General features: G+C 48.6%; 5 protein-coding genes and 1 long non-coding RNA gene across 14 annotated transcripts in view; 3 read left to right on the forward strand and 3 right to left on the reverse strand.

Moving 5' to 3' along the window:
• LOC144728816 (SERTA domain-containing protein 2-like) overlaps positions 1–17,643 on the reverse strand; it is a 21,084-nt gene extending 3,441 nt beyond the window's left edge. The window contains exons 1-2 of one of the 2 annotated variants that reach the window (XM_078608491.1): positions 17,371–17,643; positions 1–3,099 (exon numbers count right to left, since the gene is read on the reverse strand). The exon at positions 1–3,099 is cut by the window's left edge and continues 3,441 nt beyond it. In XM_078608491.1, the coding sequence (XP_078464617.1) occupies positions 2,025–3,074 (1,050 nt within the window). In that variant the 5' untranslated portion in view covers positions 3,075–3,099; positions 17,371–17,643 and the 3' untranslated portion in view covers positions 1–2,024. Of the gene's footprint in view, positions 3,100–17,162 lie in introns of both variants that reach the window. The other variant, XM_078608490.1, reaches the window with a different exon arrangement.
• On the forward strand, positions 3,777–6,721 carry LOC144728818 (uncharacterized). The gene is made up of 2 exons (XR_013587570.1): positions 3,777–4,171; positions 4,971–6,721. It is a non-coding gene; the product is annotated as an uncharacterized LOC144728818 (long non-coding RNA).
• Positions 17,644–31,186: 13,543 nt separating the features above from the next.
• L2HGDH (L-2-hydroxyglutarate dehydrogenase) lies at positions 31,187–48,045 on the reverse strand. Of its 2 annotated transcripts, none has more exons than XM_078608493.1 (11): positions 47,962–48,045; positions 46,332–46,466; positions 43,749–43,903; positions 42,701–42,852; positions 40,163–40,294; positions 39,359–39,521; positions 38,640–38,674; positions 38,098–38,265; positions 37,168–37,325; positions 36,017–36,148; positions 31,187–34,576 (listed from the first exon to the last, which is right to left on the reverse strand). In XM_078608493.1, exons 2-11 carry the CDS (start codon positions 46,421–46,423, stop codon positions 34,381–34,383), a joined length of 1,383 nt encoding a protein of 460 aa, XP_078464619.1. In that variant the 5' UTR covers positions 46,424–46,466; positions 47,962–48,045; the 3' UTR covers positions 31,187–34,380. The 2 variants fall into 2 exon arrangements, with proteins under 2 accessions (XP_078464619.1, XP_078464618.1); XM_078608492.1 differs by having other exon boundaries at positions 47,914–48,041.
• A 223-nt stretch (positions 48,046–48,268) lies between these two features.
• On the forward strand, positions 48,269–56,542 carry DMAC2L (distal membrane arm assembly component 2 like). 3 transcript variants are annotated; one of them, XM_078608499.1, is made up of 5 exons: positions 48,269–48,382; positions 51,556–51,690; positions 53,765–53,973; positions 54,731–54,902; positions 55,831–56,542. In XM_078608499.1, exons 2-5 carry the CDS (start codon positions 51,566–51,568, stop codon positions 55,943–55,945), a joined length of 621 nt encoding a protein of 206 aa, XP_078464625.1. In that variant the 5' UTR covers positions 48,269–48,382; positions 51,556–51,565; the 3' UTR covers positions 55,946–56,542. The 3 variants fall into 3 exon arrangements, with proteins under 3 accessions (XP_078464625.1, XP_078464624.1, XP_078464626.1); XM_078608498.1 differs by having other exon boundaries at positions 48,325–48,529; XM_078608500.1 differs by lacking the exon at positions 48,269–48,382 and adding an exon at positions 49,283–49,652.
• Positions 56,543–57,390: 848 nt separating this feature from the next.
• PYGL (glycogen phosphorylase L) lies at positions 57,391–108,945 on the reverse strand. Of its 3 annotated transcripts, none has more exons than XM_078608496.1 (21): positions 108,743–108,945; positions 106,217–106,501; positions 96,885–96,986; positions 95,183–95,261; positions 92,303–92,406; positions 91,615–91,746; positions 79,720–79,831; positions 73,743–73,825; positions 72,781–72,912; positions 71,221–71,313; positions 69,715–69,861; positions 69,120–69,283; positions 68,560–68,674; positions 67,567–67,668; positions 67,109–67,256; positions 65,113–65,171; positions 63,737–63,878; positions 62,735–62,942; positions 61,285–61,419; positions 60,424–60,490; positions 57,391–59,278 (listed from the first exon to the last, which is right to left on the reverse strand). In XM_078608496.1, the coding sequence occupies exons 2-21, from the start codon at positions 106,457–106,459 to the stop codon at positions 59,111–59,113; spliced, it is 2,535 nt and encodes an 844-aa protein (XP_078464622.1). In that variant the 5' UTR covers positions 106,460–106,501; positions 108,743–108,945; the 3' UTR covers positions 57,391–59,110. The 3 variants fall into 3 exon arrangements, with proteins under 3 accessions (XP_078464622.1, XP_078464620.1, XP_078464623.1); XM_078608494.1 differs by having other exon boundaries at positions 108,739–108,944; XM_078608497.1 differs by lacking the exons at positions 95,183–95,261; positions 96,885–96,986; positions 106,217–106,501; positions 108,743–108,945 and adding an exon at positions 94,424–94,483.
• A 1,963-nt stretch (positions 108,946–110,908) lies between these two features.
• On the forward strand, positions 110,909–118,422 carry TMEM160 (transmembrane protein 160). Of its 3 annotated transcripts, none has more exons than XM_078608502.1 (4): positions 110,909–110,983; positions 114,012–114,036; positions 114,359–114,451; positions 115,964–118,422. In XM_078608502.1, the coding sequence occupies exons 2-4, from the start codon at positions 114,012–114,014 to the stop codon at positions 116,245–116,247; spliced, it is 402 nt and encodes a 133-aa protein (XP_078464628.1). In that variant the 5' UTR covers positions 110,909–110,983; the 3' UTR covers positions 116,248–118,422. The 3 variants fall into 3 exon arrangements, with proteins under 3 accessions (XP_078464628.1, XP_078464629.1, XP_078464627.1); XM_078608503.1 differs by lacking the exon at positions 110,909–110,983 and adding an exon at positions 110,998–111,134; XM_078608501.1 differs by lacking the exon at positions 110,909–110,983 and adding an exon at positions 111,156–112,121.
• The last annotated feature ends 5,694 nt before the right edge of the window (positions 118,423–124,116 follow it).

Genomic DNA, 124,116 nt, shown 5'->3' on the forward strand with positions numbered 1-124,116 from the left:
CTCTTTTAAATTGGCCTTCCCGGATTTAATGCCCCCTCCACCCCACCCCCTCTCCCCGTAGCACAAAGTTGGCCGAACATGGTCACAGTTGACGAGTGTTGCGGCCGCGGCTTTCCCTTGCAAACACTGAACAGAACGTTGGGCGGTGGTGACGTCGTCGTCACACGGAAGCTGCGAGCGACGCGAGCAAGGCCATCGCGTCTCCGTGAACTCGGCGGCGTTCCCTGGCGATGAGCGCAACGCAATTTGGATTCGTGCGGCGGTGGCTAAATGAGAAGGCATCTCCGTGATGCTGCGCAGGAAGAGTGGGGCTGTTGTACTTTCTGACGAGAGGCAGTCCTCAGTAATAGGCAGAGGAGAATAGGAAGACTTTTCTTTTTAGCCTGGACTTGAACAGCGGCAGGGGGGAGTCGACAGTACGGATGGCTGGGGGGGGGGCAAGGAGTTCCAGCCTCAGGGTGCAGCAGAGGAGAAGAGGTGACCTCTCGCTGAGCAAAGGGGATTCGACACAAAAGGCCTGTTTCTGGAGAGAAGAGTGCATAGAGTAAAATAAAAGGGGAGGGGAGGTAGGAGAGTGCGTGGAGGGGAGTAGTGATGAGGGGGGAGAGGTAGGAGAGTGCGTGGAGGGGAGTCGAGATGAGGGGGAGAGTTAGGAGAGTGTGTGGAGGGGAGTAGAGTGAGATGAGAGGGGATAATAGGCAGGGGTGAGTCCATGGAGAATCTTGAAGGGAGTGAGTGTGATTTTGAAAGTAATCCGTGATTGGATTGGGAGCTAGGGGCAGGATCAGATCATTGGGACGATGCATTACATTGCAATGCAAATTACCTGTGCAGATACACAGTGTATTTGGCATGCGCTGGGGCCAGTTTGCCATCGGAGGGCTTCATCCGCACAGAGTTCACGGCTTCACGATGACTCTTCCTTCGTGTGGGCCACACCACAGACACATAAATACAATATCTCTCTTAAAATAAAGCATGCATTCCAAATATAAAAGTCATCTTTAGAATATTTATATAGAAAAAGTATAGAATTCCTGTGCAAATTTTGTATAAAATGTACAATTAATTTCACACCAGCAATCATACCCACGAGCCTGCAATCGACTTTCAATTCTTACACGCCTCGCTCTTTCACCTAACTCCAGCAAAGACGTGGACTAGATTATACACATTTAAAATAATAATAATCATAAGATCGACACGTTCGCCCCGAGAATAAAAAAAAATCACCATCAAGAGTTCATTACTCTCCTTGGGCTCACATGTTCGTAATGTCTTAATGCTAACACGCACACACACCACAAGGTTTTGCTTATCGATTAAGATGTTAAAGGGGTGGGGGGAAATCATCTTCAGAAAACATTGAAACAGAGACACTGCAAAAAAGTTATGGCGAACGTACGACTCTGTGCTGCCAACTGCACGCCACAAACAACAAGTTTCAAAAGACGACAGAACGCCACAATAGTTCAATAAAAATGGAAGTACTGTTTTCCGTGTATTTAAGCAAACGTTGTCATTTTCTATTTTCCCACCCCCCCCCCCCCACGTGGGGGGAGGGAGACGGACCCACACGTTTGAACGTCCGAAGTTTACAAAAAGTATACTCGGTTTTTTTTTTGGGATAAAACATCTGTTTTGCTCGACAGTTTTGTCCTGTTTTGAGGAGCCAGTCTATTGCAGTTCATCTTGCTGTTAGGCACATCGGAAAATACGGATAACGCAACGTCCTGTGTAAATACCTGCAATGGAAAACCGTTATTTATTTCAGAATTATCTTTGCTTGATGTCGAAGTTTGTGCTTGATTTCAATAAATACTATAAATATAAAAAAAAAAATCCATTTCCAACATTCATGACCGAGTTGGCCAAGGCACAAAATCGGCCTTAATTTCGAAAAACGGGAGGAGTGAGGCAGTTCAGTTTAGTGTCATGTAAAGCGTGCATCTGCACGGTGCAGTCAAAACACAAAATAACGTTTAAGAAAACTTCAGGGGAGGCGGCGGGTCTTTCCGTCGTTATCACGACCCCACCAGAACCTCCATGATTTGATCGAGTTCGCTGAAGTCCGAGCTTCTGAGCGGCTGCGAGCCAACGCCGCCACCACCGACGCCGCCGCCGCCGCCGCAGGGCGACAAGTTCCTGAGCAGGTCTTCCGACAGCGAGCCCGGCGGCACCTTCCCGGGCGCCACCAGGAGGGACACGGAGAGGCCCGGCGGCCACGGGTCGGCCGCGTCCGCGTCGTCGTACATCGACGTGTCGATGTCCGCAAAGTGATCGTCCAGCTCAACCTCCAGGTCGGCGAGCAGGCGCGCCGCGGGGCCCACCGCGATCTCCAGCCCGCTGAACACTGAGTCCAGCTCGTGCCAGTCGCACCCGCCCGTCGCCGGCCAGCCCCGCGGGACGCCGCCGTTGCCGCCCACGCAGACGCCCGCCGCCGCCGGCCCCACGCCGACGGGACCTCCTCCGCCGCTCGTCCCCGAGCCGTCGCCGTCGCCGAACACGAGGTCCTTGAGCGCCGAGGTGAGCGCGCACGAGATGCTCTCGAGGCCGCCCTGCAGCAGCCGCTGCTCCACGGCGCCGAGCTTGGCGAGCCGCTCGTAGTCCGGGCCGCCCTCCGACCCGCCGTAGTCGTGGCAGACGGCGCAGCCCGGGGCGGGCGTCGGCTCGCGGTCGACGTCCCCGGGGCACGCGAACGCCGCGGCCATGGCAGCCGCCGCGGCCACGGCGGCCGCTGCGGCCGCGGCGCGTTCCTCCTCGCCGCACATCTCGGTCTGGATGCGCCGCACGGTGTTGGCGACGAGGACGGAGCGGCGCAGGCTGGGGTCGCGGAGGGCCTGCCCGGCGTGCATCTTGCGGAGCGACGCGTCGAGCACGCGCTGACGGCGCTGCGTGTAGCCCGGGCCGCCGCGGCGGCCGCCGTCGACGACGACGCCGCCGGCACCGCTGCTGGCGCCGCCGCCGCCCGGGCACAGCCGCTCGGCGGCGCCGGCGTCGCCGTCTTCGCCCCCGGCAACGCCCGGGAAGCCGTCCTCGTCGGCGCTCAGCTTCCGCTTCACTCCTTTACCCATGGTGACTTGCCGCAGGCCGCCGCAGCTGCAACGGAAACAGATTCGTGTTGGTTGGCCATTGTTTGTGTGTACGAGCGTGCGCGTGTGTTTTTATCGTATACCGTTCCGGCCTTCATTAGGTGCTTGCTAAGAGCACTTTCCCCAACAGCCTGTGTAGGCTATGCGGAGGATCTTTGTCTTTTGTTTCATTGAGATTGGCATATCAGCGTAGTTTCGTGGGACGGAGGATATATTCAGCGACGTCATAGAGCATCGCATCCTCCGTGTTTGATAACAGACCAGAGACTCCTCCAAGTTACGTTTATTTAGGGTGCAGACTTGGGGAGTTGGACTTTCGCGCACGTGCCCTGCTACGGCGCAAATGTTTCATCGCACGACGGACAAACCGATGATGTTTTTGGAATTCTCAGAGCTGGAATTTATCCCAATTAAGTGCACAACCGCATTTCACGGTTATATTTTGTGTGTGCGTGTGTGTGCAGCCATTGGCGATTTGGTCGAGGCGATCACCTCGCCGCGCTTGAGAGAACCCTGTTTTAATAACGAAGGCCGCAGAACACAAATTCGAACCCCGGGGTTCTCGGCCGTGCTGTGGCTCCGAGTCCCACTCCGTCCTCCTGAGCAAACCCAGCCACCCCTCGCACCTCGCGGCTTTTTGACGATTGAAATGAAGGCGACTCGCGTGCGCTCGGGACGCGGTGCAGTGCACACCACGTGGCATCACGAGGGCGAGCCACCTCGTAAACGCCCCGTAATGCATCTTAATAAACCCGCCTCGTACGCACGAAATAAAATTCAATAAATCAAGCCCGGCTCCCCCCTCCCCCTCCCCGTAAACACGCCTGGTGTTGGTGGCTTATTGCACGCGTCCCATCGATAGCGGGGAGGAGGAGGAGGGAGAGAAAAGAAAAAAATTAATTAAATAACTCGCTAAAGCTGTTTATGCAACGTGTCGAGCAGGCGGGGCCGAAAGGCGCTCGCGAGCGCAGGGCGGAGGAGGAGGAAGCGAGTTGCATCGCAGCCAACTGGCCGTCGTCCTGAGACCCGCCCCGCTGAGGCTTTGTCAAACGACAACCCTCGCTGTGTCTCAAGCTACGGTGAGAGCGCGGCCAAACCCAGGGGGGACCGGCGCGCGCAGATTAATGGCGATCTCGCTTCGAAAAAGACGCGGCGACGGACAGAGAGAGAGAGAGAAAGCGCCTCCGGTTAGCACGGTTGGCTACGTACGGTGCGCACGTAGAGAAGCGGACAGAGAGAGCACTGCAAGGAGATACCCGGTGAAGGAAACCGGGCGTGCCCCAACAGCCCAAAAGGTCGAGGCACGAGGAGATGAGGCATTCGTCCGCCCCCTTCCCCAGCGATTCTATGAATCGTCGCGATCCAGGGTCGCAATCCCATTTTTTTCCTTCTCATTTTCAACCATACTGTATTGTGTTTTTCGCATCGAGTTTTGTGTTCGCTCCACGAGCCTCAACGAAACGTCGGCAGATGCGATCATTTCTGCGGACGTATTTGCACGAATGGCGACTCCCCCCACCCCCCCCCCCCGTGATCGATTGATGTTCGTTCTATCGCGTGCGCGCGGCACGCCATCGTTAACACGGCCCGCCGAATAGCGCGTTGTGGGTTTAACTTGAACATCTACAGCGCGGGCGGCAGCAGCAGCCGCCGTCAATGCAATTCCATTCATTCCTCCCGACTGAGCGAACGTCGTCTGACATTGCCGCCACCTCGCCCGTGCCGCAGCCTCCGCGGAGTCGGCGACATCGCGATGGCTGCGCTGGCGTCGAGAGCCGCGTTCGTAACAGGCCGACCTTCTGGGCAATGTTTATTTATTTTGCGGAGCACATTGCTGCCATGACAATGTTGTTGTTTGTTGCTGTTGTTGCTGCGTAGCTCTTCGATCGCGACGCGGGCGTCCCGACGTCTCGCCCCACTTCAGAAGAGATTCGTGGGTTCGGTTCGTGGACGAGCTCCCGGCGCGCGGAGCGAAAAACGTCGGACGTCGTGCCGAACAATGCACGGCACGATCCGAAAAAACGCAGCCGTTAAAGCTAAGCAAGTCGCCGCTGGGGCGCCCGCTGTACTGCGAGATCGCCTACAACTCGTCGGTGTATGCTGGCCGATCCAGCCCTGGATATGACGCACACACCAAACTAACATTTCCCTTACTCTTAGTTCTTTCGGTAAAGTCACGTAGGTAAAAAAATAAAAAATATATATTTTTATTAATTTTAATTTCATTTTTTACCTACGTGACTTTACCGAAAGAACTAAGAGTATGAATCCTTGCAGTCATGAAAGCTTCAAATCTAGAATTAACATTTCCCTTCTTCAGGGCACGGGCAGAGGATGTACGCCCCGGTGCCGAGATGTTGCATGGTTCGCCTGGTATGCAGGAGGTCATGGGTTCAATCCCAAGCCTGACGCCTGTATATTTGGAGTGTGGGTGTCTCTCTCACTGCGTTCGCGTGGTTTTTTTTTTCTCCGGGTCCTCCAGTTTTTCCCTCCACATTTTAGAAATGTGCGTTCAGAGTATTTGGCTGCTGCTATCAATTTCCACGTGGTAATCCACTTCGTTGAACTATCATTTTGTGGCCAGGTCAATATATAGTTAAGTGGGCCAATCTGGTAAAATAGTTGAGTTTCTTTAGTATGTTTGTATCTTTAGCACCGTATGTAGCAAACCGTGCTAATTAATCAGGTGCGGGATCAGAGAGAAAAAGCAGCAGGAGGAGGAAGAAAGTATCGGGATCGTGACTTATCATCGAAGACGGTGCTTTGCAACACGGCGGAGCGTTGCGATCACTGCGCGGCGAGGAGCTAGGGCCGACGGGCAGCGCGGGGGGTGAGGGGGGGGTCACGATGGGCCCCGTGATCGATGGCCGTGCCGCGGGGGTTGCTGCAGCGATCGTGGCGGACGGCGTTATTACCAGCGAGCGTGCGGTTGACGCTACTGTATCGGGTTTATGGGTTGGCCGAGTTTTTCATTTGGCCGTAAACCCCCTAATGTGTAATACGCCCCCCCCCCTCCAACCAACCGCTCCCCCCCCAACCACCCAGCTCCTTGCCTCCCCCCCTTCCGATCCCAAGATCCAGTGCGCACCGCAAGACGCGGTTGTTTTAATGCTTTCCCGTTAAAACAATTTCCCACAAAAAACGAGACGGACTTTAGCGATCCACGCAACCGCGCACCTGCGCTCCCCATCGCAGCAGCAGCAGCAAGAGCAGCAGCAGGAGCAGCAGCAGCAGCACCGGAAAAAAAAACGCAGCCCCTGGCGCGCGGCGAAATGCGCAACGGGCGATGCGCCTCCTCCCCGTGACGGATGCGCGCGCAGAACGGAGTTGCAGCCCACGTTGAGTGGTGGGCTATCGACTTACGGGGATGGGGGTAGGTGGGGGGGGGGGCAAGCCGGGCAGATTGGCCCAAGTCATATTTCAGGAATTCATTACTCAGGACGACGGGTTTCACACCGTTTGCGATATTACACGCGTGAGCCGTGCCCGTTAGCGAAGAGCCTCTCTCTCAGCAGGTACCCCCCCCTCCTCCACTCCTCCCTTCTGTGCAAAATAACAACAAATACACCCGGCATTGCCTCTCCAGAGAAATGAATGAAGTGCGTTAATTAAATACGGTAGGGAAAATGCCTTGTGCGTCTTTTAAAATATATAAATTTCAGTGACGCGACAGAAATGCAAGAGGCGGTGCTGGAATCATTTGCTCCATGCTCAACAGCTGATGATGCGAAGGGGCGGGGTGGTGGTGCAATACGACCAAATCAACAAAACATTTAATCAGTAAAAGAGTGAAATCGGCTAAATGTTTAAAAAGATGTTTGTCAAACACGAATTGAGACGAGCTATTTTTTTTTGGGGCCAAGTTAAAAGATAACAAAAATTCCATTCACCCGCTGCTTTGGATGCGACACCACCTTCCGTTCTGATTCCATCCCCGCTGAAAGGCTCTATCATCGGCCAATATCAATCCACCGCTGGATGGAGGCCTCCCCAAGCCTGTTTTTGTGCGTGGGTGTGTGTGTGCAAGTTACATCGCCGTCTCTCTGGCGGTCCGACGATGCAACCATCCACTCGGCACGCATATCAGCACGAACTGATACCATCATCATGACTCTCCCCCCTTTTAGCTTCAAAACAAATTTCACAAAAACAGGACGCAGACTGCAGCTTGCACAAAAACAGAGCTGCTTTCAGTCGCCCCTGGATGATGGGACCCACACGCAATAAATAACTCATTGCACACACAAAGACACCCCGTGTAGCCTGCACAGGCTGTTGGGGCATGTGCTATTCATAAGCCCCTAACAATGGCTGGATGCAACACCAAAAGGGGTGTTGCATCCAGCACCACTCCGGGCCACCTTTGTCTCTCCCCCCCCAGTACCGATGGTTACACATCGCACCAGGTACTAATTTAAGGCTGCTCGGACAAAGACACACAGACTCTCACACACAAACGGCACGAAGACAAAGACCGCCCGCTATAGCCTCAACAGACTGTTGGCTCAAGCGCTGTTCGCAAACGCCTATGAATGTCGTCACGACACACACGGGTCACCAGCACCACGCCCGGCCGCCTTTGTCTCCCCAGTGGCGATGTTTACGCACCACGCCAAGGTACTCATTTTAGGCCGAGTCGACCTAGGGGAAGCCCAGGGCCGGTTCAGATAATCGTCACTGGTGTTGGCCATGAGCGGGAATCGAACTCGAGTCGCCGGGTTCGTAGCGCAGCTGGCCACTGTGCTACCGCTCCCCACAGACAAAGGTTCCCTGTATAGCCTTAACAGGCTCTAGGGGCAAGTGCTGTTAGCGAGCACATACACACACACATAGGCGCTGCTGCACCAACCCAACCCCCACTGGTCATCGATTGCCTTTACAGCAGGGCTTGCGTTTTTAAATAAATATCGGGCGCTAATTCCTCAATCCCACTGGCGCATTTTGTGATGAATCAGTGCCGCATACACGATCGCGTAAAGCGTTGTTTTAATTGAGGATAATGAAGAGATGATGACCGATGGGCCTTCATCCAGCAGTGGATTGCTCATGGCTGTTGATGGGTGTTTGCGGCGCGGGTTAGCACTGCAGTCGTGGTGCTTTTTTGACGCCTCCACGCGCCCATCGACCACCCCTCTCGCGGTCCGACGATGTAACCGATCCACCGAGCCGATTTCACGACTCCATCTCCGTTGTGCGCGTCCTTTGGCCGCCACTCCACTTCGATAGAGACGTGCCCCTTACCGAACACCACAAGTCAACGGGGATGTCCCCAAAAATCTGCCAATGTCCCCTATCATCCACGTGGTTCCTCTTTCTGAATCTCCTGGGAACACCTCTCTCCGGACGCTTCCGTGTGTGCACTTTTCACCTTGTTTCCACTTAAACACCGTGACTGGCCTATTCACGTGCAAGGAGGCGTTGTTGACGAAGACTGGCAATGGAATGGCAGCCGAAAGGATGGAGAGATAACATCCCTGAGAGCAGCACTACCGTTGAGATGCTGACCCAGTCGCAAAATGACAGTACAATGAATTCACAAATGCATATGTGCGGAGCTCTGATGGTTAACTCTTTTGTGTCTGTGTGTGATGCGTTTTCGCTGGGTACTCCAGTAAAAAAAAACATTCGTAGAATTTGGCCAAACATCTCTCCTGGAAAAGTCTTGCGTTTCAGTGGCTTTGCTGTATTAAGGAGCGATGTAAATGCATGTGCAGGGCCGATACGGGCTGTGGCACAGTAGCTCTGTGCTCTTCATGCAGCAGTCGATAGACCCTGGCTCATGATGCGGTGACATCACCACGAGTAAAGCTTCACCGGGTCACAGGATCACCATTTCAGGAGGGACACCGGCCGAGGAGATGGAGTGATGAGACCAGCCCGTGTGAAGGTCCCTAAGGTGGGTTATTATACCACAGGCACATGGCAACGACAGCCTTGAGGCGACGTTCATCCAGCAGTGGATTGATGTTTCGTGTTTGGAGTGCAGGTTAGCACCGTCAGTGCTGGGAGCTTTTTAATCCAACATTTTGCCCCTTGATCAATCGATCCTGATGGCGGTACCCCGGGGTTCCAAATACAAAACGGCCGAGACAACTAAATATTTGATCTCTGGGACACTATTTTTTTCCCCAGGGGTTGTACTTAACTCGGCGACTGGGGTAACCAATCAATCCGAAATCGGTGCCACACTCCGCGATGTAGAAACGCAGCGAGGGCGATTGCGCCGAAACCCTGAACGTTTGTACTTAACCATACTGGTGGTGCATCGTGTACAGCTCGTCCAGATGAGTCGATGGCCGCATCGCCCACCATCAACAGAGACTAAAGATGACTGCATCGCGGACATTATGCGAGAGCCGGGGTGCTGCCATGAGGTTTAAATGCCGCGTTACCACTTTGCACAGCAACGCGGGGCAGTTTCTCGCAGAACGGCGCAGACGAGGCGAGGAAGAGGTGGTGGTGGTGAGCGCTTTCGTGGCTCGCGGCCTCCACTCATCGCCGCGAGCGACGAACAACCACCACCCCCCCCCCTGCTCACGTGTCCCGTGGGCCATACTTCACCCCCTGGGTCTCCCTCGCCACTGCCAGGCGAGGCTATTTTCTGTCCCCAAGCGAGGACAGGCCGTACCCAGCGCGACACCCACCACGTGCCCCACCACGCACAAAGCGGGAGTCGTCGAAAACAGCGTGGGGTGGGGTGGGTGGGAAGGGAAGGAGAGGGGAGAGATGGGGAGGGAAGGGGAGGGATGCCGAGACGTGGATAGGGGTGGGGTGGTGAGTCGAGGAAGGGCGGTGGTGGTGAGTTTAGGGTGGTGGCGGTAGGCAGCGGGAAGGTTTAAGTAGTGAGTTGTAGGTCGTGAGTTGTAGGTAGTGAGTTAAGGGTGGATGGAGGCAGTGAGGGAGGGTGTTGGTAGTGAGATAATGGTGTGGGTGGTGAGTTAAGGGAGGGTGGGGGTGGTGCGGGAGGGGGTGATGGGTAAAGGAAGGAGGTGGTGAGAAGAGGGTGAGTTGGTGAGTGATGGGGTGGTGAGTAGAGGGGTGGTGAGTGGAGGGGTGGTGAGTGATGGGGTGGTGAGTGACGGGGTGGTGAGTGACGGGGTGGTGAGTGGAGGGGTGGTGAGTGGAGGGGTGGTGAGTGATGGGGTGGTGAGTGATGGGGTGGTGAGTGGAGGGGTGGTGAGTGATGGGGTGGTGAGTGGAGGGGTGGTGAGTGGGGGGTGGTGAGTGGAGGGGTGGTGAGTGGAGGGGTGGTGAGTGGAGGGGTGGGGAGTGATGGGGTGGTGAGTGATGGGGTGGTGAGTGATGGGGTGGTGAGTGGAGGGGTGGTGAGTGGAGGGGTGGTGAGTGATGGGGTGGTGAGTGATGGGGTGGTGAGTGGAGGGGTGGGGAGTGGAGGGGTGGTGAGTGATGGGGTGGTGAGCGGAGGGGTGGTGAGTGACGGGGTGGTGAGTGACGGGGTGGTGAGTGACGGGGTGGTGAGTGGAGGGGTGGTGAGTGATGGGGTGGTGAGTGATGGGGTGGTGAGTGGAGGGGTGGTGAGTGACGGGGTGGTGAGTGGAGGGGTGGTGAGTGATGGGGTGGTGAGTGATGGGGTGGTGAGTGGAGGGGTGGTGAGTGATGGGGTGGTGAGTGGAGGGGTGGTGAGTGGGGGGTGGTGAGTGGAGGGGTGGTGAGTGGAGGGGTGGGGAGTGGAGGGGTGGTGAGTGATGGGGTGGTGAGCAGAGGGGTGGTGAGTGATGGGGTGGTGAGTGGAGGGGTGGTGAGTGGAGGGGTGGTGAGTGGAGGGGTGGGGAGTGATGGGGTGGTGAGTGATGGGGTGGTGAGTGGAGGGGTGGTGAGGGTAGCGTTGCCTCCACGTGTTGTGCGCGTGAACATTCTGCGGGTGAGAACGATTCACCGGAAGATTCGGGGCTGAGATTCGACTCAGAACTCGATTATTCTCTCCCCACTCACTCATGATTTGTAACACTTCTCGATTATTATTTTCCCTTTCTCGCGTCTCGTTTTCTCGATGTGCAACATTCGCATATCATATGCATACGTCGACAAAAACCCACACACAAACACACACGTGCACACGCGATTCTATGCATCTCCCGCGAATGCCAACTCTTAAGAGTCAGATTCATCCAGGCGCTCTTACAGCCCTAACGTTTAAGTTGACGGCTAAGCTGATAATTATAGGTGCTCGCTAACAAACAAAAAAGCCTGACTAAAACGGGAAATACGTCTGCCCGTGTGTAACGGAGAAGTGTCATCATTCTATAACGCAACCGACTGCAGAGATTTGGCCTACATACTTCACGTACAAAACTTGCATAACAGTAAATTGTGAAGGAATTCGATCGAAAACCCAAACCAATCAAGAGAAAGATATTCGATTATCTAGTAAAAAATATCTAAAATTACTTTCTAAAGTTTAACTGGAAATTTCGTAATCCACCTGGGCCAATCTGGTATTCATGTGAATGCTTGCGCAATTGTGGAATGTTAACATTTAATGTTTAAATCTTGTCGAAAGATACAACTCTAAACGGTTGTCTCCTTCCTATAGCTTCTGACAAAAAAATGGATCGAACAGAGCCTAACCCTGCTGATGAGGACCTAAAAAGTAGAAACCAGTTCAGGGTCTCGCCTGCTTAAACAGACGTCGTTATGAAACTATGGTCCAGAAAATTCATGGGACTAAATTTTTTTTTAGAATGCAGTGACCGACTTTTGCCTGCCCAGAGTTTCTTGCCATTTCTTACATAAAACGAATTTTTTTCGTGGCAAGCCAGAGGCCATCTCGCCTACGATACAGTATTCTAGCTTGTTTGGCGAATTGAGAGATGTTTAGTGATACCCCATGGGTTCAGAGATGGGATTGAACATCTGAGTAATACCCTGGCTATAACCAACAGGGCTAATGACTGTCTCACGACCATCAACACCACCACCACAATTATGATCACATGCCCCAGCCATCACTTCACTATTATTACCAACAGAGCCACCGCCATCATCAGCTCATCATAACCACCACCACTACCAAAACCACCACCACCACAGCCACTACCACCACCACCACCACCGAAATCATCAACATCACTACCGTCACCACAAAATCACCAAGCCAACCATCAACTAACCAGCAACAAACCACCATCAACTACCCACCCCCATCCATGCCATTCCGGGAAAGCGGCGTCACTCAGACTCGCCACGCTGCGCAAGACAAAATGCGGAATGGAGCAAACGGAGTTGAGACAAAATAACGCACGGCGTTCATTTGCCCTGTGCGGTATTTTAAATATTACGATGTTTATTGAATCAAAGACGACAAACTGAGTCTGGTGTCGTGTTTTAAAAGGTGACTGCGGCGTTTCTTTGTGTCTCTCTTGTTTTTGTTTGTAAATGCCGTCACGACGGTTAAACGTGAGAAAAAGCACATAAAGATGGGATCAAACAAGACACTTGGGTTATCCTGAGAATAAGGCGGCTAAACAATAAAATAAACCGTCAAAATAAAAACACTTCGCGAATACCATCGACGGAAAAGGAAAAAAAATTAATAAGTGGAATGCAGCAAAATGCGAGAGAGAAATACATCTTCTGACTCCGGTCCACTTGGTGGGTGATTCCAGTTGCCGGATCTTGCGAGCCGCCACGTTACGTAAAGCGCCATCGCGGTTCCCACTGCGCGTCACGTACACAGCCGAAACGTCTCGCCTCCTCCTCTTATTTTACCGACTTATCTTGGCGACACTGCATCGGCGCAATTAACAACAACAGCAAAACTCAACATTCGACAACAGCACTTTTGCGTGGCCTTAACACGGACACGAAGGCGACGCGTGGGGGAAATGGCCACATTCTCACGATACAACCATAGGAGTCCGATGATTGCATTTAAAATATAAATTGATTAATAACAGTATTGAAATTGAGGTATGAACGGTTGCCGATGAGCGCACTAGTTGTTTTTAATTACCGTATGTACCCGACTAGCGACGCACCTGAAAGTAAGACGCATGTCCCCAAATCGTCTTGGGGGTATTTAAACAAAATGTGTGGTGGGGCTTTAATGGGGAGAATACGGTACCGTGCATGCCAGAAGATGAGTCTGAACACGCTGCTGCTGCTGCTTAAAGATGGGCAAGAAGATGTCTTCCGGAAGAATAATTATGAACGAGATAAGATTTATTCAGAGAGATAATGCGTAAGAACTGTGTCTCCTGGCGTATTACTTTGCATTTATTACATTATCCACGACGACGACTATTGTCTCGGGGAAGATCGTGCGTAATAAAGATGAAAACATCTTGGAAATTATGTATTCTCAAACTTGCAAACACTTTTAATAATATAATTCATGACTACGAATAATCGGCCACGTTCGATTGATTCCCGGCTACGGCTAGCATCAGTGGCGTGTGATATCAGAACCGGACTCAGAGCTCCACCCCCACCCTTCTACTCACACTGACCGGCGTGGTGAAGTTAAGATCAATCAAACTCAATGACCGACACGCCGTGGAGCCATTCATCCAGCAGTGGATTGCCATCAATCCCGCTCAACGATTCCATGCTCACAATTCGATTGAAGAAACGACTTAATTGTTTTAATCGATCTAGATTGGTTTTAATCAACAGTTCAGCCAACACGCCGGTTAATGTGAAATGCAACATAAGTGTACACAAATCGCAAATATTCCAACTATTGTTACACCATTCCATCGTTGTTGAGGAATCGAGTCTACCAGTGTCGTCTCATCCATATTGTGTTCAACCACCACATAGCAACAACACAACACTGACTCAGCCACTCCACCACCTACCTACTGACTCACCCGCTCACCATTTACTGCCGCTCACTTCTTTTCTGCTCCTTACCTCTCCTGCTACACTTTGGAATTCCCCTCCTCCCATCGTCTCCATCCCCACGTTTTTAAGAGCCTCGCTAAATTTGAGAAACGCGTTCACTCTTATCTCCATGGATACAATTTTGACGCTGTTTATTGCTGGTCGCTTGGCGTTTTTTTTTTTTGGGTCGGGGGGCTGGGTTCAGCTGCTGTAGATTTCCACATGATATGCCACTTAATTGGGCTATCATTTGTGGCCAGGTCGCTTCTGAAAAAGAGATATATAGAGCCTAGTGGGCCTTACCTGGTACAATAAAAATGACAAAATAAAAGCCCCATAATACTGTATAACTCAAGTTTACTTTAAGAATGTATCCAACAACGGATTCGATTTTTAAGTTGAAAGTAGTTTTTGTGTGTGTGTGTAACCAGGTGAGAACTCAAGAGACTAGGGTTAGTCTCTATATTGGCTTGACTCACCCGGGTCACCAAATGATAAAAAAAATAAACCACAAATAATGTTTCTATATGGCAGACTGCCTCAACAAGCATGCAATGATTCCAAATCCACGTGGATTTAATCGATTCGATTCAATCCACGTTAAAATTACAGGAAATGCAGTATATGGTAATTGTATATAATCGATACTCCCATGTACGGATTCACCATATACATAACGTAAAAGTTGGAATCTAATTAAATCGATTACTTGATCGGCAGTCCCACCCTCTTATTTGAGCGCATGTCGAATTTATGTGGCCACACAATTTAACTCAACTAAGCAAATCAAAATGTTGACTTTCAGGACAGCCGATACACACGTTAACGATTCCAACCATCGATGGGCAGTGGAAATTCAATGTCTCGATTAATTGACTTCAAAAATAAAACTAAGGTGAAACTCTTAGGTTTTTTCGGTAAAGTCACGTAGGTAAAACAATCAATAAAATAAAATAAATGAAAACTAAACGTATTTTATTAATTTTATTGATTGTTTTACCTACGTGACTTTACCGAAAAAAACAAAAAGTATGAATCCTTGCCGTCACGAAAGCTTCAAATCTAAAACAAAGATTGTTGAGAATGCTAGCGCCTCTAGTGGCTGTGTGGGTCACGTACATGAGTTTGTCTCACGATCCATCGGTTTGTTAAGACCTTATGAATCGTTAGCCCACGACTTGACCACCTTCTGGCATATACGCTCAACACATCCCGTCAATAACTGTGGCCTTAATAAGGAAAACATACAATAGGCAACGTTTCGGGCAACAGCTTCTTCTTCATAGGAGATCAAGAGGGGCCAGAGAGATACGGAGTGGGATTATAAGAGTTGGAAACCGCACTCTGTAAACCATGGAGATTCACCTCCCTCGTCACATGAGGAAGTCACGATTCGATTTAACAATCGACTTTTAGTGCCAATTTCGCCGTCTCACCTGCATTAAGTCTATTTTCTGTCTCGTTTGTCCAGTTTTGTTTCGCTCCCTTAACTGAAATGTAACATCTGCTTAGAACTTCGTAAATCGATGTTAGATTTCTCACGAGCACAATTCTGTGCGTGTATCGTGAGCACAGACATCTAATGTATTCGACTAATCAACCAATAATAATATAATTTCACGTCGAAATCGCCTCCCTACGACACTCGCGGTGACTTCACGTCTGTGAAAGAGACCCACATAAATCGATCCGATTCGTTAATCGATACTTTAACATCGCGAATGCAGCGCCTCCAGTGGCTGAAAGGGGCATCACGTGAAGCCATTTACGTGCGACCAACACAACGGCCATATAGATGGCGATGCACGAGATTCGAAAACACTAATCTCAACTCACCACATCGATAAAAAAAATCGATTAACCGATGGATTTTTGCTCCACCTACTCACGGGGACTTGTTGATACGCGGCGATTTCACGGTGGGCGGTACAGCAACGGCGGTGGATTCAACGCACGCCATTCTAACTTGGATCCTTGCACCCATCTGTGCGGAGGTTTTCCGAGTGTCGTGTGTGCGAAGCCACAGTCTCACGAACAATGTCATTCAAGGCCAAACATCCCCAACCAATGCACCAGGTCCCTCCTGAGCAGATGGGTGTTGAGACTCAGCGAGGCTACCCCGGGTTAATAAAGGGACCATTGCTGCTGCGCATTACTTTTGAAAGCTTGTTTATCTCCGAGGATACGTTGACATTGTACAACACACTACCTAGCTACCCTCGTCACCACCCTTCAAAGGGGCTGTGAATGATTATTATTATTCATGCAATGGATTAGAACGCTAAGCACAAGTCGATGTTTCAATGCGAGACATTTCGTCTCTCGTAATTGAAGTGGATCAGCAGCAGTATGTTGTCGTAGGTGTCCCTTTAAGAGAGGAGCAATTGGGGATAGTGGGAATACACAAGCAGATTGTCACGTTTGTAACTTTTTTTTAAACATCGCCCGTTAAAACACATACACAATTAATTGTATAATAATCAGCCGTGATCTGTCCATTGCACGATTAATTCATTCCAGTGGCCGCTATACCATCCATTCTCACTCCTTGCACTTGAACAACCGATTCCCATCGTTACACTCCAACGCGTTCAAAGAGTTACGCAAACGTGTTGTCGTTTAACGATTAATCGATTGAAGATCAATTCTCTGGCTCACGCTCCTTAGTGCAGAATCGTGCCCGAGAAATCGATTTAAAAAACCACGTTATTACGACACGCCAATGATTTGCGAGTGCGCATCAGCTAGGCGAATGGGTCGAACAGAAACTGTGCACACGGGACAAAGCAATAAGAGATTCAACATGACACATTACAAACGAGACGGGACGTGGGGGGGAAGACGAAAAAACACGAGACACAAACACCCGATCCATTTCTGAATCCGACCACGACTCCAGGAATCGTGACAGTTCATTCAAAAGTCTTTCAACATTCGCGAAACAACCCTCATTTTGTCAATCGTGTTGGGGTTTATTTGACCATACTTCACCACGCTGGTCAGTGCGAGTTCGAAAAAAGAGGAGGGGGGGGGGGCAGGAGAGGCACAGAAGTACAGTACAACCAGGGTATCCTCAATTGAACCAATGCCCAAACACTCAAGTCTCATGAAACCCATCACGAACATATCCCACTTTAAGCACAATCTCTGTCTTGATATTTTGTTGTTCAAAGTGGCCACTTTGCTCTGTGTGTGGGGGGATTTAAATGCCCACACTCCACTCACCTCGTGTGACGACCAAACTCCGGACTTTGTCTTCTTGGTTTTATTTCTTTTTCAACTAAAAAAAAAGCCCCAAGCACCACGCAAATCTTTTTCACCCTCCCCACCGGTTAAAATAAAAACTCAAAACAAGAATCAACTTTACATACGTGTACAAGAAAAATATCTTGTTTTGTTTGAGAGGTCAAGGGGGGGGTTGAAATTAACTTACAAATACTCTCCCGATCACTTTGCCCTAAGCCACCACTGCCACCACCACCAACACGACCGCGTCGTCGTTGTCTGAAAGGGCTTCTCCCACGGCCACCCGGGGCACGCGAAGCCACGAAACTGCTGGGTGGGGGTGGGTGGGGGGGAACTTGTGAAGTCATTCCTTTGATTGGCAGCCCCAGTGCTGACGTCTCCCCCGTAGCCAGGGGCAACCGCGTTAATTATTCCTCTCCCGTCGCTGCCATTGGTCAGGGGGCTGTTTCGTTTGCGAGGCTCCGCCCACATTCCCTCCCCCTCCCCCCCACCACCGCCGCCGCCGCCACCGATGCCGCCACTCCCCGAGTCGGCCACTCGGCGGAGCGAGCCGAGAGCGGGCGGGGGAGTGGAGCCGGGATGGAGGAAGGCGTGGGGGTGGTGGTGGTGGATGAGGGTGGGAGACCCGTGCCGCCATACACGTGGGGTGGGGGGGATGGAGGGAGGGAGGGAGCCGCACTGTATATCATGCTCATGCTTCTGCTGCTGTTCGCTAACAACAACTGCGCTCACGGCGTAGGCTGAGTTTCATGGAAGCACCCCCCCCCCCAATGCCATCGCCACACGCTGGCAGAAAAGAACAAACAAACATTAAAAAATGTATCACGATCATCGGTTCAGGGTTGTTATGGTCGTCGTTCGTGATATTCGCGTCGATTGTTGACTGCCGGTACGAGCCTGGGATACTTTTCGTCGTGTACTGATCGATTGATCCGCCATCGACAGCTTTTGATTATGGCTGCTGCCGCTACTGCTGTTGTTGTTCCGTGATGGTCTTGACAATTCTCGAGCTCCTCTTCCCCCAGCGGCATGGCCCAAACGAGGTAACATCCTCCGCGATAACGCAGCGATACGGCGGTCGTAGTGGTACTACAAGTCTTATGGTGGAATTGGGGGCCATCCATTTAGTACGTACACATGGAGAGAGGGGGGGTCTACTGACAATGTTCGGTACGCATAGGGGTGGGGGGGTGAAGCCTCGATAATAAGTTGTCTACATTGGCCTTCGAATGAGTTGGATCGTCCGGTGGTAGACTATATGTTGGCTTAAACACGTTAATAGTATTAATCCTTTATCGTTTATGCGTGGATTAAACATTGGCCGTTCTATAGGATTCGGGGGGGGGGGCGGGTGTAAAAAGTCCGCGTGTGTATAGGGAACAGGGGTCAAGTTTTGACAGATTTTTGCGTATCTACTAAATGGATGGCCCCTTAGTTCATTGGTGACAGTGAATGTTGCGAATACAATCATCTAACATTCTCAATCCTCACCGTCGCGAAGGGGTCATCGCCGTCGTTTTTCGCCGGTCGTGGTTGTGTCAACGTCGCCAATGTCTCTGCTTTTACGTCGAATTCGTCACTAGCCACCGTCTCTCTCTCCTCCCTCGTCGGCGTCCAAACATGGCGTCTACGGTGGACTTGAGGACGCTGTCACGCGACTTAACATCTCGGTTATAAGTCCACATCATCGGCACAATCCACCAAGGGCGGTGACAATGGTTGTTGTGCATTGGCCGGTGGCTTCAAGCGAATGTGTTTCACGTCAGTTGTCGTCAGCTTAGTTTCCACTGTCAGAATGCATTAATGCAGACATCCAGCAACTCCGAATTAGCGTGGTTGGTCATGGTACAGGGCAAAAGAAGTCCAAACATCCATAGGCACCGTCTCGGTTGTGATGATGTCCACGACGTTCGAATGTGTCCCTTGAAATCTCATATCGATTCTGCCACGAGCCATCTCCACTGTCATCATCCATCACTGTGAGGATTATCACCGTTTCGCGGTGGATTCGTGAACGAGTAGCGTGTGAATGATCATCCTCGGTTCTCTCCCGTCACGAGTCATCATCTATCTCGCCACTGTCTTGAGAACCACCATTAACCGTGGCCCATCCATCACTGCCACGAATATGACGATCGGTGGCGTCTCCGTGAATGTGTCACTTGATTTGTCATCTCAATTATCGCTGTCGCAAGCCATCGTTTGTCATCACCGATGTCCGCGATTTGTGACGACGGCCGCACACAGCATTCGTACGGCGTGAGACAATGCAATGATTCAATTGTTCTTAAGCACACGGCGCGTGCATAGAATCGTGCGTTTATAATTCCAAGCGATTCGGCTGCGAATGTAGTTTTAAGCAAACGTTGGAGAAGAAGATATTACAAACAGCAGAGACGAGTGGAACGTACGGGACGGACGGTACAAATGACACGAGGCGGATAGAAACTGGACATAAAATGACAGTACAAACTAGACGACTAGTACACACGAGGCAGCGAGTACAAACATGACAGGCAATATTCAAACAACTTCGGAGAGGCAAAGTTAACGAGACACAGCGTATGCAAGTCAGCACAAACCCGACAAACTGTGCAAACGAGAAAAAAAACCCACCCCCCCCCCCCCATGAATTGATTCTTTAATCGATTCGATATCCCAAATCGTGACACATTTTCGTCGATGTTTACGGCAGTGCGTTGTTGTCGTTCCTACACCGTTCGTGGTTGTTTGCGTGAATGTTTCACTTCCCTTACTGGCTCTACTGGGCCACGTTATCATTATATACAGTACTTTAAAAAAAAATACGCAATCGACAACTACCATCCCCCTGCTCGCTTGCACTTTTTCAAAAGGTGGATGTGAAAACGTGTCGAGTCACACACGCGAACATCAAGATTCCATACCCTTATCAGTGCCCTAACTTATTAAATACCAATTCTGACCTTATTGGTCACCCCGTGCCCTTATAAATCTCAACGTTCATCCTACAAAGTCCCATCACAAGGGAGATACACAAACAAATAGACACATTTTTTTTGCCTGTCTTGAAACGGCTATACGCCGTATGGATTTGAAAACTCAATTTCCCTGTACAATAATACGGCTAAACCGTATGGGTTGAGAATTTCGAAAAAAAAACTGGTAGATTTAGATTTCCCCGTGAGATTTTGTTTGCTGTGTGGCAATCGAGGGAACGAAACGAGCCCTACCTCGTCAGATCTCGCAAGCTCAGCAGGGATTTTTGTTTGGAAAGCCTGGAGAGTTTTTTTCGAACGGGCAAACACCATACTACGTGCAAAGCGTGTTGTATGTAGGCTGCTGTGGGCTCGATGTCAGCAGAAAAAAAGCCCAATTGTTGTATTGTTAGGTTTTATCGGTAAAGTCACGTAGGTAAAAAATTTAAATTAATAAAAGTAAAATAAAAATAATACAGCTATCGTGCTGTGACGGTTCCACCTGAAGACGGAAGCTTGTGTTGCCTCCAAAACGTCGTGATTTTTTATTTTATTTTTTATTTTACTTTTATTAATTTAAAATTTTTATCTACGTGACTTTACCTAAAAAAACCCTAAGAATATGAATCCTTGCAGTCACGAAAGCTTCAAATCTAAAACCAAATTGTTGTATTGTACTACGTTATGGACCCCCCTCGGTTCCACGCTTACAACAACCCGCATTGGACCAGCGCGGTGAAGTTACGTTCGGGCATAATACAGAACACAAAGTAATGGCCAAATAGGCCAGAAACAAAGATGATGTACATGTACTTGTGCCGTCATTTTGACAATCCACTGCTGGATGAGGGCCTCCTCGTGCTTGAGCGGGTTTGAAAGTGTGGGTTAATCTGACCATACTTCACCGTGCTGGTCAGTGCGGGTTGGTGACTGATGTAAATTCTCGTGGTGTTCTAAAAGGTGCCAGAGAGACCACCGAATGTGCAAATAATAAAAAGGTGTTGAGTCTATATGATTATAAGCTGAACAATTTGGAAAACCAACGTTCTCAACTTCGGGTCCACCAAAAATTACATCTCAAACGAGTGCTTTCCATCATCGGACAGGGTAAGTCTATAAAGTCCCACACATTATCTTAAGTCTCGTGCCAAGCATTACGTACCACAAACCCACAATCGGTGAACCAAGTAATACGCATCCCTCTGGGTAAGCGTGACGCTAAAGCCGAGAGAAAGCTCGTGACAGGTCATTATCATTGACCTGAAATACATACCGTATCATCTTAGTTATGAATGTGTTCACATCGTTACAAAGATCATGTAAAAAACCACTATACTGTACTGCAGTCATACAATGCATACTACTCAGTATACCGATGTACGAACGTGTTCACAAAATCTCCGAGCGAATAGTGCCGTGAAACACACTTATTGCGTACTGTGTTAGACACAGTACTCGATACTGCAGTTATATAACAGTTGTACACGATACCGGTGTCATTGTACTGGGCACACAACCACTGCGAGGCTCGCGTTGCCCTCTGACTCACAAAGCAACCGGCGGTGAATGTAGCGGCCTCTAGTGGATGCATGGTTACCCTGAACCGGACAAACGCATGTGCACGAATCTTAAAAATATTGAATTTTTTACCCCGTGTCTGTGCGATTTTATTCGCATATCGCGAGTTAAGGTATCCGAATCATCGGTGATGCATCGTTCGGCATCCTTCCAGCCTCTAAAAGCCTCGAATGACATGACTCAAAGCCCCCTTTGGAAATCCGCTGCTGGACGAATCTCCTCCCCACCACTCTTGTCTGAAAGTAGGGACAAGGGTCAGTGATACTGGTAGGAACCTCCTGGTTACACCAGCGCACAGGGATTATTGTGTCCGTCGTGCAGGGAGGGGCTGGGTGGGGAGGGTGGGAAGGGGCTGGGTGGGGAGGGTGGGGAGGGGCTGGGTGGGGAGGGTGGGGCTGGGTGGGGAGGGTGGAGAGGGGCTGGGTGGGGAGGGTGGGGCTGGGTGGGGGGTGGGAGGGGTGGGGCTGGGTGGGGAGGGGCTGGTCACCCCGTGGTGCCCTTATAAAACTCAACGTTTAACCTACTCACGCCGGCTTATGCCCGCCCTCACAGTCGGCCATATTTGCGGAATACACCACGCCGCCGTTGACCCTGGCCATTGACCGAGCAACCCACCGTTCCTACCAGCTTTCTCCGCAGGAATGTGTTATCATTAAAGCAACGTTTAGACCAGGGGTCTGCAACCAGATTGGGAGCCATTTCCTTAAAGAGCCACTTGCGGTTCTGGAGCCGTAGGTTGCCGACTCTAGGTTTAGATAGACCCTTCAGTTCCCACTCGATAGCTTCAGGAATGGTGCTGGGCTGGCTGGAAAGAATGGATTATCGGCGTACGGCACTACCACTAGAGTGCATCTGGTAGCCCTTAGCGTCATTCACTTGAGTGTTTTGCACGCCATCGCAGTATCAAGAGGACAAAACAAGGCGAGATGGATGCGGCGTGTCAATATAAATCCTAGAACAGCGTTCCAGACTGTGAGGGTTGATATTAAGAACTCCGTTTAGGCTTAGTGAGTAGGTGAGAATGTGGTTAGCGATAGGGCTTATATTAGTGGCAGGACGGGTTAGTGTGACTGGTTTAAGTGATAGGGTTAGTGTGAGTGGTATGTTTAATGTTACACCTTAGGAGTAGGGAATAAGGTTAGAAGTCATATAGCCTTAATATTAGGAATAGGGAGTAGTGTGATAATAGTATGAGTGTTATGGTGTTCATATATGTTTAGGCTTAAGGCTTAGCAGTCGTGTTCGTAATAGGGCTAGTGTTTGGCTTACGATTTTACTGTTTTTGGTGATGTGCGTATTAATGGCATATGTAAAGTTGGGGGATAAATAATAGGGTTAGGATTTAGGAATTACACTTCTTAGACATTTGCTCATTTGCATTGTGCTGTACGGGATGTCGTGGGGTGGTCTTCATCCAGCAGTAAATTGATCATGGCTGATGATCTCAACAATAAAGTAATGTTTGCATTGGCGTTCGCATAAACAACGCTATCATGTTTTGGTTTATTCGGGTAAACCTCTCAAGGTTGGCTTCACGCTTGAATATGATTTATATCAAACCCGATTATTAAACCCTGGCCACCTCAATACCACGTTTTTTTTTATTAATGTACATTATCCGCTATGACGTGGATCAGACACACGTTCACTGGTGACGAAGTAGGCAGAACAAAGGCACAAAAGTGCACAAAGAAGCATGACGAAAGGCAAGCTGGGGATAATAACAGACAGCAGCGCATGGATTAGAGAACATGCATAAGTTCGAGGTATATTTTTTACTAAAACGAAATGCGCTTGGGTAGAACAGGCCGTCGTTAGTTGGGGGAACGTGCCCAAGAGTACCCCCACAATCACCGTCATAATCACGACAGAAATGCGAGTGGCTCATTTGCAGTCTCTATCCAGCAGTGGATCGATCATGGCCGACGATGTTGACAACCGAAAATAGTTTTTCGGCTGACGTTCATGTAACACGCACCATCAATTAATGTTTTGATTATTCAGGTAAGCGTCTTCTCACGGTGGCTATCACACTGTCTCAATAGCAGGTTTTCGATTGTGGACGCGAATTTATTTGATGGCGACACGGATCAGAAACACGGCCACCGATGAAGAAGAAGACGAATATGGAACAAAAGCTTGAAAGTGCGCAAGGAATCGGAGGAGAGGTTTATCCCTCTGCTCGCCCACGGCGGTGATGGAGGGGCACAGTGAGCGAGGGAGCGAGCGAGCGAGCGGCACAGGGCGTCCTTTCCACCTCTGCTCCGTGAACGCATCCCGCATGCATTGACTGTGCCCCGTAAAATTTACGACATAATTCCCGCGCGTCTCACAGAATCGCCCGTATAATTAAGCGCAGAAATATTGGCCCGAAGAGAAGCATACGCTTTTCACTGTTGATGCCGTTTTCTTTAAATGTTGCGTGCAATTTCCGTCGCTTAATTGACCCGCGCGGTGAACGTTTCTTCAACGTGCACACAAATTTTTAATTTTGAGTCTTGAGATTAATTTCAGGAAGGTTGGCTCGATTTATTTAAACGGGAGCCCAAATAATAAGAATAATAACAAAATCATCTTTGAATGTCTGTTTTTTTTTGTTGCCCAGCAGTGCATACTGCAAGCTACGCCAAGAATCCCCAATTATGGACACCGACAAAGAAAATGGAAGAAAATATGGAAAGTGCGAACAGAAGCATGGGCAGACGCACGCTTGGAATCGCACTGACAAACAGAAAAAGGAACCACGTGGGTCGGGAAATAAACACAAATTATTGGTTCTTTCAGTAAAGTCACGTAGATAGAAAAAATAAAATAAAACGAATAAAATAAATAATAATAATCAATTATGAAAATAATACATTGAAAATAATAAAAGCCAAAAAACCACTGGCTATCAGCAAAGATTCGTTCATGAAGCCATCCAGATATATAAACACAGACAATTTCAACCGAGAAGATGGGTACAAACTGAGCAATCATTGGAAGGACGTTATTAACCAGTTTAAGTCATAACTGCCTGTGATGTTTCCATCCTACCTGCCGACGTGAGCAGTTATTTTCGACTCTCTGAGTTACATTACCAGGTGAAATGTCTTTACATTTACAGGCTAAATGTCTCACAAACACAGCCACCGTTGCTCGTTTTCCTCGATGTGGCGGTGGTTTTCGTTTTTCTTACATTGACATGCTAATCTCTCACAATACAATGGCCACCTCCACAGCTTTGTCGTCGTGGAGGTAGCTCAGCTCTTCGATCTTACATTCATATGCAAATTTAATCTCTAGCCCCGCCCACTTCGCTTATGACCCTTGGGCTACACCCATCTCAAACCTTTATAACATCCTGCCCCAGCAGCTCTCTCGCTATATGTTTTCACCTGATGACGATTGTTTGTGTTGCGATCGAAACGTGATGTATTTTTTTTTATTATTTTTCTATCTACGTGGTTTTACCCAAAGACCCAAAGAATATAAAAAAAATTGTTAAATAACATAAAAAATAAATAAAAATAAAAGCTTTTTATTTAGAATTTATTAAAATTTTATTTGACTATTTAAATCGTGTTTTTTTGTTTGTTTTATTTTCAATTAATATTTATTATTTAAATGATATTTTTTGTTTTATATCTACGTGACTTTACCGAAAGAACCAAGAATATGAATTCTTGCAGTCACGAGAGTTGTAAGTCAAAATTTAAAAAACAAACCAAGAGGCATCATATTGGCAATAAAAAAAAGCAAACATCATCCCATCGAGCTAACGATGGGATGATGTTCAATGAGCAAGACTGCTTATGGAATGGCACCCCCCAAAAGAGAGAATGCGCCCGGGAGGGCTATCATTAAGGAGATGGGATCAGTTCATGATCGACCGATGGTAGCAGCACTTTACTATCAGGGATGGTGACAATGTGAGGAGGCTTTCATCCAGCAGTGGATAGACAATGCTATGAGAAACTTCACTGTGGGGATAACGGGGACGAAACTCTCGCCCAGCCCGATGTGCAGTCGGTCTTTGTGCGCCTGGATTGGATTCGTCAGCCATATCTACTCACCGCAGCCAACCCCTAAACCTGATGCGATGTCTGGGAAGATGATGTCCCAGCATTTGCATTTGGGCCACTTCACCATCACTGGACAGTGCTCGTGCATTAATAATGATTCCTGGCGATAACGGTGGCCAATATTATTTAAAAGTGCACTGTACCTTCCCTAGGTCGGCTCAGCCTTAAATCCAATAACTCCCTGGCCAGGGTGTATTGGCATTAGCATTGTGGAGGCAAATGTGGCTGGGCATTGCACAGGCCACGCCACCCAAGAGGACGATGCCCATTCAGTCTGTGCCATACTGGCCTTAACAGGTCCTCGCTAACTAAATTTGCCCCTGTAGTCTATGGCAAATGAGGAATATTTGTAATTGTGTCTGCGTGGGTTCTGATTTTCACATCTGTGTGTATACGCAATGTGTAAAGATTGACTATAGGGCAACTAAAATGTCAATGTGAACACATCACTGAACTGTGTTCATTGTCTTAATGCATTCTCATGAAGGCTACACGCAAACTTATATACATATACAATTACACAAGGGTAATCTAGATTTGAAGTTTTCGTGACTGCAGGGATCCATACTATTTGGTTCTTTCGGTAAAGTCACGTGGGTATAAAAAAAGAAAATGTATTTTATTTTATACCTACGTGACTTTAATACAATTTATTTTATTTATTACCTATGTGACTTTAGCGAAAGAACCAAAGAGATTAATATTTTTTTTATACTTTTAGACTAGAAAAATTGTCCCATTTTATACTTAATCGCACTTATCAGTGTGTGGTTCGGTAAACTGGGGGGCACCTATGATAAGTTTAACACGTAGTAGGCTTTTGTTACCAATAATATCCATAATATAGGTTTTTTGGGTTAGATCGCGTAAAGATAAATGTATTTAAGACCGAAACAGGAGGATTTCTCCACAACTCTGGCTGTCGCCTGATGATGCTGGTTGTAATTACTGGCAAAACGTCGAATTGTAAATGTGTGTTTACTCTCCAACACACCGGTGTGCTGACCGAGTAACGACTTGGCATGCTTTGTTTACGTGACAAACCTTACTAATTGGCTGTGTCGAGTGGTGGTGGGTTTAACGACACATTTATGCGATCGAACCCCCAAAAAACTCTTATTATGGGCACCGATGATTCGTTCGGATATCGCGACGGATGTGGCCAGGAATCGAATTGAGGTCACCTGGTTCATAACACAGTGTGCTGTTGTCCCAGCCAATAAATATACCAATGGAGCTACATGAGAACGCATTCACAAGTGTGTATTCTCTGCTATGCCATACGGATCAGAATCATAGACACTGCCAAGATAATGGAACAACATAAAAAACAAAGTGCACGATGCATGGAGGAGGTGCAAGCTTGGAGTTATAACGAGAGACAAAAAGAGCAACACATGGATTAGCCAACCATCACACGTTAGAGACTTCACAATGACTGTTAAGAACAGTAAGTGGAATCGGGCAGGATACGTTCATAGAAGGGATGCCGGCGGGCGGTCAAGGGTAATGATGGAGTCGCAGTCAACGAGAGGGAGGTGCACTTGAGAACATGGCCCCATGGACAGGGAGCAAAGAGATACATTCGTGTGCAGGACTTGGATTGCTGATGAGAAAGAGATGGTGGCGGATTGTGGAAGTCTTCATCCAGCAGCAGACAGATCATGGCTGCCATTGATGCCATGCAACGTGATGTGAATGCAGCCATATACAATGACATGCATGAAGTCTTGGTTGGAGCGCGGCATGAGTTCGATTCCCGGCCACGGATAACATCAGTGGCAAGTCCTATCTGAATTGGTCCCGGGGGAACCCTACCTGCACAAACCTGCACTGATCCGTGCGGTGAAGTATCATCAAACAACTCCCCCGTGACTGATGTGGCATGGGGAGCCCTTCATCCAGCGGTGGATTTATGGGTTGCGATTCTTTTTCACATGTAGCCATACACGATGGCACATATACAACTACATACACACCATATTACAAATCAAGCAGTGCTGTATTGCATTACCGTAACTGATCTGAAATTCTACAACTGTACTACAAATGAGTTGGTGTTTGCTGCTGTTGCGTTGGCAGCAGTGCAGAAAGCAAAAGTAACAAGGCAAATCAACACATTGGTCAATAACAGTGGCCCCAAAAAATATATATAAAAAGCCGACGCTTCGGGCAACGACCCTGTGTTATGAAGGGCCATTATCAAAACGTCGCCTGTTTATATACAGGTAGTCCCCGACTTACGATGGAGATGCGTTATGACGACCCCATCGTAAGTCGGAGCATCGTAAGTCGGGTACTACCTGTACCGTGTGTAAGTATAAGGGCACACAGTCGTGAATTGTCTTTACGACCGCACACGCAGTTTTTTTTCTCTTTCAAAAAAAGGGAACCTCACCACCTCCTTATCCTTCGACACAAGGCAAAGTCGGAGCAGCGCGCGAGGCTGCTGAACCAATGCAGCTCCTGCACTGTAACTTCCAGACTGAGCGCAGGGCACAGGCTCGTCGACGACACCCTGCCGAGTCATGTCTGTGTCGAGACGTCACATTCAGCCCCCCCACCACCACCTCCTCCTCCTCCCTCCTGCACCCCAGTCCTTCGCGGCACAAACAGCTGCGAAGGGGGCAATGTGTGTCGGCGTATGATGCCATTGGTCACGAGTGCTGTACAGTCGTCTTTTCTGTGTGTGCGTGGGTTCACCCCCTCCCCCCCTAGGTCGACTCAGCCTCGAATGGGTACCTGGTGTGTAAACGTCGCCACTGGGGAGACAAAGGCGGCCGGGCGTGGTGTTGGCCATTCACGCCATCGTGTGCCGTGCAGTGCTGGCCTTCATAGGTGTTCGCTAAACAGCACTTGCCCTAGCAGTCTGTTAAAGGCTACACGCGTATGGGTAGTCTTTGTCTGTATTCGTGTACCGGGGAGCGGTGGTGTAGCGGTTAGCGCGCTGCGCTACGCGACCCGGCGGCCCGAGTTAAGATTCTCGCTCACGGCCAACACCAAGCGACGATTATTTTTGAACCGGTCCTGGGTCTCTCCGTTGGGTCGACTCAGCCTCAAACGAGTACCTGGTGCGACGTGTAAACGTCGTCCCGATGGCGGGGCCCCGTGTGAGCCAGGCTTCGAAGCGCCAGTGCGCTGACCACTACGCCCCCGCATCCCCATCACGCATCACTGGCGACGCGCACGCACATGCGCACGGAGCGGTGGCGCAGTGGTTAGCGCACCGTGCGCCCGAGTTGCGAGTGATATCAGGAACGGGTGCCGGCCTGAATTGCCCAATCTCTGTCGACTCAGCCTTTAAAAATGAGTGTCTCGTTCGGTGTCCGCGTGTGTGGTGCTGGCCACAACCGGGTGTCCGTTCGTATGAACTTCTTCTGCACCCTACGTAGCCAACCGTGTTGATCTGGAGGTGCGGGTGCTCGTCGTTCGTGCGCCGTGTAACCTCAAATAGGCGCTCGCTCACCAACACGAAGGGGGGGGGGTCTTTGTACGCAGGACTGTAACCATCACCACACAGATCATTATTGCGCTCTAACCACACGGCATTTCCAAGAGGATCCCAGTTGTATCGTAATCATCATCCTCATCATCACCAACATCATCATCATTAGGTCACGTGTGGCCCAACTTACGACAGGCACGTTTATTTTTATCTTCTCCAAAAGAGAGTGAGGAAGGGGAAGGAGAGAGGAGCGATGCAGGGAGAGAGGACGGGGAGACAAGCAGGAGGGGGGGGGAGAACGAGAGGCAGGGCAGAGAGAAGGAAAATGAGGGTAGATATAAGGAGGCAAGGGGAGAGAGAAGAGAGGCAGGAGAGAGAGAGGGGGAGGGAGGGAAATAGGCAGAGGAAAGCGAGGTAGGGGAGAGAGAGAGAGGAGAGAGAGGGGCAAGGGGGGAGAGAGCGAGCGTGGAGAGACATATGAGAGTGGTGGGGGTTGGGTTGGTGGAGAGAGAGAGAGAAAAGGGAGCGCAGAAGGAACGTGAAGTCCGTGTGTACGGGGAGGTCACTTGGAGGGCACGCGAATGCGTGGAGGCGGGGAGGGGAGGGGGGCATCAGCGATGGCTGTGGACACGCGGCCACCCCGAGCACACGCAGCGTGCCAACACGCGCCTGCATTGCTGCTGTGCTGTGTGTAGGCTTGCGGAATCCCCATGCCTCCCTTGCAAGAGAGAGAGAGCGCGATTTTTCACCTGAATGAAGCTCTCACCTGATTATGCAGATTTCTGTGTGCGCAGCGCTACGAACGCGGCCGCCCGAATTCGATTCGCGCTCACGGCCAACATCAGCGACGATTGTCTGAACCGGTCCTGGGGCTCCCCCCCCCCCACCCCTCTAAGGCGACTCGGCCTCAAACGAGCACGTGTCTGGTGCGGTGTGTAAACGCATCGCCACTGGGGAGACGAAGTCGGTCCGGGCGTGATTGCTGGCCATATCGCCCGCGCCGTGCGCCGGTCTTCATTGGTGCTACTCGCTCGGAGCGCTTGCCCCAAAAGTATGTCAAGGCGACACCGGGGCATCTTTGTGGTGACATCAACTCGTTGTACGGGCGCGAGGTGGATTGTGAACGTCGTGGAGAGAAGGCGACAGACAACACGTGGGTGAAGGTTTCCTTCATCCGGCAGTGGATTGATCACGGCTCGCATATATAATTTACAGCCGTGTCAATCGTTACAGCTGGACTAAGGCATCCTCCCCCACCCAGTGTCGGTCACGAGAGTTGTGGTCATACTTCACCGCGCTGGTCACTGCGGGTTTGGGAATGGGGGGGGGGGGGGTCAGGCGTGCGAACCCAGGATCGGTTCAGACCACTTCGCCACTGATCTTTGCCGCGAATCGTTGACTAATAAAGAAGAGACGTGTTCACAGCGCGGTGCGCTAAACCACTGCGCCACCGCTCCACCCCGATATATATTTTTTGGGTGCTGTGCAGAAACAAAGACGTCACCTATACTGCGAGCGCAAGTGGAAGCACCGATGTCTGCGAGTGGCGTGTTAAGAATTTCGCTTACGCCTTACCCGCCTTCATCTCCCCCGAGTGCACACGGTACACGGGGATTTTGGTTATTAAATTTTGGGCCGAGTCCACCCACGGGAGACCCACATACAGTATGCAGAGCAGCCCCACGCTGCCTTCTAGGCACGGCGCGGAACAAAATAAAGACACCCACTAATGCCTGCCCTGGTAGTTAATGAATTTAGTGGTGGTACAACGCGCGTTAATCGGTGTAAAGTGAATGCATTTGGGGTTGCTACCTCTTGAGATACAAATAATCGGCGAGGTATCCCGGGACAAAGAATACTGTATCACACAATAGCAGGAGAGCGAGGGACTGCACGTACATGCATTGACGTGAGCGGTAAATCATAGTACTGTGTATTGCAAAAAAACCGGACATAAAACAAATCCAGGACTTTTAATGTCCCGGGGAAAGCTACATCAAAAATCAAGCGCAGACAAAATTGAACGTACATGCAAAGTCATCGGCAGATCCAAGAATCAACATCTCTCTTTGTCTTAGTGTATTTTGTATGTGTGTGCAAATGTTCATTTGGTAACACCCATGCATAGCAAAATCCCAAGTTCCCACGTCTCTGTTCAGAGATGATTTAAATAGATGAGGTCAGAGGGACCTCAACTGATTATGAAGAAAATACAAATGTGAGAGTGTGTTGGCAGCAGTGCATAAGCACACAAAAAAACCATTAACATTCCTTAAAAACCTGCATGTAAAGGCGATGTAACAAGCGACATTTTGGGCAATGGCCTTTCTTGATAGGAAATACGTCACCTGTTATATGTGTATATATTCTTAATTTTAGTGCATTTTTATCGACGAAATATTTTCAGTTTATGAGTATAACGACGGGAGGATCTGGCCGACTATATTGGTGACTGCACGGTCGAGCGGCTCCAAATGCATGGGGCCTTAGCGCCACCTGATGACTGACGCTGCAACACTGCAGCCCAGAGGTCGCAAACGGGTTTAGATTCCTTACCCGTACCCGGCCGCACCAGGGTCGCAAATGGGTACCCGTACCCAGCCGGGTACGGGTACCCGTTCCCTACCCGTACCCTACCCGAAATGAGTGACAAACGGTTACTCACCAGTGACTCACGGCCTACCCGTACCCGGCCGCACCAGGGTCGCAAACGGCTATCCGTACCCGGCCGGGTACGGGTAGGGTACGGGTATCGGGTACCCGGTTGCGACCTCTGCTTCAGCCTGGATGTTTTTCTGCCGCGTGTGCGTTCACTCAATTTGCAGGAGCCACCTCAATCAGCCAGATCATGGGGGGAGGGGTCACACGACCACACAACATTGTCAGTTGCGGGGCGTTGCTACGTCCTGTTGATCTGTACTGATCATTTCATTTAATCTATGTGGAGTGAAACTTGCCTGTTCCCAGGTCAAAACGAGAGGCTTTTAAAGTTTTAGGGATATTGCTGGTAAGGGATATTGCTGGTAACAGATAAAAGTAGCAGCCCTGCAATTGCTTGCTCACCTCACCGAGGTGGAAGGACCTCCGCTGAAGAGAGTTTTGAGAGCATCTCGCGAGAATGTATGGCCTACAATTTCACGCCAGACAGACGTCTTACAATCGGCAGTAATACTGTATGACAAATTAAGTTAACAACCCACACATTCCGCTTTGTCTGGAATGAGTGTACATTAACTATTAAGCCTAGCGACAGGTAAACAAATACGGCATTTAAAATGGCATTTTCTTGAAAGAAAAATCACCCGAATTTACATTACACATCGGCAGGTAACCTGCTCATTGCATACAAATTCATTTACATTCAACATTTGTAAAATCTGCAGCCCTTAAATTCTTAGCTCTATAACTTTTCTGTGCATTTGAGCTGAACCAAAGGCCCTGCACATTTTAAACATTCGCTCAGTAGCAGCCCAGGTTTGTGCAAACAACATCACAATAATTTTAACTTGCAATGCACTGGCTCGCTATCAAAGCCCGAGGACAACTAGGAACCACAGACAAGCGAGAAATGCAGCCGATGCAGTGAGCCGGTGCAAAATTTCCCCCAAGCTCTACCGGTCCTCGATATATCATTACACACAAAGTGCATGCCAGCAATGAACCACGACGCCTTGCCAATCTGGTCAAGGAGCATAAACCATCACACAGACTCTGGTCATCCGCACGGCGGTTTTTGGCTAACCACCGAACAAAGACGGTCACCGGATCACGCGCTTTCAGATGCGCTTCTGCGGCCGTCCGGAACGCTCTTCCTTGCAATATTAGGAAGCCACTGGAGCTATGCACTTTTACATTATCTGGATTGAAAATGTATTTCTTTAGAGCTGCTTTTTGTGTTTAGTTTGTTGTCTTTCCCCCGCACCACCGAGTAGCGCGACTGGCTACGTACCTACGGTGCGTAAGAAGTTCAACATACATGCATACATGTGAAGGAGCAAACGGGCCAACACTATATCCCGTACAGATGGAACAGGTCGATTCCATATTTACTGTATCGCCTTCTGACGAGCCAGGATATGGCTCCTCCACTGTGCCCATGTGAAGGGAGTTTCAGAACCATTTTTGCGATCCAACAACCCTCGCCTGCACAGCGCTGGATTGCAGGGTTGCATAGACACCATCGCCCAGCTAAGAGAGCACTTAAAGCACCTGTCAACTTCCTGAGATAGGTAAAAGTCCACCAGGACTACACCCGTGATTCAAAGACTTAGAACAAAACCCAGAGTGGAAGACTATGGAATAAAAAACAAACAGCAACATTCAGAAGCACTGGTAGAGCACTGGTGGCGTTGAGGTTACACGTGGGCCTAAAGCCACGGTCCCACATATGTCTGATCGATTTCCTCTCGAAATCGCAAAACGAAATTAGCCTCCAACTGCTTTGTCCACATCTGAGCAAGTCATTGCGCAACAACAAAATTAAGCTGGACAGTAATAACCAAATGTGTCACATGAAATATCTCGCAACAAATCACTGAGTCGATCAATGCCTGAGAGTCCATCCTTTCTATGAGCAACCGGTTGTGCAACTGCTCACAACTGCTTGCCGAGACGTCCACATACCAGAAATTCAATTGCCTGTAAGCAAGTTGCGCGCAATTTATCGCTCCAGGTGTGGACTCGACGCTGCCCTCCTTCCCTGCCGCCAGAGGGCCGGCTACTCCCAGCCTACTCGGAGATAATGGAGCAGATGACAAATATGGATGTGTGAGGGAGGTGACAGGACATTCAAGTAACGATGACACACGTTAAACAAATACGGGGCACGCCAGGATCACACAGCCATTTTTCTGTTCCGATGGGTTTTTTTTTCTGTTCTCATCGTTTACAGATTTGATTGAACACCAGCATTACCAAGCGAGACTATTTCAACTACGGCAAAGGAGATTAATAGTCTGGAAATTTCCACCCCCACAGCCACAATAGGCTTAAGCAGGCACATAACGCTGTTTCCTCTGCGCTCCCTTGGATTAGCCCGCGCCTACTTAATCCCATCGCGATGGCGGAGGCGTCTTGAGACTTCCGATGACAAACTCGGCGAGCGGCGATCGTCGGCACCACCATCACTGGCGGCGGCGGCGGCGGTGACGACGTCAAAGCTGGAAGCGCTGCTTGACCTCGTCGGCGATCATGCGGGCGATGGACAGCGAGGAGGTGGCGGCGGGGGAGGGGGCGTTGCGAACGTGCATCACGCGGCTGCCCAGCGACCCCTGACCCCCGTCGAACACGAAGTCGTCCACCAGGTTGCCGTCGCGGTCCAGTGCCTGGGCGCGCACCCCCGACGGGCCCCTGCGGGGTAGAAGCGACGGTTGCCATCGTGCCGTCACCTTAAACGTCATCACCATCATCACCGTCATCACCGTCATCACCGTCACTCCCGCCATCTCGTCACTGTCTTCATTTATTATCAGCATCATATTCGTCGTTTAAATTATCATCATCATCGTCGTCGTAGTCATTCATCGTTATCATTACCACCAATGTCATCATCATCACAATCTGAGTCGTCTCATTTGAATAATCAGAATCTTTATTTGTCTTGGAGGAATCTGATGAGCTCCGAAGCTCTTTTTCACGGATTTACAGTCGGGGCAGGTCAGCTGAGTTACATATTCGTCATCACACAAATGCCATTTTGTCAATCCACAGCTGGATGAGGGCCTCTCCACGCCGTGTGAGTCGCGGGCGGTTAGTCGACCGTACTTAACCCGTTGCTGGTGAGCGCTGGTTGAAGTGTCTCACAATCCGGGGAATATGGAAAAGGCAGATGGGGCAATCGTGTCGAATACGGCTGGGTAATTGAGGTTCAATGCCGCAAAAACTAGGTCACGACACTGGCACATATTTTATAGAACCTTGATATTCAACAGCTGTAATGGCAAAGGAAAAATTTACAAATTCTGAAAGCGAATTGTGGATGCAGGAAAATACACAAAAAGTTAATGCATCGGCAATTCTTAATGGCTAACAACAAAAACACTTGTCTTGTGAATAAGTGTCAATCCACTCACTCGGGTCAATGTTCCAACCGAGTGGGTCAAAGTAGTGGGTCAGTGAAGTCAGCCGTGACGCCTTCCCTGCATTTGGTCGAAAACCGAGATGAATTTTGGGGTAGAGTGGTGATGCTGCGGTTAGCGAGGCTGCGTTGGCTGGGTCATGCAGCCCGCATGTGCTGCCCTCTGCTGTACCACAGGTGGCTGAAATGGATCTCAGGAGCAGCTCTTTGAAATCCGCTTTCTTGAGCCGTTCGCGAACGCGAGGGCTCGCAATGCTCTGCGAGGCATCCGGATGGATACTTGGTCAAATGTGTGTATGTATGTTGAACTTATTTCGCACCGTACGTAGCCAACCGTGCTAATCAGAGGATCGTGTCATCGGTGATGTGACACCGAGGGCACGATCAGGATAAAATTGTATGACAAGTTTACGGAATAAATATGTTTTTCAGCGTACGTACGCACGCATGTCAGAATCAGAATATGTATTCATACTGGAGGAATCCGATGAGCTTCAAAACTCTTTTTCACAGGTGTCCATGTGTACCAGAGGTCGCAATCGGGTACCCGATACCCGTACCCTACCCGAGACCCGGCTACCCGTACCTGGCCGGGTACGGGTACCCGTTTGCGACCCTGGTGCGGCCGAGTACGAGTACGGGTACGGGTAAAGAATCAAAACCCGTTTGCGACCTCTGATGTGTACGCACTTGTGCGAGTCGGAGACACTCACCGTGTCACGTCGGCGAGCGTTATCTCGGGGATGTATCTCTGCAGCAGCTTCACCTGCGATCCGATGAAGATGCTCCGATACATCTCGCTCATCCCCATCGAGATGTTACGCAGCACCAGCTTCTGCAGTCCCCTGTAACACACGTCGGACGCGGCCAGCGCCCGTGGCTTCTCCATAACTGCCAACCTCACAGACAATTTAAGTGTTTCAGTGTCGGCGCTGCACTTTCATTCCTGGCGAATCAAGAAAATCGACCCAATCTATGGTGCATTTTTGGCAGTCGTTGATTCTTAATGACCCTTTGTCAATTCACGTGGGTTGTTTGACCACGCTTCACCACGAATCTCATACAGGTCGCCACACTCATAGCGCAGCGTGCTAACCACTCCGCCACCGCTCCACCCACACTCTTATTCCACTGCTTTCCAGACATTCATGTCACTACGTTATAGACATTACTGTTTCAGTCAAAGCACAGATACATGTGCAACGCTATTGTAAATCCGCCGCCGGATGAGGCCTCACCAAAGCGGTGCGGGACGTGGGGATTATCTGACCATACTTTACCGCGCCAGTTAGCGCGGGTTGGTGAAGGCAATATACTGGTTGAGGGTGGGAGGAGCCAAGGTAGACCCTGAATATTATTTAATATAATATTCAGGGCCCTGAATATTATTTAATATAATATTCAGGGCCTACCTTGGCTCCTCCCACCCTCAAGCAGTATATATACAAGGACTGTTTTCTTGGAATTTCTCTTACTTGATACAGCTATCGTGCTGTGACGGTTCCACCTGAATACGGAAGCTTGTGTTGCCTCCGAAACGTCGTGATTTTTATTTTATTTTTATTTTACTTTTATAAATTTTAGTTTAAATTTTTTACCTACGTGACTTTACCGAAAAAACCCAAGAATATGAATCCTTGCAGTCACGAAAGCTTCGAATCTAGAATGAAGGCAATATATTTTGGGTTGCTGGTAAGACTGGAGCAGTCCTTGTGACAGGCCCGCAAGAGCAGCCACATCCATCGGGAGGCGCACACGAAACGTGACGCGCCGGGCGCGACAAACATTTTTCCGGGTCGTCCACTCGGACGGACCCTGCTGGGACGAAGCCGTGCCCACGGACGTGTGCGGGGGGGGGCGGCACCTAAAGAAGATGGCGTCGAGGAAGTCGCGGGCGCTGAAGTCGAGGAGGCGGTAGCCCTCGCGCTTGAAGGCCAGCACGGCGTTGGGGCCCAGCCAGATGCTGCCGTCCATCCTCGGGGTGAAGTGCACGCCCAGGAAGGGGAACCTGGGGTCGGGGACCTGCACGGCCGCAACGCAGGATAATGGTGCCCTCTCCTGGTCACGAGATGCTCCAGAGAGTAAGAACGCAACCCTCAAAACTTTGGGGGGGTCATTTCGCGTTGTGTGTTCTAATTGTGATTGTGAATGTGCAACAGAATGAATGCGTCATTAGCCATGCTCCTAGCCCGACTTGGCCCCGAGCCAGATTCGTGAGGCCAGCGTAGCGCGGTTTGGTTTTGGCTCGGCATGGGAAATATCCGACGGAAAACCACTTGTAGCATCAGAGGGTTTCTCCTGGCTCGGTTAAGCCAGAAAGACTGTTGTTAGTTACATGGTTTCGTATACTTCTCTTGCGCTCTCCCGCGATTAAGAATCTTCATTCATTTTTGTAACGTCATCTCAATTCCCTCTCTGGCCTGCGGAATTCTACGCCCATTCGAATCCCTTTTCCTCAAACTCTCTACACGTGCATGATTGCTCCTATTTGTGCAGCGAACTTGTAAGTGGTTGCACGAGCAGAGTTTATCAACTCCACAGTTCATCTTTCCATGATTGCCAAACCGCCAGGTGCCCGCAAAGTGCAATGGCTTCGAATCCATACGAAAATAAAATATTGGTAATGAAAAGCAGAGTTGAGCAATGTCAATTTAGACATTTAATAAATCCAAGTTGTGCTGCATCGTAGTGCTTGGCACGCGATGACCGGCTTACAATGCATCTCATCCAAAGAAATAGAAAGGGCACCCCCAGTGGCAGCTGCCCGTGGTAGCAGGGGTGCGTGGCTGCTCACGGGGTAGATGTTGCCCTTGACGAGGTAGGTCTTGTCGGGTTTCAGCACCAGGTAGTCCCCGCGGAACGGCACGATGCGAGGCTCCGAGCTGCAGCCGGAGAGGCGCGACAGACGGTCGGAGTGGAGGCCGCCGCACGTCAGCACGAACCGGCAGCGCACTTCCTCCCCCTGTTGCACACGCGCACGCACGCACAAAGACCCCCTGTAAAGCCTTAACGGACCGTTGGCTACGTACGGTGCGAAAGAAGTTCAACATACATACGGGGCATGTTCTGTTTGCGAGCACTTATGAAGGCCGGCACGGCACACGAGGGGGTGGGTGGACAGCACCACGCCCGGCCGTCTTTGTCTCCCCAGTGGCGATGTTTACACACCTCATTTCAACCTTGCCTGCATCGTGTGGTGGAGGTTTCCTAACGTCACAAATTTGGTCTGATCGTTACGTAAGTGGCCTAAGCCAAAAATCTATTATGAATCCCAATATTGTGTTGCGAAAAGCTACACGTGAAGTCGATGGTATCAATTTTAGAATGAACTCTGACCTTTTTTCCAGTCACCGTGATTGGGTATTTCATTCCTGCAAAAAACAAACAAAAAATAACGTTTCGCATCAACGGAACTGTCCGTCAAAATACAACGCAACAAATGCACCGATTAAAATCGGTTCTGAAGAGCTCACGATACGTGCATCGAATTGCGTGCGTAAGAATCGCTGATTTACTATTCGCATAGGTTTATACGAATGGGTGAATGCGACACTTGCAGCCACGAGCGGCCGCTATATTTAGTGCAATGTAAAAAAAAAATGCTTCTGGAAATGAACCTTGACCCTCAATGGAGACAATTCATTAAATTACTACGAGGGGCGGGGGCATTTGAAGCTTTACACCTCTGACACAAGTGGTGATATACAATTACATACATGCAACCAAATAACGTGTGACATAGATGATCAGTGTGGTCATGTAGTTGACCATTGTGGTCATGCATGGTAAAACAACCCCCACGACCTGCACGGTGTAAGGAAGGCATTCGTCCAGCAGTTGAATGACAGAAGTCTCGAATATAGCGGCCAACTGCCACTACCGATCCGATGGCATCGGCTCATTCGCGGGCGCTCGCCGCATAGTCACACCGCATCACCGCGACAGATGGCGACGGGCTTGGGGAGGCCTTCATCCAGCGGTGGATCGGTCAGGGCTGATGTCGATGCTGTTGCCGACGACGACGATGATGAAAGCACAACAAACAACTCTCATACCCTCCGCGCCGCCCGCGGCTCCCTCGGCCGTCTCGCGAAACCCGGACACGCAGAAGCCCGTGCGGATCTCCCCGCCCATCTCCACGAAGTCGCGGCCGTAGCTGCGGGCGACCTCGGCCCAGTCGACGATCCCCGTGTAGGGAGAGTCCAGGGCTTTGATTCCCTGAGCCGATAAAAACCGCGCGGTCACGGGCGAATGACCCCGAGCCTCGGAATCGAACCTCGACGCTGAACCCCGTGTGGGTAACTTCGCAGGTCGGCCCAGGTTTCGCCCCGGGACAAGGAAAGAGGCTTGGACGTCGCGCAGCGGTGGCGCGTTTGCTGCTCGTTCCAGCGGGTTTGGGGGTTCGAGTCCAGAGGTTAATACCGCGGTCGTATTCCCCACAAATACCGCCCCGCGGTCTGATTCACGGTGAACGTTAAAGATCCCGTGATGTTGATCGAAAGGGGGTCGGGCCGTGCGTGGTGACACCCGAATTTTCCAAATTTGAAATAACTACCCGCAAATTACATCAGTGGGTGCACGCACACAGCAACATCGCCCCCCGATACTGACAAACTACCGCAGGCCGTGCCTGTGAAACGTAGCGCCTCTACGATAGCCTTAGCGCTATGGCAAGGTATGGCGCGAGTACAAAACGTGCCGATGAAATTATTTGAATCGGGGCCTTGCTGCAAGAGCCCGGAGCCACGCGGCACGGGCCAGCGAAGGCCTCGTAGCCCAGCGGTCGCGGGAACGCAGCGACGGATATGCATTTGAAACTGACCCAGGGAGTGTGACCCAGGGGGCGGGCTCCCCCCTACCTTGCAGTGGGGCTCCCTCTCCCGGATCTCCTGCTCGCCGACCAAGCGCAGGTCACGCACGTTGTTCTGCAGCCCCCGCGCGTAGAGGTCGTCCAGGCGGGGCAGCTCCTCCCGATCGACCGCGACGATCAGCTGAGAAGAAACCAGCGTGCCGCCGCGATCGAACGCGTATCGTTTTTAGTCGAGGGGTCGGCAATAATAGGATAAAAAAAATTGCACGAAATCGGCAAGGGATAAATAAATACACAGATCGACGTTCGGAGAGCCGCAATGCATGTGAATAACATCACGAAGCGGCGCTTACAAGTGCCGCGTGCGGCTCCGGAGTTGCGGTATTAAATCGCAACCGAATGAAAGGCACGCCACGTGTTTCTCTGCAGCCTGGCACGCGCGGGCACATCCCCCAACTGATGCCGACCCCTGGTTTAGTCGGTCAGCAGGTAGCGTGTAACGGGGTAAGGGGAAGGGTACTCTCGCCTCTTCCAAGACATACGGTAGGCATGGAAACGAGGCCCGAATGCCTTCCAGCAGGGCTCTCTAGAGCTCCCTCTAGTGGAGGCACCCTCTGGCAGCAGCGGTGTGAGCAAGACATCGCAGGGCCGAATCTTTACACTTCTGCCACTCCTTCTCTAACCCCGCCCATCTTCCTTCTCTAACCCCGCCCACTTACCCTTGGGCTGCATCCATGTGAGGCCTATGTAACACCCTGCTTCAGCAGCTCTCTTTGCTATATTTTTTCACCTGAGGACGATTGCTTGTGTTGCGATCGAAACGTCGTGATTTTTTATTCTTTTTATACCTCCGTGACTTTACCGAAAGACCCAAAGAGTATGAATTCCTGCAGTCACGAACGCTTTAAGTCAAGAAGATTTATAACAGGCGACGGTTTCGGGCAATGGCCCTTCTTCATAGCTATTATAATTGCTACGTCATCAACAAAATGGTGACACGATTAATATTTTCTCCGTTCATTTCTCCAGGTCAACTTTAGGAACAACTTTTAAAGTCGCTGCGAATTACTTCCCAAGCGTCTCGCCTCGACTGACTCCACTGCAAATGCGTACGCCGATACTCTCTTCGTGCAACGTCAGTGGAGCTGTACTATTTAATTACATCTACCTCGGTCATTAAATCACAACGGAATGAAATTCTAGATTTGAAGCTTTCGTGACTGCAAGGTATCATATTCTTAGGTTTTTTCGGTAAAGTCACGTAGGTAAAACATCAAAATTAATGAAAATAATTTATTTTATTTTCATTAATTTTGATGTTTTACCTACGTGACTTATTTTATTTTCATTAATTTTGATGTTTTACCTACGTGACTTTACCGAAAAAACCTAAGAAAACGGAATGAAAGTTACTCTCTGTGTTTCTCTGCAGCCCAGCATGCGCGGGCACATCCCAGCTGACGCCGCTGCTGCAGACGCAAGTCCCAAGGCGAACGACCCTCCCCTTGCACCGACTGGATTAACGACTTGCACTGCCAAGCGCTAGGCCGAAACCCAAGCCGCCCACTATTAGTCGTTTAACTGCCGTGTTGTCTCACTGCACGTACAGTAATAACTCGCTATTGCCGCGGTGATGCCCGATTCAAAAATGCGAAGGTGGGCATCATCACAACCGTGCACTCCGCTATTCCCGACGCAATTATCCGGCTCCACCGCCTCAATATAGAATAATGGTTGTTGCTCTACATCAACAACAAACTTACCAAGCTGTGCTCGTAACGATTCCACCTTTGTAACGAGCGTAGCTGCGGGAACGCGTCATCTTGTGTGGATTTTTAAAGCTCCGTACAGCGACCGCGTTATGTCCGTGAGCCGGCGTATAACGATCGTACGCACTGCCACATATCCTATCATCGTTCGTTTCTTTACAGCATACACCGTGCTCCACAAGTGAATGGTGTAACACCCGATCACCAGTGCGTAATGATTTCATTTTGAATTTGACCAGGAGACCTGTGCAAACGCAGTGATGCATCATTGTGCTCATGTGTTTCTATAAAGGCCTTGTTAACTTCTCTCTTCCGGATCCGGAAGTGGTTCGTTATAACAAGGTAACACTGTGTGTGTATATATAAGTGGGGAGCAGTGGTTAGTGCGCTGCGCTACGAACCGGGCGACCCGAGTATGATTCCCGCTCACAGACAACGCCAGTTACGATTATCTGAACCAGTCCTGAGCCTCCCTTAGCTCGACTCAGCCTCAAATGAGTAACTGCTATGATGTGTCATCATTTCACGAGGGAGGCAAAGGTGGCCGGGCGTGGTGCTGGCCACCCACGGCTTTCATCGGTGCTCGCTAGCAACACTTACCCCAACAGTCTGTTGAGGCTGTACGGGAGAATCTGTGTATCTTTGTTGTATAGATACACACGTACAGCCCATTTGTCAATCCATTTGTCAACCGACTATCCATCGGAAGAGATTGACGTGTCGCGGTGCGTTGCCACGCGCTGCCACGCGTCACGTGATCTGGGGATCAGATCGGTGACCCCCCCCCCCAACCTCCGGATCCGCAGCCTCCTCCTGACCTTTCCGCAGCGCTTGTAGGGGATGCCCTTCTTGTCACAGTACTCGTAGGCAAGGTCCGCGCCCTGCACGCACAGCTTCGCCTTCAGCGAGCCCGGCTTGTAGTAAATGCCGCTGTGGATCACTCCGCTGTTGTGGCCGCTCTGGTGGCTGGCTGCACGCACAGACATGTACAAGAGCGGACAAGGATCTCCCCCTCTGACCGTGGGAGCGAGTGCTGTTAGCAGGCACCCATTGAGGCCGGCATGGTACTTTTAAGGAGGCATTGAGATGATTTCGATTTTTTTTGCTGCTATAAATTTCCACGTGATAAGCCACTTTGTTCAGATATAAGTTCATACCTCAGTGGGCTTCACGTGGTAAGATAAAAATTAAGTTGATTTTATTTGTATATTTTTAAGTCATTTATTTACCTTTGCATTCCTATCGCGTTTGTGTATTGTTTGCTGTTGTAACGTTCGTACAGGTCCATACTGGACATGTGAGAAAGAGCTTTCTAGCTCGTCGGATTCCTCCAATATGAATATTCTGATTCGGATGTGGCCAGCACCATGCCCGACCACCTTTGTCTCCCCAGTACTGATATTTACAACACTGCACCCAAGACTTGGTGAGATATCCAGCACTGTTATTGATCTCGAGTGGAATTGAACTCGGGGTCGGCAGGTTTGTATCACTGCGCATTAACCACTATGCTACCACTTCCAATGTATGCTATCACACACACACAAAAGACAAAGATCCCCCGTATAACCGTAGCAGACTTTCGAGGCAAGTGCTGTTTGCGAGCAGCTATGAAGATCGGCACGGCACACAAGGTGGATGGCCGGCACCACGCCGGGCCACCTTTGTCGACTGAGTGGCGATGTTTACACACGGCACCGCCACCGCCGCCGCCAGCGATGTTGGTACTCGTTTCAGGCCAAGCCAACTTGTGGGTGGCCCGAGACCGGTTGAGATAATCGTCACCAGTGTTGGCCGTGAGCGGCAATCTCGGGCTGGTATCGCAGCGCACACACTCGGTAGCGGCCGGATGGCCCTGTGGCTCACCGACAGCTCTCTCCTTCTCCAGGATGATGAAGGAGAGGCTCGGGTGGCGCAGGAGCAGCTCCCGCGCCGAGGCCAGCCCCACGATGCCACCGCCGACAACCGCCACGTCGTACGACGCCGGCGTGGCCGTCGCGCACGATGCATCCGCGCCACCGCTGCCGCCCCCACGCGAAGAGAAAGGCAGAAGTGGGTCGTGCGGGCGAGTCGATCGGCAGGTCGCCAGCGGCAAGGCGAAGCGTGGGTACACCCAACCTCTGGCTAAAGACGTCTGGCCACCGTGGAAGAGTCGGCCGACTTACAACGGGGCTCTCTAGGGCTCCGTCGAGTGCAGGACCTTCTGCCAGAAATGGTGCCAGCATTGCTGTCGGGGAAAGTGCTGTTGAGCGAGCAGCTATTACGTCTGGCACGGCACACGAGGCAGTGGTGTGGTCAGCACCACGCCCGGCTGTTTATGTCTACTCATTGCTGATGGTTACACCCTCGCCAGGTACATATTTAAGGTGGAGTTGATCTAGGGGAGGGAAGGCCCGGACCGGTTGAGATATTATCAAAAAGCACTTATGTTATCCATGGCTTGGAATTCAACTTAGGTCGCTGGGATCATAATGCAGTGGGCAAACCATTGCACAACAGCCCCCCCACCACCCATTACATATGAAATCACTTTAAAAATATATATAGGACAGCACAACAGCTGAAAATAACACAGCATACATATGTTTATATATGAACCCAGTGGAGCTTATGACCAAATCACCCAGAATGCACCAAATCTCATCAGAACTCGGTGGCTAGGCAGGGTTGAGCCTGGATGCTTGGATGGGCGACCACAATGCATAACAGGTGTTATAGGCTGCAAAGCTACGTCGACAGCAGTGCGGCAAAATTCAATTTTTGCGCCGTTATGCCCCCTCATCTACGCTCTCTGCTATTCACCAACCGGAATTGACCAACGTGGTGAAGTATGGTCAACTAACCCACACAACCTGCACGGGGTGGAAGAAGCCCTCATCCAGCAGTGGACTTACAAAAGCGTTGAACATGTGCGTGAACGCAGTGGTTTATGCTTGTTCTGTACATCTAAACCAAGAGGTCCCTTGACTTCAGCAAACAAGTTGCACGCAACCGCAAGCAACCGATCGCTTGTTGATGTGCTACAAAGAAGGGCCATTGCCCGAAAAGTCACCAATTGCAAATATTTGTTTCTTCATTCAAGGCAATGTTGTTAATGACGTGGTGGAGCCGGCTTAAGGCTGCTTCGCATGTGTTCATGAGACCGGTCTAAACCAAGGTTCGCATGAAAGTCTGACTGACTGGCACAGCAAGTCTTAACTGGACGCCCCAACTGTGGGTTCTGTCTCGACCTGTTTGCCAGGGCGGTCTTGCCGGGCGAGAACACACGCTGGCTTGGCGCATTCAAGCAAACCGCACAAAAATAATATAATAATAATAAATGTTCCAATAAAGTTTGAAACGCAGATGAGCTATGGGAACTGCGTCTATTAGAAATGTACAATTACTGTACAGTTTTTTACATCACGCAGCAGTATAAATAGGCACGCCACTGTAAGTCCATCAGCAGATCGCGTTTGGTGGGGATAAAGTGTCAGGATTCCATCGTCTTAATCTTAATTAAGCAAGTCTTAACTGGGGCGTCCAGTTAAGACTTGCTGTCTTCCAAGACGGCTGGCCAGGGTGGAAGAGTAGACCAAATACCACCTAGGAGCTCGCTCGATGCTTTGAGGCGTGAGCAAGCAATTGCAGGGCTGAATTTTGACCTTGTAAATTTATAACGCCAACAACCTTTGACCAAATCATCTGGATTACATCTAATGTCATCAGATATGGGAAGCTCAGCGGGACTGGACCTAGACATCGCTTGGAGCAATAATTATCTTTGTTGGCGTCCTCGAGGCAATGGTGGAAACCACATTCTAATCGCAGAAACCAAATCCATCCACAGCACAACCAAGCACTGTCGAAAGTTCTACTCCGGTCAAATTTATATTCATGCCATTAAGTTGAATATAAAGGAGTACTGCACTGTACTCTTTACCCGAGACACACTTTCTCTCACAGGGAGCAATTGCAATTCAGCAGAAAAAGAAACGACTCTCATACTTTCAGCAATGTTTCACCACTGAACCGAATGTCCTAAATATATTAGATTTTTAAGCAGAGAGATATCGTTAACAGCTCCTCGTCTATCCGCCGCTGGATGAAGGCCTACTTCACGTCGTGTTTGTCGTTTTCAGCTCACTGCAGGCTGGTAGGACGATGGGAGGGTTGGGTGACACAGGACCGGTTGAGCTTTGACTCGCCACCGATGTCAGCCTGTGACCTCGAGAATCCAAATTCAGGACATCTGGTTGTAATGTGGTGCAGTGCGCTAACCGCTGCACCACCGCTCCACTACGAGTCCGGCCAACCTGCGTTCAAATTCCAGGCCACGGCCACGAACATCATTGGCGATTCATATCTGAACCAGTCCCGCTCTTCCACTGCGCCCCTCGCCAACGTGGTCAAGTGTGGTCAAACGGCTCTCATAATCGACAACGCCGCGGAGAGAGTGATTTGCCGCACCTGTGCCGGGCCCTGGATTCCACCGTCGGCCACCCCCGGGGCACCCGTGCGGGCCCAGACAGCCGCAGGAGTCGCAGCGCCGACGCCATCATCCACGGGCACGAGGCGAGGGGCAACGCGGCAGGGCTTCGGATCCTGGCGTGGGGGCATCACACGCGGGGTGAGGAATGGACAGGTAGAGGCAGACAGGTAGAGGTCATAATAAAGGTTTTTGGGTTAGATCGCGTTATTTATAAATGTGTCATAACCTTCCACCTCCCGACACGGCCAAACAGTAAAAAAGTGTCACGTTTACAAAGGACAAATAGTTTACTACTTTAGCCCACCGGTGTGTTGAAGAGTGAATCAACATCATATAAATTTGAGTACGACGTTTCGCTGGTAATTACATCCAGCTTCATCGGGCAATTTGTCAGAGGTCACCAGCTACGTGGATGGGAGAGAAGACTGCTTCGCTAACTCGTGTGGGAAATGCGTGGACAGGTGATGAGAATTTGGCCTGGTGAACAGGTGAGGTGGTGAGCACGTGGACGGAGAGGTGAGGGCACCTGGGTGAGTGCATAGGGTGAGAAGATTGATGAGCTCAGTCACAGGTGAGTGGAGAGGTGAGACACCAACTCTTTCACGGAATGGTCGTGAGTGCAGACCCCCCCAGGTGAAAGAGCGTCTGTACGAATTCTCGAGCGAATGGGTGGACAGGTGAGTGGCTAGGTAAGTGGCGAGGTGAGGCTATTGATGAGCGCACAGGTGAGAAGACCGATGAGTTCAGAGGTGAGCAAATGAACGGATGGGCGAGTCTAATCTCAGGTGTGAGCAGGTGAGCTTTAGCAGGTGACATCACAGGTGAGTCGGTGAGCTTTGAGGTGAGCGGATGACCTCGCGATTGAGCTCACAGGTGAACAGAGAGACCAGGAGAGGTGAGTAGACTCGGTGAGAGGAGAGATCATTTCACGTGCGAGCGAGCTTGCAGGCAAGTGGGTGAACACGCAGGTGGGTGGGTGAGCTCACGAATGTTGAGATGATATACTGCGGGCAAGCGGGTGAACTCACGGCTGAGTGGGTGAACTCACGGGTGAACTGACGGGTGAGTGGGTGAACTGACGGGTGAGTGGGTGAACTGACGGGTGAGTGGGTGAACTGGCGGGTGAGTGGGTGAACTGATGGGTGAGTGGGTGAACTGACGGGTGAGTGGGTGAACTGACGGGTGAGTGGGTGAACTGATGGGTGAGTGGGTGAACTGGCGGGTGAGTAGGTGAACTGGCGGGTGAGTGGGTGAACTGATGGGTGAGTGGGTGAACTGGCGGGTGAGTGGGTGAACTGACGGGTGAGTGGATGAACTGATGGGTGAGTGGATGAACTGACGGGTGAGTGGGTGAACTGATGGGTGAGTGGATGAACTGATGGGTGAGTGGGTGAACTGGCGGGTGAGTGGGTGAACTGACGGGTGAGTGGATGAACTGATGGGTGAGTGGATGAACTGACGGGTGAGTAGGTGAACTGATGGGTGAGTGGATGAACTGATGGGTGAGTGGGTGAACTGACGGGTGAGTGGGTGAACTGAGGGGTAAGTGGACGAACTCACGGGTGAGAGCTCACGGATGAGAGCTGACGGGTGAGTGGACCAACTCACAGGTGAGAGCTGACGGGAGTGAATTCGTGGTCGGTCTCTCTGCGAAACGCCCTCTGACCACCGAGCCAACGCGCAAACCACGCGCGCTCACATTCCGTAGACCGCATGCGCCGCGCGGGGCGCTCCCTCCCGCACGCGATTGGCCGATACCCTCCGTCTCGTCGCGCGCCCGTCGACCAATCAACGGCGCCCGTTGCTTATTCGGACTGGGGAAAATAATCGTGACATCGCTAAATTAGGTCACGCCTCCTACGTTGCGTTCTAATTCGAAGTGAGAAGCGCCTTGGAGGCATCAATGACATTGCGACGGCGGCGACGGTCGCACCGTGGCGGCTCTGAGGGCATCTCATCAACGCGAAAGTTGACTCTGTGGTAACGAATACGCCAGTATCGACAACATTGAGGGAGCTGCGTTTTCTCGGTAGTTGTTTTGGTTGAATGATCGCGCTGTTGTTAATAATTTGACAAATGTGTTCGACTATGAGCTTTATTTGATAATATGGTGATGTATCTTTCTTTTTGGGTGCGTACATTTTAACTTGGCTTTTGTAAACTCTAAAACCGAGAGGTGAGTGAACACAAACTCAAAAAACATTCGTGTGGCCCTGTAGGCGACGTTTCGGGCGACAGGCCTTTCTTCCGTCGACGCTACGAGTCGTTCGCGTTAATATCGTCCAGTGTGTTTGGCAGTCAGTGGCTTGCGTCAACGCATCCAACAGTGAGACGCGACGCGAGCCTTGGTTGTGTGCTGTGGATGGACTGGCTTCCACCATGGGAACGTGGAATTTCCACCGTAGCGACAGAGACGCTCGCCACCGCACGTTTTGAGTGGGGGTAACACCACGGGACGTTTCGTCAAGCCCACTGGCTGCGTGAGGGCATCGCACCCGTCTGTGTGCGGGTCGTGTGGGTTTAAACCAAACCAAACTAAACTCGTGCGTATTTTATTGTTTTGTTTCCCATGGTAAGGCCCACTGAACAACGGAGCTCTAATTCTAGATTTGAAGCTTTCGTGACTGCAATGATTCATATTCTCAGGTTTTTTCGGTAAAGTCACGTAGGTAAAACATTAAAAGTAATGAAAGTAAAATAAAACAAAATAAAAATAAAATTCACGACGTTTCGGAGGCAACACAAGTCTCCGTCATCAGGTGGGACCGTCACAGCCAGATTAGCTGCATCAAGTGAAGCAATGATTCAAGATGTAATCCCTTATAAGCAAGTTGAAGGGGGGGAGGAGAGGGGGGGGGAGTTCATCAGAATGTGGTAGCCAATGAATGGAACGTATCGGGAGGGAGGGGGGTGGGAGGGGGAGGGAGCCAACAAAACATTTGGCGACGGCTTGGACGCGGCTGCTGCGCACGCCAACACAATGGGCAGAGAGGGGGGAGGGGAGGTCTGATACACATGATAGAACAAAGGAACGAAAATGCCCATGTTTATACCAATGCAGGCTGAAAAATGAAGAGAGTACTGTTAGAAAATAACTGGGGATGTTAACACTCGGTGAAGTAAATTAAAATAGTGCCTGTCAGATAAGATGGTCCAAAAAGTGAGCACAAGTCAGATCTGAAACACGGCAGAACTGATTCTTCGGCCGTTGCCGATCATTGCTACAACTCGGCGGGCTCTCATGAAATTGTCTTTTCCGAGACCAAGGTTCTCTGCAAGCCTCCTGGCTACCATCAAAGGTTTGTACACGAAGCCATACAAATATACAAACACAGACATAATTTCAACCGTGATGATGGGTACAAACTCAGTAATCACTGGAAAGATGTTATTAACCACGCAAAAAAGACTTAATTACACTTTTTGGACCATCTTATCTGACAGGCACTATTTTAATTTACTTCACCGAGTGTTAACATCCCCAGTTATTTTCTAACAGTACTCTTCATTTTTCAGCCTGCATTGGTATAAACATGGGCATTTTCGTTCCTTTGTTCTATCATGTGTATCAGACCTCCCCTCCCCCCTCTCTGCCCATTGTGTTGGCGTGCGCAGCAGCCGCGTCCAAGCCGTCGCCAAATGTTTTGTTGGCTCCCTCCCCCTCCCACCCCCCTCCCTCCCGATACGTTCCATTCATTGGCTACCACATTCTGATGAACTCCCCCCCCCCTCTCCTCCCCCCCTTCAACTTGCTTATAAGGGATTACATCTTGAATCATTGCTTCACTTGATGCAGCTAATCTGGCTGTGACGGTCCCACCTGATGACGGAGACTTGTGTTGCCTCCGAAACGTCGTGAATTTTATTTTTGTTTTGTTTTATTTTACTTTCATTACTTTTAATGTTTTACCTACGTGACTTTACCGAAAAAACCTGAGAAAACGGAGCTCTATTTTATTATCCTTAAGCGACCTGGCCACAAATGACTTATCTCCTGTAGACCAGGCGAGGTAGTTAACATCTCCTGTAGACCAGGCGAGGTAGTTAACATCTCCTGTAGACCAGGAGAGGTAGTTAACATCTCCTGTATACCAGGCGAGGTAGTTAACATCTCCTGTAGACCAGGCGAGGTAGTTAACATCTCCTGTAGACCAGGCGAGGTAGTTAACATATCCTGTAGACCAGGCGAGGTAGTTAACATCTCCTGTAGACCAGGCGAGGTAGTTAACATCTCCTGTAGACCAGGCGAGGTAGTTAACATCTCCTGTATACCAGGCGAGATAGTTAACATCTCCTGTAGACCAGGCGAGGTAGTTAACATCTCCTGTAGACCAGGAGAGGTAGTTAACATCTCCTGTAGACCAGGCGAGGTAGTTAACATCTCCCGTAGACCAGACGAGGTAGTTAACATCTCCTGTGTACCAGGCGAGGTAGTTAACATCTCCCGTAGACCAGGCGAGGTAGTTAACATCTCCTGTAGACCAGACGAGGCAGTTAACATCTCGTGTAGACCAGACGAGGTAGTTAACATCTCCTGTGTACCAGGCGAGGTAGTTAACATCTCGCCACCGCGACGCCCTATACTTCGCCACGCTGGTTGGTGAAGGCGGGCGGGGAGGATGGAATTTGGGAGCATGGAAGTACAGTACAACGGTTCATGTTGCTGGACTGCCCTCTGCCGCACACCACGTATACCCATGGCCATATATTAAAAATAATCATGGGTTTGTATTGTTTAAAAATAACCTCCCCCTTGTGTCTGTACAGCATCATACAAATGCAGTCGCATTTACATTTCATTTTGATCACGGTTGCGGAGCACAAGGCTAAAAGTCTAAAACTCCCAAGCGGCCAGTAACGAACAGCACTATTAAATGTGTTGGTGATATCCTGCTCAAATGAGCATTGAAGCGGTACTCATCCTTTGTACAGCCCTGAACCAGCGGTGGGAATTCCGCAATCCTTTGGCACGGATGAGTCTCCAAAGGACTGCTACCATTTTTGACTTCTCCACAAAGTGGTGCTCGTTTTTATCGGCCCCAGATGAATGATGGGCCAAGTGCACCAACAGCCAGTCTTTGATAACAGTTAATAGGTGTCTTGAATGGTGCAATTTTTATAATTACTTGGGGGAAATAGACGATGGAAATGATGTATACAGTTTTATGCAACTTGTGTTGAATTCTATATTTCCTCCCACAGGGCTGCTGTTATGAACGCGATTGCACAGAGGTTGGGCTGGGGTCTGCATGCGGCTGGAGCTCGACTGCGCCACCCCCTGGCCTCCCCCCCTGCCCGCCGTCACCTCTGGGCCTGGCTGAACGCGGTGTTCAACAAGTGAGAGTGGCACCAACCAGCAACTATGAGTCGATGACTCCCATCACCAGCCCTGGTCAATCCACTGCTGAACGAAGGCCTCCTTTAAGCTGCCCCCACCTCATGATTCTGCGATGTAATCCGAGTGGCACCTGCACACGAGCTTATTTCGTTCCTATTCTTTGGTTCTTTCGGTAAAGTCATGTAGATGGAAAATAAAATAAAAGTAATGAAAATAGAGTTTTTGGTTTTGACAAAAATTTTTTAATTAGCATTTATTATTCTTTTATTATTTTCCATCAACATGACTTTACCGAAAGAACCAAAGAATATAAATTCCTGCACAATGGCAGAGCCAGGATTTTTAGGTAGAGGGGGCAACCCCTCCAGCAATGAAAAAATGATAGAGGAGTTGTTAGTAAGGACTTGTCCCTTGTTTTTTATTCGACGCGTGTGCGGCGATGGCGCAGCCATCGATCGAGGGTCGAATTCGAACCGCGTTGTGTGATCGGCATCGCGCTCGCTGAAGGTGTTGATGCCTTCAGGGAAGTCGTGTACTGTATACGCAACTGCGCACAATTCTGAGTCACTTATAACTGCTTTGCCGTTACTTATTTCCAATTATGGACTCTAGACTATTGTCCTATCATCTCATAGAGTCCCTGGCACATATTAATATGCTACACAGTGGCAGTGGGGGTCGCAAAATACCGATTTATTACTAATAAACCCCAATGATCCGATCGTAATTAGAGATTTATATCGGATCATTGGGGGGCACGTGCCACTCCTCCCCCCCCCCCCGACTGGCTCCGCCAGTGTTCCTGCAGTCATGAAAGTTTGAAGTAAAAATGTGTTTTGTTCAGTTTCTTCACAGTGGACATCCTCCCAGACGCGTTTCATTTTTTGGCTGCCACTCAGTCATTTGTTGTTGAACATCGGCCATGATCCCTTCTAGCCATGATGTGGCCTGTTCAGTCCCATGTTTCACAATGGGCATCGCCTTGCATTTGTCCTCCCGATTCACATGCTCCTCTTTGTGTCTCTCAATGTGACGCAAAACGCTGCACAACCACGACCTAGCATTTACCCTGATCATGGACCTAATCGTGACATGACCATAACTGTAAGCTAACATTTACCCGAGTCGCGATCGTAACATTGTCAAAAAGGTTGAGGTGCCTGGGAGGCAGAAGTACGGCCGTGGCTTCTTGAGGTTACCTGCGCTGAGATTGGAGTGTTATTCCTGAGCAAGTGTGCGTTTTCTCAAGGTACCTCAGTTGCCTCCTACTTAATAAACACTTATGAATAGTATTGTCAATTATCCCAATGCAGGACCCTCCTGGAGAGTCATTGAGTTTCAGTGAGGATTTCCTGGGTAAACAGAATTGTTTGTATGTAGGGAAGAGAGAGGCAGCTCCAGATATTTAGTTTTTTTTTTATTCCGAGAATCTTCCTATCCCTACATCACCATCATACATCTGTGGTAAGGCTACACTTAGTCGGTTGTTTGCAAATTGAAATCCGAGTTGACGATAGACTTATTCCGACACCTCTGACGTTCTGCGGGGGAAGTCAACAGCGGTGTTCCTACGGATAGACTGACCCCCACCAGAGAAAGGTGTAGTTTTCCACCACTTGCTTCGGGCCGCCTTTGGAGATGAACGCCACCCAACCCCAGTTTGATCAGAGACACACTTTAACTTTGACATTTCCTTGAAAGTGAATGGAAAATCACAGGACGTTTTTTAATGCTGTCCAACTCGGGTTGAAAGCGTTAACGCATTGATTGGCTCTGTCCGTCCGTCATTCTCTGTAGTGGGAAGTCAATAAAACTCGTAAGGATGATCCAAAATGTCTGACAGTTCAGCGTGAAGTTGTTTTGCTGATAGGGACTTACTCTCGAAGACCGGCCTAATTGATAAAAGGGTTGCTCAGAACTTTTCGCTCAAGGCGATGCGGTCACTTGCTTCCCCATGATATCAATACACTTAACGTCATCTCACAATGTCATACACGTAGAGAAAATCGTTCAGGAATCCATGCCGTATGCATGACTTGTCTCCTTGTTTGTTTTCTTTTACGCTCGGGTCAGGGTGGATCATGAGCGAATCCTGGAGGCGGGTCCCGACCGCGCCGCCTCCGAGTGGCTCCTGCGGTGTGGCGCTCACGTGCGCTACCGCGACTCGGAGCGCTGGCAGCAGGACTACAACGGGCTTCCGGCGGGAACGCGTGACCGGTACCGCATCGAAGCCATCAACGCCACCGACTCCTGCATCATGGAGACTGGCTTCGACTACCTGGGTGCGTGCTGCCTCTGCTTTGAATATGGCTAATCATTGTTTTGAAATATATATTTGGTCTTTTTTACCACAATTTTTGCCTTTGCTATCAGCATCATGTTGAGACAGAATATATATTGAGACGTCTCGCAGGGCAATGCAATAATTTTATTAAACAATGGCCCATAGAAGCAGATATCACAGCACTATCTCCGAATTCCCGTCATGTGACCCCTAGTTCACACAATAGGGGGCAACACTTCACAAGACTTCTGCCCCAGAGCTGGAATTTAGCCAGAATTATGTTTTTTGTGCAGTCATTGGTGACCGAGTTGTCTGTATCGTGTGATTCCATCCATTATTCTCAAGAGGAAAAAAAAATCCTTAACACATTGCAAATAAAACATTCTAAACAGTCAATTCACTCCACGTATCGGGTCCATACAAATACGTTCCAAATCGACGAATCAAAACTCAACTACAGTAAAATCTTGGATTGCGAGTAACTTGGTCTGCGAGTGTTTTGCAAGACGAGCAATTTTTTAAAGTAAATATTAATTTGATAAACGAGCGAGGTCTTGCAATACGACTAGCACGCTTTGTCTGCCAAGCGTCACGTGATCACAACTGATATACAAGTGCTTTGATATACGAGTGCTTTGGATTACAAGCACGTTTCCGGAACGAATTATGCTCGCAATCCAAGGTTTTACTGCATTACCAATCACAGTGAGCACCGTGAAAGCTTGCAGCGTCACGTGCCCTGTTTGTTCGTGCAGACGGCCTGCAGCACGTGCAGCAAATCCACCTGGAGCGCTGCGTCTACATCGGCGACTCGACGCTGGAGCGCCTGAGCCACACTGACAGCCTGGTGGCCTCCCTGCGCGACCTGCGGGTCGTGTCGTGCGGGAACGTCTCAGACCTCGGGGTCACCTCCCTGCAGGGGCTCCGGTGAGCGTGCTCACACGGGAAGGGGGGAGATGCTCGCACTCCCGCGCCGTTCGCAAATTATTTATTTTTATTTTCTTGCTGTGGATTTCACTCCTGATGATGATTGCTCGTGTTGCAGTCGAAACGTTGTAAGAATTTTACTGATTATATTTGTATTATTTTATTATTTCCCTTCTACGTGACTTTACCGAAAGAACCAAGAATATGAATTCCTGCAGTCACGAAAGCTTTAAATCAAAATTCAGGCTGTGCTGGTCGCTTTGATAGGTGGATGCCCTGGGATTCTTTGGTGAAATGGGCCCTGGCCCCCATGTTGATGCCCTGGGCTTTGTTTGGTGCTCCTCTGGCTGTCCGTGGTGCTCGTTGTTGTTGGTACTGGGCCCGCCATTTGTTTCCATGTACCAGCCATCCCTTACCCTTCTTGCAAACCTAACATTTAATTTGTTCATGTTTTTGCGTGTGTAAATGTGTATTTTAATTTATATTCTTTGGGTTGTAATGGATTCTGGTGGTTCCTATCACCATTAGAGGTGCTACTATTCATCATAACACTTAAAAAATATATATATATTTTAATGAAATTGTGACCCTGATTTGTGACGGTTGAATTGAAAAGGTGGTGGATGACTCCACTCCTGGAGTAGGGCATCATGGTACAGTTGCGTTGGTGTTACCATTCATGTGATTGTGTTGTATGAACGATCATATTGAATAGTAACGTGCGAATTGAGTACTGAGCATGCAAGCATTGCTTTTTCTGAACGAAGATATTTCGTACCATACTATTCTCTCTCTCGGACTCCCTTACAAAGAGACCTTTGTCTCATCGGGCTCTCAAATAGTTAGGTATGAAGCTCGTGCATTTATGCACATATTGAATGTTCAGCGAAAGGAAAGAAAACAGTGCCCTCTGTATTCCGTGCACCAGGAACCTGCAGACCCTGCTGCTGAGAGACCTCCCTGCTGTGAAAAACAAAGACAGCACCGTGGAGATCCTGCAAAAGTCCCTGCCAGCCTGCGTCATCACCGTCGACTTGCCCTGACTCTCCTTTTAAGCGTTGTTTGGATTAGCCCTCGTTAGGGATCACCCCACAGCCGCTTCTCAAGCTCGACAGAGGAGTGTGCCAGAACCGTGGCAAGGTACGGTGGGTGATGGGGAGGTTAGGGGCTCGTGACTTGGCAGCAGCAGTTGAACGAAAACCGTTTTCCTTTTGCGTGTTGAGACGTTGAGAATTACAAATGAGTTGTGCAGCGAAACGATTGAGAAAGGTTGAGCTGATACAGTAAAACTCTAAAGAAAAGCGGCACGGATTAACTGGTACAGGCATTGCTTAGCTGCACATGTGGTCGACTAATAATTATCTGCACTTTATACCCGACTTATTAAACGGTCGGACCCTGGCTGTTCTATGATCGTTACTTTACACGCTCCAGTTTGCATTATTCATAAATCCGTCAGCGACGTAAACTTGCAATTCTCTCATTAGTTTTGGTTGATCACCCGGTGCGATCTGTTTGTGTGGAAAAGTTATGGGCTCAGCTGGAGATAAAATGAGCTAAGGTTGTGAAACGCGCAGTGTGTGTTTAGAAGCATTGGAAATAAATTAATGTGCAGGGCGTGAGTGTTTTACAAAAACAGACGGGTGCGTCCAAGTCTCTTGTGTCAGCACTGTCATGAACTGCATTGATTTGTTTGGGGTACAAGTTAACCTTGGGAGCTTAAGCCACTGCACTGGTTCCATTTAGGCACATCCATATTGCAAGTTACTTTTGAGTTGAAGCTTTGGCAGTGCTGGTCAAAAACATTTTAAAACTCACAGCGTTATAGATTTTTGAAAAAGAGACAATATAAAATAAGCTTGGCCAGCAGGAGACATTGATACAAAATATATATTAAATGCAGACCTGATTCCGACAAATATAAATAATGGGAGTCGAACATATTACCATCAGTGGCCTTGCTCTGCCATGTGGAAGGAGCAGTAAGCAGAGGTCTGTCCACACAAGAGGACGACTGACGGTGTGACGGGAGGACTTAAATGAGAGAAAAAACCTAGGTCTACAGGAAGTGATGGCCTGTGAGAAAAAGCGGAAGAATCTTCTTGGTTCTTTCGGTAAAGTCACGTAGAAGGGAAATATTAAAATAACATTATTTCTTCAGCTGCTTAAAGTTACGTAGAAGGGAAATAATAAAATAATATTGTTTCCCTTCTACGTGACTTTACCGAAAGAACCAAGAAGATGAATCCCTGCAGTCACGAAAGCTTTAGAGTGGAAGAAGCTGAAGAGATTCATCCAGCCTCATCGCCAGCTGCCACGTGGGGACGGAGGAGAAGAGGAGATGATATCCAGAGGAATATTGTCTTCTGGCATTCATGAACCAGGAGCTCGACATCTGCTTCACCGTTGACCTGTCCATTTGTGGATACTGGATAAAAAAATCTATCTGATAAAAAAAACACAATTTTAAAGTGAGATTCAACATAAGTTCATGATGTTAAACTTGACTTTTATTGCAGTTGCTTTCCTAAGCATACAATGTGATTGTCTCACGATCTAATCAAAGATAATTGCTTTAAATTGGGCATGGGGGGGGGGAATTCTACATCTGGAGCTTTTAAATGAAGTGAAATGCGAGAGTGTAGCTGCGTAATTGCGTAGCAAATGCTTCGACTCTTGCCCCACTAAACATCACTGTTGATCTTGTAACAATCCACCACGTTTGTTGCATAAAAAAAAGCGTCGGCTTTTGTTCACCAATCTAGCTAAAGCTAAGAGACTGCCGCTTAATGAGGCACTGCGCGGATGATTTATGACGTCTACCGCGGCGTTTTCGTAATGCGTGAACCGGGATTTGCAATCACGGGTAAAACCCCGAGCTGTCGTCAATTTAGCGGGCGGCACGACTGAATTGATGCGGTTATTGCACAAAAAAACTACCGCGTGTAGAGGCCAACGAGAGTACACTCTTCACTTGGATCTAAATGAGACGATGCAGCGTCGCAATCACGTCTTTTAATTGCGACGGCTGCTGATGGGTAATGACTGGCGACCTGCAAGAACAAAAAAACGAAGCTCAAACTGGCGACAGTAAAAAAAAAGACCCATTGTATCCAATTCCCAGAAGCGCAGCCGCTGTGTTGCAACTGTTGGCTGCTGCAATGCTCCTGTGCGCGTGCGCGTCTCCAAATGGGAAAGGAACTCGAAATCGTGTTTCGGTTATCTGGGCGAGAGCGACGATGGGGGGCGGGCGGCACGCTGCGGAAATTCAAGTTAGGCCAAAAACACCTTTGTAAAAGGCACAGCACGCTCACCCATAAATCCGTCTCGGTAACTCCTACGAAAGGAGGACTTCAACCCAAAACAGCTGTGGTCGACACACCTAGGCAGTGTGGTCCCAGGCTCTCCGACACGAGGTTCAAGATAAGATAATTGAGAGTGCTAGAAATACAAGACTTAAGTGCCTTTTGGTACAAGAGGTGCTCCCTATGCCATAGGGGGCAGTGCGAGCTTTTGATCGTACATCAGCGTGCCAGGGAGTGCGGGTTGGTGGAGGCGCGGAGCATCTTAAGAACAGTAACAATGCATTCTGTCATTCCCTCTCGATGTTCAAAATGTAGCCCCGCAGCAGCCTACAACACCTGACATGCATGGCGGTTGCCCATCCAAAGCACGGTCCGACATCAACTCGAGTTAGCTGTCCGATGAGATCCGGGGGCATTCTGATGATTTGGTCAGGGGGTGCACTTCAGCCAAAATAGCATTCATGTCACGGTAGTGACATTTAAAAGGTACGGCAGTCTCACTGCAGTGGTAAATTTAGAAAGCTCACACGGTGTTCCAAAACGTCACTTTAAAGTGTTTTTTTAATATCTTTTCTCATCAATGAAACTTCAAGCTTGAAACACAGCCCGGGACACGCAGCATAGGTCCGTGTCCACAAGAACGGCAGCCATTTGGTTGTGTTGCATCTCTTATCATCGCTACACTACGCTTGCATCTCAGGGCAATCTCGCCTTTACCTTCGAGTGGGCACCGAATGTTACCCACCAGGTGGCCACCCTTCCCGCTCCTCTTAAGTTTACAGCCTCACGCAACAGCGAGGGACAGGGAAGCGTTTGCGATGAGATTTGGGGTGGGGGGGGCAGTGGGGGGGGCACCAGCTGCCGGAGGATAGAGGGGCTCCACCCCCCAAACTCCCCGCTCGTTCACGGGCCGGCGTTGTGCGTGGGCGGCTCGCTGGGGGCGGGCATCTTCACGTGGGACGGCTTCACGCCCCAGATGTCGTGCGCGTAGTCCGTGATGGTGCGGTCGCTCGAGAACTTGCCCGAGGCGGCGATGTTCAGGATCACCTTCTTGGCCCACTCCACGGGGTTCTGAGCGGGCACGGCGTGGGCACAGGAACAGCGGGCGCTTAGTACGAGTACCCCCCCCCCCCCATCCCCTCCCCCCCCCGACAGGGGCACCTGATTGCGTTAAATAAATTAAAAAAGGACAAAGGTGCAAGCCTGCAAGTGTTTGCTCGAGTCACTGTTGGTGGTGGAAGGTTCCTCCACAAGAGGGAGCTCGAGGTCTATCTCTTATGCTGGCCAGACAACTTGGAAGAGGTGGGAGAAGCCACACTTTACCCCACCACGTGATCCGAGTGTGGTGGGGGTATAGAACGTCCCACAGAACCAGACATCACAGAACTACCTAAAATTCCTTCAAGCGACCTCTGCTCGACACAGCAGGTGGCACTACTTTCCCCACCGGCACCGCTATGGAAAGTAACCTTCATCTCACGACACTAAAACTGATGCGTTTTAAGTCTCAAGAGCTATAATTCATCCGAATTAAGTGTGCAATAATAACATTTTAGGCGATGAGTTTATGATGAGTGTGGACGCAGTTAATTGGTAAATCGGGCCGAGTACCAATTTTAATCACGGCGATGAAACGAGCAAAATGTTCGAACCAAGGATCCGAGTGGTGTCAGCTCTGCGCTCTGATCTCCGAGGGCATCATGATTCTCAAATACATTGGCATGGGAGAAATCCCTCCAGGTACTGGTGTGTCAGCTTGTTTGCAACTTTGGAAAAACAATCCAATAATAACCATACAAAATCCAATCTTAATTTGGGAGCTTTCGTGACTGCAGGAATTATTCTTTGGTTCTTTTCGGTTAAGTCACGTCTAAAAATAAAATAAATCAAAATGTGTTGTTTTATTTTGATTTATTATTTTATTTTTAGACGTGACTTAACCGAAAAGAACCAAAAAATACATACAAAATCCATCATAAACGGAACAATCGTGTAGTTGTCTAACCACAGTTCTCTATATCACTTCATTACCTCCTGCCTGTCAGTCCGTCACATTAATTTTGACGGTGATCTAAAACAAGGAGGACCCACAGTGCACTTTTTTAGGAAATGACGATGTTTTGTTGCAATATGGAGCAAATGGCGAGCGTGCTTCTTACGCGTTTTTTTTGTTATTCTCTTGTTTGAAACTCTGAAAGAGCCGTGCGAACACTCACCCCGTAGAGCTCGCTGACCTTCTCCTGGCACTTCGCATAATCCTCGTAGTCCGCGAACACCTTGAACCTAGCGCGATTCACAAACAGAGCGTTGAGGACACCGCTAAAGATCAACGCTTGAATCCCGCCGACAAGCAGCCTTCATGATGGCGCACAGTATTATTTGTTTGCTCTATTGTTGTTAACAGTCGCTCCCATTCAAAACTATGTCCGGCAGTAAATGTTTTTAAAATCTTCATTAATATTAGATTTAGATGGGGCCCAGTATTCATCGTTTCGAAAACGACAAGGTGCCAATTGCAGTCAAGTGCCAGCTCAAACCTTTAGACACCAAGAGTCTACTGTGCCCTGTCCAGTGGACATGGCCTGGTTTTTAAGAGCACACTTTACATATCCTTGTTTTTTGTTTTATCCGGGCCACCGCTCCGTCTATTACTTTGGATAAATCGAGAGTTGGGACGAGCAGCCGATATAAAACAGATGACTTTTTTTTCGTCAATTACTCAGATCGATTTAAAAATGGTGCCCGCCCTCCCGCCACCACCACATCCTGCCTCCCGAAGGTGGGAAACCCCCCCCCCCCAACAAGCCACGCTCAGCACGACGCGACCGACAATGTCGTCACCAAAATCCGCTCATTGCCTCCCCTTCCAGCGGCACATAAAAAACGAGGCGAGATTTTATTTTTTTACCACCCAACAATTTTAACGATTACTTCCGATTAGTCGAGCAATCGAACCCGACGTTTGGTACGGCGAGCGATTACTTCGGCAAACGGGTGAAACGTGGCTCTTAATCGCGAGTCGACTCTTGAAACCCGCGTGGTCCCGATGCCGTGCAGAAGTTGCCAAGGGGCAGCACCTGTCGTGGTGCATGAGCATGTTGACGATGTCCTTGAAAAGGTCCGGCTGCTTCGGGGAGAAGAATCCGCTGCTGATCTGATCCATGACGACTTTAAGCTCGGGGATCTTGTCGTAGTACTCCTGAGCGTTGTAACTGAGTGGGGCGGAGAGGGTGGAGGGTGGGGCAGGGGCGGGGGATGACACAATTTAGGAAAATCCGACGACCTGGTTCTATGGTCGATGGTTATAGGAGGCGCCATGAAGCCTCCAGTTTGATGGAGGGGGATACATTGTCGGAAATATATCATTACCCCCTCAAGGTAAAATCTCGAATGTCAAGTTGTCCACAACTTTGAGCTGTAAGTGGTTACGCAATTGCATCAACGAAATAACCTTCATTAGGGCACACTTGTTCGTTGGCATATTCCCACCCTGCAATCTGCCGCCACTGACAAGCCTTTGGCTGTTGTTGTCCTTGGAACAGAGCTGCGTGGCTTAATGGACCTTACTGGCTGAAATAAAGTGAGTCGTATATAACCAGCTACAGCTTGCCATTGAATTCCAAGATGCACAAAACAGACCACACTAAATTTGGCGTCTCACTTAAATGTCTGGAAATCCGGCTCTGCGAATTTTAAAACGTAGTTTTGCAACAAATATTACCGCCCCTTAGCAGAGGATTTGGAAAAGTGCTGCCCACTTAGCGAGCTTGTGGTGAAAAATTGTCACTGGAAGGGATCTTGGAAGTAGTTCTGCAATGTCGCCTTCTGCCGGCCGTTGTCGAACGCCCAGAGCAGAGGTCGCAACCGGGTACCCGATACCCGTACCCTACCCGATACCCGGCTACCCGTACCCGGCCGGGTACGGGTACCCGTTTGTGACCCTGGTGCGGCCGGGTACGGGTAAGGAATCAAAACCCATTTGCGACCTCTGGCCCAGAGTGCGCGTCACATCGGCAGCAAGGCTCGGGCCTCGACAGAGGAAAACCGACCCGGTACCTCCTGAACTGGCTCGGCATGGCTCGGCATGGCTCAGATGTATAGTGGAAATAAGGTATGACCGGGGTTAAACTAAACTATTTTAATTTTACAAGGCGAGGCCCACCGAGCTACACAGTTCTTTTTCAGAAGCGACCTGGCCACAAACGACAACTCAACAAAGTGGCTTATCACTTGGAAATGTAGAGCAGCCAAATCCTCTAAACGCACGTTGATTCTGAAGGTCCGAGGGAAGAACCGGAGGACCCGGAGAAAAATTCCACGCACTCGTGGAGAGAGAGAGAGAGAGAGTGAGAGACGCAAACTCCAAATATACAGGCGATGGGGTTGGGATTGAACCCACGACCTGGATACCAGGCGAGGCAGGTAACATCTCGCCACCGTGGGGGTTCCTCAAACGAAAACTACAGCACGGCGGGGACGGTTTCTTCTCCCGGTGCCGTGGGTCGCTTGTGACCCCGCCCCCCTCACCCCTTCACGCTGAGCGCCTCCACCTCGTCGACGCGCAAGCCGAAGATGAAGAGGTTCTCCTCGCCCGCCTCCTCCGCCATCTCCACGTTGGCGCCGTCCATGGTGCCGATGGTGAGCGCTCCGTTCAGCATGAACTTCATGTTGCCCGTGCCAGACGCCTCCGTGCCGGCCGTGGAGATCTGCTCCGAGAGGTCCGACGCCGGGATCACTGCGCGCACACAAACACAGACACGCAGGCAAAGATGCCCCCCCCCCCCCCCATACAGCCGTCGATAGCCTGTTGTGTTGGAGGTCTACATGGGTAGTGAATTGATAAAAGGGTTGTAACACCATCACAGACAATGTATTGTAGTCACTGCTGGTGACTCGAAAGGGCACGACGCACGCACTATAATAGGTATACAGAGACACAGGAAATACAGAGATCCCTCCCCCCCCCCCCGTATAGCCTAACAAGACTGTAGGGGCAAGTGATGTTAGCGAGCACCTACGGAGGCCGGCACGGCACACGAGGGGGTGGCTGGCCAGCACCACGCCCGACTGCATTTGCCTTCCCAACGCCGATGTCTACACATCCGTACCAGGCACTCATTCTAGGCACAGTCGAACTAGGGCAGGCCCAAAGCCGATTCAGATAATCGCCGCTGATGTTTTCCATGGCTGGCAATCAAACAGGTCTGCCGGGTTCATAGCGCACCAGAGTTGAAACACAAATACCGATAACCACCATTCGTAGCTTTGTGACAGTGGACGTCACCATGGCGCCTGTGCCGGGCCAGGTGCTATTTTGAGGCCACGTGAAGTGTCGAAGGCTCGCTGACAGGAGGTCACGGGACAGACCAACGCACACGCACACACACACACACCAAACGCGCGCGCAAAATGCACGCGTGCACTTGTGTGTGAGCGGCCTGTGACGTGTGGATACGTTGAAATGAATCTCAACGAGGACGTCACGTGCTCAGCCAGCTGGTCCAGCGGAGAGCGCTGGCCCGTGCTCACCTTTCTCTGCCAGGGACACCCGGTAGTTCTCCAGGAAAATAACCTTCAGCCTGTCCCCCACAACCGCATCGTTGTTTACGATGTCACCGACTGCGGTGAAGAGCTTTATGATCATCTTGGCCATGTGGTATCCTGGAGCCGCCTGTCGATGGGGCAGGTTGGTTGGAAACAACGAGAGAGAGAGCGATGTTGTGTGTACGTACAAAGTCAGCTTTGATCGAGGTGCGCAGTATCTTGACTTAAAGTTTTGTGACTGCAGGAATTTATATTCTTTGAGTCTTTCGGTAAAGTCACGTAGATAGGTTCTAAGAAAATAACAAAAAACTACGACGTTTCGATCGCAACACAAGCAGTCCCCCCTTTTCCCCATGACGACCGCTTGTGTTGCGATCGAAACGTCGTAGTTTTTTGTTATTTAGTTAATTTCTTTGAACCTATCTACGTGACTTTACCGAAAGACCTAAAGAATATGTGGGCAGTATTATCGGTGCTAAAGCCGCCTGGAGCTGTTTTCCATATGCTGGCAGGTGAGCAGAAAAAAAACCTTCCACTAAAATCGAAATCTTCAGAAACATACCCCTCATCAACGTTGACACCAGAATGACAATTCGTCAACGATGACTGAAAGCTGAGGATGCGGTGGCGCAGTGGGTGAGCGTGCTACACTATCAACTGGGAAAGCCCAGTTCGGTTCCCAGCCACTGCTCACATCGGCGCTGGGCAATATCTTAACCAGTGCTTGACACCCCCTTTTTTCACGAACCCATATTGACCAGCAGCATGGTGAAGTGTGGCCAAACCACCCTCATGGCCGGCAATGTGTGGGGGGAGGCCATCATCCAGCTGTGGATTGATACAGGGCTGTACGTTAACATTGACTCATTTAAGCAGCGCGTAAGTGAACCGATACATCTTTCAGTTGTCACGGGAAGTTGTTTCAAAGAACAATAATAGCAACATGAGAATAGCACAATACATTTTAATTACGTTGCAGTGATGAGGTTACGTGAAGCTCACACGGCTTCTGCATTTGTTTACCTGGAGTAGCCCCTCAATGGGGCTCAAGACATTTTCTCGGGAGAAATTTGGATGCTTGGGCCAATTCCATTTCAATAACATTTGTGTGTGTGTGAGGAAGCCAGAGTGCCCAGCGAAACCCCCACGTATATGAGATGAGCGTTCAACCACTCCAAAGGTTCACAACACACAGAGTGGTTCACAGCTCACAAAACCAACTTTCCGCCGTCTTTCTAGCTGTGTACAACACTGCGCTCGGTGGGTTTGGGAGTTCCACACACGCGTGTGCGTGTGTGTGCGTGATCCTCGCCTCCACAAACACTGGACTGACAGTCGAGGACCACCACGCCCAGACGTACCTTCCCACCGATGATGATGGTCCTTGGGACGAAGGATTTGCTCGGTGCCTTTTTAATCCCTGGACACAGAGGGGGCGCACACACCACACGTTTCACCATGCACGTATGTTGAACTTCTTTCGCACCGCACATAGCCAACCGTGCTCATCGGAGGTGCGGGGGGAGGACTAAACAGAAAGCAGCTCGAAAGAAATTAATTTGCAGTCAAGCATTTAAGAGTGCATATAGCGCCAGTGGCTTCGTAATTGTAACCATCAGTGACACAGAAAGGGAGAATCGCAGGTGTTGATAAGTAAGCAAAGACAAAGATCCCTCGTGTAGCTCTAAACGGACTGTTGGGGCAGGTGCTGACAGTGAGTAACCTATGAAGGCTGACACGGCACACGAGGTGGGTGGAAGGCCAGCACCATGCCCGGCCACCTTTGCGTCCCTGGTGGCGATGTTTTACACACCGCAACAGTTACTCATTTGAGGCCGAGTTGACCTAGAGGAGGCCCAGAATCAGTGCAAAGAATTGCCACTGGTATTGTCCGTGAGCGGCGAAGCAAACTCGGGTCGCCGGGTTTTAAGCGCAGCAAGCAAACCGCTGTGTGCCACCTTTTCCGCAAAACACACAAGCGCACACGCGCACCAAACATAAGCTGGAGCTTATTGGTCACCAGATACCATCGGGCCAGATGTTCGACATCTGCTGCCAGTGCTGCACGCGAAAATTATTTCAAACGCCGCCTGTTGTCGTAAGCGCTGGCCATGAAAACGACGCGTCAGTTCGCATCAATTCAAATTTATTCTCGCGCTCGTGATACAAATGGTGCGGGTGAGAATTGACTGCGTACAATTTGTGCAAATTACATGCCGACGATATGCTCTTGTTACATGTAGGCTAATGGCGCATGTAAACAAAGACACGCGGGACAGATTGTGTGTACCTAGGGCAGCTGTTGCTTCCAGCGGACTGGAGGCAAAGTGATTCCAAACAACGAGATGGATGAGAGCAGCAGGTTGGACTGATTTTAAATGAAACCAACGAACCAATGTGTCCGAGAGTAGAAAGTTGTTAATCGGTGTACATTACCTGCTACGACTCATGGATCCGAATCATGGGCATTCATGAAAAATATTGACCAAAAACCCCAAAGTGTCTAAAGTAGCCCAAGAGAATTACACGGAGAGAAGGAAAGAGCACAAGGATTCGAGAAACAAACACCAGGTGAATTCCATAATTCTAACTGTGCGCTTGGACAGGACACGTTGCAAGAAGGGATGATGGTTTTGAGGTTGATGACCGAGTGGCAGCCAAGGAATGGAACACGCCGAAGAGCACATCCATGGAGGAGATGGAGCGATAAGCTCTCAACTTGTACATAGGTATGAGGTGGATTATTACATCGCAGGAGAGTGAGAGGACGGAGGTGGCTTGTGGAGGCCTTCATCCGGCAGTTGATTGACCATGGCTGCTGATGACCATGATGGTGGCGAGGAGCGATGTCAAATTATTATTTTACATTTGTCTACCTAGGAAAGCCTCACAGAGTGTCGTGGCAATCTTGCACGAGGGCGCTGCCAAGTTTTTGCAGTTGGCGGGGGGGGGACAATCGCTCCCCGTGCGTGATCCCAAATTGACTAATTCGCTGGCAATCGATCAAATGTGGCTAATTTGGACACCGGCGCACAAAGCCCCGCTCTTTTGAACGACGTCACGAGGCCACGAACGTCCGCTACGCGCAGAAGACGGCGCACGTAGCATTTTTGTTTATGGGTTAAAGGAAACCGCAACATTAACCGCGATCGTCCGCAACAAGCGTTCGCCGCCGGGACGCGTCTCCCCTCCGCGGAGGGCACTGTCATCTTCGGCGTCGTCGTCGGCGTCGTCGTCGGCGTCAGCGTCGGCGTCGTCATCGTCGGCGTCGTCCCACCGTCACGTGCGCGCGCACCCTCTCCGTCACGCCGCGCCCTCCCTATCGAGCGGCGTGCCGCGGACGGCCCCAAGTCTCACGGTTGTAGAGCGCGATGACGTGCAGGCAGTTGAGCAGCTGCCGCTTGTACTCGTGGATCCTCTTGACGTGGACGTCGAAGATCGAGTCCGTGTTGATCTGCACGCCGTGATTAGCCTCCAGGTAGGCCGCAAACTTCACCTTGTTCTCCTGAAACGCGGTGGGTGGGGTGGGGTGGGGGGCATGACGGGGGACGGGAGGCGGGAGGAATCGCCGAGCGAACGAGGAGTGGGATAGTTTAGGATATGGCAGTGACGCTCGTCGGGATAGCGACGACAGCAACCGCTTTAACACGGAGCACATTTTTCGGTGACCCTGTGTTCGAAGTAGACAAATGCAAATATCAACCAAAAAACACGACACATTCCGTCAATGCCGCGTAGTACAAATGCCATTTAGAAGGGCCATAGCTAGAAATGTCGCCTAATATAATTTTTTCTCTCCTTTTAAATCATCTCACCTGCTTAACCTGAAGGATGTCCCGGATGAGCCGGGGGTCATTGACAAACTCCTCCAGCTTTCTCAACTGTCCCAGGTCCTTGATGAAGTCTTCGCCAATGCGCTGATAAAAAATATACAAATTACAAAACATTCCATCGCAAGTCCACCGAGCGAGCTTCCAGTCACACAACTGTCATCTCAAACCAATGTTCCACCACCAAGGAACATTTGCATATAATCGCCGTCTAATTTGCATTTTAAAGCGGTCTAAACTATTTTAATTTTACCAAGTAAGACCCACCGAGCTATGTAGCTCTTTTTCAGAAGCGACCTTGCCACAAATGATAGCTCAACGAAGTGGCTTATCACGTGGAAATTTATAGTAGCCAAACACATTACTCTAAACGCGTGTTAATTCTAAATGTGGAGGGTAACACCGGAGGACCCCGAAAAAAATCCAAGTGACCACAGGGAGAGGCACATGCAAACTCCAAATATACAAGAGTCGGGAGATCGAACACATGAGCTCCTGCATATCAGGCGAGGGAGTTAACATCTCGCCACCGCGGTCGATGCTTAAATAAGCAATTCTATGCAAGCGTCGCGAGCAAAACAGTTTGTTTTATTCTGTGCATCGTCACTTGCCTAAAAAAATCCTCATCCAAGTCCCAAGACTGTTTTAGGAAAATCCTGCCAAGCTATCGTAGTGGGGGGGGGGGGGGGGGGGACGTTGCTGCAATCCCGATTGAGTAATTTGCAGGGATTTAAAAAAAAAAAGGCACCCAAGTCGGGAATCGAACACAGGCCCATTTCATTGCTGTGATGCATGAGTGTCACCGCACCACGCTACCCTGCGACAAATAGAGGTGAGGAATGGGAGAGACTGGAAACAAAGTAGAAGACAGGCTGAGAGGGAGAAAGAGCGAGCGAGAGCAAGAACGGAGCCGCCGTGAAGAGGCACGGGCGTGGATCTGTGGGGACGGGAAGAGGGGGCGGAGGCCGAGACACACACCTCCGCGATGGCGTCGGCGAGGCTGGGGTTGCACATGACGAGCCAGCGCCGCGGAGTGATCCCGTTCGTTTTGTTCTGGAACTTGTCCGGCTCCATCTCGTAGAAATCCTTAAATCTGGACATGTTCAACACCACGGCCATACGAGTATGCACGCGTTTACTTTTTTTCTTTCACCAGAGAAGACTCGTCGAGTCTCTAGACCACACGCGAGCTTGCTTGCGTGTGTGTGTGTGCGCATGGTGTAGGAGGCAGGATGGGCAGTTGGAGGCAGTCGCCCTCCAGCAACCGTTAAGGATGGAGGGGCGACGCTCGCAACAACGAGCAGAGCACTGGGCGGCTAAAGAAGCATCCAGTTGGTGCATCAGCCAGTCACCTCAGCAAGTTAACCCACAGCACCTGGGTCCGTCTCATCACCTGCCACAGCGAGCCTCGGACACTTCCATGCGAAAGCCTCGTGAGTGCACCTAGCCTGGCACAAGCGCGGTGGCGATGTCTCTGGCGCTCAGCGGCGGCCGCTGCCGCCGTCGCGCGAGTGAGCGAGCGAGCGAGCGACGCTCACATGGACTGCTTGATGATGTCGGAGTGGATGCGAGCCACGCCGTTGACGGCGTGCGAGCCCACGATGCACAGGTGCGCCATGTTGACGCGCTTCTCGCCGCTCTCCTCGATGAGCGACATGCGGCCCATGCGCTCCATGTCGCCAGGGTAGAGGGCGCACACCCGCTACGGCCACGTCGGGGAGACACGGGGAGGGTGGGGACACGGGCGGACACGTCGGTATGGGGACGCGTGCGCACGGGGATACGGGACGCGAGGACACGGGAACACGGAAACATGGGGGACATGGGGACACGGGGACACAGAGACACCAGGACGTGGGCACAAGGGGGCCATCACGATATGCAGACAAGGATGCACAGGGATGCGGGACATGGGGACACGGGGAGAGGCGGATACGAGCTTACATGGGAACACGGAGACGTGAAGATACGGGGACACGATAATAGGAGGATGCAGCGTCTTCGGGATACAGACAGTGGCATACATAGTCACAGACACACGGGGGCGATGGTGACACGGGGTCACTGGGGGACAGAGGAACACGGAAGCGGAGTCGCTTTCAAGAGAGGCGTTGGCGGCTCCGAGCGCAGTACCTCCAGGTGCTTCATGTTGATCTCATAGATGATGTCGAGGTGCCGCGGCAGGAGGTTCTCCATGAGATGCACGGGCCAGCGCTCGAGGGCCTCGGGAAGCACCGTGTGGTTGGTGTACGCGCACGTGCGCACCGTGATGTCCCACGCCTGATAGGGCGCACACCGCGAGCGTGGCAATAAAACAAATGTTTTAACAGGTAAGGCCCACTGAGCTGTATAGCTGTTTTTCAGAAGCGGCTTGGCCACAACAACCGCCATTCACCACTAGGTGGCGGTGATTTCACCACGGTGCTTGCGCCAGACTAAGTCCACTTTAAGGCCACGTTAAGGCCACGTGAAGTGTGTTGCGGCCAAAGGGTGCTCAGGACGGGTGCGAGGGGCTGGTAACCCCTCCACGCTCAACCTAAGGACCACTACGTGGGATAAAATATCTATCCTTGGCACCCCACACACACGCACATACACGCAGACACGCGCATGATTGGCATCTGGGCGTGGGCCTCGGTGGATTGCAGGTCAGAGCCCTGAGCAGGCACCGCTGAGATGCTGGGTTAGAACCTGGGGCGAGCTCTGCCCCGTGGTCAGAAAAAAATAAACCCTCGACACATCCGTCAATAGTGCTGCCTTGAAGAGAAAAGTGTATACAAGGCAGCGCAATTGACGAATGTGTTGAGTAATGGTTGTTATTCGTGCTTGGTGCACCGCTGATAACGCAGCACCACCAAATAATTTGAGGTCACTTCAAGGGATTCTCAGCGTCCCGAGTTTAACGGTTTGCGATTGGACGGAATCGATCACATGCAGCTACATTTTTACTTGAAACTCATTAACTGCGTCCTGAATCTAGATTTGAACTGCGTCCTGAGCGTGTCGAATTGCCAAATATATAAACTACGCTCGTTCACATGTGGTCAGTTAATGGTGTCAGCTCGGTCATCCAATGACTGCACAAACAAACAAAAAAATCACTCCAGAGGGCAGCACCTTCCCACCCAGCATGCTACACAGCACCGTCGGTAGCGTGACATTCAAACTGATACTTTACATTCTCAAAAGGCGTGAGTTTAGTCAAATCAGGTTACAGAACCAATCTCGATACGAAGGTCATGGTTGATTGTGCAGTCACTGGTGACTGGGCGGACGCCATCAAATTCACTCCACGTGGCTTAAATCACAATCGGCTACCGAGGTTTGAACCCAGGTTCTCGGCTGTGCCTTTAAACTACGGACGACGAATACTCAATAGGTGGTGTTTGGCCAGTGGCCGAGACGAATAACAAGAGTGGTAGCTGCAGGAGAGGTGCTTGAGACGACATCTGCTTGTCAGCAGGCACTTTGCGGATTGTTACAGTGATGGGCTTGGGCAAGGCCAACATCAAGCAGTGGATCGATCATTGCTGATGATGATTACGATGGCGGGTAGCTGATACAGACTCATGACGATGGATGTTTGTTTCATGGGCGAGCGAAATAGAAATGTGAGGGGGGGGGGGGGGGCCTGCTCGCCTTATCCCAGTCCAGCTTCTCCACATCCAGAAACACTCGCATCAACTCCGGGATGACCAGCGATGGGTGGGTGTCGTTCAGCTGGATGGCGACCTGCGGTACACGTGGAAACATTTTTCGGCGAGAGTCGGAATACGGTCGAGTCTCGATCGTCCGGGTTGGCGGATCACGCACACACACACATTCGCGATATTCCCTCCCGACCTGCGGGCGTCGAGGTCACCATCTCCTGACTTATGGTCAGGGTATGATGGGAAGTAGAGAAAGTTGATTAATTTCCATCTGTACAAGTGTAATGTGAGGATATATCCGGCTCACTGACGTATCACAACTCGTCATGATGATTGGCTCTGCCGGTCCTGGTTTATAGCCAATGGGGGGAAGCCTAGGGGCGTGGCCCTGACGTAATGGAAAGGTGACAGCTATAAGGAGAGGATTGGTTCTGCTGGCTTTGGCCACAGCCAATAGGGAGATGAGTAGGGGCGTGGTCCCGGGAGCCTACGAGGGAGCCTGGAAAATTCCATGGAGGCTAACCAGGATTGGTGGAAACGTACCATGTGACCCGGGTATTAAATAGGGGTGGAGACTAACGACACGTGGTCAGAACGGGAACGAATGGAGGAAGGGGCCACGCGTGAGCGGGGCTCCGGGTTGCCACGTGGCAGTGCGTCTCTATCTATCCCTCTCACGCTGTCTGTCAGCAGCGGGAAGGAAATCTATAATGCAAGTTGAATAAAAGACCGGATTCCAGAAGTCGCCTCAACGACCTTTATTACACAAGGATTGAGAGTCGCTCCCCCACGCTCCACATCTATAAACACCGATTCGTGGAGTTGGCCAAACAACCCAGGGCTCCAACGCCAACCACGCTACACAGACTCACAGAGACCCGTAGACTTCCGCAGGCTAACATAGAACCTAAAGACTAACATCGGACCCATAGAATAACATATGACCCAGTGGCTTAACGATCGAGTGTACAGACGGTGAAACTGCACTGGGTGCTCATCGGCCAGAAGGTGTTAGGCGCCAGGCTATGAAGGGTGAGGGGGGGTGATATCGGACAGGGGAGGGGGGCCCATGTCATTCCTTGTACCAGGCCCATAGCCAACGATGCTCCGGCCACTGTGGTGCACGCAGCAAGGTTCCGACATGACGATGCAGCTGCGGCTGCGTTCCGCAAGTCGAGCCATCGAACAAATAACAGTCACCGCATCGCGCGGCGCTTTCGGACGCGCTTCTGCGTCCGTCTGGAACGCTCTTCCTTCCGATATTAGGAGGCCGCTGGGAGCGATGCACTGTTAAATCATCATCTAGATTGAAAACCAATTTCTTGGAAAACCGCTTCGTGCGTTTAATTTGTTGTCCCCCCCGCAGCTCTGATTAGCGCCGTTTTCTTTGAGTACGGTGCGAAATAAGTTTAACATACAAATACACAATGCGTGTATGTTCAAATGGCATTGAAGAGCAGAGGGCCCCTCTGCGTGCAATGCAAAAGTCGCGAGTTCAGCACGCGGTGGGGGGGTTGGTGTGGGGGTCAGGCCGCGCAGTGGCGCTTGCCTTGTCAGGGAAGGCGTCGAACGTCGTCCTGGTTCCGGATTTGCACGCCTTGTAGCGGCGGATGATGTCCTGCAGCGTCGCCGCCACCACAAAGTACTCCTGCTTCAGCCGCAGCTCCTTGCCCTCGAAGAACTGCGGTCGGGGGAAAAACAATGGGGAGCGAGGTTCTGAAATATCCCTCCCCCCCCCCCGCCAGCGTCTCTGTCCACCCGACAGCAGAGGTACAACGGGTCGGGGCACGGTTTGTCGATCGAGCGGCAGGTCCACGTGCGGTTGGGGTAAATTGTGGGACACAACCAACCTCTTCAGAGACGCTTGGCAAGCGTGAAAGAGTCGTAGGTCAGTCTCCTTCGTTTGAGCGGGAAATCACTTTGACTTTTAAATTTGACCTCTATTATTATTGTCATTTTGAGATGTTGCAATACAATCCAATTTACGCGTTTATAGCGGCATCTCGATGCAACCGTATCTCCAGATGCTTCAGTGGGGGGGGGGCATGACGATATGTGCTTTACGTCACGTAAACACAAATGGGGGCTGGGGGGGGTCTTAAGTGTTGACTCCAATAAGAGCAGCAGCAGCAGCGTCTCAACCACACAGACATCAGGAGCAGGAGCCGAGAAACGAAACTAAACTGATAAAACTATTTTTTTTATTTGACCAGTTAAGGCCCGCTCTAAGCTGTGTTCTTTCTTTTCAGAAGCGACCTGGCCACAAATGACAGCTCAACAAGGTGGATTATCACGTGGAAATTTATAGCAGCCAAATCCTCGTGACCACGGGAAAAGACACACGCAAATTCCAAATATACAGCAGCAGGCGCCAGGGTCGGGATCGAACCCACGACCGCCTGCATATCAGGCGAGGGTGATAGCATCGCCACTTGCGGCGCCCCTGGAGAAGGAGCGATCTCCCACGAAGGTTGACACCGTGGGCCTCTGCGAGGAGGCCTCCATACGTACGTTGTCGTTGGGGTAGAGCACGCGGGAGATGTTCTCAGCGAGATTACGGTCGAGCACGGCCTGGATGTAGTCCCCGACGTTGACTGCGGTGCGGCGAGAGAAACGAAAGGGCGGCAAACAGCTCGGTCGGTCAGTTTGTGTTTAGTTTGGTTGTCCTTCCCTCCCCGCACCTCCGATTTATGCACGGTTGGCTACTTACGGTGCGAAAGAAGTTCAACATACATACATTTCGGGGAAAGGCCCAATGGGCATGCCGGACAACGCAGCCGGTATGATTTGAAGTGACGAGCGGGCGCGCACTCGCAGAGCTGGGCAGCACATTCGTGTAAAATCACAAAACAAATTGAAAATAGCTTTGCACCTACTAATAAGGTTTTTCCCCTTTTTTCTGGCAACAAAACTGACACCTTTTGAAAGGAATCATGCTTACATTAACCACAATACCTGCAGTCAAATGCAAACAAACTGAACTGTGCGCCTTTTGGCGTCATCTGGTCGAACACCATATGAGACTAGGCTCCAAAGAAAGCTGTCTCTGGTGTGGACCAATCAGTTTCAAAGACAATGCATAAATGATCAGAGTATTGTTTTTTGTTTGCATTTGACTGCAAGTATTGTGGTTAATGTAAGCATGATTCCTTGCAAAAGGTGTCAGTTTTGTTTCCATAAAAAAGGGGAAAACCCCTATTAGTATATTTTGGTACTGGCAAAGGAGGTCCAATGATGTATCTGAACCAATGTCACAAAGAGGCATTGTTGGTTTGTGTTGAATTTGACTGCTCAGTTGCCGATCCCCACAGCTCAAGTGAATAATACGAATCATTAACTTCACGTGTCAAGGCCTCTCCCAACGCCGTGTCTGCCCATGGGAAAGTTGGCCCATGCTGAATGAGGGCAACCTGTGTTCAGGACTGATTCATCAGCTCGTCAGGCTAGAGCCTGCCTAGTGCTTAGTAGGGAGACTGCCATGCATACAAAATGTGGCAAAGGAGATCCCATGATGTAGCTTTGCAGCTGCTCCACGTCAGTCACGGCAGTTACACCGCAGTGAAAACAATAGCGCTAAACTGCCCTTGAAAATAAGTTGAAAAAAATGTTTCATTATCAAATCTTCATGAAATGCTTGTCAGGTAAACACAAGACACACACAGCTGAGATGTGCATTTACAAGAGGTGTTTCATTTATGGGCCATGTGTTCTTTTGAATCCGTGGCGTGAATATGCAAATGAGAACAGACGTCTAAAAGAATCTTATTTTTCGATTTAAAGCTTTCGTGACTGCAGGGATTCATCTTCTTGGTTCTTTCGGTAAAGTCACGTAGAATGGAAATAATAAAATAATAAAAATAAAACATAATAAAATAATTCTCACGACGTTTCGACCACAACGCAAGCAGCCGTCTTCAGGTGGAGAACAGGTCTGTCGAGAAGGCAGACATAATAAGGCAGAGTCTGCCTTCTCGACAGACCTGTTCTCCACCTGAAGACGGCTGCTTGCGTTGTGGCCGAAACGTCGTGAGAATTATTTTATTATGTTTTATTTTTATTATTTTATTATTTTCCTTCTACGTGACTTTACCGAAAGAACCAAGAAGATGAATCTTATTTTTGTAGTGGCATTCATCTTGCAGCAGATTGTTTCTGGCTAAAGTCGACGGTGATGATGAATTTATTGTTGTAACATACTTTCGTTGGCGAAGCAAATTATAATTATCAAATCATAATCATCATCATCGTCGTCATCTTCCAGCAGTCAGAAAAATTAATACCACCTGGTGAAAAGTCAATAGTTACTCTATGGAAAGACTTAGTCCCAGCCATAAAAACGTGTAATTTCCACCACTTCCTCTGGAACAGAAACAGGGATGAGCACCAACGCAGCGTTCACTTGAGCACGGGAAAACTCTAATGACTTTTAAATAAATCGTGCGCGTGACATTTGCCGTTAAATATTGAAATCCGGCCACAACCTAGGAGGGCCCTTTGGTGAAAGTGCCGAGACTCATTTGTATTCCGAATTTGTATTCCAAATGAGCCAAAAATCACCGCTGAAAAGGCCAGATTATTCAAGGAGTTGTCAGGTCTAAGGGCCAGACAGACGGAATATTTGCCCATCACGAGGCTGGTGATCATTCAACTAAAGATGTCCTGCAGTCAGTGCCCTTGGCAGGAAGGACGTTTAGGCGTAACTTGCTGATCCCGTTGCCCGACTAAGCAGCCTGTTCCAAGTGACCAATGCGATTACGGTAATTCAATTTGCCACCGAATAGAAAGCATCCAATCAAAATATCTCCGCTGCAAGAAGACAGCGGGAAAGGCTACGCCGTCACGGCACGGCTATCTAAGTACAAGTATCAACCCTAATCCTATTGTCAATCCACTGCTGGATGAGAGCCTCCCCACGCTGTGTGGGTCGTGGTGATTATATCAGTATGCTTCGCCGCTCTGGCGAGTGCTGGTTGGTAAAGGTGGTACCTAGCACCCATAATCCTGAGCTCACGCTCCGACGCCAAATGCGCAGGGAGCATAGATGCAGCACCAAAAATATATCGCACAACGATGGACTTTGTTGAGCCAACTCTGCTGCCCACAACGTAACGGTTACGGATAAATAGCAGAAGCCTGAAAACCACGCGGCTAAACGTCGACGTAAACAAGTTCAATAGCTCCAATAAGGGGCAGGGGAGTGGAGCAAGAGGTCATGCGGAACGACCCTTGTTGACCTCCGACCCTGCAACATATCGGACAGCAGCCAATCACTGCCTCTGATGCTGACCGGGCCCCATCACTTTTTACCCCCCGGCCCCCCGATCCAACCGCACCAATGACCCTTTGTACCCCCCCACCCCCCGCCCCCCGACGACCTCCGACCTTTAGCGTTGCCTCGCTTCTATTTCCCGGCAAAATTACAGCCAGTGACAAGTTTATCCCTTGGCCTTGTCAATCGTCCTTGCGGAACAAAACTGCGAGCCTAGGGAGATAAAAAAAATGAAAGGTTAATCGGCTCTTGCGCTGCTTTGTCCGGCTCGCCGTCAGAAATAGCACCCGTGCTGCATTTTTAATACCCCTGCTATTGGTATCGCACGTTTATTTTTTCTTATTTGTGAACTTTGCTTGGCTGCAGCACTGCTTAGGTAATTGCTGCACACGATGCGATGAATAAATGAAAATATTTAGCCGTTCCATTCCCTAATGCTTGCCGGGACGAGCGAGTGGACCCATATGCCGGATTGGAGGATGTCCTTCCAGGGCAAAATTGTCGCAGGGCATTCATCTACGTGTGCCTCGTTTTGAAGTTACCGCACAAAAAATAATCGCATTTAATTAATTAGATAATAATTGATTCATATATATTTTACTGTGTATTACCCAATCAACCAAAATGTGCCCGATCTCATCAGATCTCGCAAGCCAAGCTGGTTTGACCCACTCGACTCCAGCGACGGATTGACAAAAAGGGGACTGTGTACGCACGCACGAAGCATTCCCGTGCACCTTTGGATGGCAACGCAAAATCCACGCCGAGTATCGTTTTCGCTTACAGATATTGCGTCGTAGATGTTTTTATTTGCTTCTATTTTGGGCTCAATGGAACAAACTGTTGCGGGGCGCTTTTAGCAATCTGGAGTCATTTAAGGCCGTATTACATTTCCTGCTGGTAATGGGATCGCAGCAGATTCGACGCAAGTCAATGGGGAAATGTGTGCACGACGTGGAGCGGCAACGCGTGGGGAGGAAGAGGAGGCGGGGGGGGGGCGGGCTTGGAGATCCTTGCCATCAACAACGTTGTGCAAACATTGCATCACGGCAAAGCAAAGCGGGGTTGCTTGTGCAGGAGAAATGTGATGATGGGCCGTGGAAGGTGGACGAGCATGGGGCAGGGGGGCAAGGGGAGAGGGGAATTTGTTGAGTAGGAGAAAATGTGCAGGGGATGACAAGGGGAGTGATGTGACCGGGAAAATGAATTCAGAAGAAAGGGAGAGAAGCAGGCGAGCAGACATCCAAGCAGACAAGCAGGGCAGGGCAAGGCAGGCATGATGAATGGGCAGACGGACAAATTGACATATGGATGGACAGAGACACAGACAGGCAGGCCGATATGCAGATAGAGTGTCAAATGGAGAGACAGAGAGACTGAGAACGCAACAAACAGACAAGCAAGCAAGCAGCCAGACAGAAACAGGAAGATAGACAGAGGGACTTGCAAGCAGATGAACAGGAAGGCAGGCAGACTGATGAATGAATGGACAGAGAGACAGGCAGATTGGCAGCCAGAAGCAAAGATAATGACAAATATAGAGGCAGACGGGCAAGGAAGCCGGGCAGAGCTGTCAGGCCCAGCTGGATGGGGGGGGGCACACGGAGAGAAGCACAAAAAGAGGCAGAAATGTGAAAAAAAAGTTGAGGCGCTGCGAGACAAAGGAACTGGCGGTGATTACGAAAGAGACAATGGTGGGAGAGAGAGAGAACAAAAGACGGGAATTAACAGGGACAGACCCACGGAGAGAGGGAAGGGAGAATAAATAAGAGTATCATAAGATAAAGAAGTATTTCGATTTAAAGCTTTCGTGACTGCAGGGATTCATCTTCTTGGTTCTTTCGGTAAGGTCACGTAGAAGGGAAATAATGAAATAATAAAAATAAAACATAATAAAATACAATTCTCACAACGTTTCGGCCACAACGCAAGCAGCCGAAACGTCGTGAGAATTGTATTTGATAAATTTGTATTTTTATTATTTTATTATTTCCCTTCTATGTGACCTTACCGAAAGAACCAAGAAGATAAAGAAGTATGTCACCAGAAAAGCTGATTCAAAAACGGATTCCTGCGCTCACGACGCGTGCATCCCATCTGTATGCCAGCTACAGCGGTGGCAAGGGTGGTTTTGTGAACTGGGCGATGAACCTGGCCAGCCTGGGTTCGAATCCCAACCACGGCCAACATCAGAGACCGATGCCTAAACAGGTCCCGGGCTCTCCATTAAGCCGCCCGCACTGACGATAATGGAGAAGTATGGTCAAACAATTCCCATTATCCACCTGGCGTAGGTAGGTGGCCATCAAAGCAAAAGGCCGACAAAAATGTGTTTAACGTTGGATGTGCCTGTAGCTTCGTTTGTGAATTTGTTCTGTGACCGAACTGGATGTTCATCGGCCAGAGGTGATTTGAGCCGCAGGGAATTACATTTTTAGCTTTCATTTACCTTTGAATTATGTTTGGGCAATACGTTCGACTCCTTGTGCAGTGTTTTTGTTTTCGTCCCGTTTGCCGTTTGCCGTTTACTTCATTGCTGTATGTTATTTGTTTGTTTTTGCTGTTGTTATTTTGTAAACCAGAGCCATCTTGGTCTCTTAAGTACTCAACCGGTGAAGCAAAATAAAAATGTAACACGGAATGACTCTATAAAAATAAATATGCCCTCTGTTTCTGTCCAGCTTCTTGAGATGTGATGTGGTTGCATTTAGACACTACAGAGATCCAAAGAGTTCATTATTATTTTATATACTACATGTAATCCCTTTACATAATCCCTGCCACTGCTAGAGAGTATCTATTCACCGCATTGGCAATAAAACAATACTCAATTCTTTAATTGAATCACGTACACTGAAGACATTTTGGTGAATCCGATAGGCCATGTGATCGTGGCAGTTATCCGACCATACTTCACCACGCTGGTCAATGCGGGTTGGTGTTGGTGGGGGAGCATGGACATTGGATCATCAAAGCCACAGCACAACAACGGATTGATTTTTCTGCATTGCCCTCCGAGTCAAATCGTGACCGTGAAAGAGATCGCAAGGGGGCGGAGGGAGGGAGGGAGGGGTAATCAATTGATGCCTAGAAAGCACAGGTGGTGTGACAATGCGGCACGGAAAGAAACGATAACAGGAAGACGGTGTGTCCGAGCGAGCGGGCGAGCGAGCGGGTGAGCGAGCGGGTGGGTGGAGGAGGTGACAGCGTGGCGCTCACAGTCCTGCAGGTTGAAGTCGTTGGGAGCTCGCGACGACCACAGACGCATGGTGTTCACCGTGTTGTTGCCGTAGCCCGGTACCGGTGTGTCATAGGGCATGGCAAGGACGACCTGCGGGGGGCGGGCGGGTAAGGTGGGAGGTTGGAAATCAATGAGACTGGCGGACGACCGTATGGATGGATGGGTGGATCGACAAACGGATTGGCGGACGGAAGGACGGGCAAACATGAAAATGGAAAGAATAAAGAGGATTCATATACGCATTCGTGCGCACACACGTCCACGCACACGCACGCACACACACACACGTCCACGCACACACACGCACACACACACACACACGTCCACGCACACACACGCACACACACGTCCACGCACACACACGCACACACACGTCCACGCACGTCCACACACACACACGTCCACGCACACACACGCACACACACGTCCACGCACACGCACGCACACACACACACACACGTCCACGCACACGCACGCACACACACACACACGTCCACGCACACGCACGTCCACACACACACACGCACACACACACACACGTCCACGCACACACACACACACGCGGCGTTCCCACTAAACTACGAGATCTCTTCACTGTCGACGATGACCGTTTCCGTTGATGTATCTAATCGAAATCTGCATTACGATTGCAAAATTGAACAGACTTGTGCAGTTGCTCTTCATACACAGAGCAAAAGGACGAGTTCACGCACGTGAACAAAGATTGAACTATTCACATCAGATAGAGGACCAGAGTTTACGAGAGAAGGCGGAATGCATCGCGGCGGACTGGACAACAACAACAACATTTACAGCCATTGTCATTGGGCTTCTCACACACTTTGTTTGTCGGGTTTCAATTCATCAGAAAAATACTTCATTGGAAACAGGCCCTGCACGGGTTCCAGGAAAATACATTTTTAAAACCATTATTTACCTTCCTTTTCTCCTGGGCCCATGACTGACTGCCTCTGCTCTCTCTCTGTGTAAAAAATACGTCTCGACACTGTATAACTCCAAATAGCATTACATCGTATCATTAAACTATTTTTTATTTTACCAGGTAAGGCCCACACATGATAGCTCAACGGAGTGGTGTATCATGTGGACATTTCTAGCAGCCAAATAGTCTCAAGGCAGGTTTTTAAATGTGGAGGGAAAAACCGGAGGACCCGGAGAAAAAACCACACGACCACGGGGAAGACGAGCAGATCTCAAATATTCAGGCATCGTGGTCAAGATCGAACCCACAACCTCCTGTATACCAGGCGAGGTAGTTAACATCTTGCCATCTGGTACCCAGGAGGGTCCTGCCAAGTTTACGCAGCAGAATTGTGCAATGATTGCTATGTGTACTCTAATCCCAATTGAGTAAAATGGAGGTGCCATTGTTACATTTCTTGGAAAACTCGGACCGTGAAGCCGGCAACGCAATGGCCTATTCTTGCAAATGACGTTCATTGCATATTTAGCATCCACTGTGAAGCAAACGGCACTTGAAATGATTACGGTTATTTAACTTCAGTTCAACGCGTAGGCTTTCGCGACCAATATTATTCATAATAAAGGTTTTTGGGTTAGATCGCGTAAGTATACATGCCCAATTACATCCGGCATCATCGAGCAAATCGCCCGATGATGCTGGATGTAATTACCAGCGAAACATCGTATTCAAATTGTAAATGTTGTGGATTTACTCTCCAGCACACCGGTGGGTTGAAGTACTAACTAACTGGCACGTTGTTTACGTGACAAACCTTACTGACTGTGTCGAGTGGTGGAGGGGTACGACCCATGTACACTTACGCGATCTAACCCAAAAAAAATCTTCATTATTAACCAGGGCAGCCTGCCGGATTCGAACCGGCAAACGCGTTGCCGCTGCGCCGCGTCACGTGACGACTTGTTTACGTTCCTCTTCCTGCCATCGCGGAAGCACAACTCAGCAGCAACGCCGCAAGTTACCGTCCGAGTGGGTGAGAAATCTGCACGCGCGTTGAACTGAAAGTGGGCCTTCGTGGATTTGAGGGCACATGAGGAAGCACGCTGACGTCAGTCGGAGGGCGAAGAATACGCATCCAACTTGAGTGTGTTTATCTTCTTGGTTCTTTCGGTAAAGTCACGTAGAAGGGAAATAATAAAATAATAAAAATAAAACATAATAAAATAATATTGATTACATTTTTTATTATTTCCCTTCTACGTGACTTTACCGAAAGAATCAAGAAAATGAATCCCTGCAGTCACGAAAGCTTTAAATCGAAATTACGTGTGTTTAGTTTGAATATTGGTAATGGACGACGGAATGAAACACGTCCACCGAGGAGATGGAGCAATGAACTCCGCGAGACGTGGCAGCGGCTTTCGAGAGGCCTCATCCAGCAGTGGATTGACCATGGCGGATGATAATGACGAAGAATGTACGGCCCTTTAAATCAATCCACCATGGAATGAGGGCCTTCCCCATACCGTGTGGGTCGTGGGGATTATTTGACCACACGTCATCACGCTGGTCAGTGGGGGGATAGCGAAGGCTAGGAGCATGGTACAGAAGAACAGGGCTGACAACGCGGCACTGCAGCAACCTAAAACACCAGTGTTTTTGTTTGTCTAATGCACGGTGGTCACCCGTTCAAGGACTAACTCGGCTTAACCACGCTTCAGCTTTCAAGATCTGTTGAGAATGAGCTCGGTTGATTTGGTCATCCGTGATGCACAACGTATACGCATTTACAATGATCACATTTAAACAAAGCGCAGGCAGGTCCACTATCCAGGTGGTCTCCTTCTCCCTAGGATTGTCTCTCGTATTACAAACACCAAACAAACCTACATCTACTCTATTTCCTCCCCCATCATGCAAACATCCCATGGCATTGAGCAGCCTGTTGAGCATGCAGCACTCTATCAATCCAAAATTGTAAATGTGCTTCCCATTTTGTGGGAGAAAATTGCCAATTACACCGAGCATTTGATGACTGCTGTGGCTTCCGGACACAATTCTACAATAATTATAATAATAAATGTCCTTTACTCCTCTGGGAAATCCTCACTCAAGTGTTTGTACTGAGTAGCAGAGAGAAATAGCTTGGCTTATTCAAATCAAAGTCAGTTGTCGACCATTTTTCAACACCGATTGTGTTGTTTTTTGTCGGAGCCACCACTGGCATTGTGCAAAGTGATTAATGCTTTGTTTTTACAGGAGAACATTGGTTATAACTGTCTTTGATTGGACGGAATCCATCATGCGCAGCTTACATTGCGTTCAAAACCGTTTCACTGCGTCAGAAATGCACGTATTTTGTACAAAATTCGCAATGTAATTGACAATTTTCTTCACACAGCACAGTTACAATTTGGATTTACAGAGCATCTGCATTCAACCCCATCTCAAGATGCCGCACAAAAAAACACAGCGAGCCAAGTGCATCGCAGGGACCGAGTAGGGGTCCCACTGCACCTATGTCCTCGACAAGGCCGGGCGGTAGCGCATTCGACGCCAGTTGCGGAAGTTCGTGGTTTGAACCCTGCAGGCTGCCCCTGGTTGCTACTCCGATGTGGTTTTAACCATAAAATACGACGTGCAAACGGCTTCACTGGGGATGTTAAAGAGCACGCCGTTGTGTACCGGTGTCACGGTCGAAATGAGCCGAATTTGGAGAATTACTCACAAAATGACTTCATTTGGAAAGGCATGGCAATTTCCGCTCCCGACTGGCAGATAAATGCACAAGCCGGTGCCGAATCATCTTGTGCTGCACAGGGACAACTGCCACTGGGGGTGGTGGGTCCCCTTCAAGGGGCTTTGAGTTGCTGAGACATGCAAGTGCCATATATAAATGCAAATAAAAACATTTGGAAGGACATACTGTATCTGTCAGCCTGATAGATGTTCCAAGGTATGTTGATGCAAAAAAGAAAAGCACTTATTCTAAGAAAAACAATAATTTGAAACCGACACGAAAAAATGTTTTCACGGGACGTTTGGTTGATTCCATTAATGCGTGCAATTGGCCAAACATTATGGCTTTTGTGAGAATGGTCACGGCAGCTTTGGCCCCGTGATTGAATCATGCGATAAAAGAGCCCTTGCCCGCGACTTCTCATTACACATCCTTTGACATGAACGCTGCTGGCCACGTGCAAAATTCATGTTGGGTTTATCAAGTCGAAATGAACACCCAAGGGTGAGCTTCCGTCACCATGAATGGAATCACTTCATATGGTGTGCCCAAAAAGGTACAAGGTGCAGCAGCCCCATGAAAGTCATTGCTCAGGCCACTTTTGGCAAAAGGGGCTACCCACGTCAAGCAAGCTCGAGAGAGTATCCTGGGGGTCTACTCCTCTACACTGACCAGTTGTGTCTTGGCAAGAGGTGGGAGGACCCACACTTTACCTCACCATGCGCGTGACCTACTGATTGTCTCCGCTGCGGTGTTTAACCGATTTATACCGTTGGGTGGACGGAGGCGGTGGTGGAGTGGCGGGGGCGAATTTAAGAAACTTGCCCCAATGTTTCAAAACTGCCTTGCCAGCGGTTGTGTAGCTTCCACAACCCGCAAGTCACACGCAAGCCATCACTGCCACATTACGGATTCCTGTACAATCGGTGTGCAACGATTCACATCTGTCACCAGGGACTCGGAGACAAGGCACGGTTCAAGGGTCACGATTTGATTAAGGAAGTCATTTATTTTTATTTTTATTATTATTTTTTTACTTACTTTTGCCATCTCATTTCTGTTATTTCTCACGTGCTCTGTCTGGTTGGTACAGCTTTGTTGCACTATATTAGCCTATATGCCTAATTGTAACATTGACGTATCAATCAAGCTGATATAATTGATTCTAGCATGTATGGCGAGCGAAACGATCAATCTAAATCAAGGAATCAATGCACTATTGCATGTCTACATACATCAGTTGTATATTATTCTTAACAGTTACAGTTCATGGGTACAACAGAGCATTGACTGTTTTATCAATAATTCAGTAACTTAGGTCATCCGATTTCCATTTGAGTAAAACTAGATTTTTATAGGACAAACCTTATTGTATCTACACCAGCTATTTGTCTATATTTTCATGGTTTTGGCCAAGGAATTATAAAACACTAATAATTTTGCAGCCCTTTTCAATCGACTGCTGGAATAAATGCCTCACAACATTCATTCAGACGCTGTCTTTCCGACAGACCTGTTCTTCACCTGAGGACGGCTGCTTGCGTTGTGGCCGAAACTTCGTGAGAATTGTATTTTATTCTTTTATTTTTATTATTTTATTATTTCCCTTATACGTGACTTTACCGAAAGAACCAAGAAGATGAATCCCTGCAGTCACAAAAGCTTTAAATCGAAACCTCACCACACTGTCAGCCATGGTGGTCACGTGGCCATACCTCACCACGCTGGTCCAACGCAGACTGGCAAAGTGTGCAGCCTGGGGACCGGTTGAGATATCACTCACTGCTGATGTTCGCGACGGCCCGGGAATCGAAGTCAAGGTCAATGGGGTCACCTCCCAGTGCACAAACCTGTGCCACTGCACTTCCACCCACCCCCCCCCCCCGAGTCAGATGCCATTATTCCCAAATTGCCACAAAACGTTCCAATTGAAGCGGGCGGCAAAAATCTAAACGGGTCACGAAAAAAAAAAGGGGATTAAGGCAACTCGTGGCAGAGACAGAGGCACTAAATTGCACACCCCTCTCCCCCTCCCCCTCGTGAATCACGCGCGCACATGGCACCCACGCAGCGTGTCACAACCGAGGCCGGCGCACGTCGCGTCACCTGCGGCGGCGGCTGTTACAACACGCAGCGGTGGCGCTAAGCAAATGCCAAGGGTCCCCAAGTAGTCCATGGGGATCCCGGAATTGTGATAAATAAAAATGTTTTATAACAGGGGTGCACCATCAAATATCAGCTCGAACTCTGACCCTTATGGAGAAAAAACCCAGCTCATCGTTTAAATAACACCATCAACATTGTCGTTAGTAATGAAAAATTTCACCTAGCTGTGATGTAATTAAGTTACGTAGCTCGTCCGTCATATAATGTTCGTCGTACCCAAATGCCCTCCTTCAACAGAGCACTCGCTACCTTGCTGTAAACCTCGGGTAGCTATCCCGCATAGGGGGCAGCGGCGAATATCAGCGATGATTATCTGAACCGGTCCTGGGCCTCCCCTCGGCAGCCTCGGCCTCAAACGACGCACCCAGCTCTCATTCCTGCTCAGGATCCCCAGTAGGCCAGCACGTGGAAGACGCAGTAATTCCTCACGACGCGTCACGCAAGCCCTGCTCCCAGCGGGAGACCAGACGAGCATGCATCCATCACCGCCGCGCCCTGCTGCTCGTTAGCTTGTGGATGCACGCGCACGCACACGTGTCTGTGTGCGTGTCTGTGTGCGTGTCTTTGTGTTGTCTGTGTGTGTGGGGAGCGGGATCGTAGGAGTTAGCGCGCTGCGCTGCGAACCCGGCGACCCGAGTTTCATTTCTGCTCACGACTAATAACAGTGGCGAATAATTGAATGGGCTCTGTGCCTCTCCAAGGTCAACTCGGCCTTCAATGCGTACCCAGTGCAGTCTGTAAACATCAGCACTGGGCAGACAAAGGTGGCCGGGCATGGTGACCACCTCCTCTTGTACCATGCTGGCCTTCATAGTTGCTCACTCACAGGACTTGCCCCAATTGTCTGTTAAGGCTACATGGGGGATCTTTGCTTGCACATCCAAGTGTGTAAAGCGACGAAGACAAAGCTCCCCGTATAGCCACACAGGCTAATGGGGCATGTGCTGTTAGCAAGCACCTATGAAAGCCAGCACCAGGCGGTGGCATAGCCAACACCATTCTCACCGCCTTTGTCCGCCCAGCGTTGGTGTTTATGCACTCATTTAAAGCCGAGTCGACTTAGGGGAGACCCATAACTAGTCAGATATTGACCACGGACGCGAGCTGCAAGCTGGAATCGAACTCAGGTTCCTGGCTTCGTGAGTGTGGCAGCTATAAGGGGGACCTTTGTCTTCGTGTGTGTATACCCGTCTCGCGTCCGCATGCAAGGAGCTTTTCAAACGCGACACACGAGCGGTGGCCATGACAGCCGTGCCACGTGGTTATTAAATCAAGGAGCAAACTCGGTTTCGTTATCTCCAGACTGACGCGCGCCCCTATCACGCGTCACCTCTAACATCGCGGCGTTTTGCATCTCTCGAATTGATTGGACAATTGATATGCGCGAGGTTACATGGCTAAGTGCGCGTGTGTGCAGGTCAGCTGCAAGGTGCGGTGAGGGGCCACTTATAATGATGAGTTGTCACGGGGCACTGGCCGTCTCAGCGGACCGGAGGCGAGTCGGCTGGCGGGTCATGAGCAAGCACAAGAGGTTGAAGTCCAAAGCGTCCTCTAGGGGAAATAAACCCCCCAGAGATTCAAGATCAAGTTGTCATCGTGGCCAAAGCCGCCGATGCCGCCACCACTGCACCCCCTTCTACCAACGCTGTCTAGCCTCCGCCAGTTCCCGCAGCTGCTGCACAGGAGCCACACAAACCTTCAAGATCTTCCCTGACAGGGTCTCACCCACCGTCGGCTCTCAAGCCTTCCCCCCTTTGCTCCACATGGACTCCTAGAGACCACTCCAATGCCTGTATTGGCAATCGGCCATCGTCCAAACCCACACACACGTCCTACCCAGCATAAACTTTTTGTTGTTGTTGTTGCATAACCAAGCAATACTACAACACCCACCTGCCATGGTCTATTCTGGACCACTGCATGCCTTATCCTGCCTTTACACTATGAGATCTCTTTTACCAGTGGCAAAATATAATAGTAGGTTTTTACCCTTTTAACTGGTACAAAACTGACACCTTTATTCAAGGCATCATGTTTGCAATGACCACAACACAAGTAGTGCATATTATCATCCTTATCAGAGTTGCTTCTTTTTGTTTGCTTTTTTGACTACTTGTGTTGTGGTCATTGCAAACATGATGCCTTGAATAAAGGTGTCAGTTTTGTACCAGTTAAAAGGGTAAAAACCTACTATTATATTTTGCCACTGGTAAAAGAGATCTCATAGTGTAAATGCTTACCCCGAGCTCTCAATACTCTGATATTGCACTGTGTTTGAGTTGTACGCCTTCTGGTGTCATCTGGCCCTACACCAATGGGGACTAGGCTCTAAAGAAAGCCGTCTCGAGTGTGGGCCAATCAACTTCAAGGACAGTGCATATTATCATCCTTATCAGAGTTGCTTCTTTTTGTTTGCTTTTTTGACTACTTGTGTTGTGGTCATTGCAAACATGATGCCTTGAATAAAGGTGTCAGTTTTGTACCAGTTAAAAGGGTAAAAACCTACTATTATCCTGCCTTGCCACACAATTCTTACAATCCATCTCGAACATATGGGCAGTCATGCAGAGGGAGCTTTGGATGTTTTCTCCTGCTACTCTTAGGATCTCCGATAAGTCTCTTTAGCTCGGTTGTTGGAGCCTTTGGGACTTTACACGCAAAATTGTAAGAGTCTTAAACGTGGTCTGATGTGACGCAGGCTACTTGCAGCGAAACACCACGTTTAAATGAACTGGTTCTGAATTAATCTCTTTTGCTTCAAGTTGTGTTCTTAAACTTTGCGATTCTCATTTGCACGAGTGAGCTGGGTTTCCAATATGACAAAACATAAACAAATAAAATAAAGCAATTAAGTGAATAGAAATCACAAAAAACAAGTGCATTACACGAGAAATGGAAAATATTGCAAAAACGTCAAATCAACGTCAAATGAAAGCTAAATATTAAATTCCCTGCATCGCAAATTGGCTCAAACAGATTTACCTCCACAGCACAAATACAAAAACTCAGCTCCAGAAACATTAAACATTATACAATATAAGTCGACTATGTTACTGTATATTTGGAGTGTGAGTGTCTCTCTCCCTGTGGCCGCGTGGATTTTTTCTCCGGGTCCTCCAGTTTCCGCCCTCCACTTTTAGAATCAACACGCGTTTAGATTATTTGGCTGCTACAAATTTCCACATAAGCCATTTCGTTGAGCTATCATTTGTGGTCAGGTAACTTCTAAGAGCTATATAGCTCAGTGGGCCCAACCTACAAAAACAATTGTTGGTGTCAACGCGGGAGAATCTCTTCTGTTTCGCGGCTGTCTCTACACGGGGATTATCTAAGTGACGAAATGATAGATACCGCACAAGCTAGAGATTTGAATTTATGCGACGTGCGGAGCTTCCGTTTGATATGAACCCTCTATCCATGCGATAACGTGCGCATGAAGATGGTGAGGATACTGTGGATGTAAAATGACATATTGAAAGGTGAAGGTGGAGCCCTAAACCTCTTGCTCACCCTACTGATGGTGGAAGGGTCACCACAATAGGCAGCTATGAGAGAGCCTCTCTCGAGGTTATTTGGCCTACTCTTCCATGATGGCCCGACATCTTTGAAAAAGTGCGAGTAGCCACACTTTAAAATAGCAAACTGCTGCGTGGCATATCCATTTTGTCTATTATATACACATTAATCCCTGCAGCCGAAAATAAAAAATGGGCTATGGATTTTTGTTTTTTTAATGGGCCTCTAGAAATTAACTCTACAGATACCGAGGATATTCGTTAACATCTAAAACACCCTACAAGTAATGCCAGGCACCGAGACACCTATACCTATTATTATAATTCACCTAACACCTCTCACGTTTTTTTTTACCTCCAAGCAATATTATAATTGGGCTAGTGGTCCTCGGCGTTGTATCGTGGGAAAGTGGGAGATGGTGTTTTATAATATAATCCACAGAATACGTTAATGAACAAGGTTGTTTTTCATAACGATTATGAATTCCATCCACATTCGATTCCTGGCCACGGCGAATGTAAGTGGCGAGAGATATTAAACCGATCTGAGTGCCACCCTCCTTCACTAATCTACTCGGACCAGCGTGGTGAAGTATGGTCAAACAACTTCCATGACAGACACAGAGCTTGGGAAGGCCCTCATCCGGCAGCGGATTCATCGTGGCTGATGATGATGATGCCGATTGGTGTCTTGTCTGAGATGAATAATTTATCATCCAGAACTCTTTACAGGAGAGCCAACGCTCTCTGTCACGTGATGCCGGCAAGTGGCCACAGCAGATAAAGTCACCGCACTATTTCTGGAGTCACTTCAAATGGCCTCTTTCATCCAACACTAGACACGGTTCATTCATTCACCACGAACAGGTAATTACACGCCAATCAACTCATATTTTCAAACCTCCAAAGTATAAAATTCCAAATTAATTGAAAAACACAATTTAATGCGCGAGTCTTTGCGCAGTCGTAGGCGATGAGGGTGAGACCAGGTGATGATAGCGAAGACGAACCTGGGATAATTGCACAAATTAAAAAAAACTCACTGTCGTCATTAAAATCTTGGCCTTAAAAGGGAAAATAAATCAATGGTGACGTATCAGGCAATGGCTCTTCTTTTCATAGCGAGCATAGAAAGGTCAGAAAGATGGAATGGATACGAGTTAAAGACCGCACTTTATACCATGGGGCCTGAGAAGAATTGTCATTTAAAACATGTTTATTGATGAACGGTTATTATAAATTGGCGCGTGAATGGTTGCCTCTTAGTAGCTACTGCATTACAGCTAAACCCTTCAAAAAAACCAAAATACTGCAGGTGGCAAAAAAAAACAGATTTGGATGCAAGAATCCCAATCAATGGTGTTTCGCTTCAAATCTGTCGCAATGTGTGTGCATACATACGTACATGTATGTGTGTGTGTGCACGTGCGGTCAGTCGAGCCGTGGCACCTGGGTCTGCCCCGTGACCTCCTGCCAGTGGGCGTTCGACACTTCACGTGGCCTCAAGGTGCACATGGCCTGGCACAAGCGTCGTGGTGACGTCACCGCCACTTAGTGGCGAATGGCGGTTGTTGTTGTTGTAGTTGTGGCGCAGCGTTTAATGCGCCGCACGACAAACCCGACGACCCGAGTTGGATTCCCGCTCACGATCATTAACAAGTGGGCAAATATTTGAACTGGTCCTGGGCTTCGTCTAGATCGAGTCAGCCTCAAATGAGAAAATTAGATGCGATATGTAAAGATCGCGATTAGGGAGGCCAAGGTGACCAGGTGTGGGGCTGACCACCGAGCCCCTCGTGTGCCATGCCAGCCTTCATACGTGCTCACGAATAGCACTTGTCCCAACAGTCCGTTTAGGCTATATGGTAGATCTTTGTTTTGTCTTCGTATGTATGCACGTATATGATCGTGTGAGCATGCCTGTAGTATGTGCTTACGTGTCAGTTGACACAGTGATCTCAGTTAACCCATAACACCTTGCTCTGCTCAGAGACATCCTGTTGAGGCCGACTCGCCCTAGCCGAAGACCAGAACCGGCTGGGATATTCGCCACTGGTGTTGACCGTGAGCGGGAATCGAACTCGGGTCGACGGGTTCATAATGAAGCGCGCGCTAACCACTATGACTACCGCTCCCCACTATATATATACACACACATACAAAGATAAAAGATCCCCCGTATAGCCTGTAACAAACGGTTCGGGCAAGTGCTGTTAGCGAGCACCTATGAAAGCCAGAACGGCACAAGAGGGGTTGGGTGGCCAACACCACTCCTGGCCGCCTTTGTCTCCCCAGTGGTGATGTTTTACACACCACACCAGGTACTCATTTGAGGCCGAGTCGACCTAGGGGAGGCCCAGGACCAGTTCAGATAATCGTCACTAGTGTTGGCCTTGAGCGGGAATCGAACTCGGGTCGCCGGGTTCGTAGCGCAGCGCGCTAACCGCTACACCACCGCTCCCCGCAATATATACATACACACAGACACACAAATGCGCGAGCACGGTACCTGGGTGTCCACCCACTTGGGCCCGTCGGCGGTGCGCACCACGCGGCCATAGAAGTGGATGGGCAGCATGTACTCGGGCCGGGCCTTCTCCCAGGGGTTCCCGAAGCGCAGCCAATCGTCAGCCTCCTCCACCTGGTCGCAGAGGTAAGTCAAAGTTCACCCTGCCTTCAGCCGGGCGAGGATTCGACGCAAAAGCAGGATGGGTCTCATTTGCAAGAGCGACCTGGGCCACCAAAAATGACGAAAGCGCAAACAATGATGGCAGTACAAGAAGTGGATTGGGGGGGGGGGGGGAGTCCACGGATAGATTTTGGTCCACTCGCTGGATTGAGTTCATCTGTGGACTGAACCCATCCGTGAATCCAGAGGGTTTTCTCGCCGGGGGTGACGTCCGTCGCATGCCAGTCACACCGGTCATTTTTAAATTCTCATTTGGGATTTAGGGAAATTCGGTGCAGAACCAATTTTAAATTAAAAAAAATGTTTACCCCCCCCCCCCTCCATCATGCTTGGCGTCCAGGCTGAGCCCATCAACTCATTCGAGTTTAATAGCAGGGCAGCTTTCTGCCTGAACTCAAACGGCATTTGCCCGCTCGGCGTTCTGATTTTAGAGCCAGGCGGACACCTCGGGCTGTCCACATCATCACGAGCAATAGAAAATTAATGAATTAATTCATTAATTAATGACCTGCCAGCCGTTCTTGATGCGCTGGTTGAAGATGCCATACTCGTAGCGAATTCCATACCCGTACGCTGCCAGACCGAGCGTGGCCATGGAGTCCAAGAAGCAAGCTGCGGAGGAATGCCACAAATGGGGAGTGGGGGAGGGGGAGCAGACGTTAACATGCGATCGTAAATATCATCGTCGTCGTCGTCGTCGTCATCGTCGTCGTCATCATCAGCAGCCCTGTGGTCTATCCATTGCAGGATGAAGACGCCCACATGATGTCGCTACCCCCCCCCCCATCCGCCTCGCTCTCACACACGTGAGCTACTGGTCTCGTTGCTCCATCTCCGCAAGTGGCATGCCCTCTTCGACAGTCCTTCCCTCCTTTCGGTTGCATGACGGGGTGGTGGGGGGGGGGAATAATCAGAGCTCAATGAATGGTGGTGGTTTAACGATTGACTGTTACCCACCATGTGATATGGTGAATTGTTGTGAATCGGGCACTTTATTTACAACAACAGGCAATCATCAATTTTTGTTGCTGTTAGATATTTAAAAGAGTGAATATAGCAGGCCTCTGGTGGCTGCAGAGATCAGATCAACTCGGTGCATACAATTCAGACCAATAAAAAATAAATTTCATTGTTGTTTACGCTCTCTGAGAGAGGCATCGTGAGCTTAAGAGAACCGATACGAAATTGAATAATCGATGTATCATTAAAACCATGGCGTTCGGCTGTATGTGGAATGCGCCGTGTGTGGTCACCCCAAATTCTAATTTATTTCAGGTGGATTAGCAAAATAATAAAGGGTGAAGGAGCATCCCCTGCGATTGCTCGCTCATGCCACTGCTGGCGGAAGAGCGTCCTCTAGAGGGAGCACGAGAGAGGGGGGCCCCCACCTAGGAGGGTATTTGGCCTCCTCTTCCACGGTGGCCAAATGCCTCGGGAGAGGTGGGAGTCCCCACATTTGACCCCACCACACGTGAGGCAGGGGGATTTAAGAAACGTGCACCGTGGTTGCAACTGCCGCGCCGGGAGACTGAACTTGCGACCTCAGCATTGCAAGTCTAGTAAACTCAACGTTGCAGCATTGTTTAGCATAAACATTTTTTTTATCTTCCGTTCATTTTTTTTTTACTTTGTAAGAAATGTCTAGTTATTTGCATATTGTTTTTTTAGAATGGGAATTTTTTTTTGCAAGCCTTATTCATGAGGCTGTTACGTCAAAATAAATGACAGCCCGCTGGATGGAAGCACCCACATGATGGTATCAGGCATGACATAACTTATTCACGCACGCGCGCGCACACACACACAGGCGCGCGTCACTCGCTCGCACCAGATTAACTCCTTGTGGCCACAGGCACGCACAAGGCAAGCACGGGCTAAAATGGACATCTCTTTTGCAATCACTTACATTCACGCTCAGCCAAGCTCTATGGAGCTTGCCCTTCCCCCCTACTCCAATTTCACACGGCGAGGATCAATTAATGTGAAAGTAATGAGCTGTGTTTTGTTGTTCTCCAAATATGCTCACATGGGGTTGTATCAATCGGAGTTAATGAAATGACTGATGGTTTCTCATGCAATGTGCAACATCGCACGCTGTGTGCTACAATAATTAATTTTACCTGCGTGTGTCTTTGTCTTTGTGTTGTCAGGAATAGTGGTGCAGTGGTTAGCGTGCTGCTGGCTAACAACAGTGACAATGACCTGAACTGGTCCTGGGGCTCCCCAAGGTCGACTCAGCCTAAAATTAGTACCTGGTATAGAGTGTAAACATTGCCACTTGGGAGAAAAATGCGGCTGGGCGTGCTGCAGGCCACCCACCCCCTCTTGTGCCGTGCAGGCCTTCAAAGGTGCTCGCTAACAGCACTTGTGGGGAACGGTGGTGGAGTGGTTAGCTCCGGGTATTAGCCACCTGTGACAAGAACTGGGTTCTCAAGAGGATCGAGGTTATACTGGTCAGCTTGGTCACTAATAGCTGCACACACAACAACAAAAAAATCCCATCGTACTCAATTTGTTTTTCACTTAATTTGGCTTATTCCGGCTCTGAGACTGAACAATTTTGGTTTGATTGACACACGACATTCTTTGTGGAGTACATAAAGGTGAGCGAGCCCCTAAGTGCGGGTACCTTTTGAAAGGACTTAAGAAGGAGTTGTGTGATGTCATCTTCAGGGGGACATTCTCTGACACAGGGGCATGCACTGCTAATTGCGAGCGTGACAAAAAAAGCACAATGGTAATATTAAAAAAAATGTTACGTATGGCAGTGGTGGTTATGCACGCAGCCTATAATCCAGCGCTGGTGGATCGCACCAATGTTGTGAAACTCCTTTCCCGCGGGCGTCGTGGAGGTCCTGTACCCTGGATAGGGCAGTACAGCGTTGCCCCGTCGCACGAGTAGGTCATCTCCTGGTGCTCTGGGTTTCCTCCAACATGTAAACTCTCATTAATTGGCTGATAGCACCTTAACATACAAAGGATTGCAGCGCTTGGGCCATAATTGTCGGAGCTTGTCTGTGGTTCCTCGCACCTCCGAGTCGTTCTCTCGCTTCAACAGCGAACGAATACTGTGCGGCGGCGGCGGCGCGCTACAAGTTGACATTATGATTATTCTGGCGAATTGCCCGATGATGCTGGATGCAATTACCAGCGAAACGTCGTACTCAAATTGTAAATGTTGTGGTTTCATGCTTCAACACACCGGTGGGCTAAAGCAGTGAACTATTTGTCTTTTGTCAACGTGACACTTTTTTACTGATTGGCCGTGTCGGGTGGTGGAGGGTTACGACACATTTATAAATAACGCGATCTAAACCCAAAAATCGTTGATTATGAATTATGATTATTCTTCTAAAAACAAAACGGGCAAACTGGGAGACAGTCTTACCAGCAAGGCGACCAAGACCTCCATTTCCGAGGCCGGCATCCTCCTCCAAGTCCTCCAGCTCCTCAATGTCCAGGCCAAGCTGATCCAAGGAGACACAAGAACCAGGGACCGCGTTCACACCCGCAAAGTAAATGACAAAGATGCCCCGTGTTGCCGACATAGGATGTTGGGGCATGTGCTGCGAGCGAGCACTATGAAGGTTGGCAGGGTGCAACAAGGGAGTGGGTGTGGTTAGCACCACGCCCGGCCACCTTTGTCTCTCCAGTGATGATGTTTACCCATCGTGAGTTTCTGAATCTATTGGGATGTTAGCCGTGGCGAGCAATCAAACCAAGGTAACTGGGTTCACAGCACAATTGGTGAAGCGATGGGTGAAGCGATGTACTAGAACTTCCCACACAACTTGCACAACACATCAAAGATAATGATAGGTGATCACAAGCAGCACTTGACCACTTGCCCCCAATACACACCCCGCATTTATCAGCCACTTACACACACACACACACCGCTCAATTAAGGAGGCTCCTCACGTCACCCCAAATCAAGTGTCATCAAAGTACGTGAAAAATGATGAACACATTAAAATATTTGTAATAACGAATGTAAACAAAGATGGTAGATTTTACAAATGAAAAATCATGTCAATTTCATTTACATTATAGCAGAAACATCAATACACTAATAAATAAATCTGAGCTTATTCAAAACTAGGAATAAAATAACCACTGGATAGATTCTAATGCTTGTGGCCAAATAATTGGGATTGAGGCCCAATCTCGTTGAATCTTGCAAGCTAAGCAGGTTTGAGATTGGATAAGGCTTGGATGGGCAACTGCTCAAACAGGTTGTCAGAGTTACATTTCGATTTAAAGCTTTCGTGACTGCAGAGATTCATCTTCTTGGTTCTTTCGGAAAAGTCACGTAGAAGGGAAATAATAAAATAATTAAAATAAAACATAATAAAATAAAAATGTAATGCTTTATTTTCATTATTTTAGTATTTCCCTTCCACGTGACTTTACCGAAAGAACCAAGAAGAGGTTGTCGGAGGTCTGAGGCTACGTTGCCGGCAGCAGAGGGCGATGCAGAAAATTCCACTGTTGTATCGTACACCTACGCTCCCACGTCTACGCTCCCCACCTTGACCAACCCTCACTGACCGACCGTATGGTCAAAAATAGCACACACACACACGACACGAGGAGGCCCTCATCCAGCAGTACGTGTCCACACCCTCATACAACATCTATCAACAGTTACACAACAAGTGATTACCTGAAATACCACGGCATTGTCCATCTCGACGATGGTCGCACAGTTGCACTCAGAGCGAAGCAGCAAAACGAATAACCCGTGGCTGATGGAGACGTTTCTGTTTTGAGGGGATTGTCTCGCCATTCACAGATTTTATCGGAGTGGTTGTGGCGAGGACGTAGGCAGAAAATAGCCTCCGTTGATCGCGATGACCCGACTAATGTGCACCGCTGACATTCCCTCCCTCAACTGACTCCCTACCTCCCCGAACTCACTCTCCCCAACTCACTCTCTCCCTCCCTCAGCTCAATACCTCCCTCAACTCATCCTTCAACTCCCTCCCTCAACTCCCTCCCTCCCTCAATTCCCTCCCTCCCTCAACTCCCTCCCTCAATTCCCTCCCTCAATTCCCTCCCTCCCTTCACTCCCGTGTCGTGCACCGCACCTGGTACATGGCCTCGTCGCACGTGTTTTCCAGGCCCAGGTTCACCATGGTGTTCTGCAGCGCGCGGCCCATGTAGAACTCCAGCGACAGGTAATAGACACGCTGCATGCCGGGGGAGGGCGGAGGGGGGAGAGCAGTGGTCCGTCAGCGAGCGCGTCACCGCCAGCGATGGGCTCTCCCGTCGTCGTCCGAACGATCGACCGTTTTGTTTGCGACGCACGTGGTCACAGTCGTGCGACGCGCTTGCAACCCGACAGTTTAAGGAGGCAAGGGTTGGTGGGTCACATGGAGGTTTGTGAAACTCCAAAACCTACCGTGTTCTAACCAGGTGATGGCAGTACCAAAACAGAGTTTGTAGACCTGTGTGTGTGTGGATATTTTGGTGGTATCCCATTGCATGCATGATGGATTTTCCTTCATCTGTCCGATTCTAAGTTGAAAACTCATTTAGCTAAATTGAAAGCTCATTTCTTTAGAACTGTTGTTTTGTGTTTAGTTTCATTGCCCTTCCCCCGCATCTCCGATTTCCACGGTTGGCTATATACGGTGCGAAAGAAGTTCAACATACACATATACATACATTTCTTCCCATGTGCAAGATGCTCATTTAAAAACCACCATCATGGCAAAATTATGCTGAAGCAGGACCTTTCTGAAAAGATCTCGTGAGGTTTTCCCAGATAAATACATACCCTTGTTATTACTGCTGTCATGACATTTTATCGGTTATTTTACATCCTTGCAAGCAAGTTTTGGATCAGGACAATTTGCAAATTAGGCTCCTGCTAATGTCAGATTTAAGCACGCTTGATTTCCCATTACGACACAACGATGTCCAGTGGCCCCTAACGAGCAGATCGATTTGGAAGGCCAATTTTAAACCGTACGTGAAAGACTGTTGAACTCTTCCGGTAATGGGCCACACATTAAAAACGAACCATTTGGCGTCAGAGTTTACGACGCACATTGCTCGGCGTTCCCAGTTGGCCACGTGCAGCAGTACATCACGTGCGGAAACAGAAGGTGGTAAAAAAACAACAACCCTTCGATGCGTTTGTCACTACCACGCGCTGGGAAGAATCGAAGGTCCTGGCGCGTGTAGCGAAACGTCGGACATCGTGCCGAACAACACGAGGTACGAACGCAAAAATGCACAACCTTGAGAGCCTACGCGGTAAAAAGTGCTGGATATCAGACGAAACAACTGATGTTTGTTGTGAGCAGAAAACAAAGCTGATTGGAGATATTTTCATCATCATCATCCTCATCAAATCCACTGTTGGATGAAAGCCTCCCTAAGCCATCACCGTCTGTCATGGTTTTGCAATGGATCACGGAACAAACGCAGGTTCGAGATATCACAGTGATGGCAATGACAAGTGGGCTTGGGTAGAGGCCACATTTCTAGAAGCGACGATGGCCTGTGGTCGAGACTAACAACGGAGTGGCAGCCAAAGGATAGGACATGCCTTCTGTGGAGATGGAGCAGAAAAATTGGCTCCTGTGCAGGAGCTAGTTAGATTGCTGCATCACAACACCGTGAGAGAAGTGGCGATTGCTCGGGCAGGACGACAATCAGCAGTGGACAGAACATGCATGACGATAATAAAATATTAAAGATTAACATTTTAAAATGCTAAGCTGTCATTTTAACTGCGCGACAACAAAGCAACATCCGGAGAAGCGATTTGCATTAATGCGTTCAAATGTTTCTAAATTGAAAACTAATTTCTTAAGAACTGCTTTTTGTATTTAGTCTCTTATCCTTCCCTCGCTCCTCGGATTAGCACGGTTGGCTATGTACGGTGAAAAAAAAGTTCAACATGCACACACGCGTACGTGAATAAGAAAGTCACATTTTGCTTGCAACGTCTTTCTGAGTGGTGCGGGGTTTTCCCGAGTAACATTCCACCTTTTCAAAATTAAAACCCGCCATGAACCCAGGTCCGCCCTCCCGCTCAGAAGGGTATATTACAACAACAACAACAAAAGCCCACACAAGATACGGGCGTGCATTTGAGCGGGATTAGATTTACCAACGCGGCCTGGGAACATGAGCATTGTTGACATGTGCACTTAATTTACGAGCCATGATTCGTCTGTTTTTTTTTATTATGGGGGGGGGAGGGTGTTCATCCTTCACTCCAAATGCGTTGGCTGGGAACGCACATTTGCCCCGCAAATGCAGAAGACAAGGTCCCTGTGTCGTTGATAACCGAAGAACGGGGACCCTTTCATAAAACTCCTCCCTAACTGCCTGGTGTTATGATTGATGCCCGGTGCTCTGACATAAACCATTACGGCATTAAAAAACAAACAAAGTATCACACGTTCGTTTCTAATTTTCCGTTAACGATCCGTTGGGGGCCCGGCGAGCCCTCTGGCATGTTACGGTATCGCCGGAGCTTGGTACAATTACAGAAAAAATATATTACCGCAAATTAATATGCATCGAAGCCGTTCTGTAGTCCGTTCAGTCGGGAAGGAACGCAGTGTTCCTGCGCGCAGCCGCATTCATAGCAGGCCAAGTGCCCGAAATGTCACTGATTAACGAGGTCGGGTCAACTGCGCTGTCGTTACGAGGCGGGTGACCGACTCACGATGACGACGACCATGTGCGAATTTTCAGTGGCTTTGCGCAATGTCGCGCAGAGGGCACTCGAGCATCGGTCACGTGCGTGGAACATCTGAAAGCCTCTCCTCGGAGGCAAGGGGCGGGTCACCGCGCTTGTCGGTTCCGCGGCGGGAACCAAACGCGACCGCTGGTGAACAAGGGAGAGAGGTGTACCTGCAGAGACGACAACCGCTAGTTCTGCAGCACAAGCGTAGTCGCGCACGCACACACGTACGCACGCACACGCACACACACGTACACACGCACGCACACATGCACGCACGTAGGCACGCACACACGTACGCACGCACACACGCACACATGCAGGCACACACACATGCACACACACACACGCACACATGCACACACACACACGTACACACACACACGTACACACGCACGCACGCACACATACACACGTACGCGCGCACACATGCACGCACGCACGCACGCACGTACGCACGCACACATGCACACACGTAGGCACGCACGCACACATGCACACATGTACGCACGCACACACGTACGCACGCACACATGCACACACGTAGGCACGCACGCACACACGCACGTACGCACACACGCACGCACGTACACACACGCACACACGTAGGCACGCACGCACACACGCACGTACGCACGCACACACGCACACACGCTTCTACTCCTCCACGCCATGGCACCTTGCTTTAAAAATATAAATCGCTTGTCGTCCCTCTAACGTGCACGTCCCGCTTTTTTGTACGGGGTCCTTGAGACCGCGCTGGGCATTTAAACGCGACGCAAATCCACGCTGTACTGTTACGGCATCATTTGCCTCAAAGTGTAAAGTGGGACAGCAGCGCTGTGCTTCGCATCTGTAGTCTTCCTTTAAATCGCTCACCCCGGCTCCGTCTAGCAAAAGAGACGTGCATTTCTCAACACACTTTCGCTTGGTTAAAGTTTATCTGACGACACACAAATACAGGGCCATGCTATGTAAGTTATTAGCAGAGGGCGGAGGCAGTGACGCAGTGGACAGCATGTTGCGCTCGGCGTTCTTCGGGAGGGTACTCCATCGGGATTCTTCGTACAATTCCATTTGCGAGTGTTTTCAATGTTCAGGAGCCAAACCGGGAGTAGCTAGAAAAAAACGATACAAGAGGGCTAACACTCGAAATGACCTGCACAGATGGGTTCACAACACATGCTCTGCACCGCCTTCTCCAAGCCGCCTTACAACCCATCAGATTTGGAAGTTTCGCAAATCTCTGCATGATCCACCAACTCTTTTGCTGCAGTGCTCTGGATCGTACTGCCAAAACCATTCACCGATGCAATTCAGAACCGTAAAGCGTTTTAAAGGTAGCAATTCAACAGGCGAACCATGCTGACAATACGCCTGGCTTTTACTCACACATACGGGACTGTAATTTTCGAGATTTATATTCTCATAGCGGAAAGAGAGACAGCTGTGAAAATTCAACGCGTCCATCGCCAAAAGAAAAAAAGACGAAAGTTTTATTGACGTACAAGACGGAAACGTGTCAATCAATTGCAACACTCGGCTGCCAGCTCCCCACGGACGCTGCGCCTCGCTGGTTTTATACCACCCTATTTATTTCCCCCTTCGTTTTGCTCTTCTTAGAGCACCCTTATATTTTGTCAATGATCATTCAACGACGAGATATTTAACTCTGCGGCTGCAGGAGAGTCCACGAACTCCGAGCGTGATATGTGGTGCATGGAGCCCCTTCGCACCAATGAAAGGTGTCCTCATGCATTCCTCAACCGAGTGTCAAGGTTTGATTTTTATTGAACACTGCCTTTGGTGGCTGGGGCGGCGGTGAGATGTTAACTACCTCGCCTGGTATCAGGAGGTCGTGGGTTCGATCCAGATCTTGACGCCTGGATATTTAGAGTTTGCAGGTTTTCCCCATGGTCGCATGGATTTTTCTCCGGGTCCTCTGGTTCTTCGCTCCACATTAGAAACATGCTCTTTGAGTATTTGGCTGTTATAAATGCCCACGTGTTAAGCCATTTCGCCCGGTCGCTTCTGAAAAAGAGCCATATAGCTCAGTGGGCCTTAGCTGGTAAAATAAAATAGTTTATTTTTTATTTTTTTACCTATTGAATATAATGTAAACAAAAGTAACAAAAAAACGCAATGTCGATCCTTACACATTGCGATACTATTGTATGTATTGTGGCCTTAAAAAACAATTGATGTCTTAGCGCATCGCTGCACCCCTGCTCTGTAGTTGATTACTTCAGGGGGGAGAAGAGAGAGACAGAAAAATGTGAACACGCCGACACAAGACCAAGGGTGCCTGCTGCCACACCCTGCGTTTGGCAGTGGTGAAGGTGCAGTTGAGGTAACCTACCCATAATGCCCGCTACCATTGCACAACTTTAGTGAGTGGCCAAGTGATTGTTTTTCAACGAATGAGTCAAATAATGTGGGCTTTCCAGATCTTTGTGGATGTCTCTCGGTAATGAGGTCCATTTGGATTACTCGAAGAAAAATTAGACACTTTCAGTTGTTCACACAGGATCCCTGATTTGCTATCTGTACACAGAAGGTAAACAGTGTCCCGCGCGTCATCGAAAGCCTTTCAGTGGGGAGTGCAGGCTCTGGGCCTGTAGATGGTGATAACGAGGTGTGTGAACATGTAATCTCTCTGTGTACTGGAGACTTAGTAAGGGCGCAGGGACAAGCCAGACTAAAATGGTTTAGAACCACTGCAGTAAACATATGATTGTAAACTAACTTCATATTGACCCCACGTGGGTATGAGTAGTGCACACCCATGTCAGGGAAGCAGGTTCACCCAGCCACCCACTGGCGAGCGTGAAGTATGGTCACATCTATTTTCCTCAGTCGCCTGCTACTCCGATTTCATCAGTGAAATAGGCTCATGGGCAGGAGATCTATGGATTGTGTCCATTGGGAGACCCAGAGAGATGGCGAAGGCTTTGGGGAGGCCCTCTGTCCAGCAATGGATAAATCACGGCTGATAACGATGACGTTGTACACGATAAGATGTTGAGCTATGAAAGCTAATTAAAGTACTGTACGAAGAACATTATCCATATCCACAGACACAATACAATCTTCAGTGGGAAGAGTGCATTGCGTATTGATGTCTATATATACATCGTATGCGGTGCAAATACAAAAGAATTTTGCATGTGTGAGAAAAAAAGTTATATAAATTGTAATGGAGGTCCATCGAATGTGTGTGTTTAAATGGTGCATGGATATTCCACACAGATCTTCCCACACAAAAACAGATTGACCATACAGCCTCAGTTGGTTCTCCAACTTGGCTTGTAAATACAGGGATTATTCGGAATATGACAAGCGAAGCATTTTCATGAAAAATGACAGCCATCTGAATAATGATTGGCAGCGAAATATTGTGAAGCGTGCGTCGCAAGCTTCCGTTGTGTTTAATGAACACATTCAAATGCAACTTTGGGACAACCTTGTCCCCTCCCCTCCCCGGTTCCCCCTCAAGCTATTTTGCACACAGCGCACATGCCTATTGTGTAACCTTTGACCTTACCGCCCAGGGTAAATTACATTCAAGGTCACTCAGCCAAGCGCGAACTTCGCCGTCTCTCGCGTTTACGCCCCCACCCCCCACCCCACCCCCTGAGTAGCAGCGAGGCGAGCACTAATTGGACTGATTGAGCGAAAAAAAACGAGGACACTGGGCGTCCATTCATTGCCTCGAGTTTCATATTCGAAGATAATTTGGGAGTCCGCTCCGTGCACTCGTGAATCGTGAATGGGATTGATTGTTTAGTTGTTTACAGTCAAAACAAAGGCTGGACGATGGGAGGGCACAACACTCAAAGAGTACCGTATTTCAACATCAGAGAGGCTGATGAATCTTTACGGTACTCCGCCACGATCGGCTTCTTGAGCGAGCGCACATTCGAGGCATCTGCACTGGCATTCAAATATTTTAGTTTCTTTGTATCCATTCAAAGGCAGAACATTTTTTTAAAGAGATCGTAGGCTCGATGCACGAGAGCGATGGACGGAACTGTATTTTCATACGCACGTCAATTGAGAGTGAAGTGTCTTATCACATTCCCAACCATCAGGGCCACACCTTGCAGAAAAAAATAAAATAAAAATCCTGCAATGGATGGGTGTACAGTAGTTTGCTTTGACTTTGGGTTTTCAGCCACTAGAAAATATGCACACCACCTCCTCCCTCCACCCCCCTCCACCAGTCTCCCAATGATTTGATTTAAAATCATGCTCACAGAACTCACCCGAAACATTCCATTTGGCTAATGGCTTTAACAATGTCGGGGTCTGCAGCTCGCTGAACTCACTGGAATACAACAGAGCCAGCAACACGTTGAATCTGTACATGAATACTACACTGGTATATATTGCCCTAAATAACATGTTTGTAACCATCTGATGTGCAGGATAGTAAACGCACGTAATGCATCGTGAGTATTCACAGTCGCTAATACGGTGGGTGTAAAAGCCGTGGATATATGATTTAGGATTTATTTATTTTTCTATGCAATTACCGCAAGGGTTTTGCAATTCACTTTTTAATTAAAGTACGTGCCATTAATGCGAATTAAATAAGAAAGTGATTCGGAACATTGATAGGACAGATAAAAATGTAGACGACCTTCCAAAAGCAGGAGACACATGTACACGTCTATTCCTTTTCACGTTTTGTCGAACACAGAAATTACATTTAATATGCAGGGGATCATTTTAAAGTTGGAATAAAGATACACTTGATGGATTGGGTAAAAAGAATGCATTCATCATCGTACACGATGCCAGTGTGAAGAAAGGTGCGATTCAGTTTTGGGATGATGTAAGTTAATCAGTTTATTTGAATATAAACGGGAGATATTTGTTTTCATCTCAAGTTAACGTGTTTTACTTTGTGAATAACGATTCAACTTTGTGCATGTGGCATGATGAAAAATACTGCCTTAAAATAAATGTCCAATGAGTGGTGGTGGTGGTGGTGATGTCCATGCCAAGGCACTCCTATACACATGTGGGCTGCACGCTTGATGACAAAGTGCAACTGGCTGAACGCAAGACACACTGCGCTGCTATTATTTCAGTCTTAAACTATTTATTTGGCGATGCTTCTGCTGCCGATTTTGATAGTGGTGCACAAGCGCAAATAACAATCGAAAACTCACGTCCATCAATAACACTGCCTTAAAAAGGAAATCATATATATTATAGGCGACATTTCAGCCTACAACCCTTCTTCAATGAACTATGAAGAAGGGCCACTGTCTGAAACGTCACAACATATATATGTTTCAGTTTAAAGTCACGGTGTTATTGACGAACGGAGGTTTTTATATCAGTATTCGTGGGAAAATGAATAAACAGATGCTATATGCGCCATATATTGTAAAACACAATTAAGTGCAAACCTCGATTGATAAAATGTGCTGTACCTTTAGGAAAGCGATTTCGCGACAAAGGTGTGACCACTGTGATAAAATACGACGGGCGTGCCCAAGCACACGTGCCGCCAACGTTAATTAGTAAGCTGGAGGAGCAAACACGCTCATCAATTAACTGCAGGCAGAATTGATGTGGCCAACTTTTCGGGTGACAGCCCCTTTTTTTTCAGTGTTTCATTTCGCTGTACCGCTGGCATTTGTCACCATGACTTGTATTTCATTTGCAATTCACAATGGACTATTGTTCAGTAACTCAGGTCTGCTTAATGTAGCCTAACACAACCATACGTCTCGAAAGCGAACAGAGCCTTTGTCCTGTCGGAAGAACAGATTTGTCCAGTTGCAGGTAAGGGCCCCTTGAGAGAACTTGCCTTATTTTGCAAGGGAGGCCAAGAAAAAAAAAGGACGTTATGTTCAAGGACATAGGAGTGATGTAGAGAAATGAAATGAAAGATGAATGAACAATCGGATGAGTGTGTATTCTGTACGATGCTTCCTCTCCTACCTCAAGGTCTTTGAAGTCTTTTTTTCAAACAGAATTAAAATACGCACGACTGAATGGAGAGTGCATCTGGCCCACGCATCTTCACCTTTCATAATAAAATGTCACGTCAAATTGTTAAAGAACAGGTGTGCATCCCTCACACACCAGGTTTCCCTTTCCTCGCCTTGGTGTCATATTCATAATAAAAAGGATAAATATGACTTGAACAAATGAATGAGTGAATAAATGAATAACTATCCACCTTGTCACACACCTATTCTATTCACCTTGGTGCCATTCTATAGAGAAGCTATTAAATGAGATTTTATCAAATAAATGAATGATTAAAAGTATTAATGGGTGTCCATTTTGCACCACGTCCATCATGTTGGTATCATTATGTCTAAGAGCGGGAAATTAAATAAACCTGAACAAATGAATGCATTTGTTAATTTATGTGCATCTTGAATCACATCTCTTCCCACACCTTATTGTCAAATGAACGGTTACACGAATGAGCTAGTGAAATACATGTTTGTGCATTCTACAATCATACATCACTCTTTTCTCACCTTGGTGTAATTGTCGTAGTAGGAGATTCCACTAAACTTTAACAAACCAAATAGTCAATTGTATAAATGATTAATGAATACATAGGTTGTGATTTCTACCCCACGGCTCTTCCCGTATCTTGATGTCATTCTCACATCTGAAATAAACGGGTGACCGAACGAGCGAGCGACCGAATGAATGGCTGTTTCGTCCTCCTTCCCTCACCTTTGGGTCCTTCTCGTGGTAGTACTGCTGTGTGCGGATCCATCGCCCGACCAGCAGGTCCCGCACGGAGTGGGCGAGGGCAAAGTAGTAGTCTCTGGGGGTGGCGACGTTGCGATCCTTCACCAGCGTGAAATGCAGGTGGCGGTTGAAATTCCGCTTCACCTCCCCGACGTTCTCCACCTCAACGATCCCCCGCACGCTGATTTGCTTGCGTCGCTCCTGGTCTGTGAGTGGGGTGGACATCGTCTCTGCTCCAGGGTCCTCCTTCACGGGCCTCCTCAATCACTGGAGGAGAATCGCAGGAATTTTGGACGTAGATTTCAGACGCTGTAAAGATGTGGGGTTATCATACGTGATATTTGAAGCTTGTTTTTTTCGCTTGGGAATTAGTATGCCGATGAATTGGGATTGTAATTGAGGTAGATATGTGCCCGCGTTTTTTTTTTTACAAGGGAGAAATAATGTACAGTACTGTAATCATAAATCCAATTGTGTCAGAGATACTCAGATGGAGACTTTTTCATCCACGCTGAGATGGTGCATTCAGTTCCATGTATGCGTCACACTATTGCCTTATTCCTTAAAATCCATGTTTTCTAAAACTATAATTACTCTCAAAATAACACACATTGTGTATCTGTGGGATGATTTTCAAATGTTGTGGAATTTCCTTGGTATCAAAATGATGCAATATTATAGTAAAGCCTAGCATGCAATAATGCATATATTATTACATTTAAATGTATTCTTATGCTTGAAATACATGCATTAAAACGTGTCAATTGATAATGATTTATGCAAATCATTTGCAAATGTTACATTTCGGCAAATGGAGCCATATAAATTGGTCCAAACAAGATGGGGGGAGAATCAAGAAACAATACAAACAAGATGGTCAAAACGAGAATACAATCAACCAATCCTTCGAATCGTGACCCTAAAATTGTGACAATTCACGTAATCGCTGGGGGAGTGGGAGGCGAATGCAATATATTCCTGTAGATAGAACACTTGCGTGAGAAAAATAAAATCTTCATACATTTAGACTGGAAGACTAAAGGGCATTTAGCAAGGTGAGTCTGAAATTTATCCTGAAGATACCACTTCAGCATATGCGGACATTAATCAATTAATGTGCCCGGTGTCAGTGAAATATGGTGACAATCTCCCACAAGCAGCACAGCGTGACAAGGCCTTCATCCAGCAGTGGATTGACAAAAATCTGAAGTTAGTATGTTTGCAAATATTACCTATATATTGTCACTATGCCTAAAAATATCAATCAGCTGCAGGGTGCACTATTCAGTACTGTACCAGAATAGAGTAAAATGTTTACGGTTCAACGCAATGTTTGGCCAACAGTTGCGTGCATGACTTTGTTTTTTATTAGTTTAATTTTTCGTGGTTGCAAAACAGGTCTGCACAACTTGGGGCAGTTGTGCATTTCAATTAATTATATAATCGAGGAAAGCCTCAACCGAGTCTCAAGACTGTTTCCCAGGTGTCTACCGTTCTCAACAAACACGGAGAAGTTGGGCCATTGTCGAGCCAAAGTTGGTGGTAGAAATGCCTCCAACCCCATGCCAAAGTTGGGATGCTGCTATACGGTTGTTGGGATGTTTGGCCGATGTCATGTTTTTATTTGAGAGCAAAACCCGCATAAAAACCACCACGCACACAACAAGGCGATGATGACCTATGAAAGGTTCCGCACAGATGGATTCACGAACCCACCTGTTGTTTGCCGATCTGTCTCATGGCCACCTCGCAACAAAGCGGTGTGTTTGGGAGTCGAAATAGGCTGGTGATTTGTTACATTACCAAAACAATTAACGGATACAATTCGCAATTGTAAAGTGTTAACATACGGGCAATGCAATACTAACGTGATATTTTTATGCAGCACAGTATAACATTAAAATACCAATAAAGAACACATATACCAGTCCAATGTAGGTACATTCGTTATCAACTGGTGCTACAGTATTTCCATATAGTCCACATATATTATAATGTATCTAGCACAAAGTATGCGGCCACAAGTCCGGTCCTTTATAATGAACTCGTTCCGAATAAAGTGCTACTCTTTTTTTTTAAATGTCCCAGCACGCGGGCAGGTTCAATGTCGATGTGGTTATTGTCGTAGGGTGACCATACTTCACCACGTTCGTCAACGCGTGTCGGATGAACAAGAGGTGGCAAGTTTCTGACATCGTTCGCCACCGATGTTACACAGCCGTAGGCGGCGATCGGATACAGGGTAGCCGAGTTCATAGCGCAAGTTAATCCATTCCACCGCTCTTATCACGATATATATACATGGCAATAAACACACGGCTTTCTTTTAAATGACAGCAGTCAATGTGATTGCAACACGGTATAATAATTCTCGCGTAAAAACCCATCGCGACGTTTTAACGTCTGAAAGCGCCGTTGCAAGTAGCACAAAGTTCAAACTAAGACACACACAATACCCAGACACGTGTCAGCTAATCCACAATGTTACAACCACACTCGCTTACCTGCCTGGGGACACGTGCGAAACAACGTGAACGCGCGCGCGTGCGTGCGGATGTGCGTATTGTTCAATGGTGCCAGGGGCTTTAATTCAAAAAGTTAAATGTCCCCTAGCATCCTACCCCCAACTCCTCCTGCACAAGCGAGGAAGATCGTCTCATTGGCCGTGTTCGTGAACGGGGTTGGGATTGCAACTCGTAGGGCGTGTTTGGGGGTGGCCTCGTGTGGTGTTGCGGCTTGTGAAGAAGGCGCTGCTGCTGCTGCTGGGGTCGATATAATTAAAATGTGTTTCGGGCACAAGGGCGCCGACACTATGCGTGCAGACATGTGGTGTCTGCGTGCGAAATGTCCTGTGTCTGTGCGCAATGAATCCACCGTGACCCCCACCACCACCAACTACAACTACCACCACCGCCATCACCACCAGCCCCCACGGTGTTGTCGAGTTTGTGAATAGACGAAAGTGAATGTACACGGGCGACGACCGAAACCGCTTTGTTCATTAATGTCGCGAATGCCACGCGCCGTAACAACAATTCAGGGGCTCTCGTACTGGTATGAACCTCCTGGTTACACACCAGCCCACAGGGGATTATTGTGTCCGTCCGTCCGTCGTGCATCCAAAAATGGGAGGGGTGGGGCTGGGAGGAGAGGGTGGGGAGGGGCTGGGTGGGGAGGGTGGAGAGGGGCTGGGTGGGGAGAATGGGGAGGGGCTGGGTGGGGAGGGTGGGGAGGGGCTGGGTGGGGAGAATGGGGAGGGGCTGGGTGGGGAGGGTGGGGAGGGATGGGTGGGGAGGGGCTGGGTGGGGAGAATGGGGAGGGGCTGGGTGGGGAGGGGTGGGGCTGGGTGGGGGGTGGGAGGGGTGGGGCTGGGTGGGGGGTGGGAGGGGTGGGGCTGGGTGGGGAGGGGCTGGTCACCCCGTGGTGCCCTTATAAAACTCAACGTTTAACCTACTCACGCCGGCTTGTGCCCGCCCTCACAGTCGGGCATATTTGCGGAATACACCACGCCGCCGTTGACCCTGGCCATTGACCGAGCAACCCAACGTTCCTACCAGCTCCCTCCGCAGGACAATGTGTTTTAAGTCGTGAATGCCACGCGCTGTAACAACAATTCAGGGGCTCTCGTTAATTGCCCATCGACCGCTGCGTCAAAAAGGGTGGCCCAGCCAAATCAGTTTTAAGAATGAACTCTTCCACGAAATTAAACGTCAACGCAGCGACAGGGTAAACCCGCAACCATGTAACACTGTGATGTTTAGAATTTTTGCCAATGAGTAATTTCTTAAATAACTATGAGCTCCTTTTCAATCCACTACTGGATGATGATGATGATGACAAAGTGACACATTTTCAAGTGAAGTGAATTAATGTTTAAAAGTCCACCAGAAAGGGGCTGTCCATAAATGACGTCACGCGATTTTTGGACGATTTTTGACCCCCCCCCCCTTCGTCACACGGCGTCACAAAAAGTCAGATCCCCCGTCAAATATGACGTCACAAAGCTCTGTCCCCCCCCCCAAGATAAAACATGCTTCAAATCGCTTTAACTATTGTCATTGTAGTGCGTATTTAACGTGCCGCTGCACTCTGATGTTGTAGGAGGAAACATTTATTAAAAAGTATATTTAATTAAGTAGAACGTGCTGTCTATATTTATTTAAAGTTGCGCATTTTGATGTGACGTCACATTTCTCAACCCCCCCCTCGTCACACATCGTCACAAATGTCTGACCCCCCCCCCCCTAGGTGCGTGACGTCATTTATGGACGGCCCCAAAGACTGGCAATTTCTTGCACGAAAATAAATTGAAGGAATAATATGAGCAAATGACGCTATATGAATAATTATGAACCAAATAAACCCCATATAACTTGAGAAATAAAAAAGCTGCTGGAAAGATAATATTAAAGCAATAATACATGGAATTAATTAGTCAAACATCCGAATGTATTCTGGAAGAAAAAAACCAATAGGTATTTTGCATATATATTTTAAAGTTTTGCTGGCTGGAGGGAAGAAGAGATGGGCGGACCGACATTCAAATCACATTGACGTTGCGAGTCGTGAAAGAATAAAATATTTAAAAATACTTTTTTTTTAAAAACACGCTTTAATGAAATGTACTGTCCGAGCTGCCCCTCCCCCTTCCTCCATCGCCCCTCCCCTCCTTCCACATCCCCCGCCCCTGGGCGTGGCTCCCCGAGGCTTGCCGTGACGTAAGGGACCACGTGGTGATTTACAGGCAACGTGAGTTGAGCGTGGACAATTAGAGCCGTAAAAATAATTGTTTAAAATATATATATAATTTTTAATGATAGAATATCGTCTTCTCATCAGTATGACATAGCTATACGAAGTTTGCAGTCGATACGACATTGGGAATACGGTTGAAATTGAGGTACATGATTTTTGGATACGACAACACACACATTAAGTTAAATAAAAGCGTGTAAAAAGTTTTAAAATATGTTTTAGATTTTTTATGATAGAATATAGTGTTGTCATCAGTATGACATAGCTATACGAAGTGAGTTAAATAAAAGCGTGTAATAAAAAAAAGATTTGTAGACGTCAGAACACGCCGGAAAACCCGGGGTCAAAACCCAACGGTGAAAGGTCTTCGCTGCGATAAACATCGCCACACTGTGGCCATGCAAGCAGACACAACACACGGACAGAGAGACTGACGGAGACACACAAACACACCGACAAGAGGGAAGAAAGATAGCCAGTGGGACAGGGAGAGGAACAGAAAGAGATGTCTGCAAGGCTGGCAATGCCGCGTCTCCCCGCCGCCTTGAGACGCGTGATCGGCGGGCCCGGACCACCCCGTCCTGCCGGGGAGACCTGCCCGGGATGGTGGCCCGTCCTCGGTAGGGTTTCTAGGCAAGAAAGGGGGGCCGGGATGGGTGTTGAAACTGGCGCGCAGAGCACGTCTTGGCTGCCCGTCCTCGCTGGGATTTACAGGCAAGACGGGGGGTTCACTCTCGGTACGAGGCCGTCATCTGCTACAGAGGCATGCCGGGGATGGTTGTTGAGCGTCATCGGAAGGGTTTCTAGACAAGACCGGGAGCCCGGCGTCTGTGGCCACCTTGCGTCTGTAAGGGGACCCTGCCGGGTACGGTGGCCCGATCTCGGTAGGGTTCCTAGGCAAGCCCGGGGCGGACGCGGCCTGTACGTCGGCTTCACCACTGGCCCTCTTCGGGTGCCGCTACCGGAGGTCGGACCCCGCAGGGAGAGCCGGGGTCTACACACGGGGACGCACTACGGGGCCAGGCGAAACCTGCAGGGGCAAGGAGATGGACCGGGACTTCAGGGAGCCAACCCCGGGCAGAGGACAGAGGCGCGGGGCAGCACCAGCGAGCTGGACCGGGCAGACGCATTTGTAAGAGGGGATTTTGAGCTTCATATCTTAGAATTGTGTTTTTTCGCTTTGTGTATAGTTTTTTGGTGTTGGGGTTCTTTTTCGTCATGGTCTAGTATCACCATCAGCAGAAGCAGCTTTGCTCGTTCTGTGAGTGAGAGACTGGGACGGTGTTGGTTGAAGATATGGAAGGGCATGATTGATGATAACCTGTGCTCCCATGCACATGGGGTAGGTCTACCATGTCTGTCGATTAGCGGGGCTTTCAATTGTTTAATGGTCTAGTGCAGGGGTCGGCAACCAAAATAACAAGAAGAGCCATTTCTTTCAAATTCGGTACAATATTCAGTATTTCAAGAGCCGCAATGCATCTGAGTACATACTGTACATACGTACATATTGTCAAGAAGCAGCCCGTAAAGAGCCGCATGCGGCTCGGGAGCCGTAGGTTGCCGACCCCTGGTCTAGTGGCTCGCCGTCATTTGTGTCCATGAGAGACTGGTGAGTGGTCGTTGAAGATTTGGAGAGCATTATTGATGCTCTGGATCCACAAGGGCATGGTTAGCTCCTGAATTAATCCTCAGTGGTGTTTGAGTAAAATATATATTGTGTGATGAACTGGTGGAATCATCATTTGGGCGAGAGACTCGTCAGGGTTGGGTGATGAATGTGAAATCACGGTCAGAGCCTTTTTCAACAATTTCATAGGTAGTTTAAACAATGTGTGCTATGGGTTCTGGCGTAAAGTAAAGAAAGCTCTTCAAAGTAAATTCAAAGTGTACATCTAAAACTTTATAACAATGTCCTAGTGTTCTCAGGGCACCACTATGTTAAATGGCATCAATTGTTTCTGCTCTAAAAAAAGGGTCATTGCCTAAAACGTCAGCCTATTGAAGGATACACAGTATGTTTATTTTATAAAGCAGTGTAAATGACGAACTGGTCAGTTATTTCACTTGTTCTTGTGCACCATTGCCAACACAGAGTCCCTTGTGTGTTTATGATACATTGTTTTAAAAAAGAAATCTGAAATATGGTGGGTTACAGCCCATGTTGAGTACAGAGCAGGAAATGTGTTGAACAACTGTTGACTTCTTCTTGGTTCTTTCGGTAAAGTCACGTAGAATGGAAATAATAAAATAATAAAAATAAAACATAAAATAATTCTCACGACGTTTCGGCCACAACGCAAGCAGCCGTCCTCAGGTGAAGGACAGGTCTGTCGAGAAGACAGAGTCTGAATGACACACCCCAGGCTTGGAGCGTCTATTTAAGCTGGGAGGGAGGAGGAAGAGCGCCTTGACAAAATAATTTATTTTATTATTTCCATTCTACGTGACTTTACCGAAAGAACCAAGAAGATGAATCCATGCAGTCACGAAAGCTTTAAATCGAAACTGTTGACTTTCCTCAATGTGCTGCACTTATTTGATCGACTTTGAAAGGATAAAGTTCTGCATTAATCTCCGTGTGGAACTTGAACTCGACACCTCGGGGCAATACTGTAAAATGAGTAGCACTGTGTGAGAAGTCATCAGTGGTTACCTTATGGATCAATCTACCCCTGCCATAGGATTTGAAAATGTCAACCACTGGCTCAGGGCTGTAAACGGGGAAAAAAGTGAGCACTGTTTGTTTGAGTGGGAATCCACTCACTTGCCTTTATTGTCCTGTGCCCAAAAATGAGATGAAGTGCATTACAGATGAACCACAAATGTGATTTATAAGTTGCATAATTAAATGTTACACAAGTGGAAAAATACACATGGCGTCGTTTAAAGGATTAATCCTGGATTACGTTAAAGTCAGAATTTGTATGATGATGCACATGCTGAATATGGATATAATTGCACTGAAACTCCACATATCGTAACATTTACACATTCTGAAACATTATCTAATGTCTTGCAGATGATGAGGAAAGCACAGGAAACTGGTAAGGCTCTTAAGCTTACTCATTATATGACTTTAAAGTATATTGTTGAATGTGTAATGCATCAAATACTGTGCTACTTCATATTTTTTACGTGTTGTTGGCAAACCAAGTAACAGACGAAAGAGCAGAAGCCAATGTTAATAAAAGACACCTGGGAAATAATGATTTTTTTTCCCTACATTTATTTTATTAGTTTTTACCGGTATTGATGTGAGTCATGAGTTTATGTACATTATAATATATTTCATTGCTACTACAGTCGATTACTTTACACCATTATTGTTTGGATTTTTTAATGTTAACTTTATACATTTCCTATCAGGGTACCTGTCTTGGCTGAGGAATGGTCTTTTAGCCACTGGCATTGGAATAATCGCCTTTGTGCAAAGCGACATGGGGAGGGAGGCTGCCTATGGTAAGTGTCTTTCGTCAGTGCCAGCAATGCATTCTCTCCTTTCATATTTCAGTATTTCTCCACAATTTTATTACAATTAAACTATCGCATTATATCACTAAACTTAGTATTCAATTGGATCTCTTGCAGAGCAGTGCAACCCTACCATATTAGAAATTCCCCTTAATTTAATACCATATACCTATCTCTGGAATCCCTCTTTAGGTGACCACTGGTCTGCAAACTATGGGGCAACACTTTTTCATCCATTCATTGTATGAGTCAAACTGATATTTTTATTCTCAGAGCTAAAAATGTGCCAAATTATGTGCAGAACTAATTTTATGTGAAAGGGTTTTTGTGGCGGCATGTTGAACCTGGCTGAGAACACCAACTAAACTTGAGAGTCCAGTTTAATTACTGACGGGCGCCTGGATTTTGATCCAAGTATTTATTGGTGCCTGCACAGCTACCCTGCCATCTCAGGAATACTTCCTGTTAGTCATTAGGCATGGTGGTGGTGCAACACCTATAATCCAGCACTATAAAGGTGAGGGTTCGTGGATTGCACAAATGTTACGAAATTCCCTTCCCGTGGGTGTTGGGGTGCTATTCTATGGTTTTCCAGGAGAAAGCAGTCCAGCAAAGTGCGGACTGATATATCTGCCCTGTCCACACAGGATGGAATGTTTCCCCCCTTTGCATGCGTGGATTATCACCACGTGCTCCAGTTTTGACCCACGTATAGAAACACTCATCCATTGGCAGAATTTTTTTTTATCTCTGTGCCTGTGTGTTTACAGATGTTGCAGCTTTGTGCAATGCAGTTGTTTAAATTTCACTCCCATCAAAATGTAACATTGTTAAACAACCTGGAAAGTGGGTTATGTATGGAAGACCGGTAACTTCATGGAAACAGAAGAGAGGGCAGCAGATAACACCGATAACCACTCATTGGCACTTGAGGGAGGCAAACGAAGCACTGTGTTATTTGGCCAGATTATAGTCATCACCTGGTTTGGCAGGACACCAGTAATGTAAGAAGAGACATCACTGCATATGAAACGGACATGCAGATATCTTTATTTGAGGCATGAAAAAGGCACCCACTCACTTCATATGGCTGGTCTATTGTATACTGTCCTGTATAGATATATAACTTTAAGCATCTGTACGCTCAAGTTGTATATCGATCCATACAGTTTGAGCACAAGCTTTTAATTGATGAAGCGATTTATTGTTACACCCATAATATTTAAGCATTTGTACATGGGTATGTGTATATGTATGCACTCACGTATATTTACTGTACGTAAATATACGTGAGTGCAAGTGAGCTTGTCAGTGCGTGCATCTGAGTATATTTAGGCGAATGTGTGCGCACAAGTGTGAAAGATTGTGGTGTCATTCGGTAGACTTAAAAACGGTGACATTTCACGAAAGTTTTCTAGTTCACTTCAATTATCTTCAGGCCGTCAACACTCGGTGAATTGTCACGGACGTAGATTTGAAATGCGTTTTTATCCTCCACAGGGTTTTTTATCCTGGGCGGGCTCTGCATCTCGTACGGCACTGCCTCGCACATGGCCAACATAGCGGTGCTGCGGCGGGCGATGATGCTGTCGACGTCAGCCGTGGTGCTCAACACGGTCGGGGTCCTCACACTGACCGTCTTGTGGCTCACGGCTGTGACGCTGTACGTGGGCCGCCTCGAGGTGGAGATCGTGAGGGACAACGGCGGAGAATGGGATGAAGGCTGTGAGCACTGCCGAGGTCACGAGGGTGAAGAGGAGGGTAAAGGCAGGGCTGACAAGTGAAGGGGATGGCGGAGATCGAAATGGGGGCCCCAGTGGTTTTGCATGATTTGGAAAGTTGAGTTCCATAATGGAAATAAATATATAAGCATGTGGGTTATCAGCGACAGTCTCGTTCTTCTCCATGTTGGTTTTTTTTGGGAAATGTTAACTTTTTGTTAATGACTAACACTTTTATTTTGTGCACATTTTTTTTTTAATATTGTACGTTTGTCATGACAAACATTGAGAGGTTGGACTATTATGTGAGTTTGTGACGTGTTCTTACACCTTACATGCAAAAGCATATTCACGGGTGGTTAAAACAGGTCCAAAAGAAACACTTTACTTTTTTTACCACTTTTGAATATTTGAATATTGTATGTTCGGAATATAAATATTTCACAAATGTAATTTTTTTTAATTTTTGACCTGTTTTAACCACCAGTGGAAACGTTTGTATGCACAGTCTAAGAACGTGTGAGAAACTGTCATCATTTTCTAATCTCTCATATTTTGTTTCCTTACATTTCCCAAAAACTAAATTCAGAATGAAGGGTGATTTATCAAATATCTGCAACTTCCTTGATTTATACATTTTCACAACACATCCATACCGCAACCAAAGTACATTGGTTTGATGTTTAAAATATGTGTTGATTAATTTTGCCCATCTGTGCAATTAGCTACTATAATCACCCAGAAATGTCTGTCCGTCCTATGTGTGACGTCACTCCACATGAGGCCCACCCCCCCCGTGTGGCGTCACTCCATATGTGGCCCACCCCCCTCATTAGTATTCATGAGTGGGTGGATTTTCACAACGCAGAGGAAGGTCGAGCTAAATTAAATAATTTATTACGCAAAGTCGCTTCAAATATGATGTTTTTTTATAGAAAGTGACGCTAAAAAATAAATCTAAGCAACACAGTGCTACATTCGTGCGAGACGTCACTGCAAAAGAGACCCCCCCCCCCCTTCATTAATATTCATGCATGCGTGGAAATTTAAACTAACGCACAAGGTCGTGCACTCCACATGCCGCACCCCTCCCCAATAACCATAAGTGGGTGACGTCACTCCACATGGGGCAACCCCCCCCCCCCCCCTCATTAATAATCAGGAGCTGAACAATGTTTCTATTGAATATTTCAGATTTATTGCAATATACACCCGGGCAAAAAAGCTAGTTGGAACATATTTAAATAACTAATTTCTGTAATTGGCGAGTGTAGAGAAACGTGCCTTGACACTGATGAAAGAGCTGAAGCAATGTCATCAACGAATGCTGGAATCTTTCCATGGGACTTTGTGCACGATGTCCTTTGTGGCACTTTCAGACCTGAACCCCAGAATGACCTTTTAAGCAGCCGCCTTCATCTTTCCACAACTCAATGACCCGCAATTAACACCACCACATCAAAGTTAATCATAAGTGTGTACACTCATAATCAACCCGTCTTGGCACTCCTTCTAGGGCCAGACTGTAAAAAAATTTTGGAAACGGTTGATTAGCTTCTAGAAGAGGCCTGAAAACTTGGGATAATGTTGAGGTGAGTTTAGCTCGAGCAATAGCAGAACGCAGAGTAATATTGCGGAGTTGGGTAGATATGTCATAAAAAATGATGCTGAAAGTAGCGAAGTGTGAAACAAAAACATTGCATGTGCATGTGGTAACTGGCAATATATTTTTTTACAAGTGATCTCAATAGTTATTAAATTGCTAGAACAAATATAGCTGCAAGGCTTCCCCAATGAGTTTAATATCAGTAGGTGCATTTATTACAGAAGAGCGTTTGCTTATGAACCAGCGCCGACAGCATGATATGAAACAATATTTAAGATTTTTTTTTTAACCATTGTTTGTCTTGGTGAATTTAATTGCCTTATATAAAAGCTCCACAGATGAAGTTGACATTAAAATTACTGTAGGGCATTTTAACAAGTGTAAAATATAGAATAGCACTCACCTGGCATTGCAAAATTAAAATATTAAACTTGAGAGACAAACGCGCACATGTAAAGCCTTCACAAGAGAGATGTTACCCAAATGCTATGATCTTGTACTGGATAAATATTGAGTGTTGGTATATACAGTACCTATTTATGGTATGGTGGACATTACTACTACTGCGGTGTACAGTGTAAGCCTGTTGCAGATATACCAATCAATAAATATTTTTATTTAAAAAAACGAGATTCATTTTTGTTTGGCCTTTTGTGGTAGCAAAAAAAACCATCTGAACGAATACTCTGGTTTTTTCGGTAAAGTCACGTAGGTAAAAAATAAAATTAAAATAAATTAAATCACGACGTTTCGGAGGCAACACAAGCTTGTAATTTATTAGATTTTTTTACTTACGTGACTTTACCGAAAAAACCAAAGAGGATGGGACCCTTGCAGTCAAGAAAACTTCAAATCTAGAATATCTGAACGAATACCAACATCGCACATCAAAAGAATAATACACGCCAATAAAACTGCAACTTTTGTTTTATTGAGTTATGCTCATTTTCAGAATGCATATGGCTTTCTGCAGACGTGGTTAAGATTGATCTATGTGGAAGAATAAATGGGATAAAGTTTGACCTTCCAATTTAGATGTACGGTGCTGCCACAGCTTATGCAGTAGAGGGCACCCAACTCATTGCATTTTAATTACCGCATGGCCAGTGGAAACCTCGGGCAGTGCCAACCTCCTTAAGCGAGAAGCTCCAACGTGTTTCAGAGTTGGCATTGTTTATACTGAGCAACATTACTCGTGGCGAGTAACCGATTACCGTCACGCCCGTTGAAATGCGCTTAATTGCTTTTCAAAATGCACACAGCCTTTTGTCGGGATGCCTTGGCCACTGCCATCAGTTCTTCGTCCACTACAGCAGAGCAGCATAGCACCGTGTTTATATTGACGCACAGTAAGCAGTCTGTCATTAACGCGTTCAAACGCAAGGTTATCCAAGCAGTTGCACAATTAATGAAAAAAAATTAGGTTTACCGGTCACCAAACGTTCTACCGCAATACACCATAACTAAATAAGCAATGAACTGCGTACATGTTATTACTTAGTGGCCCAATTTCTCGTCTGCTTACATTTTCCCCACCTTGTCCGTAATTTGTCCAACGTGTGCATTTGTTTTTCCTTTTACGTACACTAATAGTCCTGTTAATCCACTGCTGGATTGAGGGCATTCCCATGCCATTGATGGTCGTGGGGGTTAATGACCACACTTCACCCACGCGCTGGTCACTGCGGGTTGGGAGCATAGAAGCACAGTACAACTGCACTGCTTTGCTACCCACGGATGGACGCAGCATATTGGGGTTATTTATTTCATTGCACATAACCCGACTGGCCACAGCCGATGCAAACATGGGAATGTGCTAATTTGCTGATGAACAATGGACCCTGTTGTTCATTCCTCGAGCAACATTCGGGGCTGAGTGATTGCAGTCGAATAAAAGGGAAGAAAAAAAATCTATACCGGGTCGTATTATTATTTCTTGCATTCAATATTTATTTTAAGCAATTCAGCCAATTAAGGACATTTTAGCTGCAGGACGTGATTAAATGCGAGGCCTGTTATCGACCCCACCGAGGAATAAACTCTGTCTGCCTGACCCTCTCCTGTGCGATGGAGCTGTCAGAACAGAAAGGTTGGCCCAGCAGGTTACGCTCGAGTTTACCGAAACGCTGTTTTTTTTTTTTTGACACGCGCTGCCAAATTGAATCGCACCTCGAATATCGCGCAGTGAAATGTAAAACGGGCTTCGGTCGGAATGGCCGCGGAGAGACTGAACCCCCCCCCCCCCCCCCCACATTTCGCCTTTTTGCCACTACACACCGCCACAACATAAAGGACTCGTGACGAACAAGCGCGGCAGAGGGATGTAATAGATCACGTTTGCTTTTCGGCGGCAAGCTACGATACATTTAAAACCACCGTTGAAATACTACATTATATATATAATATATACATTACGGTGACACAGTACTGCTTGTTACATTTGCATGATACGTAGACACAGAGTACAGACTTTAAATATTTGGACGAACGAAGCTCATGACCCTAGAGCTAACGGGTACGAATCAACGGGGCTATAAATCCCACAGCGGTCCTTTAGTCTTCTTCTCCTCTATGCTAAACGTTTTCAATGAACTGAGTTGCGCACGGAAAGCGGGCACCGTTGTCCATTTGTTTTTGCAAAAGAAGGCACGATTCGACCAAAGAGCAGTTGTCGAGCGCGGAGGGATGAACTCGCTGACGCCGATTTGGCTGTGCCGCTCGCCGCCACCGCCGCCGGGATCGGCATACCTGTCAACCCCTTATCGGTGCCCTGCCTCATTACAGACCGATTCTCAGACCGTATTGGTCACCCCGTGGCCCCCTTATGAGTCTTCAACGTTCATCCCACAAAGTCCCATCACAGGTGGTGAAACACAAACAGACAGACACTTTTTTTTTCTTTCCACGCTGTACGTACCGGCGTACGGACCGGAAAAAAAATCTCAATTTCCATGTACAAGAATACGGGTAAACCGCAGTGCCGGATTATCCTCGTAGCAAAAGTAGCAAATGTTATGGGCCCCGCACTTTCAAGGATCCCGCGATAAATGCTTTCAAGCTATCAATTCCGGTTCAGTGATTCTGCACTTGCTCTATTATTATAGTACTATACTGCCTTAAATTTGTCTGAAATACTGGGTGTTTAAGGTTAGTGATTTGTCGTATTATCTGGCTTTATAGCAAATGAAACAATACAATGACTTTACTATGCAAGTAAAAAAAGATTGTGTTTAAATAGATCCGTGTTTTTATTTAAATGTAGGGCCCCTTTATAACATATGCTACAGGCCCCGCACTAGCTTAATCCGGCACTGTTAAACCGTACAGGTTGACAGCGATGGATACGTGGAACCGAGAAGAAGAAGACAGTTGCACACACACACACGGGTGTGGTGCACAGAGCGAGGCGAAGCGGACCCGTGGCGGGTCACTGATTGACAAGGGGTCACACGCAGACGAGACAGGCACACGCCGCTTGAATGGCCAATTTCTTTGCTTGGCCGAGGCATCCGCGCTTTTATGCCACCCCCTGAGGAAGATCAGTAATATAGCGAGCGGGCAGCCAACAACAACAACTCTGCCCTGACAACAAGAACAACAAAAACCCCAACCATCGTCTTCTGGTGGAGTGGCACTTCCCTGACGACGTGTCTTGTTTAAGGGACAACCTGGTCGAGAGTGATGGACTGTCGGGGCTGGCCACATTTACTATTCAAGTCGTTTGGCGTCGATCCCATTGCCTTTGTTCAATTAATGCAGCTTCAGTAGCCAGCCGCCTCCAACGCACGCTTGATTTACTGTCATATACGTCTCGGAGTAATTGACAGATGAAACGTCATTTAAACGGCCCCGTGCGTTCGCTAATGAAAGCTGCCTCGGCTAATAACGTGTCTGTATATCAACATAGAAAATATATCAAGTGAAACTCTGGCTGATTCCTTAAATTAATTTTCCTTAACGTGACGATTCAGCATGCTTATGGCACTGTATTCCTCTTGCAAATGACCGTAATGAAATGTGATGCGAGTCAATATGATGTATCTGATATATGTTACGATTTCTCTAAATCCTGTTGAAGGCTAACACGGCCACACAAGCAACGGTCTGTAAATCACCCAAGAGCTCAATCTTACAAAGGAATTCCACGGAATTTCTCTTCGATTTTTTTTTTGAGAAAACGCTAATTATTTTTGTGAGCGAAAAACTCGATCAAATTAATTTTCATAATAAAAGCATGCTATAGTTTTTGTTAAATTTAATATTGAGAGCTTTCAACTTATGGGCAACATTAAACCGCGTAAAACGTTACATTTCAAGAACGATGTGAAAAAATATGTATACAACACAATTCACAAATTCTAAACCAAGACAGTGTTCCCATTAAGGTCCTTAATGCGAATATAAAAATTATGCAATATTGCTGCTCAAACACATTGCAATGTTACGCCTTTCGTCGCTGCGCATTTAACAGAAAAAAGCCAAATACTGCCACTTCTAAAATGTTTGCTTATATGGTGATCGTGAACCGTTATTTCATTTTTAAGCGTTCTTCCACACCGTCGACGTTCCAATAGCTTACGCCTACTCGTCGGGGCTGTGAGCGACTGAACAACAGGCTCAAGTAAATCCCTCGCTTGCTCCCTGCCCCACCACCACCACCTATCCCCCCAACCACTCCGGCTGCTCACAACGGCCCCTTCAATTGTATCCGCAGCGCAGGTGCTCGAGTGAAAGTTTCAATAAGGCGGCGGCGGCGGTGACGGCGTCTTGAGGCGCGGGGCGCTCATGCCCTTCCTCGACCTTCCTGCTGCCTGGCGCTGGAAATAAGCCGGTGGAATGAATGCGGCGAGACGCGGAGTGAACTCCCCCCCCTCCCCCCCGACGAACCCCTGGGAATTGATTGCCTTCCGCCAACGCACGCGAACACGGTCAGCTTAGTTACCTCTTGCAAGCGACAGGCGTAACCACAGGGGGGGCCTGCCACACCTTGTCCTGGGCTTTCCCACGAGGCCCTATATTTTCAGGCTGCTTGCCGCTGCTGGTGTCCTGGGAAATCTCCTAGTCGTCCCAGGGGGCATTATAGGTCTCGGTTTTATTGTTGTCAGTTGCGTTATAGAAGTACACCACTGACGGCAACGCATTCACACGCAGTGTTACCCAGTCCCGCTATCGTGAGACATTCTTCTTCGTATGTGCCCCGGTTTCTTATACATCAGGAGGTGGAATGCCTACAAGCCTTGGCAAAAGTAAGATAAAGAAAAACCGAACCCATTAACGCGGGTCAAATTACTAACTTTACAACATGGCTTATTTTTAATTTGCCGAGCCATCACCAAATTTCCACAATAATTCGCAGTCCAATGCATAGGGTAGGATAAAGCCCAGTTGCACCCAGAGCGTGTGCGTGTCTGAAAACCACAGGTGTCGAATGGACAGCGCGGTGAAAGTGTGTGTAGCGGTTAGCGCGCTGCGCTGCGAACCCGGCCACCCGGGGTCGATTCCCGCTCACGGTCAACACCAGTGACGATTATCTGAACGGGTCCTGGGCCTCACTTAGGTCGACTCAGCATCAAATGGGTACCTGGTGCAGTGTGTAAACATCGCCACTGGGGAGACAAAGGCGGCCGGTCGTGATGCTGGCCACCCATCCCGTCGTGTGCCGTGCCAGCCATCATAGGCGCTCGCGAAAAGCACTTGCCCCAACAGCCCGTGAAAGGCGATACGGGGGGAATCTTTGCGTGTGTGTGTGTGTGTGCGTGCGTGCGTGTGTGTGTGCGTGTGTGTGTGTGTGCGTGTGTGTGTGTGCGTGCGTGTGTGTGTGCGTGTGTGTGTGCAAGTGTGCAGACATGAACGGCGACCGCTAAAACGTGCGGAGACGCCTGCCAGGGCACGTTCGGCCCGTGAGAGATTCGCACTCGCCAGGGGGTGTTTGGGGGTGAAGGTGTGTGCGCGAAAATCGCCACGAAGCCAGGTCCACACACACACACGGGCGATCAGCAATCGCGCAAAGAAATCTCTCTAAATCGCGCAAACTTAAACCGCTTTGTCCACACGCCGAGCGAATAGTTTGGCCAACGATGAAAGCACCGTGGCATGTCATTCAGGATCGCAGTAACAACCATTCGCGAGTCGCAAACGTGCAAGCACGCGATGAAATTTGCGACTACCAATCGCTGAGCAGATGCTTGAAAGTCGAGCATGCCATCACTGTTGCTCAACCGCTTGAGCAAACTGCTTGCAACTGGTTGCAGAGACATCTGTTCCGCATCCAAGCATGCAACCGGGTTGCACGCAACTCATGATTCAGGTTTTGTGGACCCGACTGT

The sequence above is a fragment of the Lampetra planeri genome, chromosome 30, assembly GCF_965212315.1.
Source record: "Lampetra planeri chromosome 30, kcLamPlan1.2.h2, whole genome shotgun sequence".
Taxonomy (NCBI): Eukaryota; Metazoa; Chordata; class Hyperoartia; order Petromyzontiformes; family Petromyzontidae; genus Lampetra; species Lampetra planeri.

What these genes read in the sequence shown, in the direction of transcription:
- L2HGDH (XM_078608493.1), bottom strand. Translation starts at nt 46,423, where the DNA reads ATGATGGCGTCGGCGCTGCGACTCCTGCGGCTGTCTGGGCCCGCACGG. An exon ending in GGAGAAGGAGAGAGCTGTCG is followed by an intron (nt 42,853 to 43,748) that starts GTGAGCCACAGG and finishes CTGTGCGTGCAG; the next exon opens with CCAGCCACCAGAGCGGCCAC. An exon ending in AGAGGGAGCCCCACTGCAAG is followed by an intron (nt 39,522 to 40,162) that starts GTAGGGGGGAGC and finishes TTATCGGCTCAG; the next exon opens with GGAATCAAAGCCCTGGACTC.
- DMAC2L (XM_078608499.1), top strand. Translation starts at nt 51,566, where the DNA reads ATGAACGCGATTGCACAGAGGTTGGGCTGGGGTCTGCATGCGGCTGGA. An exon ending in CTGAACGCGGTGTTCAACAA is followed by an intron (nt 51,691 to 53,764) that starts GTGAGAGTGGCA and finishes CGCTCGGGTCAG; the next exon opens with GGTGGATCATGAGCGAATCC. An exon ending in ACCTCCCTGCAGGGGCTCCG is followed by an intron (nt 54,903 to 55,830) that starts GTGAGCGTGCTC and finishes TCCGTGCACCAG; the next exon opens with GAACCTGCAGACCCTGCTGC.
- PYGL (XM_078608496.1), bottom strand. Translation starts at nt 106,459, where the DNA reads ATGTCCACCCCACTCACAGACCAGGAGCGACGCAAGCAAATCAGCGTG. An exon ending in GGTGTCCCTGGCAGAGAAAG is followed by an intron (nt 62,943 to 63,736) that starts GTGAGCACGGGC and finishes GTGTGCGCGCAG; the next exon opens with TGATCCCGGCGTCGGACCTC. An exon ending in GAGGCGCTCAGCGTGAAGGG is followed by an intron (nt 61,420 to 62,734) that starts GTGAGGGGGGCG and finishes CGCCCCACTCAG; the next exon opens with TTACAACGCTCAGGAGTACT.
- TMEM160 (XM_078608501.1), top strand. Translation starts at nt 111,495, where the DNA reads ATGTCTGCAAGGCTGGCAATGCCGCGTCTCCCCGCCGCCTTGAGACGC. An exon ending in TGGACCGGGCAGACGCATTT is followed by an intron (nt 112,122 to 114,011) that starts GTAAGAGGGGAT and finishes AATGTCTTGCAG; the next exon opens with ATGATGAGGAAAGCACAGGA. An exon ending in GGGGAGGGAGGCTGCCTATG is followed by an intron (nt 114,452 to 115,963) that starts GTAAGTGTCTTT and finishes TATCCTCCACAG; the next exon opens with GGTTTTTTATCCTGGGCGGG.